The sequence below is a fragment of the Polypterus senegalus genome, chromosome 6 (assembly GCF_016835505.1).
Source record: "Polypterus senegalus isolate Bchr_013 chromosome 6, ASM1683550v1, whole genome shotgun sequence".
Taxonomy (NCBI): Eukaryota; Metazoa; Chordata; class Cladistia; order Polypteriformes; family Polypteridae; genus Polypterus; species Polypterus senegalus.
The window spans coordinates 117619182-117743068 of record NC_053159.1 but is presented as its reverse complement, the minus strand read 5'-3'; the positions used below and the strand labels follow the sequence as shown (position 1 = coordinate 117743068).

The following is a 123887-nucleotide window of genomic DNA, read 5'->3' as shown; positions in this document are numbered from 1 at the left end:
TTGCCTAAATCACTTTAGGCCAATGTGTACCAGAATCTTGTTACACCACCTGCATTCACTAAACTCCTTCCACACATGGGCATTTACTTCTGTCGCTGCTGTATTTTTTGGTATGTCAGTGTGCAATGCGAGATTGAAAAGGTACTATTACATAGAACACTTTCTTAATTTACCAAGTCTATGGTATTCTTAGTGAAAGTTAATTTAGGTGCAAAAGGAAGCAGGTTTTTTTTTAAAACCACACAGCAAGTGTAACAAAACAGTAACAGGCATAGGTACTTCTGAATATATATATTATTTAATTTCTTTAGCAATTGCAAATTATAAAATCTGACAAAAGAAAGGAAAGCTGCATCTTTATAAGCTGCATTTATAAAGATGGCACTAAGGCACCCAAGCCGACTGGTTTGTTGTCACTACACATTAAGAGCACTGTGTTTGTATGGATTTTTGTTGGGCTCCCCCTGGTGTAATTCCTTAGTCTAAAAACATATTGCTTCACAAGTTTATAGTTCTAAACTAGATCACAGAGTTTGGATTTATTTGTCATGTGATTGACTTTTTCCAGTCTGTAGCCTGCCTGTAAATAATTCAATTCTATTGGACTTTGTAGCATAAAAGCAGGATCGGATAGAACATGTATGGATGAATTACCTTAAAGGTATTTCATCTTGGTACATAGACACACACACACACACACACACACACACACACACACACAGATTGCAGTCTTAACTTGCAGCTTCTTGAAAGCATATGGAAAAGTGAAAGCAAAAAAACTTTAATATTCCATGCCTACTGAACACATTTTGTGCTTTTTGTTTATCCTTCACCCTATTTTTTAACATGTTTATGCAGTCCAGTACTGAAGGCCAGGTCAAAAAAATCCTAGCAGCGTTGGACACAAAGCAAAAATTCTCTGCATGCGTTTCCATTCATTCACAGGGCACACTCACTCACAACTGGCTAGTGCAGAGTTGCTAATAAACTATACATTCATTTCAGTTGTGTATCTGGCCAAGTATAGTGCTTGTTTCATTAGGCCCGTCTTCCTTTTTAAATGTATGTTCTAACAATGAAGAGACTCCACATAGCTGTAGAAGTGACAGTCTCATATGTGTCTTCTGAGGGTGCCGCCAGAGAGCCTTTTGGAATTCCAGTTTACTGAATAAGTGTTTTAGGTGACCGCTGTAGATTTCTTAAGATAGATGAAAATACTGTAGGTTTTGAGGTTGGAAAGAAACATAACTTGGGCATCAGACATTCTAGTTCTTGGCTATTCGCAGGCAGTTTTATCAGCTTAACCTCAGCAGTGACAAATTTAATTACTTTATAATAAAATAACACAGCATCTCAGCACTCTGCCAACACTAAAGTAATTTTTTTTTTCTCTTTCAGTGTACAAGTAAATCCAGAGAAAAGGTCAGAAGCCTTGGAACTAATACAGTCTTTCTCCTATATATAAAAAAAATATGAACCAAACCCTTGCCTCACTGAAATCATGCAAGATTGGTATTGGACGATGGGTGGTAGTTGGGCATTGATGGTACTAAATGAGAAGCAGTACTGGACCTTCAATGAAGAAACAGGAATCAGAATTTTAAAATGAAGATATGCATGCATTATGTGCTTGGAAATTAAAAAACACACAAGACAATATGTAACTTGAAAACACAATTACTGAAGGCTGCTCCTCTTGCTCCGAGTGGCTAAAAGCAAATGATAAAAATCCCCAAGGGCGAGATCAGCTGGGGACAGTAAATTCAGCAAAGCAAGATCAGACAGCATGGTAGCAACATGAACATGCTCCTCTCTCATTGGCTCCCTACTCTAATTGTTCCATGGATGAAAAGACTGCCAAGTCTGTATGTAGTCTGAAGATGTAGCAAAGGGACTGCAGAGTGCACAGCCCAAAAAGAATGCACTTTACTAGTGGTTCAACCACAAGAGCAGGCTTTCCTTTTTTTTTATACAGTTTTGGATAAAGAAGAAAAAAAAAAGGAGTTTCTGCATGCCTTCCTGAACACACTGCAACCTTGCTGCATGTCCTCATTCTTCAGGTGATTAGGTAAAACGCATGTGAGGAGGCCTGCTCTGAAATAACTGACTTTTATGGACCCGTTAAGCTTCTGACACAATGGACACCCATTCGACTATGATTACTAATAACATTTTAAGAATGGGAACTGTTAATAATGCCTTAGAGGAGCTGTCAAGTTTAACCCTGATACATCATAAGGATTTACTGCTGAAACACATTTCTAGTATTTTTTTCAAATACCGTACGGTACAGTGAAAAATCTACAACAGTGCCAGATGAAGGCACTAATGTATGAAAAAAAATCACTGCCTGCAATATGAAATCTGTTCTATTATTATGTAAGTAATTAAAACAATCTCAGTACAGAAGAGAGTAGGATCGATATTTGAAAACTGACCATCTAAAATTGTACAGTATATGATTACTTTCTATGCTGGATTGTGAGACAAAACAAGAAGTGTAAATGCTCAGGTGATTTTATTTTTCTAACATGAATAATGTTAGCCAGTTAGGAAACAGGTTCTCTCATTATTCTGCAAAGACCAGTTACTTCCTAGAGCCATACATTTTCCACATTAAGAGATATAAAGATTTATTATGCATTGCTTAAACTCAAAAACTAGATTATTTCAGAAGGAGATCTTTTTTACTAAGTTACACATAGGCGGCATAGTAAATATTTTGGGGGAAAACAGTCTAGTGAAGGAAAAATTGAGTAATAGGAGTTAGAAGACAGGAGCCAATAACATGCCATTAAACAGAAAAGTTCAATTCTAAAAGAAGTCATCCATTAACAGAAAATATTAACAGAGAATGGTGCATGCATCTGTAGTTGACAGATTATGCACTTGGGATAATGCTAGACAAAAAAAAAGAATATGTTTTACTAGTTCTTGTGCTATCTATTACTCACTTGGGCCATCCATCTATCTTTGAAAAATTCTTATCCAGAGCAGGGTTGTGGGGTAGCTGCATCTTACCCATTTGAATGAATTCTGCTTTGCATTCATATTTCCTTGATCATTTAGTTTGGATAAGAGTTGTTGCTGGATACACAATCATTTGATGTACTCTTTTCTTTTACAGGTTACAGTTCTGTTCCTCTTTTTTCAGTAATACTACTGATTTCCAGATATGTACATTACTAATTTGTAAATCCTATCTACACTGAACAAGGCTGCCCATCAAGTGGTCTCATTAGTAGTGGTCTTATACAAGCTTATGTCTTTTTCATTGCTCAAAACTTTGACATTAGATAAAAACTAAGCAGTCTTTAAATTTACAATACTGGCATGTTTTAATATTTGTAATAACTTAGAAAAGTCCCTAAGCAGAGAGTAGAAAGAAAAATGAACTAACTGAAACTAAACATGTTAAAGTTTTAAGACTAGTCATATTAAGAGGTGGCCCACACTATAGTTATTTAGCTTATTCTGATAAAATTCATGTAATATGGTAGTTTCACCTTGATGATACTCGTGGCGATTGTCATTCAGGTCATGATTGTCAAAGAAAGACCCTCTCACAAAAATATCCTATCTGAATAGAAGCACTTGCTACTGAATAAAAGACAGCAAAGTGGCTTTTAGTTTATATAACGTTTATGGAATCAGGAGTTCTAAAATAAACAAACATTGGAAATCAGTTTTTTAGAATGAAAATGAACTAGCTCTTAAAAATGCATATACAACAAAATAGGTACAGGATGGAAGGCTACAATAATGCATTACAAAGAGGGGCCAAAAATAAGGGGAAAAAAAATCACAATCTGACAAATTTGCAGCTTCATTTAAGTCAAATGTTTGATCTTAAACATGATGTTATAATAAAAATAGGAAACCATAATAAGCTTAGTATGAAAAGTATAAATTCTTTCAAAATTCATATGGTGGGCAGTTGTAGAAACACTGGAAATCCAGATTCACAAAATTCAAGTAACTAGTAGCAAAAGTTGAGGCTTTGAATTTTTATAATGCAATGAAAATGTCTGAAAATAATGCAACAAAATATTTTAAATATGTATCTTTAAACCTTGACATATAGAATAAAATCAAAGACACAGTCCTACATTTACTAATTAACAGAAGGCTGATATTATGTTTGTATCTTTCTGCAACACAATGAACTGCTTCCCCCTCCCCATAAAAATTTGGTTAGTAGAAGCTATGGAAGTCATGCTGAGCTACTACTGAGGTTCATTCATCTGAAACATTTAAGAGGAGATTCCAATGAGATTTATAAATCTTAAAACAAATACAACTGAAAAATTATTTTTGAACTGGCTTCTTGCATACAGAGAATTGCATTTTGTTCATTGTACACTAGTGATAACATGGTTAAGGCCATATGTTTCAGATTAGAATTTTCTTCATCAGGATTGTTATATGCCACAATGATCTTTCCATTTAGCAGAAGTGCTACTTACTGATTTATCCTTGACAACCTCTGCTTAATGCCCCGGCCAACTTGAACTCATCCATTCCATTTGTTGTCTTACATTTTCATTTGACAATTCAGACCTATACAAATGTTTAAGATTGAGGATGCTTTAAAATTTTCTTCCCTTGTATCCTTTGTTCTTTAAAGCACAAAGGGGAGGTTTCAATTAATTATATTGTTTCTGACAGAATGCAGAACTTAAAATGCTTGGTAATGACATGGCACTTTCCCCATTCATTAACAATGCATAGTCAAACAGCCTGTTAAATGTAAAACATTGCTTGCCCGAGGTGCTTCAGCCTAACATCATGCCTTTAGATATTCCTGGAAATAATGTTTGCTTCTAAATCTTTTGGTGCTTTTCTATATAACTGATTACATTTTTTTTTTGTTAGTACATGTTCAGGTACATTGGTATAGATGAATGCAAGTGTTTTGATTACATAGCATGTAAAACAGGTGTAAATGCTTGACATTCTGTGGGTTTCACTTGTTGTCCAGTCTTAAAACTAGATAATGTTTAAAAAATGTTTTTTGACATTTGAATAAAATAAGTTTATGAAAGCCATCTGAAATTACAGGATGCTTTTTTTTCATTACCTTAGAGAATGGTGTAGTAACTCAAGTCTTTGGACATTTAATTACAACGCTGACGGTTCAGTCCCATCATCCTTGATGAACTATATGATCCTGACCAAGACACTTAACCCAACTTGAGTCCAACTGCATAAAAATACATGTGAATATTTGTCATGTATCCTAAACTTTGGGCAGAGGCCTGGCCCAATTTATAATACTATCAGTGGTGTACATGTACAGCATGTTACTTAACATGAGGTAGCTCTAATAACATTCTGTAAACCTACTTCACTGACAAACTGCTACTTGCTATGCTATACACTAAGAAAACAGTACTTTGAAAGCCTTTCAATTGCTTTCTTATAATAAAACAGACATATTGAAAAAAACAGACAATTTTCTGTGAGATTGTAACTTTAATGTCAAAAATTAATAATAATAATAATAATAATAATGCTATTTACAAAAGTGAGAAAAATGCAATACATTTAACAAGTATTTGAAAGGTAGAATATTCTTTTCCCCCAAAATTCAGACATTTAAGACTCAATCCTGATGAAACCTAGTAAGAGCTGATTTTGTAGAAGATCAGAAGTTAACCCACTGGGCAATCAAAGTAGACAAAAGAAATTAATTTAAAAAACACACACAAAATAACCGATCATAACAGCAAGGACATGGAGATATCTAGGTGAACTTAATTGTCACTACCTTGCACTGGAGTTTACAAAAATGCTGGAGAAACGTACACCATTTAAAAAAAAAACAAACTTTTTCTGCCAGCATTTTCAGAATGAATTTCAGGTAACCTTCACAGTTCTGCTAAATCCTTGCAAATACTTCAAAATAATATCCTACCTATATCAGTTCCATGAAACTTGTGTTGCACTCATTAATTTACCAATAAAAGAGAACTGGAAAAGAAAAAAAATCTAACATTACATACATGATTTCATAAAACTGTTTAAATTAAAACCAAAGAGCCTTGGTCTTCTTTTTGTTGAACTTAACAGTCTCACTGGGAATAGATATGGGTCATCCAAAAGCTCCAAATTTAAATAATACTTCAGTATATCTGAGTAATGAAACAATTATGTAAATTGTAAATTATGTAATTGTAAACAAGTATGTAAAATGCACAAAGATAAGTAAAATTCCACTGTGGTGTTATTTTGACTGACAGAACTATTAACTCAGGGCAGCCATATAAGCCTAATAAGGGTAGATGAGATATAGAATTGGAAATGCTGCTGTTTCACAATTAATCAAGTAGGAATCTGTTTTATGGTTTGTCTTGAGATTTTGGGTCTAAATTGCCATAAAAACCCATCTTGCACTTCAGATTTTTGAGAAAGTCAATTAAATCAGAAAAAGAAAGCTTTACCAAAACATTAACAATACTGGAGAATAACTATAAAAATGGCAGGATATACAGATATATCTAAAGAGTTAGGAAACCTTCAATACAATGTCACTTGGTTTTAATCTGTATTATCTGATCTAATAGTAAAAAGAAAATGAATCAAAGATTTCTAGAATCTCTTGAAGGTGTCCATCAAATACCTATCCTGAATTAAGTAGTGCTGTTAAATGTTAAAACTAGTGAATGTTATTTTCATTTAATAATTGAAGATTTAGGACTGAAAGTAGCTGAAAATAATTTATAATGTAGAAACACCTCTGGACATAATTAAAATACAGACGGTAATATGAATTTCATTTTTGTACGGTCCTTAAGACTTGCATGACCTTTCTAAACACTTGAATGGTACATATTACAAAGGTCAAAATCAGGGAAAAAATATGGAAAAACTGGGTTTTTGTAATGTTCAACAAGCCAATGGACAGAAGAAACTGTCAGGTAATTCATGCAAACTATTTAAAGGTAACTGCTTGATTCACCCCAGGGCTTACTGCAGCACATACAGTCCTGCAGCACACATTTTGTATAGTTTCAGGTCACACTGCAGCAACCCTGCAGAAAACAAAATAATAAAATATAGATTTAATTGGATGTAGTTATGTTAAAAATCATGGTAACTGTAGTCTGGGTGCACTTGTAACATATATTGAACCAAATTAATAAAGGAACATATTTTTTCAAATTAGATCATCAACTTATACATTGGAGTTTTTCACCTATACACCCAAATCTGATGTATAACTAAACACTTCACAGAAGGGAAATGCAACTTTCTGTTAAATGAAAGCAAGTTTTTAAACTGATCTTCAACGTTTCAATGACACCAAAGTTAAATTCACATTTATTTACAGATATGCATTAGGAAAATCCTGAACATCCAAAAGAATAAGGATGAGTCATAAAAAAGGGGAAAAAGACAACTAAAAAGAGAAATGTTATTCCAGCCTCATTCTTTGTACACCCTGCCTAAAAAAGTCATCCCAACTGCAAGAGTAATGTTATTCCAGTCTCATTCTTTATACATCCTGCCTAAAAAAGTCATCCGAACTGCAGTTGTACATGTTCATGTAAGAATGAACTACTGTGATTTGCTTAATTAAAGCATGAAACAAATGCCACCTGAACAGCTCACCCACCTCTTGCTCTCTATTTTTTATTTATTTTTTATATATTTATATATATATATATATATATATATATATATATATATATATATATATATATATATATATATATATATATATTTATTTATACACACACACACATATACATATCAGCATCTCTTTCTGAAGCCACAGTACAATCTGTTTCCTTAAATTTATATGAAATAATTCACATATAATTTAATTTAATGTGCTACTGAGAACATCTAACTGCAGCAGAGCTCTGAAACAGGAAATGTTTTCAAATGGCCACAGGTTAAATGTCAGCAACATGGGCACTGCCAGTTTCTAACCTATTTTTCCCTTGTTCTTTAATTAAGGCCAGCCCTACTGCCAGGTCAGGTCAACTGTTCATCAATGGAAAGCATACAGCAGCAGCAGAATGGTACAGATCCCAATGACTCCTCCTAGGATTAAAGAGTCTCTCCTCTTCCTCAAGTTTATCCTCTGAATGAGACTGTTAATAGCAGGAAACCGATCTTAAAATAGTCATAAGGAAAATTACCTTTTTTCTAAAACAATAAATGACTTCTTAAGGCAGACTAATACCAATTTTTAACAGAAGTTGTTAGCTAGTCTCTATTCATTTCATAATAGGCTAAGCTGTGGAAAAACAAATCTGAATTACTTTTATTGCAGAGTGAACAGTTGTTTTTAACAAGGGCTATTCAAAATATTCATGAAACCCGACATTACTGGAAATGGTATTTTTAATACTTTTGAAAAAGGTTTGTTTTAAAATACCAACAAACAGGATTGCTGTTTAGATGAGACATGATACTAAAATAAAAGTTTAAAAAAATATGCAAACAAATGTATTTAATTGGAAACCCAATAGTGTGCTCCTAGTTTTGAAACACTAGTGCACATATAAACTAAAATTCAGAAGGTTTACCCTTTAAGCTAAAGGGTTAACACCTCCCTCTTCCTCAAAACAAGTCCAATGCATGGTGCACCTTCATAAAATGTTATGCATTTTTTTGCTATACCAGTTTAGCAAAGGCAGCAAAAAATGGAAAGTTCCATATACTTTAGTATTTTTTCAATGACAATACAACTCACCATTTACAGTACAATGAATATATACAAGACAACAGTTTCAACTACCCACTGCTGCCAAGTCTGGCCTTGTACAAAAGGATACTGGCAAGAGTGTTGACACGACTTTGAATTGACTTCAGCATTCCTCGTTGGGAAGTCATATTCTCTTTTGTTGCCATAGCAATACTGCAGGAAAAAAAACACTGAGATAATGTAACATTTAACTAACCCAAGGTTAGACTATACCAGTGGTTCTCAAACATGGTGTCACCAAATGACGCAGTGCCAGTGAAACCATGTGAAAGTTCTTAGTGGCACCCCATTCTGAGTCATTGGGAGCGTGAAAGCAATTTCTGGTCAATAAAGTACATTTTATACAGTGGTGTGAAAAACTATTTGCCCCCTTCCTGATTTCTTATTCTTTTGCATGTTTGTCACACAAAATGTTTCTGATCATCAAACACATTTAACCATTAGTCAAATATAACACAAGTAAACACAAAATGCAGTTTTGAAATGATGGTTTTTATTATTTAGGGAGAAAAAAATCCAAACCTACATGGCCCTATGTGATAAAGTAATTGCCCCCTTGTTAAAAAATAACCTAACTGTGGTGTATCACACCTGAGTTCAATTTCCATAGCCACCCCCAGGCCTGATTACTGTCACACCTGTTTCAATCAAGAAATCACTTAAATAGGAGCTGCCTGACACAGAGAAGTAGACCAAAAGCACCTCAAAAGCTAGACATCATGCCAAGATCCAAAGAAATTCAGGAACAAATGAGAACAGAAGTAATTGAGATCTATCAGTCTGGTAAAGGTTATAAAGCCATTTCTAAAGCTTTGGGACTCCAGCGAACCACAGTGAGAGCCATTATCCACAAATGGCAAAAACATGGAACAGTGGTGAACCTTCTCAGGAGTGGCCAGCCGACCAAAATTACCCCAAGAGCGCAGAGACGACTCATCCGAGAGGTCACAAAAGACCCCAGGACAACGACTAAAGAACTGCAGGCCTCACTTGCCTCAATTAAGGTCAGTGTTCACGACTCCACCATAAGAAAGAGACTGGGCAAAAAAGGCCTACATGGCAGATTTCCAAGACGCAAACCACTGTTAAGCAAAAAGAACATTAGGGCTTGTCTCAATTTTGCTAAGAAACATCTCAATGATTGCCAAGACTTTTGGGAAAATATCTTGTGGACTGATGAGACAAAAGTTGAACTTTTTGGAAAGCAAATGTCCCGTTACATCTGGCGTAAAAGGAACACAGCATTTCAGAAAAAGAACATCATACCAACAGTAAAATATGGTGGTGGTAGTGTGATGGTCTGGGGTTGTTTTGCTGCTTCAGGACCTGGAAGGCTTGCTGTGATAGATGGAACCATGAATTCTACTGTCTACCAAAAATCCTGAAGGAGAATGTCCGCCATCTGTTCGCAACTCAAGCTGAAGCGATCTTGGGTGCTGCAACAGGACAATGACCCAAAACACACCAGCAAATCCACCTCTGAATGGCTGAAGAAAAACAAAATGAAGACTTTGGAGTGGCCTAGTCAAAGTCCTGACCTGAATCCAATTGAGATGCTATGGCATGACCTTAAAAAGGCAGTTCATGCTAGAAAACCCTCAAATAAAGCTGAATTACAACAATTCTGCAAAGATGAGTGGGCCAAAATTCCTCCAGAGCAAGTTATCGCAAACGCTTGATTGCAGTTATTGCTGCTAAGGGTGGCCCAACCAGTTATTAGGTTCAGGGGGCAATTACTTTTTCACACAGGGCCATGTAGGTTTGGATTTTTTTTCTCCCTAAATAATAAAAACCATCATTTAAAAACTGCATTGTGTGTTTACTTGTGTTATATTTGACTAATGGTTAAATGTGTTTGATGATCAGAAACATTTTGTGTGACAAACATGCAAAAGAATAAGAAATCAGGAAGGGGGCAAATAGTTTTTCACACCACTGTATGTTTAAGTACTGTACTTTAAAGTACATATAGCAATACTACTATCATAACTACTACTAAAAGACAAAGCCATCAAACTGATGATAAAACACGTGGAGAGTGCCGAGGGGGTCATGTGCCTGAACTTTTTCAGAAGGTGCATTTGTATTTCCTATTCAGATTTCAAAAGGGACAGATACTCTGAACACGGTGAAATTACTTTGAGTGTTTTATATTGCACAAACTGTGACAAGGGGATTATGTTTGTTTGATGTTACTAATGAATGAAGTGTTTTTTTATATTTGTATTATTGTAACCACATACCCTTATCTTTACTTTTGTTCTTTCCAATGACGTTATTTAGATGCTGCAGAGAAAGAAGGTAAGGTTACATTTTCGCTATCAAGTCTGACCTTTCATTCTATTGTTAATGTATAAAAACTTAAATTGTAATCAGAAAGGGTTCCAGCTATTTTCTGTGCAAGGCTGACATGTGATTATGAATATTCTTAAGATTTATGGACAGCATTATGGAATCAAAGAAACTCCTAGTGGGAATCAGTAGAAAATAATGAGTTTTTTAAAATGGTGTCATCATTTTTGGGATCACACTATAAAAAGTTCGAGAACCACTTGTCTATACTTTGGAAGAAATATGCTCACTGACACAATGACTGGATTTAAATTTTTTTTTTTTTTTTTTAAGATATTATTAGTACGGAATAAGTTGCTTTGTAAAATTACTTAAAATTCTGGATGCATGTACAAAGAGAGCTATAGTTTTCTATTATGCATGTCTTACCTTATTGTGTCATCTACGAGACGATCAGAGCTGCAAAGAAAACAAAAATCAAATCAAAAATCTGAATAAACAGTATTAGAAGCATTATTCAGTTAAAACCATGATCTTTGTAACTGGACCACAAGTAATCTGCCTTGTTTATACATTTACTGAAAAAAAAAATAGTGATACAGCGCGTCCGGAAAGTATTCACAGCGCATCACTTTTTCCAAATTTTGTTATGTTACAGCCTTATTCCAAAATGGATTAATTTTTTTCATCAGAATTCTACACACAACACCCCATAATGACAACGTGAAAAAAGTTTACTTGAGGTTTTTGCAAATTTATTAAAAATAAAAAAACTGAGAAATCACATGTACATAAGTATTCACAGCCTTTGCTCAATACTTTGTCGATGAACCTTTGGCAGCAATTACAGCCTCAAGTCTTTTTGAATATGATGCCACAAGCTTGGCACACCTATCCTTGGCCAGTTTCGCCCATTCCTCTTTGCAGCACCTCTCAAGCTCCATCAGGTTGGATGGGAAGGGTCAGTGCACAGCCATTTTAAGATCTCCCCAGAGATGTTCAATCGGATTCAAGTCTGGGCTCTGGCTGGGCCACTCAAGGACATTCACAGAGTTGTCCTGAAGCCACTCCTTTGATATCTTGGCTGTGTGCTTAGGGTCGTTGCCCTGCTGAAAGATGAACCGTCGCCCCAGTCTGAGGTCAAGAGCGCTCTGGAGCAGGTTTTCATCCAGAATGTCTCTGTACATTGCTGCAGTCATCTTTCCCTTTATCCTGACTAGTCTCCCAGTTCCTGCCACTGAAAAACATCCCCAGAGCATGATGCTGCCACCACCATGCTTCACTGTAGGGATGGTATTGGCCTGGTGATGAGCGGTGCCTGGTTTCCTCCAAACGTGACGCCTGGCATTCACACCGCAGAGTTCAATCTTTGTCTCATCAGACCAGAGAATTTTGTTTCTCATGGTCTGAGTGTCCTTCAGGTGCCTTTTGGCAAACTCCAGGCGGGCTGCCATGTGCCGTTTACTAAGGAGTGGCTTCCGTCTGGCCACTCTACAATACCGGCCTGATTGGTGGATTGCTGCAGAGATGGTTGTCCTTCTGGAACTCCAATTAAGCTGCAGAAACATCTCAAGGATGATCAGGGGAAACAGGATGAACCTGAGCTAAATTTTGAGCTTCATGGCAAAGGATGTGAATACTTATGTACATGTGATTTCTCAGGGTTTTTTTTTTATCTATACTAATAAAATCAAAGCCCTCACTGACTCACTCATCACTAATTCTCCAACTTCCCATGTAGGCAGAAGGCTGAAATTTGGCAGGCTCATTCCTTACAGGTTACTTACAAAAGTTAAGCAGGTTTCATTTCGAAATTCTACGTGTAACGGTCATAACTACTAAAATTTTGCTGCATCACCAAAAGAATATGCTAAAAAGAATGCCCTCTGTTTACATTGTCTCAAAATATTTCAGTGATAAGAATATGATAAAGCTGACCAAGTTTCTTCAGTTAATTCAGCAATCACTTTCAGAAAAACGATGAAAGTAATGCTAGGACATGGTTTCAGATAAAGGCTTTTCCAGTCCAGTACACTTATGAATGAAATTACATCCACTGCAATTGGCCACATCCTTCTGATTTGATTATGTCCATTCTAATAAGATTTGATATTGAGTGCTTTAATGGATTCATTTCTCCTTTATTTGTATTACATTGTGCTTACAAGATCATTGTGTAAGTAAAGGCTAGGATTTGTGAAGATTAAGCAGTATGAACATAAATTATTACGATTACAGAACTGCATACATTAAAAACAATTATAAAATAATCTAAGGGATAGAAGTGAAACCTTCACAACATCTCTAACATAAGCTGCACTGCTTGGTGTAAAATAGCTGAAAATATGTTTTATTTAAGTACATTATAAACTCACACTGTAATGTCTACCATAAAACAAAGAAACACATGCCAGTTAGAAAAATACAATGTATTAAAACAACAATGAAAAAAATCACAATTACTGATATTGACACAAAGTCTAAGCTCTGTGTGGGTGGGTGTGGAATTTAAACCTAGCTTTCTAGTAGATGGGTTTTAGGAGCAGTGTGTACTTTGTATTTTTCTATGAAATTAATTTATTTTATAATGTAAGCATAGTGCCAAAGTACATCCCTGAAGTAAACATGACAAATGAAATGTATTGTGCCAAGTATAATACAAGGACAAAACTAACAGCATTCTTCAAAATCTTAGCTGGAACTGTTTCCATGGATTTTGGAGACTCCCTCTACAACCAGTGTTACTGTAACGCTTGTCTAACAACGTTTTGGCAGCTCTGTGGCACAGTCAAGCATCATTCCCCTTTCCAGATATCAAAATTTCAATTCCAGTTCCTAATTTCACTACTGCCCCAGGGTTGACTCTAAAAAACTGACAGAGCAGCATTTGACTGCAAATACATTCAGTAGACCCTTAATGAAAAAGAAAAATGCACAAATTTTAAATGGCTTTGTAATTGAAAAAATCTGAGCATAAACCAAGAACATCACAAATTCACAAAACATACAAAGCTAGTATTACACAGTAGTAACCTGATGGAGACAGTAAAACAATGTAGTTGCATCATTATGAGGAAAGGAGAAATTATAAGCAGACTGCTATAGCAGAAGCCCAATTTCAGAAAGCAGCCTTTATAAGATTTTAAATGTTTTCCTTTTTCTTTTATAGCTACCGGGCCGATGGCCGTCTGACAGCCGGGCTGCGAGACTCACTCAGTGAAGGGCTACAGCAAAAAGGCTGCCCCCTTCACTGAGGACACTTTTCAGAACGCTAGGCGGGCAGGGCTTTGCAGCGGCACAGAGAGGGGAGAAAGACTGAGGTGAGAGAGTATTACAACGAAGTATTTTTATGTTTCTGACAGTTTCCCCATATGACACGAGTCTATAGAAATCTCGTTACTACAAAGTACATTCAGCAGCAGATACTTTCATTACAACGAAGTGACCTTGAAATGCTTGAATGAATCATCATCGGAGCAGTTAGTTCTGTGGAAAAAAAAAAGTTCTTTCTTCGAACTTTCCTTGTACTGTTTGTTTTGCTGTTTTTGTTTTCTGTGGTTTTCAGTGATACCTTCTGCTTATTGCTCGTCAAGATCTGAAAAACATCCATTGGAATTTGACTCATTGTCACCCTTCTATAGAAACGGCAGACACGAAAAAATTATAAGTGTTAATGTTTGTGATATGCAATCTGTTGGAATGACAAATGCAATGTATATGTCTTTGTTATATGCAAAAAAAGAAGAAAAACGTTGCGTTGCAAACGTATGCGAACTACTGCATTTGAAAACCGTGAAAAAGCAGTTTTTATGTGGTTCAGTGATGCTCCTTAAATAAACATTCCCATTAATGCGGCACTCATTCAAGAAAATGTGTGATTTTTAAACTCTCTTAAGACCTCTGTCAATGGGACAAAACGCTACGAGCCTGTTTCCCTTCCCCGGCAATGGACAAACATTCTTACACAGATGCTGCAATCGTGCTTCGGGATACACTTCAGTGTGACGTTCCCGTTGAGTGGGGGGGTGGGGTCCCAAAATAGTTCAGAAACCTCACAACATGAAGAAGAGGATTATTCGGCTTCTGATTGATAACTGTGCTGCCCACAACATACTTCCATATTCAGATAATGTTCGCGTTGAATTCCTCCCACCCAATTGCACAGCAGTGCTTCAGCCATTGGGTTTGGGCATCATTTGCACCCTGAGACAAATTCTCTTCAGCACAACTTGTAAGCAGGAGGAGATTAAAATCAACATGAAAAAAGCTATTGAAGCTGCTTCCATTTCCAACATTCTATCTTTGTGAAGCAGCATTTTCTGCAGTGACAGCAACCAAAACGAGATTACAGAGTAGATTGAACATAAGCAACACACTTTGCGTGTCACTGTCTTCCATCGTTCCCAGATGGGATGTTCTGGTTGCAGGAAAACAAGTTCTGGGCTCCCACTGATTCTGCATTATGGTAAGCTGTATAATTTCTATTACGATATTATAACTTAATAATAATAGAAATGTAATGTTAATTGTGTATAAAACTGTCCTATGAACCCGCCCCTAAACCCCCTTCCCCCCCAGTCGCTGGAAAAATTTGCTTCTAGTAGAGTGGTCCTTGGTGTCAAAAAGGTTGGGGACCACTGTTTTAAAGGATATGTTTAAGTTGTATTTTGGGATGTGCTCTTCAAACTTTCCATATAATTTCAGGTCTGTCATAGGCTGTCAGTAATGTAAAAATACTGCTGTTTGGTAAAGGTGCGTTTTTACTCTAGTTTGAGAAACCTAATTTTAAACAATTTTTAACAATCATGACTATGTAGTTGCGGGACATGTTACACAAACTTCTAAGATCTTCTACTATTTACCATGGATTGCCATGTACCAAAGCGATCATAACAAGATCTTAAAACATCACCTTAATAAATGTGAATCATTAAAGTCTGTTAAATGTTTTTATGCACCATCACAGAACAGCATTCATAAAAATAGAGAATCAGACTTTGCCATTTTAAACAGCTCAAAACATACAGTACCTATTTACTTAGTTTTTACTTAATTTTCCTCTGTTTAAAATTGTTTATCTTTTGGTTTGATCTGAGTAAAATTGATTTTTCTAATATTGTATTACTATTAAGTAATAACACAGAAGGAAAAGTTTGGCAAAGCATTTCCACAGCAACTATGCTATTTGCCAGTGATGTTGTTCATCAACTATTTTCCAAGGAATTTAGCATGTTTGACTTAGACAAACATTTTCTTTCCTAGTGCCCCATGATACTTTGTGAGGCCAGTGTGACATCACAGAACTGTAGCAGCCATGCGCAGAACTTTCATGCATGTGTCTGTAAGATCATTGCTGCATCACACTTGACATTTCTTCAGTCTGTAAATGCACAAATTTCCCGCCTTTCTTCCACTGGTGGATGTTTCAACCCAACCCTGCTATTCCATTGTTGTACAAGGGTCATTTAAAAAAAAAAAAAAACACTTGCAACATTTTCATTTGAGGGGTACATTAGCTGACCTTAATGAGAATTCTAGGAGTATTGCCACCAGATACATAACACTGATCCCTGTATGATGCAGCACTGGATGGTTAATTATGCATGCAAATTTGCCACGTGTCCAGCTACCTCCCCAAAACAAGCCTTAAAGGAGCCCTCCCTCTCATCAGAAACCAAAAGACACACTGCGAAATAATAAATTACCAGATGATTTACTATTATTTAAAAGGTGTTTATTATTTCTTGAATAAAGTATCTGCACAGATGAATTAGAAACAAAACAGACCTTCTAGCTGTTACTGAGGCTGTGTCAAACAATGAAACAAGAAAGTCCCATGGTGCTGCTCTGTGGCACAGCCAATCAGTTTCCCAACAGTGTAACTCTGTGAGCACAATGATCTACTGTATATTTTATGTATTTGTTGCTACCTTGTGGTCTTTTGTTGTATTTTGTTTGTGGTATTCCTTGCTTCGTCATCTGTTATTTGAGGCACAGTGGTACATAATTTGGGTGGAATGCGGTCTCTAAGGCTAAGGATTGTGCTGGGATCCGGAAGATTGCCGGTTTGAATTACTGCCAAAAGTGATCCTACTCTGCTGGGCCCTTGAGCAAGACCCTTAACCTGCAATTGCTACAGATGTGTTGTACAAAGGCTGACCCTGTGCTTTGACCCCAAAGGGTATGCGAAAACTAATTTCTAATGCAAGAAATTGTATAAGGTGAAATAAAGAACAAAAAGCAGTAAGCCAAAGTAAAATAACTGATATGCAAGTTTGCTTAACAGCCCAAAGGCTAGTGCACAGTGACATGTTTCTCCATCTATTTATTTTCTTAACTCTCATATTCCCATTCATGACTGTGGGAAGCCAAAGCAGAACATGACAGCAGAGACCAAATCTAGATTAGATGCAAGTCCTTGGCACCTTCCTATAGTGGGCTAATTTGGAGTTACTAATTAGCCTAATGCATACATGACTGGCTTGACTTCACATGAAGGCATGTGAAGAATATGTAAACTACACACAAATATTGACCGTACTAATATGTAAACCCAAACTCCCAGTCCTGTGAAACAGTACTAATTCTTAAGGTCATGAATTCTGCATTTTAGAATTTTAGTACAACTGACAAACTGTTCTATTGCTGGGTCAATTCTTTATTATACAGTAAGAATTTAAAAAACATGGAAGGAACTCTTGAGTTAGGACTGCTGCTTCTGTAGGTAGAGAAGAAGGTACTGTAGTTGATGTGGTGTGGACACCTTCCACAGGATGTATATCATACAGGGCCCACAAGGAGAACATGCTATGCAGTAGAGAGCATCAAGAAGCTGTCGCAAAAAAGCAAGCATGGAAGCTGTCGCAAAAAAGAAAGCATGTAATGGGAATGGGCGTTCAGTTACTTTTTGACATTGCCAGCATTTCACGAAGTGCACAACGAAGACCCTCTTGCCTCTGAAACTGCTTGCGATCACATTTTCATGTTATTATTAGATTTGATAGCGTCTTCAGACTTTTACCCAATACACACTACCATTTTTTTGCTTAAAAGCAGATATTTCTCCATTTTTGCCATTCATACACACTAGCCCAGAATTTTCAACCCTGAAAACAGATTTTAAAAAAGCTGTCCTGAGCCGGATACTTTCATAAAAGCAGTGTCAGCATTGTAAAGTGGATGGGCAAAAATGGAGTTTTCTTAAAAGTGTACTCTAATCACGCTCTGGTTGATTCAAACTTATTTTGCGGCCGATTGGATTCTGCTCATTACAATGTTTTTATTCACTGACTGTTCACCCGCTACAGAAGGAAAAAATATCAAATACGGTGAGCACTGATGAGTTACTTGCCATGGTGCTGTTTGCCTGTATGCATCTAACTGTGTTTTGTTCAGTTCGAATGCTGATTACATGCGCAAAAGACAAATAATTGAAAGGTCCCTTCAGTTTTGCAACAAATCCTGTGGCTGTTAGTTTTATTGTTGTAGTGAAAAATTCAGAGATCCATAAAAATCAGAAAGAAAATAATTGTGTTTACAGCCTCTTATCAATCTTTATTATTTAATCTGTTCCTTGAGGAGGAGCGCTTTCTGCAGCACCAATTTCTGTGGACTACTTATAATCAATCCTCTTGAAAATGAATAGAGGTGATTTTTTTTTTTTTTTTTTTAAATAAAGTGCTGCTTTAACATTTGCAGTGGTTTTATTAAATGACAAAACATCTGTTGCCAATTCTGAAGACTGCTACTTTCAACTGTAATCAATGCATTGGCCGGACACAGGCAATTTGCAGAGGCTCCGTTAATAATTTCTATCTTTTTCTACAGTGGTGTGAAAAACTATTTGCCCCCTTCCTAATTTCTTATTCTTTTGCATGTTTGTCACACAAAATGTTTCTGATCATCAAACACATTTAACCATTAGTCAAATATAAACACAAGTAAACACAAAATGCAGTTTTTAAATGATGGTTTTTATTATTTAGGGAGGAAAAAAATCCAAACCTACATGGCCCTGTGTGAAAAACTAATTGCCCCCTTGTTAAAAAATAACCTAACTGTGGTGTATCACACCCAAGTTCAATTTCCGTAGCCACCCCCTGGCCTGATTACTGCCACACCAGTTTCAATCAAGAAATCACTTAAATAGGAGCTGCCTGACACAGAGAAGTAGACCAAAAGCACCTCAAAAGCTAGACATCATGCCAAGATCCAAAGAAATTCATGAACAAATGAGAACAGAAGTAATTGAGATCTATCAGTCTGGTAAAGGTTATAAAGCCATTTCTAAAGCTTTGGGACTCCAGCGAACCACAGTGAGAGGCATTATCCACAAATGGCAAAAACATGGAACAGTGGTGAACCTTCCCAGGAGTGGCCGACCACCAAAATTACCCCAAGAGCAGAGAGCGACTCATCCGAGAGGTCACAAAGACCCCAGGACAACGTCTAAAGAACTGCAGGCCTCACTTGCCTCAATTAAGGTCAGTGTTCATGACTCCACCATAAGAAAGAGACTGGGCAAAACGGCCTGCATGGCAGATTTCCAAGACGCAAACCACTGTTAAGCAAAAGAACATTAGGGCTCGTCTCAATTTTGCTAAGAAACATCTCAATGATTGCCAAGACTTTTGAGAAAATACCTTGTGGACTGATGAGACAAAAGTTGAACTTTTTGGAAGGCAAATGTCCGTTACATCTGGCGTAAAAGGAACACAGCATTTCAGAAAAAGAACATCATACCAACAGTAAAATATGGTGGTGGTAGTGTGATGGTCTGGGGTTGTTTTGCTGCTTCAGGACCTGGAAGGCTTGCTGTGATAGATGGAACCATGAATTCTACTGTCTACCAAAAATCCTGAAGGAGAATGTCCGCCATCTGTTCGCAACTCAAGCTGAAGCGATCTTGGGTGCTGCAATAGGACAATGACCCAAAACACACCAGCAAATCCACCTCTGAATGGCTGAAGAAAAACAAAATGAAGACTTTGGATTGGCCTAGTCAAAGTCCTGACCTGAATCCAATTGAGATGCTATGGCATGACCTTAAAAAGGCGGTTCATGATAGAAAACCCTCAAATAAAGCTGAATTACAACATTTCTGCAAAGATGAATGGGCCAAAATTCCTCCAGAGCGCTGTAAAAGACTCATTGCAAGTTATCGCAAACGCTTGATTGCAGTTATTGCTGCTAAGGGTGGCCCAACCATTTATTAGGTTCAGGAGGCAATTACTTTTTCACACAGGGCCATGTAGGTTTGGATTTTTTTTCTCCCTAAATAATAAAAACCATCATTTAAAAATTGCATTTTGTGTTTACTTGTGTTATATTTGACTAATGATTAAATATGTTTGGTGATCAGAAACATTTTGTGTGACAAACATGCAAAAGAATAAGAAATCAGGAAGGGGGAAATAGTTTTTTACACCACTGTATATGCTGCAAGCATACTCTCCAAGGCCTGCATGCGCCAATACCCTTGGAAGTTCCTGAAACATAAGGGAATCTGATTTTCACAGAATTTAGAATTTTTCACTGCACAGTCACTTCAAGGATTATCCACCAAACACATGCACGCCCAGTGTAGGTGAAGGTCTACATCATATACAGTTTGGGGCATTTCAGTATAGAAGTGGATACTTGTGTAAACAATGTGCAAACTACAGTGCTGACAGACAGTTTTCATTTAAATGCGAGGTTTTGCTTAACCATTAAGCAAAATAAACACGTTTAGTACACCAATCAAAACAAAGTTTTTAAGAAAGGAGTAGAAAACTTAAGTACAAATAAGGTTACAAGTAGGCAATTTGGTAACACTTTACATTAAGTGTCCATAATTACACTGTAATCCACTTTTCAGTCTGAAAAGTATATGCACATTGATTATAGGGCTGCAACTAATGATTATTTTGGTAGTCGACTAATCGTTCAATTTATTTTTCGATTAGTCACGATTATTTCATGCCTGACTATTTTGATGCCTGCGACCTGTGGTTGCACATCCTGTTCTGTGCTCCAGTGCATGTCTTACCTCATATCTGCTCATGTCTGTCGCCCTGATGTCTCTGCATTAACATGAGTAAAATTAATAACAATCAAATTAAAATAACAATCAGTGAAACATATGAATTTGAAAACAATCAGATGTTTTTATATTAGTGTGACCATCACAATAATAAAGAAATACATTAAACAATACAAACTAAAGTGCACGTAGTCTTTAAACAAAAAAAGTCCATTTAACTTAAACAAAAACAAAAACTTACATTGTTAAAACTGAAACGTTTTTCATATTTTAGTAATAAATGACAAAATGTAGACAAACTATATAATGTGTAAAGCCTGAAGTACAAATATCAAATAAACACTTTCACAAAAGGTTCAAGGACAATACAATAGCTTCCGTGCTGCAGCGGTAGGAATTGCTGACTTATAATCAAGAGTCCCCCGGTTCGATCCTGACTACCTTGTATATTTACCATTTTGAGTAGTGAGTTGCTCTTATTGTTAATATTATACAATAAACACAAACATTTGATTTGCGTCTGTAACAACCACTGTAAATGTATGGTACTTGTAAAAGTTACTGTCTTTTTTTTCACTTTTATTCTCTCAGTCACGATCACGATACATACTACCGTCCCCCAGGTATCTAACACTGTTACTTTTAACCTGAAACTGGGAATAACTGCAGATGTCAGTGGTGTTTTGAGACAATTGAACTGGAAATTCTCTGATTTGGATAGATAAAAGCTGACACACAAACGCTGGCGAGTGTGCCTTATTCGTATCTTATTGTCACTTGATTTTTTTTATTCAATTTTATTGAGTGTTATATGCGCCTTAGGGCCCGTGATGTCAAAGCCGCATTGACAAAAAACCAGAGACATAGGTATAAACGATATTTGGAATTTTTCATTTTATGACCTTATAGTACATTTTGGAAAACATTGTGGCACAGATGCTACATTATTCATATTCATTTGCGTACCTTCTTGCAGTTGTAATCAGTGACCACGTTTATTAAATCTAATCAAGCAAAACTTAGAATGGAACATATGCAAGGTCTCATTGATCACGTTCAAAATTCAAATATCAATACAGTAGTTCAGACAAATTCAAAATAGGTAAAGCAGTAATATTACCATCATTATATCAAGGTAGAACAAGAGCACTGCAACAGTTATATCATAACGCAAAAGCAATATCCCGAACTATTGGTCGGCCACATTTCTTTATTACAATGACGTGCAATCTACAATGGACAGAAATCCGCAGATTCTTGAGAACAATGCCACCGGCTACATTGGCTATGGATATTCCCACTTTTGCAAGTAGATTGTTTTATCAGAAAGTTTTTTTTATTGAATGAACTCAAAACGGTGTTCGGTCAAATCAGAGCATACATGTACACGATCGAATTTCAAAATTCATAAAGGGCACGAGAGAGTATGTGTAACTTTATGGAAAGAACAGTCTCAGGATGAAGTTCAAGCATATTTAGATACTTGGTACGTCAGTGCAATGGAAAGCGGGTGGCATTTAATGGAATTGCCAATGCATGGCCTAAGTCAGGCATGTCAAACTCACTACCATTGGTGGGCCGCTTCGACTGCCATATGTGCGTCAGTGGGCCGCACTGTAACAAATACTATTATACAAAGTTACTGTAGCCTTCTTTCCAATACTGAAAACTTAAAAAAAAATGTAACACTTAAAATTTAAAGAAAAGCAATTTATTTCCACACACTCTCCGTACAACAGCGTACAATAAGAATCTTAGCCTCTTAGCTTGGTCCTTATATTATTATATTATATTCATTGCTTATATAGGAGTCTTACAGTGTGAGATCTATTTCTTTTATCCCGACGCTTGGCATCTCTTGTTAGTAACCAGTTCTTCAATATCAGGCTTGAAATCTTGTGCAGCTGCAACTTTTATGAGGGATGAAAGGTGCTCGACAGTAAATCTTGAGTGATGTGGGGTTTTGGTAGCTTTCATTAACGAAAGCAATTTCTCACTAAGATAAATGCTTCCGAACATAGACAGTACTCTTGATGCCAACTTACGGATCTGCACATACAAGGGTGGCAGGTAAGTATACAAGCCTGGCATACCAACTTCGTTGCATTTTGCCTTAAGAATAGAATCTGACTGCAGTTCAATCAATTCCATTTGGATATTCTCAGGCGCATTCTTAACGTTGTAAGAGAACAGCGCAAAGTCCTGTTTGTGTGAACTGAAATCACGAAAACACTCACTGAATTCATTGTTCAGTAATTCAAGTTGGAAAACAAATCCTCCAAAAATCAAATTTTACTTTACCAAGTTTCTTTCAAAGTTAATATTGTAAAATAAGCTGATATGCAAAAAGCCACCTGACCTACACTAATTTTGCAAACTCAAAAGCACAAAAATATGTTAATAAACAACTCACCAACTTCTTGCGTCTACTTCAGATCTTCGGCTGTAGTTTGCACTAACTGTTCGTTACAATACTAGCACAAAATTACATAAAACTAGACCAAAAAAATGTGAAAATATGAGGGCTATTACTACTTGTGATGGTCAGTTCTGCCCAGTGGCCAGTCGTGTAGCCTAGCAGGGGCGGCTCTAGGCTCGTGGCAGCCCTGGGCAGAGAAAGAATCTGTGGCCTCTTTGCCCGCCAATGTCAATATGTCAACATGTATGTGCACGGTGAGAAGAAATTGCAAAAGTGTTGCTCAATTAAATATTGTATCACCAAAAGATAATAGGTTTCATTTAAAATTGTTGTTACGTGAATCAAAAGGAACAACTTCGTATAAAGTTGTTCTAACTATAGATGAAACTACATACGGTACTTTTCAAGAAGCGGCACGAGCAGCTGGGTTATGTAAATCGGACGACTATATGTTTGAAATGATGTCTGATGCCACTTCTGTAATGATGCCTGACAAATTAAGACACTTCTTTGTATACTTTAATTATGACGGGTGAAGTTGATGCTTTACAATTATGGGAAGCGTTCAAAGGAACATTATCAGACGAATGAACATATGGCTCTTTCGATCATCCAAGAAATGTTAGAAGCAGAAGATTTAACGATGCAGCAATTTGGACTTCCAGAAGAAATAGATGAATCAGAGGTAAAGAAAGAGAACGGCAGACGAAAATTTAACAGTGGAAGACCATAAAAAATGATTATCAGAAAAGTTAATTCCAAATATTGTTTTTACTGAAGTTTTGAAGTAAAAGCGAACAAAATGCATATGTAACAATTCCCATGAAAAAAAAATCTCTTTGAATTGTATTTCTGGAAAAACAAACCTGGAGGTTGGCGAGTGAACCCCCTTCTAGTTTAAAGTAAATAAATAAGCATGACAAGTAGATAGTTGCCAGCAGGAAAAACTAAAAAGCATATACTGAATCATTAATTGAGAGAAATATAGATTTTTGTAACAGTTTTACAGTAACAATGGGAAATATATTCTGCAATAAAAACTGAAAGAGTGTTTTAAAAGATTAAAGAAAAAAATGTGCTTTGGAATAGAGGCCTCTGAACCAAGATAGCTTGAGAAATAAAACATCAGATAGGTAGAAGCTTCTTATGGAAATAAAAATAATCTGTTCAAATAGATTATTTGTCCAAACCGATTAATAATTTGTTTGAACTCATTTTTTTTTTTGCCTGACACCTATGGGGCTCTGTACTACAGGGAGGTCCAGATCTAATTATGCAATTTTCATTACACAATAACTTAAGTTTATTACAGAGAGAATTCACAAAAAATTATTTTTGTTGCCGATAGATGGCAGCACCTGCTCTGCATTCGAAAATGGTGGGGAGACGGTTGTCAGTCATACAGCAATTCTTTTGTCTTACATTGTTTTCCTGCATTGCATTAAAAGTTGCATAATTAACTTAAGTTTATTACTCTGAGCCTGTATCCAACTGAATGGAGGACAAGTGATGATATTTCGAACAATTCTTTTTTCTTGTATTGTTTTCCTGCATTGCATTAAAAGTTGCATAATTAGATCTGGACCACCCTATAGATAAATTTCACTAAAATTGCATTTTTTTTAATTTTATTGAATTTATCAAAATCAAATAACATTCCATACACAACTCAAAAAAAAAAAAAAGGTTCAAAACAAATCAACCCCCACCCCTGAGAAAGAGAACTATGCCAACAGTGTAAAAATTTACGCTAGTAAAGGCAAATTAATAGATAAAATAATAAATGTATAAAGATAAATGGAGTAAAAGAGGGGAGAGAACCTGCTTCCTCAATTTAAATGCTTATTCTAAAATGTTACTGATTAGATCCTGCCAGGTTTTGAAAAAGTTTTGTACAGATCATCTAAGTGTGAATTTGATTTTTTCTAGTTTCAAATAGTATATAACATCAGTTACCCACTGACTTCGAATAGGTGAGTTAGGATTCTTCCAATTGAGCAAAATAAGTCTATGTGCTAATGGTGTAGTAAAGGCAATCACAGTTTGTTTCTCCTTCTCCACTTTAAGCCCATCTGGAAGTACACCAAACACAGCTGTTAGTGGATTAGGAGCGATTGTGACATCCAAGCTGTCTGAAAGGCATTTAAAGATTTTGATCCAAAATTATGTTAATTTGGTGCAGGCCCAAAACATGTGACCCAGTGAGGCTGGAGCTTGGTTGCAGCTTCACAGGTTGGATCTTGCCCTGGAAACATTTTGGTCAATTTTAAACAAAGAGATGCTCTCAATATATAATTTTAAGTTGAATAATTCTATGCTTTGCGCATATGGAGCTCAAGTGAATTCTGTGCATTGCTACTTTCCAGAAATATTGAGTAAGAGATCCTTTTCCCACTGTGCTCTTGTATCTTTGAAAGGGAGAGACAGTAAAATAGCTTTATATATTACAGAAATGCTGACTGAGTCCTCGAGACTGAGCAATATTTTTTCCAGCATAGACGTAGGTGGGAGGTGAGGAAAATTGGCAGGTTCTGTTTAACAAAGTTTCGAATTTAAAGGCAGTTAAAGAAATGTGTTGCTGGTAAGTTAAATTTGGAGTGTAATTGTTTTTAGGATGCAAAGACATTGTCTATGTACAGATCTCTATGTGATTGAATCCCAATTGTTTTCCAGGCATTAAAAACTGTGTACGTTTGAGAGGGTGGGAAAAGGTGGTTCTCGTGCAGTGGTGCCACAGATAAAAGCTTCTCTATCTTAAAATACTTCCTAGATTGGATGCATATTCTGAATGAATGAAGCACAATTGGATTATTAGTATATTGGCGATAACTTGTACTTATTGGGGTACAAAGCAAAGAATATAAAGAAGTACAGCAGGATTTTATTTCTATTGCAGACAAAGCCTGTGTATGTTAGTCTATATCTGTCCATGTCCAGGTTTTTATACTTTGTATGTTTACTACCCAGTAATAAAACTGAAAGTTAGGTAGAGCCATGCCGCCTTCCACCTTAGGTCTTTGGATGCCAGGATGTTATGAATTCTAAATAAAGTAGGTTATGGTTGAGTCTAATTTCTTAGAAAATGATCTATTGATGTACAGTATATTGGAATGTTTTGAAATAAAAAGAGAAGCTTAGGAAGGATATTCATTTTAACAATGTTAATTCATCCAGCTAAAGTGAGATGATTGTGTTGACCATCTAAATTGCATTTTATACAGGAATGACAGTTTTTGCCATGCCAGTTCCTTATGCCATGATATCTCAGTTTATCACCTGTAGCTGTTTTGACTATGTTCAGTTACATTTGTCTTACAATTCAATTACAGGAAAAAAGCACAATTGATCTCAACACAAAAATGTAGTTAATCAAGCAGTATATGAGGGAGGAAAGAAAGTGATCATATGTGACTTTAAGTTATCCCATTGCTTGTTTACTGCATGCACTGTACTGCTACACTCTGGCTTTGAATCCGGTTAATCTATATCTCTGAAGCTTCTGTGTTGTGAAACACAATGTGCCACTTTATGCAAACCACCACGAAGGGATAATGAAACCACACTGAATTCCTTTATTAATTGACACTTATTATTAACAGGCTGTAATATTAAAACAGAAAACATCTGAGTGCTCAAACTCTGCCGGTAAAATTCCTCCTCTCACAGTTAAAACAATGAACACTGGGAGAGGCTCACACTGATGATGTAATAATAAACCACAGACAAAGATGTGTGTTTTTGATTGATTTTGCAAAGTGACATGCTCAAGAATTTCAGCTCGCACATCATTAAAACAAAAATTAACATATTATCGTAGACGATACATATTGCACACTCCTACGTTCTTCACATTATTCTCTACCAGTTCTTTCTACACATTTTAAAAAAAACATATACATCATAATGAACAGGCAAAAACAGTCTGCCTTTAATCCATGGTAAAGGCTGGTAGTTCTACTGTAATTGTGCCTTTCCACACATGAGACCTCCTAATATCTAATATATGACAGCAACACTCATGACAATGTCAATCATGTAATCATGTTACGTTATTATTAAAATGTTTCCGTTTCTTTTTCATTACTTCTTTAACACACTACTCTCAAGTAGTATCTATTATTTATTTATATATATTTATTTATATATATATATGAATGACCTCCAAAGAGTGCAGAGACTTTTGAACATGTCTGCAAAAAGTGGCGTCTCCTGCACTGCATAAGTCGAGCAGCCGGCGCGCGTGCATAGCTGTGCCGGCCTTTGAGACACTGACTGCGCTTCTGCCTTAAGTCAAAGTGAGTACTTTTAATTTTTTTCATCCTCCCCCTGAGCTATAGCCCAGACAATTGCAAACACGGGACCCCTTTTCTACACCGCTGCAAACTAATATTAAGGCGCTTCGCACTTTCTTTTCTACGATTATGAGGTCGTCAGCTCGGATTATGAAGACACGCACAGGAGTGGAGGACTAACAGTGCCATCACAGCCGATTAATGGCAGGGACGCCTCACCAGGCTACACAAGACCCACGCTGACTGTCCCCAAAAGGCGCCATATCGCCAGCTTAAGACATCTCTCTACACTATATAAAAGAAAAAGGCAACTTTCCTTTCTTTACACCTTTTTTTCCTTTTATCCCAAACCAAAGCCTTTCTCTTAACACTGCAGAGGACACAAAACTAATTTTCTTTAATTGCTGGTAATGCCGGTAAGGCACATTACCAGAGGCAGAAATTTGGACGTTGACATAGAAAATGTAATTTCTATACCACAGCCGTCGTGTTTCAAAAGGGATCTACTACAGAGAGATGATCCATATACATTTTAGCTGCTGTTAGGACTACTTACCTGTTCTATTACACCGTCTTTAAAATGTAGTTTACCCGCAACCACTCCAGTAGTGCTCAATGTACCTATACTTCTTAAAATGTTGATGTTTTACTGTTTAATAACTTAGACTACATTTTATTGTTTTTCCCTTGCACTCAGTGACCAAAGCTATACACACACATACATATATATGTATGATATATATACAGTATGTAAACAAATTGTGAATAAAAACTGAATGCAATGATATGGCAGTGTCTCTCAGAAGCCAAGATGGGTAGAGGATCACCAATTCCCACAATGTTGCGCAGAAAGATAGTAGAGCAATATCAGAAAGGCGTTACCCAGCGAAAAATTGCAAAGACTTTGCATCTATCATCGTCAACTGTGCATAACATCATCCGAAGATTCAGAGAATCTGGAACAATCTCTGTGCGTAAGGGTCAAGGCCATAAAACCATACTGGATGCCCGTGATCTCCGGGCCCTTAAACGACACTGCACCACAAACAGGAATACTACTGTAAAGGAAATCACAGAATGAGCTCAGGAATACTTCCAGAAACCATTGTCAGTGAACACAATCCACCTGCCATCAGCCGTTGCCAGCTGAAACTCTACAGTGCAAAGAAGAAGCCATTTCTAAGCAAGATCCACAAGCTCAGGCGTTGTCACCGGGCCAGGGATCATTTAAAATGGAGTGTGGCAAAATGGAAGACTGTTCTGTGGTCAGACGAGTCACGATTCGAAGTTCTTTTTGGAAATCTGGGACGCCATGTCATCCGGACCAAAGAGGACAAGGACAACCCAAGTTATTATCAACGCTCAGTTCAGAAGTCTGCATCTCTGATGGTATGGGGTTGCATGAGTGCGTGTGGCATGGGCAGCTTGCATGTCTGGAAAGGCACCATCAATGCAGAAAAATATATTCAGGTTCTAGAACAACATATGCTCCCATCCAGACGTCATCTCTTTCAGGGAAGACCCTGCATTTTTCAACAACATAATGCCAGACCACATTCTGCATCAATCACAACATCATGGCTGCGTAGGAGAAGGATCTGGGTACTGAAATGGCCAGTCTGCAGGCCAGATCTTTCACCTATAGAGAACATTTGGCGCATCATAAAGAGGAAGGTGCGACAAAGAAGGCCCAAGACGATTGAACAGTTAGAGGCCTGTATTAGACAAGAATGGGAGAGCATTCCTATTTCTAAACTTGACAAACTGGTCTCCTCAGTCCCTAGACGTCTGTTGAGTGTTGTAATAAGGGGAGATGCCACACAGTGGTGAAAATGGCCTTGTTCCAACTTTTTTGGGATTTGTTGACACCATGAAATTCTGAATCAACATATTTTTCCCTTAAAATGATACATTTTCTCAGTTTAAACTTTTATTCCGTGATTTATGTTCTATTCTGAATAAAATATTAGAAGTTGGCACCTCCACATCATTGCATTCAGTTTTTATTCACGATTTGTATAGTGTCCCAACTTTTTGGAAATATATATATATATATATATATATATATATATATATATATATATATATATATATATATATATATATATATATATATATATATATATATATATATATATATATATATATATACACGCACCTGTAGTGGTCAGTTAAGTAGCAGAGGGGGTTGTTAATCAGTTTCAGCTGCTGTGGTGTTAATGAAATTAACAACAGATGCACTAGAGGGGCAACAATGAGATGACCCCCAAAACAGGAATGGTTTAACAGGTGGAGGCCACTGACATTTTTCCTCCTCATCTTTTCTGACTGTTTCTTCACTAGTTTTGCATTTGGCTACAGTCAGTGTCACTACTGGTAGCATGGGGATACCTGGACCCTACAGAGGGTGCACAGGTAGTCCAACTTCTCCAGGATGGCACATCAATACGTGTCATTGCCAAAAGGTATGCTGTGTCTCCCTGCACAGTCTCAAGGGCATGGAGGAGATTCTAGGAGGCAGGCAGTTACTCTAGGAGAGCTGGAGAGGGCCATAGAAGGTCCATAACCCATCAGCAGGACCAGTATCTGCTCCTTTGGGCAAGGAGGAACAGGATGAGCACTGCCAGAGCCCTACAAAATGACCTCCAGCAGGCCACTGGTGTGAATGTCTCTGACCAAACAACCAGAAAGACTTCATGAGGGTGACCCATGGGCCCCATGTCCTCTAATGGGCCCTGAGCTCACTGCCCAGCAGCATGCAGCTCGATTGGCATTCGCCATAGAATACCAGAATTGGCAGATGCACCACTGGTGCCCTGTGCTTTTTAGAGATGAGAGCAGGTTCACCCTGAGCACGTGACAGAAGTGAAAGGGTCTGGAGAAGCCATGGAGAACATTATGCTACCTGTAACATCATTCAGCATGAGCAGTTTGGTGGTGGGTTAATGATTGTCTGGGGAGGCATATCCATGGAGGGTCACACAGACCGCTAAAGGCTTGACAAAGGCACCTTGGCTGCCATTAGGTATCAGGATGAAATCCTTGGACCCATTGTCAGACCCTATGCTGGTACAGTGGCTCCTGGTGCACGACAATTCCTGGCCTCATGTGGTGAGAGTATGCAGGCAGTTCCTGGAGGATAAAGGAATTGATACCATTGACTGGCCACCACACTTTTCCTGACTGTTTTGATTTGGGAAAATGGTTCAAGGGATTCTTTAGAATAAGTGGGCAAAAATCAGAGAGAAGAGGTCCGATACTTCAATAAAATTTACTTATTCAATTATAACATATAAATAAATATGAATGGGTTATAGAAATAAATATATATGCTTAAAGAGACAAACTTATACTTACAATAACATACATACATACAGTAACATACATCAAAAGACCCAGAGCCATCATCCTAGACCAGTAGACTGAGGAAGCCCGCATGTCAGTCTCGTCAGAGGATCAACCCATGTGCCTTTTATCAGATAAGACCGGGCGGTGTGCGCCTTTCCCCACGGTTGAGCGTCCAAACAAACTGAGGGCGGAACCTTCCCTTATATACTAATTAGGTATCGTTGCCCAAAAGCGGCTTACGTGGAAGCAGTGTATGCAGAAGTGATCAGTTCCAGCAGTAGGCAACATACCCCCAGTGGATATTGGACTTTTGTTTAGTGTGCTGTACCTTGTGATGAACCAAGATTTGTTTTACCTTGTGCAAAAAGCTGTCACAATACGCTCCAGCCCTACCATAACCCTGCAGCAGTATAATTGACAGAGTTGTAAAAAAATGCTTTACTTGGTATATAAATCTTTTTCACTTGCAAACAAGGTGGTAAAAGTTGTTACCAAAATAACTCTGAAAATGGATGTACTATTTATATGAATAAAAATTATATTTAATGGTATTGTAAGTAAGAAAATTCACTTTGAACTCTCTTTTTAATGGACTGGCATGGTTTGCCTTGTATTGGTTTCTGTGTAGCTGAATATAAAACAAAGATGTACATTGTGGGAAGAACAGGTTGACATTTAGGAGAGCAAAGCAGATAAATAAAACTTAAGATTCTTAAGTTTACATAAACCAATATGATTAGATTGTTTGATATGCATAGCATAGAACAAAATATTTACTAAATGTTGAAAGTTTTGAGCTGTAAGATGGCTACTTCTAACTGTGCATGATTATTAAACCAAAAAATTATTATAGCTAAGTGTTTATCAACAACTTTCATTCAAATTAAAACCCATGAGAAAAACAATGCATTAAAGCAGTAAAAATGATAGTATCACCAACAATTTTGTAAAACTGTATGAAATTACATTACATAAGCACAATGGACTGTAAAATAAATCCTGCCTTGTAACAAGCACATCTTCATTTATCTTTCATTATAAAATTGTATATGACTGAAGCAATCAACTGCATGCAATTTATTCCTGTGCCTGGTTTATAACTTTCAGACTTCTGTTTATTTATGTGAATATTTTTTATCAACACAACAACACAGAGCCAAAACAAACACTAGCACTATGGTAACAAAGCTGTGAAATTTAAATAATAACTGTCTTCTGAAGATGTATGTTACCTTTCTAATTTCTGCTGTCATAGACATTCACTGTTGTCAGTATAAGCAAAACAAAAATATATGAAAGAAAAGTATGAGTTCTGCAAAAGATAAATAAACCCTGAAAGCTACTCATAATTTTCTTTGCTTATAGATACTAGGTGTAGAAGTTGAGTGTTTTTAAGTATACTTTTAGCAGACTATAATAGTGTTTTTATTAAATGTCAAAAAGTTAACAGCCAAATAATTTTTATTTTTAGATATATATTAAATGCAAACACTACACAATACTGCATTGCTACAGAAATATGAAATAAATATTCTGAGATCAATCCCTAAAACTGTCAAGGGAACATTTTAAAGGGCCTTTGTGGAGATAAAAAAAAAAAAAAGATGCAGAAAAATATCTAATTATTTAAGTTTATGTACTGGTAATATTTGCTCTATTTGTTTTCATATACCTAACTAAACCTTTAAATAATTAAACAAAAATATTGCAATATTTAATACATACCAAATGCTTTATTTAGTACAGAGTATTTGTTGTTGTGTCTTCTGGTAGTATCATGCATTAGCAACAATGTGTACTACATATAAAAGCCACTTAATGTTATAGTGAAGGGTACCACAATATTTAGACTAACAAATATCCCAAAACTCTTTAAATGTTTAAAATCATTCATTCTTTTATTTCATCTGACCCTGCAATTCCAGAGGTTTTTTACATCAACAATCACATTTTGGAATTTAAGCTTTAATTCAAAAATAAAATTACTAACTTGATTTAAGGGAACCTTTACATATTTAGAAAATCATCATAAATACAGATGAAATAGATTTTCCTTAAAAAAATTAATACTGGGAATGTGAATAATAAATATTCATTTTAAGTATATTAGTTTTCTAATTTAATACTGTAAATTCTGCATTCAAATATGATTTAAAATGTCTTTATTTGAACAGAAGGTAAATCAAGCTCTTCAAATAGTACAGGCTTTTGTAGACGGAGATGCAGAAAAAATTAACTCAGTACCCCTAACCCACCAAAACAAGAATTGTACCAAGTACAAAATGCAGGAGGAAATTAATATACTTGTGCCTTAAACCTTAAAAGTTTAAAGATAAAAGTTACATTATTTGAATGAATTATTGGTACGTTTTATTAGTATATTACCACTAGACTTCTGGATATAGCAGAAAAGATTGCATTAAAAAGAAGAGAATATCTTGAGTCATAAAACTTCCAGATTTGAAGACTTCACTTAAGTTTAATTTAAAAATGACCTCTTCTTAAGTATCGTCTTAAAACTGTACTGAAGCATTTTCTCTAAGATGTATTCCAAGCCTTTTCTTTATTGTTAATCATGATTCTTCTTTGTGTTACAGAATTCTAAGTTAATCAGCTTTTCTAGATAGAATTCAGTATATTAATAAAGAAACTGACATTTGCTGTTTACATGAACTGAAAATTAACATTGTTAGATGATTACATCCCATTGACTGCCCTGTAAGCATATTTATGATTCTGCTTGGAAGGAACTTCACAATTATAAAAAGATGTAAAGTCAATAGTAGTCAACAGACAATTCACAATGTAAAATAGACTGATGTTATAAATGCAATGCTAAACATTACAAGATTTAACGCAAAGTTTACATAGGGGGTGTGTGTAAAAAAAAAAAAATATTAAATACATACTGTGGAATCTGTTTCTCTATGTGCTAACAAATGCTCCTTTTTAACAACAGAGGGCACAGTCAGCACCATACATTAACAAGGCCTGGCCTTAGTTTTAGAGTGTGTAGCTAAGCATGGAATAAGTTAAATAAAGCTGGAGTCAGACGAAGAAGTGTGAAGGAATCCATGAAAAAAACACAGAGCATCTCAATAACTACAGAAAGCTGGACTTCTAGGGTGAACCAAAATTATATCACAATCACAGCCCATGCTATCACCATCAACTGGCAATGCCTCTTTCTGAAACCTACTCTGGATGCAACATGTTCAGGTGCTGAAATTGGCTGTTTTGGAGTGGGAGCTTGAAAGGGCTAATCGTAACATCACTGTTGCTACTGATAATGCACGTAACATGGATGCAGAAGTCAGAGAGAGACTGGGTTTTACCCTCATATCTGGTGCTTTGGACGTAATCTGAATTTGTCTACCCAGGCAGGCTTGGGCATAATGAGTGTTAGTCGACTGCTTGGTCGAGACGAGTCATCGCTTTTTTCCATTCCAATTTTCTTTAAAAATCATGAGATATTAAATCGTGAACCTAGTAAAGTGAATCAAATCAGTATGTGAACAGAGTGAATCGTTATATCTCTAGTTATAACTGTGTAGAATCAATCATTGATGGTGTTCATCAACATCATGCACAATTATTCTGCATTTCAGTCAAAAATAAGTCATAATAAAATAAAATGTCCATGTATTGAAGATCAATAAATTTAAGTACTAGGATTTGGACACATGAACTCTTACTGTTAAGTTTGGTAGTTTATCATCTTGATAAGAAGTGTAACATAGGTAATAGGACAATAAAGTATATATTCAATAGAGAGGTTGAAGCATCTTTTCTGACGATTTGACATAAGCAGCAATCACATATTTACAAGGCTGTGAATATTATAATGCCTCTGGCATGGCATACAAATTTCCAGTAATATTAAAAATAGAGAAATAAAATTGGCACTAATGTGTGTCCAGGACTAAAATGTAAGAAACCCAGACTCGTAATGTGCTCCTTCTCCCCTTTTTGAGCCACTGACCACCAAAATCCCTGTGCATGTCATTGCAATACAACTAAAATTTCAAAAATGTAGTGATATGAAAGCTGTAGATTATACTGTACACCTTTGGCAATGTTTAACCTGTGTAGTGTGTGTTTATAGTAGGCAATATTTTCCCATATCCCATGAAACAAATCAAAGTTGCTATGTTATAGTGAAACAGCACAAGGCCCATTAAGTGCAAGCTGACAACACGTGCATGGAGCCGACAAGTTAAAGCAAACTTAACACTTGTAATGGAGGGCCGGGACTCTTGCCCAGCAGGGACACCTTTGAAAGGGAAGTCCTAGGGGAAGAAGATTGAAAGGGACAGTAACTCTCCAGGGACTATAGAGGGCAGCCCCCCGGCTTACTACGGTGCCAAGGGTTTGTAGCATGGAAGCTAAACCCTGCTAGGTTGTTGCATGGGGTGCATGGAGAACAGCTGAGCTCTCATCTGCAGGGCAGCCATCACATCCAGAAGTGCAGCCAGAAGGAGATTGTTCAACACCTGGAGCACTTCCAGGTGCTCTATAAAAGGGGCTGACTCAATCCATTTGGAGACAGAGAGAGAGAGAGAGAGAGAAAGGAAGAAAAATCTTTGTAGTCACTGTGCTTATTGCACTGTGCTGCACAGGTTGGAAATGAGACCAAATCTTTTCCCACAGCTGAAGCAGCATGCATTGTGCTAAACCTGCACCCTGGTATCTGTTGTGTTGGGTGTTTGAGGAGCTGTGCACCCCCTGGTGTCCACACTCTCAAATTACTTAGTTTGTATTAAGCCTCTAAACACCATAACCATCAAAAAATGATGTAATTCACGTGACTCGGGTAGCAAAATGTCTCAGCCCTTCTTAAAAAAAATCTAACAGCTATAAAGCTACAGACGGAGCACACGACTTACTGAATAGCACTTACAGGACATCACTTACTATATGCGATAAAGCACTTGCAATACTCTCCTCTGCAGCATCCCACTGTGTGGCTTGGCAGCGATACAGATACCCACTTGGATCCACATTTCATAAAGATTGGAAAGCATTAAGTGTTGCACCTGTACCTCATGTGGACAGTGGGTGACTCGAATTGGCACGGGAGTGTGTTGATCATGGTTATAGAGGGGCAGCACAAAGAAGGTTGTAGGAGTTGACATGCAGCCAACAAGACAGGCAGCGAGATCCACATCTGAAGTGGTAAATTGACTGGAACAATGACATATCAATCACAGTATTTGGGGCCAGTTCTCTAGTAAGCATAACTGCCTTTATGAATCTTGAAATTACAAAGTTTGAAGACGTTGTGGACATCACTGTAAACTTTTGACCCTCAAACCTTGCAGACAGCCATTCCACTCTTTGCAGTGTAGTCTGCAGTAAATTGAAAATATTTAAATTGATAATCCTCAGCACTGATCTGTTCTTTACTGTTGATTTCTTACATGCTGGTTAGTCCTGATCACTTATGCAGGCATGAAGTGCATAAGAGTATAGCAATGGAAGGTAAATTAAAAGAATACAATTTGAAAAAATCGTAATTGCAACAACCCAACTTGCCAAACCTCCGTCATGTACTACAAAACAAAACTCCCAATACATTTAGGGGTTATACATCTGGAAATTCTCTATGGTAGTAACACCACATTATGCCTTTTATTCCAACTTTAAGTACATGTCAGTAATGGGTGCAGTGTTAATATAATATCACTCATGTACTAATTTGAAAATTAAATGCAACAGTAAACAATGTATACATAATGCTAATTAAGTAGCTTAAAGCACATTTTACTTTTCCACTAAATAAAAGGTATGACTGTTCTTCAATTCTGGTAGGGTGGCAAATGAAAATCAGCAGAACAATAAAAATGAGACAAAACATGAAATCTTAGAGCAGGCCTATTCAAATGGCAGCCCGCCGACCACGTGTAACCCTGAAGCAACCTCCAAGTGGTTGAGCATGGGCTTCAGAATGCAACTAAATTGATTACAAATGCGACTAAAAATAGGTTTGGCGATTATTATTTCTACTTAGTTTGCCAGTGCCGATTGAAATCATTGAACCTTTAAACTACTATATTATAACAGATGCAAAAGGCCGATTTTTTTTTTATTGTTGAGCATATGTGTCATTAACATGTGCAGGTAAAAGCTCCCCTTGCATATCCCTGAGCCACGTAAAGGCTGGTTAATATCCCAGGGGACGGCCGTGAATTTTAATGAGAGGCTAGTTATGCTTGCGCCTGAATAACGAACAAAGAGCTGAATATGATGCAACCAGTCATCAAAACAAAAGTTTGGCATGCAAAACGTGAAATTCATCATATAGGTCTCCTTGTATGAAGATATCTGTGCCCTGTGGAATTCAGTTGTCCCTTCTGATTTTGTGCAGACACACTAAGGTGTAATTGTCACTGATCTCCTTGTATTTGTGTATCTTTGCATGGCATTTCGCTTTTGTTTTAATGCATACATCATACAAAATACTGGCCTGTCGGTCAGTCAAATGTATCAGTAGTTGCCTGCCCACCGTTTTGTCATACACATCAATTGATCAAGTCCGAGTTTTTAGGTTGTAGGCATATTACTAGCTTTAACTGGCTATTCTGTGATTGACGGCAGACAGTAAACTTTGTTAAAATGGTATAAAAAAAATGTCACTTCACTAGTTACTTCAATCATTTTGGTGTGCATTTTATACATTATGCTACGAATAAATTCTTCAACAAGAGAAAAACATGGGAAATGATTTAGTAAAAATAATAATAGTAATTAGAATAAATGATTCATTACTTGACACCCAAGAACTCTGTACGAAGACAATATACGAATCCACTTTCACACCATACATGCAGCCTTGCTTTTAAACATTTACTCAGGTATTGTTGTGGAACTCAAATTTACCCTCTGTCATACGAGTGATTAAAACCATGCGAATGAAACAGTTTAAAGTTCTATGGAGGAAAAAAAAAAAAAAAAAAAGAATCCCTTGCCTGTCATGACCACCCCTTTAAATTGGGGAGGATTTCATATTTCAAAAGGGAAACAAATGTTATTACTAATACTGTGCAATTTGTTTCATTTGTATGCACTTTGAGATATGCCTGGGTCAGATGTGAGCAAAATGTTTACACTGTATTTTTTTTATTTTAAAAGTGAAAAAAAAAGTATTGCTAGTAGTTCAGATTCTGTTCAGTTCTAGTTTTTTTGTTTATTTATTTTTTGACATGCCTGTATCAGATGTGACCAAATTTAAAAAGGAAACAATTAATAAACATTACTTGTTTTTAAATAAATTAATTTGTGTCAATTTAAAATTTGTCATTACCTGCTGCTTACTGGCCACTGAAAATGTCTGGCCCAGAAAAATTTCTTGGTTTGAAAATCTGATCCAACTGAATTTGTAATTGAATAGCCCTGCCTTAGAGTCTAACACTATCAGTGTTGAATCCTCTAACTCAGAAGTAAGTTCATAATACTTTGAGGAAAAATAGGTAAAAGTTGTTTACAGGCTAAAAAATAAGTTGGTAGACAAAGTTTAAACAAAAAAAAAAAAATGAAAAGCTGTTTCTAACAACTGTGGGGGGCTGTGTCCTCCTTAAGCAGATACACATTCACACAATATTACGCTGGCTCTTCAGCTATTAATCTGGCTTCACTTCCCATTAAATTGATAGGTAACTTTATTATCCATCTTCTAATATATTGAGCCAAGAACAAATTAGACATCATTTAATTTAAAGGACCAATTAACCCACATACTTCTGAGTGCACTATGTTGTCAGAAGGTACAAACCTTCCTACAGTTACAATTATGAAAACTATAGATGTATCTAAAGGGCCTCCAAACTCTGCAAAGATCTACCTGCAAAAAAATGAGATGGTGAATTAGTAGTTCATGTAACAACATCAATTCATTTAAAAACTAACCCAGCAAAGTATTCCCAAAACATTAAAACTACCTTACTGGACTATTGATATGTTATATTGTCATGCTGTGTTAGCTTCTTTCCAAACATGAGGCAGACCATTTAAGAAAAAAAATGTTTTATGCTTGTGTTTATAGAACAAGGTTCCTGAAGCACCGAAGATCAATAAAGTACCGTTTTAAAATGACTCATCAGGCAAGGACTTGTTTTTATTAGGGAGTAGTGGTCTGAACTTCGTTTAAGAATACCAATAGTTCAACAATTGTAATAGTTTAACAATAATGATAAACTAATAATATACACTCACCTAAAGGATTATTAGGAACACCTGTTCAATTTCTCATTAATGCAATTATCTAATCAACCAATCACAAGGCAGTTGCTTCAATGCATTTAGGGGTGTGGTCCTGGTCAAGACAATCTCCTGAACTCCAAACTGAATGTCAGAATGGGAAAGAAAGGTGATTTAAGCAATTTTGAGCGTGGCATGGTTGTTGGTGCCAGACGGGCCGGTCTGAGTATTTCACAATCTGCTCAGTTACTGGGATTTTCACGCACAACCATTTCTAGGGTTTACAAAGAATGGTGTGAAAAGGGAAAAACATTCAGTATGCGGCAGTCCTGTGGGCGAAAATGCCTTGTTGATGCTAGAGGTCAGAGGAGAATGGGCCGACTGATTCAAGCTGATAGAAGAGCAACTTTGACTGAAATAACCACTCGTTACAACCGAGGTATGCAGCAAAGCATTTGTGAAGCCACAACACGCACAACCTTGAGGCGGATGGGCTACAACAGCAGAAGACCCCACTGGGTACCACTCATCTCCACTACAAATAGGAAAAAAGAGGCTACAATTTGCACGAGCTCACCAAAATTGGACAGTTGAAGACTGGAAAAATGTTGCCTGGTCTGATGAGTCTCGATTTCTGTTGAGACGTTCAAATGGTAGAGTCAGAATTTGGCGTAAACAGAATGAGAACATGGATCCTTAATGCCTTGTTACCACTGTGCAGGCTGGTGGTGGTGGTGTAATGGTGTGGGGGATGTTTTCTTGGCACACTTTAGGCCCCTTAGTGCCAATTAGGCATCGTTTAAATGCCACAGGCTACCTGAGCATTGTTTCTGACCATGTCCATCCCTTCATGACCACCATGTACCCATCCTCTGATGACTACTTCCAGCAGGATAATGTACCATGTCACAAAGCTCGAATCATTTCAAATTGGTTTCTTGAACATGGCGATGAGTTCACTGTACTAAAATGGCCCCCACAGTTACCAGATCTCAACCCAAAGGAGCATCTTTGGGATGTGGTGGAACGGGAGCTTCGTGCCCTGGATGTGCATCCCACAAATCTCCATCAACTGCAAGATGCTATCCTATCAATATGGGCCAACATTTCTAAAGAATGCTTTCAGCACCTTGATGAATCAATGCCACGTAGAATTAAGGCAGTTCTGAAGGCGAAAGGGGGTCAAACACCGTATTAGTATGGTGTTCCTAATAATCCTTTAGGTGAGTGTACACATCTTAAACAACAAAACAAACTTCAACAAATCAATCAAATGGTCATCGACTTTAATCTGTCATCAGATGTTTTGTTTGCTTACCTCAGCAATTTTACATATACAAACCTGGAAAACACCTACCAGGTCATTAATTTAGAAATTGTCAGATTGAGCTTCCCTGAACAGAGTAACTTTTAAAATTGTACGTCTCTTCTCTAAATTGCCACCTTCATATGCCTTTTTTTTTTTTTTTAATTTTTATTTATTAATTTTATTACAATCAATACATAGCAATCAAGTTTTACAAAAAAGAATTATGCTAAGAACAGATCGATCCCCACCCTTGAGAGAGAGAGCAAGCCAAACGGTGTAAAATTTAAGGCTTGTAAAAATACCTAAATTAATAAATTCTCTGTGCTTTATAAACTTATTTTAAAATATTACTGATTAGATCCTGCCATGTTTTGAAAAAAGTCTGTACAGATCCTCTAACTGAGTATTTGATTTTTTCCAATTTTAAATAATATAACACATCAGTTTCCCACTGACTTAAAGAGGAGAGTTTGGGTTCTTCCAGTTTATCAGAATAAGTCTGTGTGCCAACAGTGTAGTGAATGCAATCACAATTTGTTTGTCCTTCTCCACTTTAAGACCCTCTGGAAGAACCCCAAACACAGCTGTTAATGGGTTAGGAGGGATTGTGAGTCCAAGGCTGTCTGAGAGGTAATTAAAAATTTCTGTCCAGAATAATGTTAATTTGGTGCAGGCCCAGAACATGTGACCTAGTGAGGCTGGGGCTTGGTTGCAACGTTCACAGGTTGGATCATGCCCTGGAAACATTTTGGAGAGTTTTAGTCGAGACAGATGTGCTCGATATATAATTTTGAGTTGTATAATTGTATGCTTTGCGCATATGGAGCTTGAGTGAATTCTCTGCATTGCTACTTTCCACTCCTTTTCTGATATATTAATTGAGAGGTCATTTTCCCAGTGTCCTCTTGGATCTTTGAAAGGAAGGGATTGTAAAAGATTTTATATATTGTAGAGATGGAGTCTAATTCCTTGAAATTGAGCAATATTTTTCCAGCGTGGATGAGGGTGCAAGATGAGGAAAATCTGGAAGGTTCTGTTTAACAAAGTTCCTGATTTGAAGATAGTGAAAGAAATTTGTAGCTGGAATGTTAAATTTGGAATGTAATTGTTCATAGGATGCAAAGACGTTGTCTATATAAAGATCTCTAAGCAAGTTAATTCCAAATTTTTCCAGATATTAAAACTGCATATGTTTGTGAAGGTTGAAAGAGGTGGTTCTTTTGCAGGGTGCCACAGAAGAAGCTTCTCCGTCTTAAAATGCTTTCTACATTGGTTCCAGATTCTAAGTGAGTGGAGCACAATTGGGTTATTAGTGTATTGCCGATAGCGTGTGTTTATTGGAGCGAATACAAAGAAGTACTGCAGGATTTTACTTCTATTGCGGTCCATGCCTGTATATGTTCTTCTATTTGTGTCCAGGTTCTTATCACTGTATATTTGCCGCCCAGTAATAAAACTGGAAGTTAGGTAGAGCCATGCCGCCTTCTGCCTTTTGTCTTTGTAGGGTCGCTCTTTTGATGCGTGGATGTTTAGAATTCCAAATAAATGAGGTTATTGTTGAATCTAATTGCTTAAAGAATTGATATATTGGTATGTTTTGAAATAAAAAAAGGAGCTTAGGAAGAATATTCATCTTAACAGTGTTAATTCTTCCAGCTAGTGTGAGATGAAGGGTTGACCATCTATGCAAGTCTTGTTTAATTTTTTCCATGCAGACGACGAAATTTTGTTGATATAGAACTTTATGTTTACTTGTGATGTTTACCCCGAGGTATTTAAACTGTTCTGCAATGATAAAAGGTAGGGTGTCTAATCTAATATTATATGCTTGAGAATTCACCGGAAAGAGTACACTTTTATTCAGATTAATTCTGAGACCAGAGAGCTTTTGAAATTCTGTGAGTGCTGCTAAGACTGCAGGCACAGAATTTTCTGGGTCCGATATATACAGTACCATGTCATCTGCATATAATGAGATTTTCTGTTCCAGTCCTTCTCTGCTAATCCCCTTTATCTGATCAGTATTTCGACAATGTATTGCCAGTGGTTCAATGGCAATTGCAAACTTTCATATGCCTTTTTAATCTCCTTTCTTTTGTAACATGATTATATTTATATTATATTCATCCTATTGTATACTCATTAAAAAAAACTCGTATATTTAGATATTTCCTCCCACTGGGGCTGGATGATATAGACCAAAAATTATATCTTGGTATTTTTTTGCTGAATGGCGATGTATGATATATATTTCGATATTTTTTTATTCCCATAAAGTAATAACAAAAAGACAGTTCTGAGTCAAAGCCACATGTCTGAAAATGCCACACAGGCACTTTTGCTAACATACAGCTGTAGATGTACATGAGAAATGGCTCAAAAATATACTGTCGGCATATATTAAATAATCATCATCTGCTATGGCAGCACCTAACAGGAGCAGCCAAAAGAAGAAGATCATCTTCTTCCATATCTTCCTGTCCTCTACATCTTGCTCTGTCACACCCATCACATGCATGTCCTCTCTCACCATATCCATAAACCTTCTCTTAGACCTTCCTCTTTTCCCCTTGCCTGGCACCTCTTTCTTAACCATCCTTTTCCCAATATACCCAGTATCTCTCCTCTGCACATGTCCAAACCAATGCAATCTTGCCTCTCTGACTGTCTCCCAACCGTCCAACCTGACCCGACCTTCTAATGTACTAATTTCTAATCCTGTCCATCCTTGTCACACCCAAAGCAAATCTTTAACTCTGATATATTAAATAAGAACATTCCTTGAATAAAAAAATAATGTTCTCTTCCAAAATAACAAAAGACTAACAGCTGTGCAATTAAGAACATGTAAACTGAAAAGATACAGACCAAAAATAACAAAAGGCCAACTTGCTCTTTAAGAAATGGGTTTCCACTGAAGTAGAGAGTTCTTTCTTTACCAAAGCGCTTCCTCCTGTGTGTAGTCTTGTACAAACATTTACGACTTTGTGCAAATAAAACATGTAACAACTGGCAAAACAAAACAAGTGACAACTTTCTTACACAGAGAAATGGCCCAGGTTGAAGTGGGCATCATCCATATCAATTCCTGTAACACACAAAATAAAAACTTTTAAAATCTCTTTCATTTTTCTGCAAAGATGCAGATCACTCAAAGCCAAAATATCATCCATCTGTGTTTAGTAAGGATGTATCAGATTTAACTACGTTTGTAAATTGTGTTGTGTAATGTGTAGCCTACAAACTGTTTTAGTTAAACCATTTTGGTAAAATCATCAGCAAATGAATGAAACAAATGTAAAAAATGTATATTTTTAGATCTTTTCAATCTCTTCTTAAATGAAGTGGTGGCTCTGGTGGTAAGGATTTGCTGGAGGTTGGATACTTGAGCAAGACCCTTAACCACAATTGCTTCATCCTGGGTATGACTTTAACCTGCATCCGGCCCTGAAAGCAGCCCTCCAACTTGTAAGGAAAACTTGGGGGTTGGTGGCAGAACTGTCACTCCAGCTGCCGTAAAAAACCTTCACGCAGCTCCACATTGAGTTGCGTGGTACAGAGGCATCGCCTGTTGCGCAACATGTGTGATGGGTGCGTCCACGCACTGTACACAGCACACGCTCCCCTTCCCTTTCCTGTATCTTATCAGCTGGGGCTCTCTTTCAATGTCACAGTCCTCAGTAACTGATAGGGCTGATATGAAATTGAAACTTTGTTGCATAAACTAAGTGGTAGCTGTATAATTTTAAACATTTCAAATAGATTATCTTGTGATCAATAGGCATATTCAGCTCTGTGTTTCTATAAAACTTTTCATTTAACTCTTTTAGAGCGAGCAGAGGGCGAAAAAAAAAAGCTAAAAATGCTAACAAAACTCACCATTATGTTATAGATAGACCCTCTTTGCTTGGAGGACTGTCAGACTCATTGATTTGACGTCGAATCCCTCCAAGTATGTGAGTAGCATACAGTAAACAACGTCTAGAATGGCATTGACATCGGGTGAGAGAGTGAAATGCTTAGTGGATAACATTTTGTTTATATTTTATTATTTTGAATTGGACTCTGACTTGTTGGACTATTATTTGGTGCAAGTGAACTTGAGATTGAGATATAAAACTAAAGTGAGGTACTGGCATCAGCTGATCAATCTCAGCTGATGTGCCCAGCCTCTAACAGATCTCTTAACACACAAACTGCATGCAGCAACAAACGTTTTATGTTGAGTTATGTGAGAAACTATTGCTTTGTCTGCTTTTTAGAACTCTGAGTTTTTTTTTTTTTTTTTATTGAGCCCTGGGAGAAAAGGGGAAAAGGAAAAAAAAAAAAAAAAGAAAAAAAATTAGACATATGATAAGCCGCTGCTTTAGTAATGTTGCCCCACTTCTCACTTTTTCTCTCAGAAGGCACAGCATGAGTTTTGTAATGTGGTTTGCTTTGGGGCAGGAGGCTGGGAAGGCTTCACAGTATGGGCTGCTGCACGCATTTTCACATACTCTTTGTACTGCACTTTATGACGCTGTTGTAAATGGTGGAAAAGATTAGTGGAGCTTAAAGCTTTTGTTGGGACTTGTTTTCTGCATTCTGTACAGAATACACAATTCTGCTGCTCATCTGACACTTTGAACCTGAAAAATCTCCAAATAATTTAGTCATTGTTTTTCGTTTTACCAACAAGCTCTTCTTCAATTGCTTTTGTGCTTTTTGTGCTTTTGTGTCTTTATCCATCTCTATCCTGTCACTGCCTGCAGGACTTACCAAGTGAAGCAGTGGGGGAGGGATTAGTTGTGTTCAGAGAAGTAAATAGGTGGGGCAGGGTGAAGCTGTGTGAGACACAAATGGGGAGAATAGAAAGACGAACTGGCGGCTGTACAAGAATAATTTTAACGCAGCATAGACTCCATATAAATGATATTGCTTCATCCTATATCTCGTATGAGAATATGCCTGTTTTTTAAAAAAAACTCAATATACCACCCAGCCTTACTTCCCACTAAGAGTCTTAAAGGAAAATGCATATGAAAAGCTAGCAGGTGGAACTTCTTGGGGCAGCAATTAAGCTAAAATCTAAAACTATTTATTAGCTTCCAATCAGAACCATTTCAATCTCTGTGACAAATGAAGTGTCCATACGTGGAAGAGTACTCTGAGTTTGGTTAGACTTTTGACTTGGATAATTCTAATAATTTTAAATATACATTTGTAAAACAACTAGTACACATTTAATCCACTGTGATTCAATATTTTACAATATTAAAATGTTAAAACTTCCAATGAGAGAAAACTTTTTATAGGCACCAGACCCAGCTAAAACGAAAGCAACACATCATGCACATGTAAACCAAGAATGCAGACTAGAGAGCAAACAGCAGAGGGAGTGGCATGGTGTACACTTCACTGACTGAACATGCAATAAAACAAAAAGAAAAATGATGAGCAGAAAGAGATAAAGACCAATCACACCTAAACATGCCTGCAATAAATCAACAGGGGCACTGAATTCCATGGGACAATTTTTTATGAAAATGACAGTTTTCATTGCTAATGCAGATTTGCAGAACAGTGAGTGAGAGGAGATAGGGATCCTGCACCATATAGTGCTGAAGTTGCTCTCAAAAAACTGAGTAAACAAAGTGCAACAGATATGAATAGGAGCAATACTATGGAATTGAGTATTGGTGCAGCTTCAATATTTCAGAATCATTTTAATTGACAAATATTTCTGACAAAAGTAGTTCACATTCAAAGGGCAAAAGACTAGTTCCATGGTGAGGTGATGTTTGTACTTTAAGGGTTAATAAAACAAATGGATGAATGAATGGAATTACTTGTTATATAGTTATTCTTAATTGGTTATTTTTAGTAAATACAGACAATTGTTCATTTTTCTATGTAATTATTATATTGTACTTTGCTGACAACTGAACATAATTGATAAAAGAATTTAATATAAAAATAAAAATGCAGATACTGTAACTGCTACAGTCTGCATACTAATGTTATTAAAAAATATGCTGATCATCATACCAATCCACCTCTTCAAAATAAAAGTTAATCTGAAATCCTCCAACCTAAAGAAGAGTCTATCTTCTCAAAGCAAGACATTTTGCATCATTAAATCATCATTTTTCATACTCCTCCTTCCTTGACCTACCTGTTTTTTCTGCAAAGTGCCTGCCGCACATAGCAATTAAATATATGTACACTACCAGTCAAAAGTTTTAGAACACCTCAGTTTTTTCAGTTTTTCTTGAAATTTAATCAGCTGAAATGCATTGAATGACCTATAATGGTGATAAGCTAAGTAGTTAACTGTGAGAGATTTAAATTTAATGAAACATTAAACTGTGTGCATTTCATAAAAACTGAACAAACCAAGGTGTTCTAAAACCTTTGCCCGGTAGTGTATAAAAACTGTTCTTATTTTTAAGTTCAAAATGTATTGCCATGTGTGAGAGGTCCAATAAGATTCTTACCAAATGATCAATGAGAAGCCAATAATACAAACAGAAGACAATATGCACAACACTATAGATGAACTAAAAGATTTAAAGCAAAAATTGCCCCTCAGTATAGTCTCTGCACATACAAGTCCTGTTTAACCCTACCACTTAACTGATCCAGTATGCGTGGTTCAACTACTACACTAAGAAATTGTCTACATGGTGTTTGCACAGGCTCCTCAAACCTGCATTGTTTTTTCTCTTGTTCTCTGAATTTCCCTTGCATACGAAAAAAAATTCAGATTAGGTTAACTGGTACCTCCAAATTATTCCCTATGCAAGTAATGTACTGTATAGTTACGTGAATGAGTGGGTTTATTGATTGGCACCTGGTGCATAATGTTTTCCTGTCTTGTACCCAGTGCTGCTGGGATAGACTTTACCTCAGTGACCTGGAAGATGACTAAGCAAATCTGATACCATTAATGTTTAGAGGTATTGAGGTGGAGCATAGACAGGTTAAGTGAGTACTTAAGGGGCACATAGAGTCAGAGACAAGAGCTGAACTAGCAATCTCACGGTTTAGAATTCAGTGGTCCATACACCTCATTGTCTGCAGTCTAACATATAACTTAAAATAGTTTTGCTACTTCATATGTAAGGTATCACTTGGATATGGGGTATAAAAGCAGAAGGCAAAAATCCAAGTTATGACAAAGAGTGATAAAAGTCAGAAAAGATATTTTAAAAATGTTAAAAAAAATACTACAATGTCCCTAAAGGAAGTGGAGCTCAAACTCAGCAGATTTTTTCCCTCTCTAATTGCTGTGTGGAATCCCCGGGAACACGTCTTAAGTGAACTAAAATGGTACTTGAATTTTTACTGGAAGTTATTATCAGGAACCACAATTGTCAGAATGATTCCTGTAATTGTCTAATGGACTCATCGGTCTGGAGAGGGCATGTAGTTCAGCCATACACAAGACCATTAAATTGCATTCTACTTACTACTGATACCACTGTCATTTCTGTTGAAAGACAATGATATAAAAAACCTCTTAGAAAGAAACAGAAGCAGCATGGGCCTATAAAACAATGGGAATTCTTATATGAAAATAACAAATTACTGATGACAAGCAACTTTGTGACGCTGCCGCCAAATACTCGCAGAAAAATCCAAAAGTTAGACACACTGTCGCTAAATACTCGCAGGCAAATCCACAACTTAATACCGGGAATGCCTGTTAAACATCTTAGATTCACGAATAGTGATTTGGGTAGTGTACACTTCAATGAATGAAACCTGTAATCTTTATAACGGTTGACAAACACAGAATGTAACTTGAACACAACACGTCCTCCAAATACGAACCTGATTGAAAGAAATAATGATAATCAAATCCTTGATGACAGCAACACTCATAACTGTCACAAAACAATTACACTGACAATCATGTTACGTTATTTTTAAAATGTTTCCTTTTCTTTTTCATAACTTCTTTAACACACTACTTCTCCGCTGCGAAGCGCAGGTATTTTGCTAGTTTAAATAAATTTGTAGATATATAGTCATGTGAAAAAGAAAAGTACACCTTCTTTCAATTCTAAGGTTTTATATTTCAGAACATAAAGTATATGGTCCTTAGCAGGTCTTAAAATAAGGTAAATACAACCTCAGATGAACAACAATACATGACATATTACACTGTGTCATTATTTAATAAAAACCTAAACCAAAATACAGAAGCAGTGTGTGAAAAATTAAGTACACCCTTACTGTTTCCATAGGATTCAAGAGGGTAAGTAGCGGTCAGGTGCTGCTTATCAAATGCTCTCAAGTAAGTGATCATTAGCAAGTGTGACCACCTCTGTAAAAGCAGAAATTGTAACATTTTGCTGGTCTGTTTCATTCAGGTGTGTATTAACACAACGCCATGGAGCAAAGAGATCAGTAATGATCTCACAGAAGCAATTGTTGCGGCCCATCAATCTGGGAAATGTTATAAGGCCATTTACAAACAATCTGAAGTCCATCATCTTATTGTGAGAAAGATTATTTACAAGTGAAAAACATTCAAGACGGCTGCAAATCTTCCCAGGAGCTGACTTCCAACAAATTCATCCCAAGGTCAAACCGTGCAATGCTCAGAGAAACTTCAAAAAACCTAAGAGCTCCATCTCAGATGGTCTTTCCTTGGGGTGAATTCACTGAGACGTCCTCTCCTGGCAAGGTTGGCAACTGATGTTTGGCCATAATGCACAGCACCATGTTTGGCGAAAACCAAATCACAGCATATCAACACAAACACCTCATACCAATTGTCAAAGATGGTGGTGGAGGGGTGATGATTTGGGCTTGTTTTGCAGCTACAGGACCTGTGCACCTTGCAGTCATGGAGTAGACCATGAACTCCTCTATATAACAAAGTTTTCTAAAGTCAAAGGTGAGGCCATCTGTAAAACAGCTAAAGCTTGGCTGAAATTGGGTCATGAAACAGGACAATGATCACAAGCAAACCAGCAAATCTACAACAGAATGGCTGAAAAAGAAAAGAATCAAGGTGTTGCAATTGTCCAGACCTCAACCCGATTAAAATGAACTGAAGCATTGCTGTAAAGAAGAGTGGCTCAAAATTCATCCACAATGACAACAGACTGATAAAGACATAAAGAAAATCGTTACTTCAAGTTACTGCTGCTAAAGGTGGTTCTACAAGCTATTAAATCAAAGGGTATACTTAGTTTTATGCACATGGTGTCTTCATTTTGACTTCATTTTTGTTAAATAATGACATGGTGTAATTTGTTGTGTATTATTTTACACCTGAGGTTAGATTTAAATAATTTTAGAATTTGGTAAAGACCAGATTTTTTATTATGTTCTAATACATAATATAGAAATGTACAAGGGTGTACTTTCTTTTTCACATGACTATAAGTATACATAATAGCTTAACATAAATATTAGTAAGCATTACAGGAATATTTGATATTTTAATTTGCTCTTTTAGGGCTGATTTATTTATTTATTTTTTTCTCCCAGGGCTGAATATTTTTCCAAAAACTCACTTTCTTAAAAAAAAAAAGAAAAAGAAAAAGGAACACAAACCAATGGTTTAACACATCAAATCAACAAAATATTTTTTATTTTTGACAGATGTTCTTGCATGTTGTATTAGCCTGTATACTATGTGATTTCACATACATGTCACAAAGCAAAGTCCTGCAAAGTATGGTAATGCTCAAACCAGCCAATTGCATGAATTGCCACATTACACTGCTTACAATATGTGTTGCACTGGTGCTTCCTTTTCCATTGTCTGTTGTTGCATACAACAGTCAGGTTTGTACTTTTTGTCCTCGTATGTTGCAGGAAAGTGGTGCTCAATCAGCCTGTCCGGCACTGCTCTTTGTGATGGCCTCCCTCGTTTTGCAAAAGGCACTGCAACATACTCTGCCAGCAAGCCAGCCACCTTCTTGCAGAAATCTGCTGAATGATGGTGCTGTCACTGTTTGCCTGTCTTAAACATTATATACCCATTTGTGAGTGCAATCTCAGGCATTACTTTCTCACGTGTATTGTTGGTGTGTACTGTAGAGAGACAAGTCACCCATTAGACACTGTGCCATGCCACTGCCACCAAGTTTTCCACCCGCATTAAAACACCTTTCACCTCTCTTCATTTTCAGCCTGTCTGGCTTCAACTGTGTTCACCCTCACTGTAGCACACACTCCAATTCCCTGCTATGTAGTAATGTATAGAAATTGCCCAGTATACAACATGACCCAAATGTTCATAGCCCTGAAGTAGCTCCAGCACAACCCGACTTGTCAAGGGACAGTTCTCTCTACGGAAGGAGTACTTTCCTGTAAGTGTTACTATTTTCAGGCAGAAACCAGTGTTTGCTTCTGCCAGTACAAAATCCTTTATACAGTACCATACTTTGTAGGCTTGTCTGACATATACTGGTAGAAAAAAAAGGTGTCCCTTGCATTTTATCATAGATTTATCCACAGACAAATCACAGCCAGGTTGAAAAAAATGTTTATATGTTGGTTCCACAATGTCAAGAAGGGGCTGAATTTTACACATGGGGTTATACCCTGGCTCACCTCTTGGGATTTATTTCTGGTTATCACAGAAATGAATAAAACTTTGCAGGAGCACATACCTATCACACGGCATAACCTGTCCAAAGCCACCTGGGGACAAAGTATGTATGGACCAATGCTCCCTGAAGTTATATCGCCAGTCCTGTTCCATCAATATTTGTAAAGCCACAAAGCCCTTTCTCTCATCTATTGTTGTGGGCAGCCTCGGGGAAAGAACAGCATGAAGTAGTGCAGTGGCTGGTAATCTGTCACGTCCAACCGCAAGCCATGCTATCTTGTTGGCTTCCACAGATCAATGTCTGGGTATTCCTCGCAGGCGAATCTTGCTGAAAGTGCACCAACTGTGCAAATGCACTCAATCGGCAGCCAATCAGCTATTGCGGCATCAACTGAGGTCTGTTCAGTTGATGCTAGTTCTTCACTCTCTTGCTTGATCTCCTCATCACTCTCAGCAAACTCAGTCTGACTCAGCGATAATGTGCAAAACATTGTCTGCCAAGTATATGGTTTTCTGCACTTGCTAAGCTCCCTCAGGAGATTTTGATGCCATCTTGTCTTTGTTTACGTTTCATAACTCACACACACACACACAAAGGGATCAGATGCCGAGTCAACGAGTCTAATATTCCTCCAAGCAAAGAGGGAATAGCTTTAAAGTAACAGTGAGTTTTCTCGCCATTTACAACTGATTAATGCCCTCAAACCCTCCAGTCGACAAAACTCGACATCCACCCTAAAGTATTTCCATTTTGTTAACTTGATATTATTTTTGCTTGTCAGTTCTACGTGTATGGAACCAGTGTGTGACTGTGCATTCATTAAACCTTCAACGTATATACAAATATGTCACTATTATATTAACTACAGCATAATTAAGAATGAACAGCTTTCCATAATAAGAGTGCCATGAGCAGTGCAATACCGATTTCCATCTCTCTATTATAAAAAAAAATATATATATCCTGGGAGAGAAAGACTAGGGAGACGAGACATGATCTTCACGTGAAGATCACGGAAGACACTTAAAAGACCTGTGAGACGAAAGAGATTGGCCTTAAACATGAGACTTTGTGCCAAGAGATTGACCCAGGAAGATCTCGTGGGACGTACAACATGTGAATCTTGCAAGACACGCCCTACTTACAACCAATATCAAATAAGACCTCGGGCAGCAAAACACAAGTCGTGTAAAGGCTTTGAGCACACACAGATCCAGGGCCATCAGAGCATAAGGACAACAAGTTATAGACGAAACGTTGACGACTAAGCAAAGAAAAAAGCAGCGTGAAGAAAAGACTCAAAAGCATTGGAGAGAAAAAAATGCAAGAAAAGAAAAAGAATAATCTAGGTGCAAATTCAGAAAATAAGGAAAGCAATAATCAGCCCGGAAACAAGTGGAATTGAAAAAAAAAAAAGCATGTCCAATCTGGCTCAGAATTAAAAGACAGAGTAAAAGACAAAGTAGAACTTCAAAAAGATGTTCAAAAACGTTGGCGCTATACACATGCAGAGCAGGTTAGAGATTATGAAAGCAGTGGAATTCGAAAGGCTCAAAAAAAAGTTGGCACGATACAAATGCAGAGAAAGTTAAAGAATATGAAAGCAGGAAAATTAGAAAGTATCAAAAAAAAAAAAAAAAAAAAGAAAGTAAACATCGCAGTAGCACAAACAAATGGAAATTACTTGAAAAAAGAAAAATAATCACCACGGACCACCAGGTGTCATTGGGGAAAAAAAAAAAAAGCAGGACAAAGCGAGGTCAGAAATAAAAGACAGTGTACAAAAAAAGTAAAACATCATAAAGAGGTTAAAAAACAATGGGGCCAAACACATGCAGAGCAAGATACAGAATATGAAAGCAAAACAAAAAAAAAAAAAGTGTCAAAACAAAGAAAGTAAAGATCGCATTAGCGCAAACAAAAAGAAATTATTACTCTGAGAAATAACGAAAAGGTGAATAGAGATCGAATATATGGACATAGGTGATATGTTAGAAGTATGTACATATTTTAAGTTTTTGAAGTTTAAGTCAAGAGAATTTCGAAAACGGGGCTTAACTCACATGTGTTTATTTGTTACTTTGTAAAAAAAATTAACTCCTGACGATGTAGATTGTTTGTCTGTGCTGAAATTCCAAACAGAGAAACCATCCTTCCATCCTCTTCTGTTTATCCGAGATCGGGTCGCAAGGGCAGCAGCTTGAGCAGAGATACCCAGACTTTCCTGTCCCCGGCCACTTCCTCTAGCTCTTCCGGGGGAATCCTGAGGCGTTCCCAGGTGAGCCGAGAGACAAAGTTTCCCCTAGTGTGTCCTGGGTCTTCCCCGGGGCCTCCTCCCAGTTAGACATGCCCGGAACACCTCACCAGGGAGGCGTCCAGGAGGCATCCTGATCAGATGCCCAAGCCACCTCATCTGACGCCTCTCGATGCGGAGGAGCAGCGGCTCTACTCTGAGCCCCTCCCGGATAACTCAGCTTCTCACCCTATCTTTAAGGGAAAGCCAAGACACCCTGCGGGGGAAACTCATTTTAGCCACTTGTATTCGCGATCTCGTTCTTTCTGTCACTACCCACAGCTCATGACCATTGGCGAGGGTAGGAACGTAGATCGACTGGTAAATTGAGAGCTTTGCCTTATGGCTCAGGTCCTTTTTCACCACGACAGACCAATGCAGAGCATCACTGCAGATACCGATCCGCCTGTCGATCTCACACTCCATTCTTCCCTCACTCGTGAACAAGACCCCAAGATACTTGAACTCCTCCACTTGGGGCAGGATCTCGCTCCCAACCCTGACAGGGCACTCCACCCTCTTCCGGCTGAGAACCATGGTCTCAGATTGCTGATTCCCATCCCTGCCGCTTCACACTCACCTGCGAACCGATCCAGAGAGCTGAAGATCACGGCCTGATGAAGCTAACAAGACATCATCATCTGCAAAAAGCAGTGACCCAATCCTGAGTCCACCAAACCGGACCCCCTCAACACCCTGGCTGCACCTAGAAATTCAGTCCATAAAAGTTAATAACAGAATCGGTGACAAAGGGCAGCCCTGGCAGAGTCCAACTCTCACTGGAAACGGATTCAACTTACTGCCGGCGATGCGGATCAAGCTCTGACACCGATCGTACAGGGATCGAACAGCCCTTGAACCGCCACCTTATCGTGGTGGAGGGGTTTACGTGTCCCAATGATCCTAGGAGCTCTGTTGTCCAGGGCTTTATGCCCCTGATAGGGCCACCCAAGGCAAACTGGTCCTAGGTGAGGGATGAGACAAACAGCGGTTCACCAAACCTATGACAAATGAAAACTTTAGGCAGCCTTTTCACCTTGCCTGGACGTGGGTCACCGGGGCCCCACTAGGGAGCCAGGCCTGACAGCCCAAAGAGGCAACGTGCGTTCCCCTTCCGATGGTCTCACCACCTATGGGAGGGGCCAAGGAGGTCTGGTGCAGTGTGAGTTGGGTGGTGTCCAAAGGCGGGGACCTTGGCGATCCGATCCTCGGCTATAGAAGCTGGCTCTTGGGACGTGGAATGTCACCTTTCTGAAGGGGAAAGAGCCTGAACTAGTGAGCGAGGTCGAGAGGTTCCAGCTAGATATAGTCGGGCTCATCTCGACGCACAGCTTGGACTCTGGAACCAATCTCCTTGAGAGGGGCTGGATTCTCTACCACTCTGGAGTTGCCCCCGGTGAGAGGCGGCGAGCGGGTGTGAGCATACTTATTGCCTGTTAATTGGGGTTTACCCCGGTGGACAAGAGGGTAGCCTCCCTCCGCCTTCAGGTGGGGGGATGGGTCCTAACTGTTCTTTGCGTGTATGCGCCGAACAGCAGTTTGGAGTACCCACCCTTTTTTGGAGTCCCTGGAGGGGGTGCTAGAGGGCATACCTTCTAGGGACTCCCTTGTTCTGCTAGGAGACTTCAATGCTCACGTGGGCAATGACAGTGAGACCTGGAAGGGCGTGATTGGGAGGAATGCAACCCCAAACTGAACCTGAGCGGTGTTTTGTTATTGGACTTCTGTGCTCGTCACGGATTGTCCATAACGAACACCATGTTCAAGCATAGGGGTGTTCATATGGGCACTTGGCACCAGGACACCCTAGGCCTCAGTTCGATGATCGACTTTGTGGTCGTGTCGTCGGACCTGCGGCCACATGCCTTGGCCACTCGGGTGCAGAGAGGGGCGGAGCTGTCAACTGATCACCACCAGGTGGTGAGTTGGCTTCGATGGTGGGGGAGGATGCCAGTCAGGCCTGGTAGGCCCAAAACGTGTTGTGAGGGTCTGCTGGGAACATCTGGCAGAGTCCCCTGTCAGAAGTAGCTTCAACTCCCATCTCCGGCAGAACTTCGACCATGTCCCGAGGGAGATGGGGGACATTGAGTCCGAATGGGCCATGTTCTGTGCCTTAATTGTTGAGGTGGCTGACCGGAGCTGTGGCCGTAAGGTTATCGGTGCCTGTCGTGGCGGCAATCCCCGGACCCGTTGGTGGACACCGGCGGTGAGGGATGCCATCAAGCTGAAGAAAGAGTCCTACAGGACCCTTTTGTCCTGTGGGACTCTGGAGGCAGCTGATAAGTACCAGCAGGCCAAGTGGAATGCGGCTTTGGTGGTTGCTGAGGCAAAAACTCGGGGGTGGGAGGAGTTTAGGGAGGCCATGGAGAACGATTTTCGGACAGCTTCGAGGAGATTCTGGTCCACAATCTGGTGTCTCAGGAGGGGGGGGAAGCAGTGCACAGTCAACACTGTATATGGTGGGGATGGTACGCTGCTGACCTCGACTCGGGACATTGTGGGTCGGAGTACTTCGAAGACCTCCTCAATCCCATTAACATGCCTTCCAATCAGGAAGCAGAGCCTGGGGACTCGGAGGTGGGCTCCTCCATCTTTGGGACTGAGGTCACCGAGGTGGTCAAAAAACTCCTTGGTGGCAGGGCCCCGGGGGTGGATGTGATACACCCGGAGTTCCTCAAGGCTCTGAATGTTGCAGGACTGTCTTGGTTGACACGCCTCTGCAACATCGCATGGACATCAGGGACAGTGCCTCTGGATTGGCAGACTGGGGTGGTGGTGGTCGCCCTCTTTAAGAAGGGGGACCGGAGGGTGTGTTCCAACTACAGAGGGATCACACTCCTCAGCCTCCCTGGAAAAGTCTATTCAGGGGTCCTGGAGAGGAGGGTCCATCAGATAGTCAAACCTTGGATTCAGGAGGAACCGTGTGGTTTTCGTCCTGGTCACGGAACAGTGAAATATCAAACAGAGAAACCTATCCTGAATTATAGTACAGTCATTAAAAACACATGTCTCATGGACCTCATTTAAAAGATTCAGAATGTTGGCACTTGAAAGATTCAAAATATTGTTTTAACAAAGTTCTGAAATAAAAGTGAAACTAATGAAATAGAAACAATTCAAAGAAAAAAAAAAATCTTAAGTGTATCTGGAAAACCAAACACAAGGGTTGGAAAGCGAAGCGAGCAGGGGGCAAAGCCCCCTAGTCTTCTAAAAATCCAGTGAAATGCAGTCACTGCATTCACATATCCGTTTCAAGATTAATAGAATACAAATATATTAAAATGGTAACACAAGCATCCATGCAAGCTTTCATAATAGCAAACACTAAAAGTTGATGCGATTAATGTAATATCAAATTTAACATGTCAGTTATACCATTAGGTAAGGACTGTTGTGACAGTCTGAAAGTGCCAGTGCTCTCTTGTGTTAGAAGAGTGTTATTTTTATTATTATTATTTTTTAATTCTAATGCCATCTTTAAATTTTGTTTCAAAATGTAAAAACATTGATGAAATATGCATTAGGTAACCTAAACTGTTACTGATGATTAGAGGCAGTTTGCAAATCCACTGGATGTTGCTAGATGTCACTGAATAAATACAAAAAGTGCTTAGTTCAACAAAACAGTAAATGTTCATTGTGAACAATGTGCTGCCAATCTATACATAAGGAGAAAAAAAAATATCAAATGTCACATGTTTATCTGATTTTATCAAAACTGAAAGTCTGAGCTTTTATCAGCTAGGCCAAAACAGCCCGAATACCTCAACGTTTTGTGAATACATTTGAAAGACAGGAAAACTGCGGTAAATTATATGCAAACAGTGACAGTTGTTTTCACAATGTAAACTCTAATCCTGCTGCAAACATGACATATCATTGGAATGGTTGGAATATACTAGCAACTTTTACCATCTACAAGCTGAGGCTATAGTCACTACCCACCCCCAAGACCAATTTAAATTTTCAGATGCTGGACTCTTAAAAATTACATATATTTTCCATGTTAGCCTTTGTTTCTGCAGTGGACAGTAATTCCTTCACATTCAAAAGGGTTAAGATACAGAAGATTCCAGCAAATGTGAACATTTGTGAATAATATACTGCATGGTTAGGGAAGAGGACCTGTTTTAAATGAGTAGAGCAAGAACACTCTTACTTTTTCGAACTGGAAATGACATTAATAATTCTTAAAACTGCAACTGCGCTGACAAGCTGCAACTGGCAGGGGATAAGTTGCTCATTCTATGACCTGGTATTCCATCATCAGTGTTAAGTGTGCCTATAAAAATGGGAAGTGGCCATTTTAAGGATAGTGTGCCAACTACAAGAGCAATGTAAAAGAACAAAAGAATTAATTCTAACACTCAGCACTACATTGGTGTCAGGTGAGTGACAAAATTAAGACTTACAGTCTAACTTAGCAAATTGCGGAGTCCAGCAAAACCCTATAACAGACTTACTTGGCAAATCAGAGGCTGAGAGCTTGGATATTTAGTGCCATCTGCAGTACTGGGGTCTGGGAGAGAGCTGAGACACAGCAGTTCTACCACCACTTCTTCACCTACTAAAATCCACTGGCCTAGGTGTATGGTAGGGCTGCAACGATTAGTCGACGTAATTGACTACAAAAAATCACCGACACAGATTTTTTTTTTTAATATTGTCGGCGCATCATAAATGGAACCTTCAATAGAGGATACAGTCACAAAGAATCACATTGGTTTTTGTAACTGCAATGCACTACATGAACTGGGGGCAGTATCGTTTGTTATTGTTTGTCAAGACTGCATACTGTCCTACCAAAGAAGAACAATATCAAAGAAGAAAATTGCAGAGGAAAATAAACGTGGTTGCAATGGCGAGTCGGAAAAAGGAGGGGGAAGGAGATGGAAGATTTCTGAAGTGTGGGAGCACTTCACTAAAAAAGTAAAAAAAAAGTTGAATGCAGATTATGCAAAGCGGAGCATTCTTTTCACAGCAGCAGCACAGCGATGCATGAGCATCTAAAATGCAAGCATCCTGGAGCTGTGATGATACCGTCTCTTGAGAGGCAAGTTTTAGCAAGTAAAGTTAGTGTCACGTGTTAAAGTTGATGTTTGTACTATAATATGTATATCAAGGTTTCGACAATGATAGTTAACCCTTAAACCGACACATACTTGGGGGTTAATGTACCCCTGGACACCAAATATTTTTAGCTGCACTTTTTAAGTAAACGTCACAATTCAAAAGAAAATGTGAAATTTTAATAGAGCATGTATTTTTTTTCATGCAAAGAGCATCACAATTACTGCAACACTGATCATTTTACACACTGCAAATGAACTGTAAAAAGTATAAAAAAAAAAAACACTACGGCAACAATCTATTATTATATGTTCAAGATGAAACTGAAGCCATTTATTAAATTCAGTAAATCACCAAGCCAACTGCACTTGAACTGGCTGCACACAAACACACAGAGGTAAATGCTGATGATTACAGGCTCATCTTGTGCAGCGGCCAAATCCCAGAGACAGTGATGCTGCAGTGCTCATAAGCTTGCTGCTAAACGAATGTACGGCACTGACTGATCAGCTCCGGCATGCTGCCAAGTTGCTCTGTGAAGCAAATAGACAGTCGTGGGATTCAATGAATGTATGTCGCCGAATATACTCACCCCCTGTATGCTGGCAAATTGCAGAGAGACATGATTACAGCCGGTTTCAGCATTCAATGAATATACATCGCCGAATATACTCGGCTCTGGCGTGCTGGCAAATTGCACTGAGAAACAACTTTAGCCGGTTGCGGAGTTCAATGAATGTACGTCGCCACATATACTCGGCTTCGCCATGCTTCCAAATTGCACTGGAAACTAACTCTAGCCGGTTGCAGCGATTTAAGGTTTAAGCGAATATAACTTCAGTTATGTTTGCTAACATGTTTGGAGTTATAGTAAACGAGTGAAAAGGATCAGTTGAACCGTCCTATTTATTTTCTTCTTTTTTGTATAATATTTCTGTTCATACGAATAGTAAACTCTCTAACTAATGTTAGGTAACTTGTGTTTTGGAGTATATCAGTAATTAGCTTGTGACATATTTTAATCCGTTATTTTTTTATTTTGGCATAATATAGTACATGATGTGATAAACTACTACACTTTTCCTTCAGAGTGCGAGGATTAAAACATCTTTCTCAGTCTGCAAAATCATTCTTGTGTATTCCTACTACATCTACTCCCTCTTAGCGTCTCTTCTCAGCAGCTGGGAACATTGTCTCAAAGAAGAGAGGCAGCCTTACACCAGATCATGTCGAAATGCTCACGTTCCTGCATTCCAATCAGGAATATATGAACTGAATCTTTTATAAATGCACGTTTTTTGTTTAAAGACTATGTGCACTTTAGTTTGAATTGTTTAATGTACTTCTTTTTTTATTATGATGGTCACACTAATATAAAACATCTGATTATTTTCAAATTCATATGTTTCACTGGTTATTTTAATTTGATTATTACTAATTTTAATCTGTTAATACAGACACATCAAGGTGACATTCGGAACAGGATGTGCAACCACAGGTCGCAGGCATCAAAATAGTCAAGCATAAAATAATCGTGACTAATCAAAAAAAAAAAAAAATATTGAACGATTAGTCGACTACCAAAATAATCATTAGTTGCAGCCCTAGTGTATAGATGCCAATGGAGCTCCGGACGTGTGGAAAGTGTGGCAGATCAAGTTGTACTGACCCAAGGAGAGCCATGTGAAGCAGGGTAGTTAAAAATGTGCAGGCATAGGATTAGGCAGATCGCAAAGGTGTTATGGAGCAGCCATAGAAGGAGGGTCTCAAAGCTAAGATCTAGACCTGAGGCCTCATGTATAAAAGGTGCATACACAAAAAACATTGCTGCAAACCACCTGTTTAAATGCTCACTTTGAGATGTATAAAAACTAAACTTCCGTAAAGCCATGCACATTTTCATGGCAGCCTTGGACCATGCATACTCCAGTTTCTGCTTGGTTTTGCTAATGGGTGGCATCCAGCTTCAAAGCAGTTCTACTGTTTCTGCGTCACTTCTTAGCTTCACATTCATGATGTGAGGTTTATCAAATATACCAAAATTAACTGCATATCAATTAAAAATTAAATTTACTTGATTGTAACCATTCAGTAGTACTAGGGTGTTGTACTGTGTTAGGCATTATGGATGTGATGAGAGGTTGAAGGGGCCCGAATTGCCTCAAAAGCTTGCATATTGTAATCTTTCTAGTTAGCCAATACAAGGTTATATATATATACATACTGTATATATATATATTATATATACTGTATATATATACATATATACATACATACATATATACATACATACATATATACATATATATATATATATATATATATATATATATATATATATATATATATATATATATATGTGTGTATATATATATATATATATATATATATATATATATATATATATATATATATATATATATATATATATATATATATATTATATATATATATATATATATATATAAAACCTCACTCACTCTCTCCCTCATCAACAAAATCAATTTCCTGTTTAGCTTTATATAAAAAAAAAAAAAAGTTAAATTTGGCAGGATGGCACATCTGAGGTAGTAAATATCCACCAAGAAAGGACACTATGATATATCAAAATTTAGGGCTAAATCCTCAACACAACAGAAACACTAAACATCCTAAAATCTCCAAAATGTTTTGACTGATTTGATTGAAATTTGGTGACATTACAGAAAGAAAATTAGCTGATCCGTGTTTTATTATTTGTCAATATTTTTTGTTAATGCTGTAGTGAGTGGGACATTCTAACACACCACGTCTCCTTTCATGATCAGCTCTGGCACTTTATTTTACTGTGTACACCATAAAGTGACAATTCATCAGATATTAACTGATTATGCTAGATTTTTATCATCAATGAAAAGTCTTGTGTTTTTGAAAAAGCCAATAAGGTTGTGCACCTAAACATTATCATTATGTTTGCAATACTAATCACCACTCTATGTTTTTGAACCAAAAAGGAAATTAACAAAAAAAAAAAAAATCTTGAAACAATTTATGGAAACATGCCACGACTGAACAAAATGAAGTGCAATTTTTTCTTTAGCTGATAGATATGCTGTTTTTTAAAAATGTGATAAGAGAATAGGAGTTTGTAAATGTAATTAGTAACTTATGTATTCTTTTACTTGGTAGACATTTAGTCAAACACACTATAGAAAGAGGTAGTAACAATTTTAGGATTTGATGCTAAAAGAGAGTTGAGATTTTTAGAAATTTTAAATTTTGAATTAATCAATTTTAAATCACCATGATAACATTACCAAATACTGCTTCTCTGCATCTTGGTGCACCCACCCCATAAGTTATTGTCAGGGTGCACCATGCTGTGCGCAGTTCAAAATGTCAATTCTTTTCACCTGTCCATTTTTGTACAATACTTAAAAGGTTATAATAAAAAAAAAAAAAATTGCACCAGCTAGATAAATGTGCAGCCTGAACATGTAATTTCTTTTTGTAATAACAAAGTAAAACACGATTCAGTGTTGGAGATATGAATAAAAAAAGAAGCTTGAACATACAACTGACAAAAAACAACACAAAACGCTTGAGTAAACGAAGTAAACAACTGAAAACAGAAAATATCAAATAGGAGTAATAGATACTTAAATTCACATTATTCCTACCTCAATTCGAAAAAATTCAGTTTCCTATAAAATTCTGTTTTGCAATGACCACCAACAAAAGGCAAGGTCAGTCAGAAGGAAAATCAGTAATTGACCTAAGACAGAAATGTTTCACTCATGTGCAACTGGATATAGCACAGTCAAGATTAAGCAACTCCGGTGAATTTTTATTAGCCCCTGGTTTAAAACAAATACTAATACAGTAAGCAGAAAAACACTTAGTTACATAGTACTTCTGAAACATCTGATTAAGTAATGGCACTATAAAAGAGGTCCATTATCTTAGAAAATTCCCTGTGTAAAGCTGGGTAACACAGCTAATTAAATATAAAAAGTCACGCCTAAACAAATTCCTCACATTAGAAATTACATGAAGCCAGAAGACAATGGAGGAGTGAAAAATAAAAACCGTATGAAACAGTATTCTGGGAGAAAATAAACATGAAAAAATTAATATGTGTGTACAAAAGACTAAGTTGCATTCTTGATGACCTAAGCTTAGAGTATTCTCCTGCATGAGTTCATTCTATAGTTTCATTAGGACATATACAGTACTTGAATTCACAACTATAGGAGTAGCATATGTAGTAAAATAAGCCTAGTTTGTGACAGTACCACTTAAATGTTGAGGTTCTCATTTAAAATGAAGTCTTTATGTATATCAAATATGCCCAATGATGTTATAGCTCCATACCATCTTAAAATAAATTCCTAAGAATATACTCCGTCTTGTCATAGTTCCATAAGTATTTGGACATTGACAAAGCTTTCATGGGGTTTGCCTCGTTTTTCTCAGCCTAATGATGGCCTGCTTTTACTTGCATGGGCAGTTCTTTGGACCTCATATTAAATGTTCACAGTGACAGCTTCCAAATGCAAATTCCACACTTCAGTCAATTTCAGACCTTCTACCTACTTAATAATTAATGACATAATGAGGGAAATTGACCCCCACCACACCTTGCTATGGAATAACTAGCAGTCAAAGGAATAATGGTTGAGATATTGAACAGGGTGGTGGCTTTTATGCAAAAAAATGACTGTTACTCCTAAACAGCTCATACGATTCTGGTAAATCACTTAAATTAAAGCTGAAAGTCTACACCTTAAATACAGAACAATTGCTTTATCTCAAATCCATTGTGGTGGCGTACAGGTCCAAAACTATGAAACTATGTGTCATTGTCCAAATACTTACGGATCTATCCGCACCTCTGTAAACATTCATTTTAAAAAGGTTACATGTAAAAAAAAAAAAAAAAAAAAAGACAGATTTTTATGTTTTGCTTTCCAAAAAATAATGCCACTCTTACTTGCGCAGATGCTCATGCTCCTTCAAAAATAGCTCTGTTCTTCTGTTGTTCACACCAGACCCGCTTTTGTATGACCTGAGAAAAGACACGCAGATATTAAAAGTCACATACGAAAAGTAGTGAGCCTCCCCAAAGAAAACATATAAAACTAACATCTGCAGGCACAGTTATAAATTAATTTACTTCTAGTTTAATTTTCTGAATTTGTCACATTTTTTCAAATATTTTTGTGGACTGTAGTAATATGTTATCATAATCAGCAATCATGAACAAATGTCTTTTGAGGTGGCACAAAATATTGATGAAAAGACCTGAGAAACCCAGACAAATATTGAGGGTGTGCTGGAAATGATAAGTAATAAAGAGTTGTAGCTAAAATGTGGATGATGCCAGTTATGAAGGCAACCATAACAGGGGGTAATACCCATCAAGGCTCCAATCATAAGACCCGATAGTGGAGAGCAGTGGTAAAAGAAGCTGTTAAATTGAAGAGAAAGGCTTTCCATGCAATGCTAGAAGGATTGCCTCTGGATTCATTTGACTAAGATATAGCATACAAATATGTCAGAAAAGCTGCATGTATAACTATGATTGAAATGAAGGGCCATATGCAGGGGGAATTTGTTGCGACTATGGAGAATAACTTTTGAAGGGCCTCATAGACACGCTGTTTCCATCAAGTGTGTAGATATATTGACCTCAACTGTGGATATCATTAAGAGATGGAAGGAGTAATGATACTCTCCTTGGAGAGTGTTTGGTAAACATCACTCTTCAATTATATATGGAACAAGGGCACAGTGCCTCCAGAATCACAGACCCCAGCTGTAGTGCTCATTTTTAAAAAGATGACAACAAACTTTTACCAGTTACCAATGGGTCACAGTCTTCAATCTCCTTAGGAAAAACCTATGCAAATGATATTAGATCCAACCAAGAACAAAGAACAGTGGAGCAGCTTACATACTAAAGGGGCAAGAAAGTTGGTCAATCTAGGAGCTTTGCATAAAAAAATCTATTACTGTGTATCTGGTGTTATGCATTATTGTCGGTTTATTACTTGTCACATTTTTCGGTTTATGTGATACTTGTAATAACATACTGTTCCTATCAAATTCTGGATATTCCTTCGGCTTTGGGGGTGGAGCCGAAGAGGCAGGGCAACCATAACATCACCATTTCTAGGCCCACCACCCTTCACTATTTAAGCAGAGCTGAAATAGCTCCGGAGTAAGAGAACATTGTTTGTGAAGGAGATGTGAATATTTATATTTTCTTTGGATTTTCTGGCTCTCTTCTTTTTTCCTTCTTTTCTAGGTTTTATCTCCCTGTTGTAGATTTAGACTTGTATACAGGCCTTTGTTTTTTCTTTCAGTTGTTGTTTTGTTGTTGACTACAGACACTCTTAGATGCATATCAGCTATTATCTTGGTTGTGTCTCTGAAAAGTACAAAGGAGACTGGCCCAATGTCATACTTTGATTATTAAACCACAGTTAACTGAGGCAAGTCTACCCTAAAGAAGCCTACCTTTGGGAAAATTAGTTGTTGATCTTTACAAGTATGAAAAGGACTACAAAGCAGTTTACAAGATGTAGGTGATCTGCCAGGCCATAGTCCGCTTACTAATGTCTAAATATGGAACACTATACAACCTTTGCAAAACAAGGTAGGCTATCCTGCCAAAATCTCTGCAACAACAGGATTTAAACATTTCCATGTAGTCTGAAAGAACACCACCTAGGGATATGCAGACCTCTCTTTGTTAAGGTCAATATTTATGACAATGCCATAAAAAAAACAGTGAACAAAAGAGAAATGCATAGTAAAGTACACAAGCAGAAAACGGCACCATTTAGATGAACTGAGAAGTCATTGTCTCCATATTATAAAAATGCATAACCTTCAATAGGTTCCAGATGGCTATTCAATAGACAGATAAGATAAGCCAAAAACATTTTTTGATTGACATGGCTCCTGCCGTGTGCAGAAAAATAATTTCCAGATAAAGAATCATTATCAAGAATCAAACACTGTGGCAATTAATGGGCTGGGAATGGTTTTCTGTATCAAGATCTAGACAGTCATTCTCCAACCCGCTATATCAGGGCTATTCAATTGGCGGCCCGCGGGCCACATGCGGACCAGAATCAACCTCCGAGTGGCCCGGCCCGTGGTTCCGCCCATAGATAATAAATTAATATATATTATTTATAAATTGTTATTTAATATAATTTAATATATATATTATATTAATATAAATATATAGTACTGTATATTAATATAAATATAAAGTATTTATTATGTCTATGGTCCCGCCAAAAACGCGCATTCCTACGTAAATTACGTAGCCTGCAGCACACAAACAATGCAGAGCGTGCCGGTAGTAGCTTAGATTACTATCAATATGTCTTTCTCAACACTGAAACGTAAAATTGCCAATGAAAACCGTAAGTTTAACCCTGCCTGGACTGACAAATACTTGTTTATTTTACCGCCACATCCAAACGCCAAACCGATGTGTTTAATTTGTAATGAGTGCGTTGGAGTATTTAAAGATTACAATGTGCGGAGGCATCATGTTGAGAAACACCACACTTTTTGCACCAATTTTCCAGAGGGATTTCAAGAGGAGGGCTGCAAAAGTGCAGAGTTTGATTGCATCTTACAACCGGAGCAGTACTACCATGGTGCGGTCATTCACAGCCCAAGAGAGAGCTACTGCAGCATCCCTTCGTGTTTCCTGGATACTGGCAAAAAAGAAAAGGCCATTCACAGACTCTGAAACCGTGAAGGACTGTATGCTGGCTGTCGTGGATGAGGTGATAAATGACGATAAAATTAAAATGAGCGTGGTATCTGCTATAAAAAACGTACCCCTGTCAGATACTTCAAACATTCGTAGGGTTGAAATTCTTGCTGCAGATGTGTATGAAACGCTGTTAGGAGACCTGATGAAAGCTGATACTATGTCTATAGCAGTAGATGAGTCCACAGACAAAACTGATACTGCTCAGTTGTGCATATATGTCCGTTTTATTGATGGCAAATGCTTCCGAGAGGAGCTGCTCGGCCTACTGCCGTTAGAAGGACACACAACTGGCGATATAGTCTTTGGGAAAATTTCCGCCTTTTTTAAAGACAGTGGTCTGGATATGAAGCGTGTGTGCATGCTTGTGACAGATGGGACTCCGTCCATGACAGGGAAAGTGAATGGTTTGGCAGCACGTTGGTCTGCTGTTGCACCTCAGTTGATCTCCTTACACTGCATTGTGCATCAGCGGTGTTGTGCGCAAAACTAAGCGGGCTCAAACGACAATGGACAGCGTTATGGCTATAATTAATTTTATCCCTCCACATCAAGCTTCCAACACCGCTTATTCCGCATGCTGCTGTCAGAAATGTCTGCTGAGCACCATGACCTTCTTTTGCATAATGACGTGAGGTGGCTGTCCAAAGGCAAAGCACTGGAGCGTTTCTGCGGTCTCAGGGAAGAGATCATAACTTACCTCCACGGCAGCAAGCAAAAAGGCAGAAACGCACTTGAGTCGCATACTGGACGACAACTTCATGGCCGATGCCTGCTTTCTGAGCGACATATTCAAACACCTGAACGATCTCAATTTGGGACTACAAGGCAGAGACAAAACTGTCATCGACCTTGTGGAACAGATGCGCATTCCAAGTTAAACTGGACCTTTACGCAAATGATTTGAGCACAGGCGAATGCTGCATTTTCCGACACTCCGCAAATGCATCTCATCCCCCGCACAAATCACGGATGTGATGATAGGTTTCATTGCGATGTTGAAAAATAACTTTGCTGGTTGATTGGATGGACTTGATCTGCCCACAGAGTTGACCGTTTTTGTCAGAGACCCATTCACTGTTGCAATAGAAGGGTACTTATCCGCCAGAGCTAAGAAACTGGTCCCTTCCATTGACGAGGGGAAATTCACACTCGAACTTGTTGACATGCAGTCATCTGTAACCATGGCACAGGAGCTTTCCACTAACGGGCCTGCAATGTTTTGGACTGATGTCAACACACATCAGTTCCCTAACGTTAAGAAAGTAGCGATCGTCATGCTCATTATGTTTGGAACAACATATACATGTGAGTCAAATTTTTCACACATGAACTCCATAAAAAGCAACTCTCGTTGCTCCCTGACTGACCATACTCTCCACCAATGCCTTCAATTGCATTGACAACTTACGAGCCTAAAGTCACTGCTCGTTCAAAACAAAAAAATGTCACTTCTCCCACTAAGTCAGCAGGGTAACTGTAGCCTACAATACATCAATATAATGTGGGATGCATAACAGAGGCATGCCTAATCACACATGGTGATTTAAAATATGTTCCCTCAGTGTTGTTATAGTTGTGAATACTGTGCACTTTTTATTTTATGCACTTTGAGATGTTCCTGGATCAAATTTGTGCAAGTTGTTTATTTTGTTTCAAAAGGAAACAATGTTATTTCTAATAGCCTACTACTGTGCACTATTTTGTTTTATGCACTTTGTGATCAGATAGGTCAGATATGTAGCCTAGGTCAGTTTTTTTTCTTTTGTAAGTGGAAAAAATAGGGGCTACCTCAGATTCTGTTAATTCAGCTCTTTTTGTATGCACCTTTTGCTCTGCAAACTGACCAAAGTTAAAAGAGAAACAACGAATAAACCTTATGTTTTTCAATAAATTTGTTTGTGTTGGTTTTAAAAAAAATTGTCATTACGAGCTGCTTTGCCGCTAAAATGACTGGCCCAGCTAACCTTCTTGGTCTGACAATCTGGCCCAACTGAATTTGGAATTGAATAGCCCTGCGCTATATCCTAACCAGAGTCTCAGAGGAGGGGGGTCAGCTGGAGCCAATCCCTGCCAACACAGGGTGCAAGGCAGGAACAAACCCTGGGCAGGGCACAACATATATTTATTGAAGGCACCATTAATTCTGCACTATTAGTGGATTCATCAGAAAAACAAACATCACCCGTTAGATGAAAAATATCTGGTTAATCCATCAAGAAAATGATTTTCAAACACACATCCAAGTCAATATCATGATGATTGGGAGAAATAAAAATTAGAACAGCACTTCAATGGGTTATGGGCTAGGAGGTGATTGTGGGTGTGGTTGGTAATACAAATGTCACTAAATTTGAAGCAGTTCTGTAAAAATGAGCTCATTAAAATTCAATTGTACTTTAAAAATATGGTTCCATAAAGGGCAGTTAACTAAGTATTCTTTAATGAATAGATTAAAAGTTTGCAGTATTTTTTCACTCAGTACCCATTTTACCCAATGTTATGCTTTTCCTGATCCTTGGTAACATGTAAAAAATGCAAACATTCAAAATTCAAACAATGTCTACCATTTTAACTAAAAAGTTAACATACAGTGCATTATCCACAATACTTTGCAGAAAAAGCACACATAAAATAACACATGTTGAACAAAAAAATACTATAGGCAGAATATATGGCTGCAAAACTTATTTCTTACATGTGGTTATAGAATACAATGCATTTTTAGGAGTCCCGTCTACTGTATTTACAAACAGTTCCACCTAGTGGATAAATCATATTACTCAATGTAAAGATAAACAGAAGTTCAATGTAATAGTTGACATAAAGCTTATACTATAATAGTTTTTAAATACATTTGACCCCATAACAATCTTATTCAAGTCAAAAACTTAAAAATTAAATGCATAGCTGTGTCTTTCTTCAGCACATTCTAATTTTAGTACAGTATTTACAAAAGTCCAAGCTCCACAGTGGAACAATAACAATGCCATTCCAAGTTGCCATCAGAATTGTCTAGATTATTTTTTATTGGATTAGCTGTATTGCTCTGAATTAATCAGACAGCTTTCTACCAATGAGAAAGAACATAATTCTCCTTTTCAAAACAGACTGCTCTACAGAGCTTCTCTCCCAATGAAATCTCTGAACTTCACTTCAAAAGGAGTTTTCAAGGTTCTGGATCTCCACACACACCAATCAATGTTGAGAAAGTGTAAAACCGTAGACTTTGTGCTATATGTCTTGTTCAGTCTGATGTGCCCAATGAAGCAGAAAATAAAACTTTAGCAAATTTCATCAAGATAGGTTCTTTAGAACATCTAACATAACTGGATTATGAATCATATAAACTTAGGTGGCGCAAATCTTTGCTTTTCTGTAATAAAGTAACTGAACTGTATCAAATACAGTAATCTCTAAATACTGTTACTATTTAGTAGATGGCTTTATTAACAGCACAAAAAATTAATACACGGTACATAAAATATAGACCAACTCAAGGTCTATTTCTGCTTCAGTTTAGGGGCAGGCAGAATGTAAAGAAATTTAAATTTTAGTTCCATTTATGTAAAATAGATGGCTGAAAATACTCCTTTTCATCAATAAACTACACTTATTTTTACAGTTGTGCAGAAAACAGAGAGAGAAGCAAATAATTTGATGTTAATTTTAATCCTGCAACACTGAATATTACATATTATGACTTCTCCTATATTCCAGGCACAATGCTCTTATACTGCAGTGTTCTTTGTTCTAGTGTAGTAAACACCAAACTACCATATTAGCTCATACATAGTTGTACTCAAAATTATTAAATTGTTCTTATTTGATTTGTTTATTGCAAACAGCTGATTTTTGTAAATTTTGTCAATAAACAATTTTCAATGGGGGTTGAATAATTTTGAGTACAACTGAAGTTAACAGTACAATTGTACCTACTTCATTTTGCTTTCAATAGTAACTACTGCAAAGACTTACTGTTAAGTGTTATCGGGAAGAGCTGCTTAGGGAGAAAAGGCTATTTCCAGTAACAGAAACAGTTTATTACTGTGGAAGTTATGACTATAAAATTCTGGCCCTGTGTTTTAAGCACAGTCTCACAGGGAGACTTATTAGTGCAGGATGTCCAGTGTGAACCAATTCACCAATGACCTCAATTCAAATTAAAACTACATTCACCAGTTTTATAGTTTATATTTTTTAAAATGGGACCAATAGCTCAGACCAACAGTCGTTTTTAGACAAAATGCGTAATAAGATCATATGTACAGTAGATATTCCAGGAAATGTTAAAGAACATTAAATAAGGAAAAAAAAAATCTAGCACCAACACAATTCTGGCAACTTAAAAAGGAGCAGCTTCATTAACATGCGAGATTTATGCAAGGATTATACACTCCTGCAAAGCAACAGGAAATTGTGAAATGATTTGTTTCTGTCACCTGAAATGCGTTACTGTTCTTACAAACTTGTTTGCTGAAAAATCACTTTTAAAAAAAAAAAAAAAAAACCTGAACCACTTTCGAAGCAGCACAACGCTTTAAAAAATGTGTGCATTATTTAATTTTCATAAAGTATTTATGCAATAGTCACTTGTCAGGTGACAGGATTTTGTGTGAACTGTTCTATACAGATAACTAATTGTACATAATAAACCAACACAATTCACTGTACGAAATGGATAGTTAAATCATTTCTAATAATAGGAAACCTTAATCTAGAGTTCATAATACTAAAAATAGACGTAAGTAATACATAGACAGTGGAAGCTTACGAAATAAAGATTTGATGACATCAGAACAGCATAACACAATTGCAAAATTAAGCATTATACCTAGTAATAGGTGCCTAATTCATCATACTCATCCAAAATGCCAATATATGTAAGATATACACAAAATATAAACTATATGAAATGCCCATATAACTCTCCTACAATCTACAAGTGTCTCCGTAATGAAAAATCAAATACTCTATATGTATGTAAACAAATACATCCACAGCAAAAATATGTCCAGTAGTCCACCAAGGCTACAATGTTGTTTCTGTGGAAGAATCCCATACGAAGATGGTCATCTTCATGGGAAAGATGTTAACAACAGAAGCTGCAAATAGACTTTTATGACTTTTTTTCATCGAAACAGTAATACACGTCTTCACCGGAGGCCCTAGGTTCACAGTGGTATTATGAAGTTTTCAGCATCAATTATCTTTGCTTTACTTTGTCTATCTTGATGTGGTCAAGTTAGTGAAGCAGCATACTAAATTAAAGAGCTCCAAGTTTCCCTTCAAACAAGTCATTTTAACTGTAGCCATAAAAGAAACACAAATGTTACTTTGCAGAAATTGTGCATCACTTGTCTGATAAAATCAACATTCATGAATACAACATTAGAAAAATCAATTGCAGCGCAACAAAATGGGCATCACAGATGTGGCTTCCTGGCAACTACGTGGTTAAAGCTATCATTTTTTTCAGCTAAATCATGGCTGAGCGGCATTTTTGCTTGTACTCTTGCATTTATTTATTTTACCCATTTTATAAAGCAGGTGGAATAAAATAACATTTTCAAAACTATTTTGCAAACAGTTAAAATTAAGATAAGCAGTCATATATATGTAAACTAACACAGATGTGGAGTGAATGATATGGTAATTTTCATGCATGCTGTGTTCTGACAGCTTGTTTCTTTATACTGACACTTAAAACATTTCACTGTTCGAGGATATAATCAATGATAACTTTAATTATCTGTAAGACATCCATGTTTCAAAAGTAACACATAGTTTTGCACTACTGTTTGCTTAGAAAAGAGAAGAACAATGAATGTGAAAGTTTACAGCATCTGAAAGGGAACTATGTATATTCAGAAATAATGTTAATGCTGTGAAAGATATCTTTAACCCATCCATTTAAATTTATAAATCCACCTAGAGTAAGCCTACCCAAGCAATCAAGTGTGCAAGGCCTGCAAATGGATTTAACATGGAAGAGAGGGGAAAATAAAAGAACGAAAACAAACAGGGTACCTAGAGAAAGGCCAATGCAAACACAAGGCAAATGTGTGAAATGAGTACAGACCATTGCTGGGCATAGATTTCAATCCAGTCTCTTACAGATGTGAACCAACAGTGTTCTGCACTAAGCCTCAGCTCTGTTAAAGCAGCTTGTAAATTAAACATATGTATATGTATCTTTCAAAGTGCAATAAGACATTGCTAATTCCTGTATTATAACAAAAATCCAACTAAAAAGTCAAGAAAACTTTAAGAAATCTGGGTAGAATTAAATTTATTTAAGGGGTAAATCTCACAGTATTTATAACATGGAATAAAGTTTAAAAAAAAAACATTAAAAGTGTAACACAAAACACAAGCTGAAAGGTTATGTGATCAGAAATTAAGGTCATGAAATATCAAAACCGAAGTTCTCTGAAATGCTTTTGCTTAAAGTCCAGTTAAGTTCACACAGCATACTCATGGCTACACAAATGTCTGCTGTGTCAGACTTCCAGGTTTTACCTATCCTGCATCAATGGCATCATTTGCATATTAAAATATTTATGGAAAAATAAAAACTCAAATTGTTTATTAATTTTATTAATGTATCTGATACAAAGAAAACACTATACAATAAATCAAATATGTAAATACTTCATTGAAACTCATACTTACTCAATATCTTTCCGTACAGATCCTAAAAGGTCTTCTCTTTCACGAATTGCAAGGAAATTGGCTTTGGTTTTATGAAATTCATGGGTGTAGTCCTACAAAAAGATAAAGGCACAAAGATGTTTAAGGTGATTTAAAGATCACTGCTCTGTAAAGACAGTCATCCAACAAATCTAATAATTGGACATGTTGCTGAAATTTCATTTAACAAATGCCTGCTAGTCAACACTGGTTTATATAAAGTATATAACAAGGAGCAAGAATATTGAAAAGCGGCACCACAATACCAATCAGAAATTCACTTCACTTGTTCTCTAAACCTGATCACTATAACAAATTACATATGTTTAATAGAAAAATGTCCTTGAAAGTAAATACAGAGGGTGCACTGCAAGGTGCAAGCCACTCATAAGCCTCAATAATAGAAAGGCTAGTTTGGACTTTGCTAAAGAACATCTAAAAAAGCCTGCACAGTTCTGGAAAAACATTCTTTGGACAGATGGAACCAAGATCAACCTCTACCAGAATGATGGTAAGAAAAAAATATGGAGAAGGTGTGGAACAGCTCATTATGCAAAGCATACCACATCATCTGTTAAACACGGTGGAGGCAGTGTGATGGCTTGGGCGTGCATGGCTGCCAGTGGCACTGGGACACTAGTGGTTATTGATGATGACCACAATGTAATACAATTCTCAGTATTTTGTAAGAGTGCAGATGCAAAGACTAAAATTGTTAAGATGAACTTTGGTAGGGCTAATTTTGAGCAGATGCGACAAAGTCTAAGTAGGATAGACTGGGATAAGCTTTTAAATGTGGAGACAGTCGAGGAGCAGTGGAAAAGGTTTAAAAATGTTTTACATGTAATGCAGGACAGATACATACCTAAATTTGGAAGTAATAGGAAACTAAAAAAAAAACTCCACGATGGATTAATAAAGATTTAAAAAAGAAGTTGCAAAGGAAAAACTGCTGTATAAGGCATATAAGACTAATGACTGCAAAGAGAATCGTAGCGCGTATGAGAACATGAGGGCAACCATTAAGAAGGATATCAGGGAGGCTAAAAGACAGTTGGAGAGGAATATAGCAGATAAGGCGAAAGAAGACCCCAAGAGATTCTTTCAGTATTTTAGTAGTAAAATAACAATTAAGGAGGAGGTCAACTTCATCAGGAATAGTAAAGGGGAATTAAAAGATACAGACAATGAAATAGCAGATGCCCTAAACTTACATTTTTCTGAGGTGTTTACAAGTGAGCAAGTGGATAACCTCCCAGAGGTAAACGAACTACTAAGGAGGTACTGAGGGATTTGGAAATTGTTGAGGGAGAAGTGCTGCTCAGATTAAATAAGATGAAATCAAACAAATCACCAGGCCCAGATAATATTTATCCTCGTGTTCTTAAGGAGGCTAGTGAGTACATATATAAACCCTTGACACATATTTTTAGGAAGTCACTGTGCACTGGAGAGATTCCAAAGGACTGGAAAATGGCAAATATCATCCCATTATATAAAAAGGGTGACAGGGCAGATCCAAGCAACTATAGGCCAGTAAGCTTAACAAGCATCACAGGAAAATTAATGGAAGGAATTATTAAGGATAAGATTGAGCAACACATGGCAAGGACAGGAGTTATTCTGAACAGTCAGCATGGGTTCAGAAGAGGGAGGTCATGTTTTACTAACATGTTGGAATTCTATGAGGAGGCAACAAAAGGATATGATCAAAGTGGAGCTTATGATATTATTTATCTGGACTTTCAGAAAGCATTTGATAAGGTGCCACATGAGAGGTTGGGCATCAAGTTAAAAGAAGTGGGAGTTCAGGGTGATGTTTTAGATGGGTGCAGAATTGGCTCAGACACAGGAAGCAGAGGGTGATGGTGCGAGGAACCTCATCAGAACTGGCCGATGTTAAGAGTGGTGTTCCACAGGGGTCAGTGCTAGGGCGCTGCTATTTTTAATAAATATAAATGATTTAGATAGGAATATAAGTAACAAGCTGGTTAAGTTTGCAGATGATACCAAGATAGGTGGATTAGCAGATAATTTGGAATCCGTTATATCATTACAGAAGGACTTGGATAGCATACAGGCTTGGGCAGATTTGTGGCAGATGAAATTTAATGTCAGTAAATGTAAAGTATTACACATAGGAAGTAAAAATATTAGGTTTGAATACACAATGGGCGGTCGGAAAATCGAGAGTACACCTTATGAGAAGGATTTAGGAGTCATAGTGGACTCCAAGCTATCAACTTCCCAACAGTGTTCAGAAGCCATTAAGAAGGCTAACAGAATGTTAGGTTATATAGCACGATCTGTGGAGTACAAGTCCAAGGAGGTTATGCTCAACCTTTATAATGCACTGGTGAGGCCTCATCTTGAGTACTGTGTGCAGTTTTGGTCTCCAGGCTACAAAAAGGACATAGCAGCACTAGAAAAGGTCCAGAGAAGAGCGACTAGGCTGATTCCAGGTCTCAGGGGTTGAATTATGAGGAAAGATTAAAAGAGCTGAGCTTTTACAGTTTAAGCAAAAGAAGATTAAGAGGTGACATGATTGAAGTGTTTAAAATTATGAAGGGAATTAGTACAGTGGATCGAGACTGGTATTTTAAAATGAGCTCATCAACACACGGGGACACAGTTGGAAACTTGTTAAGGGTAAATTTCGCACAAACATTAGGAAGTTTTTCTTTACACAAAGAACGATAGACACTTGGAATAAGTTACCAAGTAGTGTGGTAGACAGTAAGATGTTAGGGACTTTCAAAACTCGACTTGATGTTTTCTTGGAGGAAACAAGTGGATAGGACTGGCGAGCTTTGTTGGGCTGAATGGCCTGTTCTCGTCTAGATTGTTCTAATGTTCTAATGTGACACATGACAGAAGCAGCCGAATGAATTCTGAGGTGTTCAGAGACATACCGTTTGCTCAAATCCAGCTAAATGCAGTCAAAATGATTGGGTGGCAATTCATGATACAGACGGACAATGACCCAAAACATACAGCCAAAGCAACCCAGGAGTTTATTAAAGCAAAGAAGTGGAAAATTCTTGAATGGCCAAGTCAGTCACCTGATCTTAACCCAATTGAGCATGCATTTCACTTGTTGAAAACTAAACTTCAGACAGAAAGGCCTAGAAACAAACAGCAACTGAAAGCCGCTGCAGTAAAGGCCTGGCAGAACATTAAAAAGGGGGAAAACCAGCATCTGGTGATGTCCATGAGTTCAAGACTTCAGGCTGTCATTGCCAGCAAAGGGTTTTCAACCAAGTATTAAGAAATGAACATATTATTTCCAGTTATTTAATTTCTCCAATTACTTTTGAGCCCCTGAAATAAAGGGATTGTGTTAAAAAAAATGCTTTAGTTGCCTCACATTTTTATGCAATCTTTTTGTTCAACCCACTGAATTAAAGCTGAAAGTCTGCACTTCAACTGCATCCGAGTTGTTTCATTTAAAATTCATTGTGGTAATGTACAGAACCAAAACTACAAAAAAAAGTTGCCTCTGTCCATATATTTATGGACTTAACTGTACAAAGAGAGCGAGTCCTCCTCCTTTCCGCTTCTCACAGGTATTTGCATCTCTGTCCACTCTAACTGTGCTAAACCCGGGGAGCTCCACGTTAGAATCTGGGATGCTAGTCATTAGCCACGTTTCACAAAAACACAACATACTGCATTCTCTGTAGGTCCTGACATTTTTCACCAGCGCAGCCAGTTTGTCGATCTTATTTGGTAGTGAGTTCACATTTCCTAGCATCACAGAAGGTACCGAAGGCTTGTATTGCCACGTCCTCGCTAGCCACTTAGCCTTTAGCTTAGCGCCGGCTCTGCTGCCACAATACCACCTTCTTACCTCATCAGGTAAACAGGGAACCACACCAGCACAGGCTTTTGTTCTCAGCACTAGAAGTTGACTAATTGAATAGATGAGACTCGGCGTGTAAAAATCCATTTCCAAGTAGTAAAAAGTGTCCAGGAAATGAATCCACATTAAGGAAAGTGGCAGGAGTGATTAGATAGATAGAGAAAAAGGCAGAAATATAAAGTCATACACGTAGCTGCTGGAAAGGCTGCCACTCATGGTGGCACCTAACAGATATCTTAACTGAAGGAGTCTGGCCTAGTGTAATATCTAACAAAATCTTAAAAAAACAAAAAAAAGCATAACCTTTAATAAATTTGAAGTTTCATTAAACTATTTCACATATGTATTATTAAAACTACATCAGATTCCATTTGTCTACTCTGACAAACACTTTCTGATTGATTTTGTTCTGAAAATGTGAATGTGGATTCCCAAACAGCATAAGCAATTTGCAGCCACAGGTCATGGAGGTAATCATCACAATACAACTAATGATGGTTGAACTTTGCACATACTGTAAAAGAACTTGGACACAGATAATCTGCTAAACCAACATCAGTAGTAAAAATTAAATAACCGTAAATCCCTTAGCCGGAGCGTTGCTAGAGTGTATAATAGTTGCTTTTTAAAGTTAATACAAACTATTTATGAATTGCAGACAAAGTTCATTTTCAACTGATAAATCCAACCTTTCTTTAGGATGGGTAAACTCTGGAGCAAATGACCACCATTAGTGGCACTGATTATATATGTTGCAAAAACTTTTAAGAGTTTAAGAGAAGTTTGTTCAAATTTAATGTATCAGATAAAAAGGATTTTGCCACAAGCAAGCAGAACTTAGAACAAGGCAACTAATCAGAAAATTTTAAAATGCTCTCTGTTTGTTTTATTTTAGGAATGCTGAAAAGTTAATAAATAATCAAACATACACCAAAAGTAAAAGGGAATCTAAAGATGCAAGGGGTCTTATGATGACTAGCTTTTTCAAATCCCAAAAACCTAACTGATTGTTACTATCACCCCACACTTAACAAAAATGTAAACATTACCATACATAAATGGATTCATGTGCTGCTGAAAACATCTGCCTTATTTCATTAACATAATCTAAAAACGTTTTCTATGAAAGATTAGAATTAAAATTCAGACCACTAACGGGTGACTTTTTGATTCTCAATTTATATAATATACAGGAATATGAAAAAATAGCAGAAACACCTAACAATACAGGTATATTATCATCAATGACCTAATGAGTAAGGCCACCACTGGCTTCTAGAATAGCTTCTATCCTTTTTGTAATTCTGTCATGTAAGTGTGCATAATGGAATATTGCACCTTCTGCAAAGAAAATAGCCTCTAGCAATGAAGGATATGTTGCTGTATATTCTACAGAACATCCTATAAAGATTAAATGATGTGTAAGTGTGGTGATTGGGGAGACCATGGAAAGCATTCAAGTTCATTCTGGTGTTCACAAAACCCCCCATTATTACTTTAGCAGTATATACAGAGGCATAATGATCCCTAGGTTTACCCTGGTTACGAAGTTGCCACTTAAGTCTTTTTCTTCCTTCATTCTCCACAAAGATGCATTATTTTCATATCAAAACAACACTACCTCCATGACTTTATTGGCCTGCCTCTTGGCCTTATATCCTTCACCGCTGGCTTTGTGGATCTCTTCACCAAAAAATTCTATTCCTTACGTTCCACTTGCCCAAACCACCTTAGACTGTTTCTCTCTAGCAAAACATCCTTTGTCTAAACACCAAGTCTTTTCAATCTTAATACAGCAATCATCATCCTTTCACTGCTTTGAAACTTAACACATCCATCTGATCATTCTCAGCCATGCTTCATGTTCTGCTTTCATTGGTTATTTCTCACTCAAAAGGTGCTGGTCATAAAATTAGAATATCATGACAAAGTTGATTTATTTCAGTAATTCCAATCAAAAAGTGAAATATGTATATTAGATTCATTCATTACACACATACTGAGTATTTCAAATATTTATTTCTTTTAATTTTGATGATTATACCTGACAACTAATGAAAGGCCACACCTCTGAACTCGTTTCATTAAATGGACTCCAGGTGTGCTAAATTCTGACTACAATTAGCTTTTTAAAAAGTCATTAGCTTAAAGTCCACTTTTTCCAACCTTCAGTTTCATAGTTTGAATGATTTATTCAATATGGCCAAAAATTCTCTGGAAATCTGTGTATCTTTAGTTATAGGAGACTGTGTTTGTTCATTATTGTGTCTGACATGAAGATACGACCATGTTTTATATGGGAATTAAAAGACAAAAAGATAATTCCTAGCGGTTCACATACTTTTTACTTTGACTGTATAAAAATGTAAGTAAAAACTGAATAGATATGAGTGCATATGTATTCATCCGCTTTTCTATGAATCACCTAAGACCTAGTACAACCAATTAATTTCAAAAGTTATATATTAGTTGATTAGGATCCACTTGTGTGTAATCAAAAGTGTCATATAATCTGTCATATGATGTGTAGATAAACGGATCTTTTCTGAAAGTCCCCTGACTGCAACACAACTAAGCAAGCAACATGAAGACCAAGGAGCACTCCAAACAGCTCACAGACAACGTTGTAGTGAAGTATAGATCAGGACTGGTTTATATATATTAAAAAAAATATATATTAAAAATACTTTAAATATCACATGAAGCACCTCTAAATCCATTATAATAAAATATAAAGAATATGATACCACTGAAAGCCTGACAAGAGAAAGCTGCCTACCAAAATTCAAAGACCAGGCAAGGATTAATCCAAAAAAGACACCAAGGAAAACACTGAAGGAGTTGCAAAGGACCACAGCAGAAATGGGAATTTCTGTCCATAGGACCAGTGTACAGCATAAATGAGGCTTAGTGGAAGAGTGGACAGAAAAAAGGCACTGCTTAATGAAAACACATTTGCAGTTTGCCCAACAGCATGTGGGAGACTCCCCAAACATATGGAAGAAGGTTCTCTAGTCAGATGAGACTAAACTTTTTGGTAATCACCCCGAGAACACTATTCCTACAGTGAAGCATAGTGGAGGCAGCATAATGTTGTCAGGATAGTTTTCATCCCCAAGGACATGAAAACTAGTCAGGATTGAAGGAGAAGTAGATGGGACTAAATATGGGGCAATTCTTGAGAAAAACCTGTTTCAATATGCCAGAGATTTAACACTAGGACAAAGGCTCACCATCCAGCATGACAATGACCCTAAACATACTGCTTATGCTACACTGGAGTGGTTTAAAGTGAAACATTTAAATGTTTTTGAATGGCCTAGTCAAATCCCTGATCTCAATCTAAGTGAGAATCTGTGGCTTGATTTGAAGATTGCTGTACATCAACACAACCCATCTAACTTGAAGGAGTTCGAGAAGTTTTGCCTTGAGGAATGGGCAAAAATCCTGGGAGCTACATGTACTAAACTACACAGAAAATTCCATTTTCCGTATCCAGCAGATACTTTCATTACAATGAAGTGCCCAAAAGACCTTGAAATACCTGAATGAATCATCCACAGAGCAGTTTGTTCTGTGGTCGCAGCTCAATTGTGCACAACGATTCCTGTTATACTCAGTTTGTTCTAATATTAAGGTTATATATATATATATATATATATATATATATATATATATATATATATATATATATATATATATATATATATATATATATATAGTCACGCTAGCGAGTAGGAGACCGCTGGACTGACCTTAAACCGCTTCAAAGACGTTCACGGCAGGGAGTGGCGGGTACTAACCTTTCTCCTTTAATGTCTTCCAGGAAAGAGACGCCCGCCATCATAAGCCTTTATGCAGTACGCCTACTTCCGCCTTCCTCCACCATCTTTCCTAACGTCAACAGTCCCATCCTCCCTCACGGTTCCTTCCCAGCATTCCTCCACTTCCGGCTCCTCCCCTATAAAATGGCCACCGACGCCTCAGAACGGTGTCGTGCATATGAACTGTTTTGTTTATATTTGACCCGATTTTTCATTTATTGAATTGTGGATTGTCTGCAATTTACGGGGCTGCAAAACCCCAAACCTTTATGCCGTTTGTTGTTGCATCTTTTACATTATTTATATATTATAATATATAATATATATATATTCTCCAACTTCCCGTGTAGGTAGAAGGCTGAAATTTGGCAGGCTCATTCCTTACAGCTTATTTACAAAAGTTGGGCAGGTTTCATTTCGAAATTCTACGCCTAATGGTCATAACTGGAAGGTATTTTTCTCCATTAACTGTAATGGAGTTGAGCTGGAATGACGTGGGGGGGAGGAGTTTCGTGTGACATCATCACGCCTCCCACGTAATCACGTGAACGGATTGTCAACGCAGTGCGTAGAAAACCAGGAAGACCTCCAAAAGCGCTTAAGAAAACATGCATTATATAATTGAGAAGGCAGCAAACAATAAGAAGCGAAGCGAAAGTGATATATAATACCATATTCATGAGTGCTGCTACCTCGGAAAGAAAGCAAGGTGTAAACCTAAACTTTAAATTAAGTTCATAGACAGGCTACGCTGGCTTCACATGCCCACGGAATGCGGGATACAAGTTTAATGAGAGGACGAGGATATAAACGAGTTTTGATCACTTTGTAACTAAGTTAAAATTGTAGGTGAAGGGGCGTGCTTATGCAAATTCCGAGAGACTGTGTTTGTGGGGGATATAGATAGATAGATATATATATATATATATATATAGATAGATATAAGAACAACACTCATATCAATGACAAAACAATTACATTAACAATCATGTTACGTAATTTTTTTAATTTTTCCTTTTCTTTTTCGTACCTTCTTTAACACACTACTGCGAAGCGCGGGTATTCTGCTAGTGTATATATATATATATATATATCTCAACGGTGAAGTACTGCATTAAAATTTTTATTAAGAAGAAAATTTTACCTTTTTAAACTGAGGGAAATTATGCCAATAATTATTTGTTAAGGATCTCTTTGTATACCATGTTGTCAGTTCGGCCCTCCGGTTGTAACATGACCAAGCTGTGTGCTGAGCTTACTCTTGAGCATGCAACTTACAGTTGGCCATGTGAACAGTAATCTTGTCTCAAATCTCACAGCTTGGATTGCTGCTGTCATAAATCGGTTTGAGTTTCATGGTTTGTTTCAATTGTGACAGTATTTTCAGGATTTGTTGTATTGAAGTGACATTCGGCATCTGTCAAGCGTTGTAAGCACAGAACCAGTTTCAGCGATAAAATCACATCCAGCTTTTGAGAGTTTAAACATTCATAAACATCAAAGTGTCCACTACTGAAATCATCACCTGTGAATCTAAGATGTTTAAGAGACATTGGCGGTTGTCGAAAGGTGTAAAATATATGGCCATTTCGGTACACTTGAAAGCGACAACTGAACAATTCAGCGGCAGCCATCAACTCACATGCATAACCATAGGTGAAGGGCTTAAGCATTTCACTCTTATAGTGCTCCTGTGTAGTATACTTTTCTCCTGTACCGTCATCAGTCCACACCTTGAACCTGTCCCAGTCATTCATTACATAAGACACAATGTTCCTCCGGATATCAAGATTGAGCCTGATATGGCCGTGCAATATGTAACAAAGAGAATGGAAAAGGTAGGTGGTATCTCCGGGCATGGAAACCACTCGGTAAGTGATAGTTCTTTGATCGATAGTGATAATCTCGATAGACATGGTAATGGGGGTTGGAATGATAAAGGAAATGGGTACCTGAACAATGTAAAGTAAGTCTAAAATACCTATACAATAACTATAACTGTAATAAACAAACAATAAAACAGCGGAGAAGCCGTGGATTAAACAAATAGGCTGTAGTTATCAGTAGGGAGACGTGAATCCCGTGGCGAAGCAAGGATGGGAATGTAGAGACTGGAGCGACGGACGGCCTTATATAGGCAGGCAGCCAACAATGTGGGAGGCATTGGGATGGGGGACCCAACACCGCCTCACACGGTGACCGAGCTGCAGGCTATGGACGTATATATGTACGCAAGTAGGATTCAGTTAGTGTTGGGAACCCGTGTACCAAATTTCTTGAAGATGGGCCCATAAGTAACAAAGACTGTTGAAAAGTTCAATATGGCGGCCGACAGTGGCATCATACCACCGAAATAAGTACGTACATTGGTTTCGGTTAGTGCAGAGAAGCCGCCTACCAAATTTCAAGAAGATGGGGCCATAAATAAGAAAGTTCAACATGGCGGACGTTGTTGATCGTTATCGACCGTTATGACCATTACGTGTAGAATTTCGAAATGAAACCTGCTTAACTTTTGTAAGTATGCTGTAAGGAATAAGCCTGCCAAATTACAGCTTTCTACCTACATGGGAAGTTGGAGAATTAGTGATGAGTCAGTCAGTCTTAGTGATGAGTCAGTCAGTCAGTGAGGGCCTTTTATGATAGATTAGATTAGATTAGATTAGATTGATAGATTGATAGATAATATAAGTAGTTAGGACGCATGCATATACACTCTCGCATGTAGTCTTCTGAAGATTGCAGAGCCCAGAGACAGCTTACATCCCACAGCGGTGAAGACAGCTTTAGAAAGAAGGAAAAAAAAAAAAAAAGGAGAGTACAGGACTGCAAAACTCGGTAAAGTGAAGTCTGACATTTGGTAGTCATTTTCAATCATTATTGATGTCAATCTCAAACAAGTGCCATTTGCTTGCTGTGATAAATGTGCTAACATACAGTAGACACAAGTCAGGCATCTCAGGATTAAAGCACCACACACATGTGCAGTAGCAAAGGGTCAAACTAAACTGACATTCTTGCAAAACCTGTCAAAAATAACTAAAAGCGAAGCACAGGATAAATGTGCAGATTTTGTTTACAAGGATATAGGGCTTTATGACACAATGTCTGGTGAGGGCTATATTCAGTTTGAGCAGTACCTGGTTGACACAGCAGCCAAAACTGGAAAGTTTCTGGAAACCCCAGAAATATTATTATCATTGGATGCAGAAAAAGCATTCGACATTATTGGATGCCCCTTGGCACCGCTTCTGCTTGCGATTGCCACTGAACCACTGGCAATACATTGTCGAAATACTGATCAGATAAAGGAGATTAGGCAGAGAAGGACTGGAACAGAAAATCTTATTATACGCAGGTACTGTATATATCAGACCCAGAAAATTCTGTGCCTGCAGTCTTAGCAGCACTCACAGAATTTCAAAAGATCTCTGGTCTCAGAATTAATCTGAATAAAAGTGTACTCTTTCCAGTGAATTCTCAAGCATATAATATTAGTTTAGATACCCTACCTTTTATCATTGCAGAACAGGTTAAATACCTTGGGGTAAACATCACAAGTAAACAAAAAGCTCTTTATCAACAAAATTTCGCCGTCTGCATGGAAAAAATTAAGCAAGACTTGCATAGATGGTCAACCCTTCATCTCACACTAGCTGGAAGAATTAACACTGTTAAGATGAATATTCTTCCTAAACTCCTTTTTTTATTTCAAAACATTCCAATATACATAAATAAATCATTCTTTAGGCAATTAGATTCAACAATAACCTCATTTATTTGGAATTCAAAACATCCACGCATCAAAAGAGCGACCTTACCAAGACAAAAGGAAGAAGGCGGCATGGCCCTACCTAACTTCCAGTTTTATTACTGGGCAGCAAATATACAGGCGATAAGAACCTGGACACAAATAGAAGAACATAAACAGGCTTGGACCGCAATAGAAGTAAAATCCTGCAGTACTTCTTTGTATTCCTTGCTCTGTGCTCCAATAAACACACGTTATCGGCAATATACAAATAACTCAATTGTGCTCCACTCACTTAGAATCTGGAACCAATGTAGAAAGTATTCTAAGACGGAGAAGCTTCTATCTGTGGCACCTCTGCAAGAGAACCACCTCTTTCAACCTTCACAAACATATGCAGTTTTTAATATCTGGAAAAAATTTGGAATTAACTTGCTTAGAGATCTTTATATAGACAACGTCTTTTCTTCCTATGAACAATTACATTCCAAATTTAACATTCCAGCTACACATTTCTTTCACTATCTTCAAATCAGGAACTTTGTTAAACAGAACCTTCCAGATTTTCCTCATCTTCCACCCTCATCCATGCTGGAAAAAATATTGCTCAATCTCAAGGACTTAGACTCCATCTCTACAATATATAAAATCATTTTACAATCCCTCCCTTTCAAAGATCCAAGAGGACACTGGGAAAAAGATCTCTCAATTAATATATCAGAAAAACAGTGGAAAGTAGCAATGCAGAGAATTCACTCAAGCTCCATATGCGCAAAGCATACAATTATACAACTCAAAATTATATATCAAGCACATCTGTCTCGACTAAAACTTTCCAAAATGTTTCCAGGGCATGATCCAACCTGTGAACGTTGCAACCAAGTCCCAGCCTCACTAGGTCACATGTTCTGGGCCTGCAACAAATTAACATTATTCTGGACACACAATCCCTCCTAACCCATTAACAGCTGTGTTTGTTCCAGAGGGGCTTAAAGTGGAGAAAGACAAACAAATTGGGATTGCATTCACTACACTTTTGGCACACAGACTTATTCTGATAAACTGGAAGAACCGAAACTCTCCTCTTTTAAGTCATTGGGAAACCGATGTGTTATATTATTTGAAATTGGAAAAAATCAAATACAGTAATCCCTCCTCGATCGCGGGGGTTGCGTTCCAGACCCCCACGATAGTTGAAAATCTGCGAAGTAGAAACCATATGTTTGTATGGTTATTTTTATATATTTTAAGCCCTTATAAACTCTCCCACACTGTTAACATTATTAGAGCCCTCTAGACATGAAATAACACCCTTTAGTCAAAAGTTTAAACTGTGCTCCATGACAAGACTGAGATGACAGTTCTTTCTCACAATTAAAAGAATGCAAACATATCTTCTCTTCAAATGAGCGCCGTCAGGAGCACAGAATGTCAGAGAGAGCGCTCGCTAAGAAAAGCAAACAATCAAAAAATCAATACGTGCTTTTAAGTATGCAGAAGCACCGCGATAAAGCGGTATTTTGTAGAGGAGCGTCCGTATCTTCTAGGCAAACAGCCTCTGTGCAAACTGCCCCTCTGCTCACACCCACTCCGTCAGGCAGAGAGAGTGAAAGAGATAAGAGAGAAGCAAACAATAAAGCACCACGCGGGAAGCATATCATATATCATTGAGGAGTTTTAGTTAATATGTAATACATGCTCTGATTGGGTAGCTTCTAAGCCATCTGCCAATAGCGTCCCCTGTATGAAATCAACTGGGCAAACAAACTGAGGAAGCATGTACCATAAATTAAAGACCCATTGTCCGAGAAAGCCGCGAACCAGCTGAAAAATCCGTTATATATATTTAGATGTGCTTACATTTAAAATCCGCGATAGAGTGAAGCCACGAAAGTCGAAGCGCGATATAGCGAGGGATTACTGTACTCAGAGGATCCGTACAGACTTTTTCAAAACATGGCAGGATCTAATCAATAATATTTTAAAAATAAGTTCATGAAGCATAGAGAATTTATTAATTTAGGTATGTTTAAAAGCTGTAAAATTTTTATGTCGTTTGGCTTGCTCTCTCTCAAGGGTGGGGATCGATCTGTTCTTGACTCTATTTTTCTTTTTGTAAAAACTTGATTGCTTTGTATGAAGTGCAAAAAAAACTGGAAAGTCTGAATTCTAAACAGATAGTGGTGCCCCATCCAATGACTGTATCGCGCCATGTGGAAGAAAAAGCCAAAAACTGGGAAACAATATTGTATATGACATGCTACAGAAAGATAATTCTGGGTGTGCTGTCAAAACTGAAAACCCCTTTTATATCTGCTACCATCCATTATATTAATGAGAGCTACAATCTTGTGTCAAGGGTGCTTTTTGCAACCCCATTTAATGCAAGAATGATTAAACAAGTGGAAAATATTTGGAATTAACTTACCGATTACACCAGATTAAACTGTAGTGTCTCACATTCTTAACACAATTCTCTTTTCTTTCATACCAAAAGTGATGGAGAAAGCACCTGAAGTTGCACAGATTCTGGCCAGTGTAAAAAAGTTAAGTCAGGTATTTTAACACTAGAATCCCTGAAGCCAATGAAAAAACTCGTAATCCCAGCCCACCTTGAATTCCTTCACACCTCTTCATCAGCGTCTTTTGTTTTATAAATGTGTCGATCAACACAAGCAGACTGCTATCCCATGCCAAACCCCCACCCTCCCCCAACAACACCGATGCAGCTGAAGTTGCAGAGAAGATTCTCAGAGCTCAAGTCTTGTTTATCTGGGTGCCTGGAATAGGACAAATAATATATTGTCATTTGCAATACAGTGGACCCTTGACTTACGAACTCAATTCGCTCACAATGGCTGGTTGTAACTCAAGTTGGTTGTAAGTCATGACTATTTTTCCCATAAGAAATAATGGAAATACCCATAATGCCCTTGAACCTCCCACAGCAACACTTACTTGACCTTTTCATAATAAAAAAGGGTTGTATAATGCGCATAATTTACCAAAACACCAATAATTTTTCTAATGTACTAACCAAAAAGTTATAAAAAGTGCCTAGCCTACCAGAAACAACAATTTCATACTGTACTTACCATTTAATTTGACATCTTTGGGCTGCAGGAAGGGAGGAGGAGGAGAATAATAGGGAAGGTGATTATTGTTTAGAAGGAGCCTCAAATCTTTTCTTTGTAAAAATGTCGAGATGGTGGATTTCGACATGCTGTGCATATTAGCGAGATCGGTCACGAACGCCACTCTCATATTTCCGCAAAATTTCCTTCTTCGTTTCGATTGTGATCACTGTTTCTCAAGTTAATAATGACAGTAGTCGAGCACTCAGTTCAAAGCTGGTCGTGTTGTGAACTGCTGTAATAATACACTCCAAAGCAAGCCGGTGCTGACTCAGCCTGATGACATCATCATGTGCCGCGCCAGCCCGCTAGCTAACATCCCTTAACAATCGCTTTTACCTTCAAGTACCTTCTCTTCCTTCCTTAGCAATTATGCGCCTTGCTTGCCATGGTCTTAGTGAATGAGATATATATATATATATATATATATATATATATATATATATAAATCACTGCACTGACCGAAATTATGTCCACAAACACATGTATCTTATGAACGCTCTCTGCTGTTTGTTTACAGTCGCACAAGCGGATACACGTGACCGCATTCAGGTCGTAACACAAGATGATGGTCATAAGTCAAATTGTTCGCATATCAGACCGGTCGTATGTCAAGGGTCAACTGTACATACATTTCATGTGTGTACCTTGTCTACAACGATTTGTGTAAATGTAGGATGAAATGCGAGGCAGGAATTGTTGAAAACATAACTAAAAAAAAAACATTTTTCAATTTTTTAGTAATAATTAACAAAATGTAGATATGAAATGTATAATGCTTGAAGAATGAAGTCCAAATATCAAATAAACACTTTCATAAAAGGTACAAGTATAACAAAACAAGTGAGCTTTTATTCCGGAGTATAACTGTAGAAAAAGAAATCGGGTTAGGGTACGACGCTGACACGACCGCTTGGGTGGTGCAGCGGTAAGAACTGCTGACTCATAATCAAGTGGTTCCCAGTTCGATTCTAAGCATGTCTGTTGTCAGTAGTGAGTTGCTATTATTGTTCCTACTATAGGATAAAAACATACATTTGATTTGACTCTGTAACAGCTGGCGTAAATTTATGGTAAAATAAATAAATAAATAAAAATAAATGCTCAGTTTTATTTTGTGTGTCACACTGACACTTCCCACATCTGACATTGCTAGGTATCAAATAAAGACGCTCTATAGCAGAGGTGAACTCATATGAAAATGAGGGCTCTACATCGGAAAAGAACAGATACCCTCCCCGCAAGAAACGTCCACTCACACATAAGAAAAACGCAGCTGCACCAAGCATAAAGGGAAAACATGGCACCGTTTGGATGCAGCAACAGGTCGGGCATCGTCCTGTCAGTCAATCTGCCACATGCATGTCCTTCAAAGAAAAAGTAGGGCTTACAGAGTTCGCCAAGTTATTGTGCAAAGTCCTGTTTGTGATTAAGTTTTGCGATGGTCTTTATATGAAAAAGATTTATATGTCACTTATATAAAAGCCAGATGGAATGTAATTTACCTTGATCTATTTACATCCTCATACAGTGTAAAGTTACAAGTAGACTGCAGTGCTTCCTGTGTTTGATCAACACAGGCATGCTGACAAAGTAAAAAAAAAAAAGTTTTCAATTGCCTTTGGATTGTGTAGGACACTGTATTCACTGACACTTAGAATTTCATTTACAGAAATTGCAAAAAAATTCAATGGGTAATAAAGCAGTCTCGTTTCATTTGTAATTTGCATTTTCTTGCAATTATCACTGGAATTTACAACTACAGTGGAACCCCAGTTTGCAAGCATAATTCTTTCCGGAAACGTGCTCGCAATCCAAAGCACTCGTATATCAAAGTGAATTTCCCCATAAGAAATAATGGAAACTCAGATGATTCGTTCCACTACCCAAAACTATTCATATAAAAATGATTAATACAAAATATAAAGTAAAAATACATAAAACAAATTAACCTGCACTTTACCTTTAAAAAGAATCATGGCTTGTGTAAGCGAGTTTCTAAACTCATGTGGGATTCCACCCAACAGGACGGCACGTGGAAGAGTGTCCCAAAGCAATCGCAGTCTCCCAGCGCTGTAGCAGTTCGCCGTATAAGCGCATCCAAAAAGATCGCAGACATGCTATAAGCGCCTGCTGTCGATTGGTGATACAAGGAACATTATAAAGATCCCGCTACAATAAAACAGCGATGTTGCTGTTTCAAGCTGAATAAAGCTGGTGTTGTTGAAGTACTGAGACTCAGCTTCGTGTTTTGGGGCGCAAGATGGGGACTCGCACTTCACAGCACACACACACACAGTCACAATGCTGTAGTAAACAGCATACGCTCGTACGGATGTTGACTATATGAGTGAGGCACACAGACTCAGATGGAGAATAGGAGACGATTGCCCTCAAGAGGGGGGAGAGAGAGAGAGAGAGAAAGAGAACCATAAGCTCAGTTGTGATCACAGACAAAGTGTATCCATACTACTCGTATTGCAAGACATCGCTCGTTTATCAAGTCAAAATTTATTAAAAAATGTAGCTCGTCTTGCAAAACACTCGTAAACCAAGTTACTCGTAAACCGAGGTTCCACTGTACATTATAACAGGGGTCGGCAACCTATGGCACGCGTGCCACACTTGGCACGCCAAGCAATTTCAAATGGCACGCAGACTCTTCACGTTTCCTGTATAAAGTTGATTATAAATCAATTAGCGGGGTTTCCTCGCTCATTTCGGCACTTGGGCGTAGCAGGGTACCAGCCACAGACTTATCCAGACTTGTTGTAACAGCAGTCTAAGTAGGTCAGGGGAACAGTCTATATGCGAAATCTCAGAAACTAATGACAGTAACGTCAACTAGCGAGATCAAAATTCTATTACATAAAAAATTGTGGCGCATTTGCTTTAAAACCTGTTGTGTGTATATCTGGATTTCGTTGTATACAACACAGATATAATTTTTCGGGTGATATTATATACGATACCCACTATAGAACAACGTTGGTTTTTGCATTTTATAAATGTTTTCTAATATGAACATTGGTTACGACTTTCCGGTCACGTGCTGCAAATATGCAGATCTAGATCTACAAAGGCCGGATGCCGGTAGTTGAATAATATATATGGTTCATATTGATTAATCTAAATATATCCATTGTATAAAAAAACTGAGATGGTCATATTTTTATTAGTTCCTAGATCTACTTAGAAAAAACGTCAATATAATTAAGGCCCATGCTTCTAAACAAGCTGTGTACAGCGATCGGCATTGTAGTGTCATTATGACTAGTTATAGCTGACAGTTTACTTACGGTTTTCCTCTAATATGCACGTATGTAGATCTATAATTCTGTGTTTACACGGACAAATTTATGTGTGTATTTATGTATTTAATATCTAAAAATCTGAATGACTCGGTAATTCAAATAAATATGCATGTGAACCGAATGTGTTTGCTGAGTCTGCTCTTAAACAATTCATAAAAAAATTTTATATCTTTGTAAAGTTTTTTGTTGCTTATAAGTAGTGGTTTATATGTAAATATTGGCATTGATATTTGCTGATTTATTTATATTTCCAGAAGATCATTTTTGTTAAATATGGCTGCAAAGAAAAGGAAACTTGATCATCGACCATTTCAAGAAAATTGGACAAAAGAATATGGATTTGTTGGACAAAAAGATCGTGCTGTGTGTACTTTCTGTTGTGAAAGTGTTGTGTGTCGCACATCTAGTGTACAAAGACACTTTCAAACAAAACACCAGTCTAAGTTTAAAACTTCAGAAGAGAAAAGTGAAGCTATCAAAAAAGCTATTTCTGGTTTCGAAAAACAAACTAGTATTTTGAGCAAAGCAGTTGGAATGAAGATTAAAGCTACGGAATGTAGTTATAAAATAGCTGAATGTATTGCTTTGAAAGGGAAACCGTTTACAGACGGAGAATACATCAAAGAAATTTTTTTTAAGCAGTGCTGAAATTTTATTCGGTGATTTACCAAATAAGGAGATTATATTCACTCGTATTAGAGAAATACCAATGTCTGCAAGATCAGTTGAGAGGCGCATAACTGATTTAGCTGAAAATGTAACAACTAAACAAATATCTGGATTAAAACATTATCAAGTATTTAGTGTTGCACTTGACGAAAGCACTGATTTAAACGATTTGTCTCGCTTAGCCTTGGTTGCAAGATATCCTGAAAATAATCACATTTATGAAGAGTTGTGTTGATTCTTATTACCACTTCATGACACAACCAAAGCAGAAGACATTTTGACTGCATTTATTAGTTATTTTGCTAAACATGACATAGACTTAAACAAGTTATTCTGTGTGACAACCGAAGGTGCTGCTACAATGGTTGGCAAGAAGAAAGGATTTGTAAAACTTCTTGAAAATCATGTTGGCCTCAAACTTTTAAATTTTCATTGTATTATACAGTGGTGTGAAAAACTATTTGCCCCCTTCCTAATTTCTTATTCTTTTGCATGTTTGTCACACAAAATGTTTCTGATCATCAAACACATTTAACCATTAGTCAAATATAACACAAGTAAACACAAAATGCAGTTTTTAAATGATGGTTTTATTATTTAGGGAGAAAAAATCCAAACCTACATGGCCCTGTGTGAAAAAGTAATTGCCCCTTGTTAAAAATAACCTAACTGTGGTGTATCACACCTGAGTTCAATTTCGTAGCCACCCCCAGGCCTGATTACTGCCACACCTGTTTCAATCAAGAAATCACTTAAATAGGAGCTGCCTGACACAGAGAAGTAGACCAAAAGCACCTCAAAAGCTAGACATCATGCCAAGATCCAAAGAAATTCAGGAACAAATGAGAACAGAAGTAATTGAGATCTATCAGTCTGGTAAAGGTTATAAAGCCATTTCTAAAGCTTTGGGACTCCAGTGTACCACAGTGAGAGCCATTATCCACAAATGGCAAAAACATGGAACAGTGGTGAACCTTCCCAGGAGTGGCCGGCCGACAAAAATTACCCCAAAAACGCAGAGACGACTCATCCGAGAGGTCACAAAAGACCCCAGGACTACGTCTAAAGAACTGCAGACCTCACTTGCCTCAATTAAGGTCAGTGTTCACGACTCCACCATAAGAAAGAGACTGTGCAAAAATGGCCTGCATGGCAGATTTCCAAGACGCAAACCACTGTTAAGCAAAAAGAACATTAGGGCTCGTCTCAGTTTTGCTAAGAAACATCTCAATGATTGCCAAGACTTTTGGGAAAATACCTTGTGGACTGATGAGACAAAAGTTGAACTTTTTGGAAGGCAAATGTCCCGTTACATCTTGGCGTAAAAGGAACAGCATTTCAGAAAAAGAACATCATACCAACAGTAAAATATGGTGGTGGTAGTGTGATGGTCTGGGGTTGTTTTGCTGCTTCAGGACCTGGAAGGCTTGCTGTGATAGATGGAACCATGAATTCTACTGTCTACCAAAAAATCCTGAAGGAGAATGTCCGGCCATCTGTTCGTCAACTCAAGCTGAAGCGATCTTGAGTGCTGCAACAGGACAATGACCCAAAACACACCAGCAAATCCACCTCTGAATGGCTGATAAAAAACAAAATGAAGACTTTGGAGTGGCCTAGTAAAAGTCCTGACCTGAATCCAATTGAGATGCTATGGCATGACCTTAAAAAGGCGCTTCATGCTAGAAAACCCTCAAATAAAGCTGAATTACAACAATTTTGCAAAGATGAGTGGGCCAAAATTCCTCCAGAGCGCTGTAAAAGACTCATTGCAAGTTATCGCAAACGCTTGATTGCAGTTATTGCTGCTAAGGGTGGCCCAACCAGTTATTAGGTTCAGGGGGCAATTACTTTTTCACACAGGGCCATGTGGGTTTGGATTTTTTTTTCTCCCTAAATAATAAAAACCATCATTTAAAAACTGCATTTTGTGTTTACTTGTGTTATATTTGACTAATGGTTAAATGTGTTTGATGATCAGAAACATTTTGTGTGACAAACATGCAAAAGAATAAGAAATTAGGAAGGGGGCAAATAGTTTGTCACACCACTGTACACCAGGAGAGCCTATGTGCAAAGACCTCATCTCTGAATTTGGTCTCTGTGATGACAACTGTTGTTGAAATAGTCAACTTTATAATTTCTCATTCTTCACTGGTTCACAGGCAGTTCAAGTTTCTTTTACAAGAAATTGAGTGTGAATATGGAGATCTTCTGCTACACAGCAATGTTCGCTGGCTTAGTCGAGGCAAAGTTTTAAATAGATTTGTCAGTTGTCTTGGAGCTATTAAGGTGTTTCTTAATGAAAAAAAGAAAACATTTTCCTGAACTGGATGATGAAAATTGGGTGTTAAAGTTGATGTTTCTAACTGACATAAGCACACATTTAAATGAACTTAATCTGAAATTACAAGGACAGGGACAAACAGTACTTGATCTTTTCAGCTATTGGAAAGCATTTACAATGAAACTAGACATTTTTACCTGTGATATCAACATCAAAGCATTCAAGTACTTCCCAAATGTGAAGAATCTCTCAAATCAATTTGAAGTAAATGTAGATGAGCTTCAAGAGTACATTGAAGCACTCAAAGCAGAATTTGATAAACAAAGTAAAGACTTCCACATTCATGGATCCTTATTTTCATATCTCATTAAGCCTGATATAATTGATTTGGAAACTACCCAGTTGGAACTATTTAGTTGGATGGATACTGATGACTTTGAAATGCAACAGATTGACTTCAGATCTTCAGAATTATGGACATCAAAATTTGTTGAACTACGGAAGTCCCTGGAAAATGAAAATCTAGAAAAGTCTGCAGCTATACTCAGCTGTTGGACATCCCTTCTGAATTATTACATCTGTTTGAAGAAAACTGCTTTTGCTCTTCTTTCAGCTTTTGGATCAACCTATTCCTGTGAGCAAATTTTCTCTCACATGAAAGCAGTGCTAAATCCACAGCGTAGTCGCCTAACGCCTGAACATTCAGAAAATTGTGTCAAACTCAAAATGACAAAGTATGTTGTCGATATTGAGCAACTGGCCAAGACCATGCAAGGGCAAGGCTCCCATTAATAATAAAAAAGTTTTTTTTTAAAAATCTTTCAAGAAACTATTTCTTTTAATGTTGTTTACAACTTTACATATTATTGAATATCACTATATATTAATTAATTAAAATATAAAAATAAAATATATGGTAAAATAAGAATATTGACCTCGACTTGTATAAAATGATATGTGATGTTGGCACTCTGAATAATTTGAAACCTTAAGTTGGCACACAGTTAGCAAAAGGTTGCAGACCCCTGCATTATAATATTGTCCAAGCAGTACTTGAGAGGGTGCAATATCACAGTCTGTTCCAACACTGCTATACGAAAGACAGAGGGTTTGTAAGTAATCAACAGAACTTAGGACACCTGTGCAAATTGTTTGCTTCAATTTGCAAGCCTTAATTTACTTTAATTGTTACAGAATACCTGTAGGTTGTAACCTATTAGTTGTTTACTGATGAAGGCCCATTTGCAATATTCTGAAATTTCCTTTTTTCAGTGTCTGCTAACCTACACTTCAAAAATGTAAACATTTGGCAGTTTGCTGCTTACATTTTAACCATTTAGGTCATTCACTGCATTTTAACTGATTACATTTGAAGGAAAAAACTGAGGTGTTTTAAAACATGTGAATGGTAGTATACAAAAAGGCAGGTATTCATCTTCCTAACAACAGGAGCTGACCAATCACCATTTGCCCCAGCAGGCATAACTTTGTTAGCAATGGAGAACACTGTAGTTTAAAAAACCTTGAAGAGAAAACTGCCACCTGAAGCTGCAACCAAGGTTTATATTTTATATAAAAAGGGCAGTCAGAAAAAGTCAACTTGGAAAGGAACAAAGGTGTAGCCACACTAAACCATAAGTACGCCTACATTTATTCTGAGAAATGAGAGTAATTTAAGAGTTAGGAGGACTAATCCAGCTAATGTACAGTGCATCCGGAAAGTATTCACAGCGCATTACTTTTTAAACATGTTATGTTACAGCCTTATTCCAAAACCAGCTGTACCCGGCCATGCGTTGCTGTGGCTCAATCAGGTTAAATAGAAAAGAAAGAAAAGAGAAAGCGCACGTTTCCAATATGTTTAATTTCACAATGGTTGTGGGTATACAATATTTTTTGTTGTTCCATTGTCTGTGTAGATATAGAGATTGTCTGGTTTGCCGACTCTAGAACACGCAACATATAATTGTCCATGTGAGAAGCAATCCGTGTCTAGATCTAAACCGCACAATTGTAAAGATTGGCCCTGAGCTTTGTTGATGGTGATTTCAAACGGCAATCGAATTGGGAATTGCAATCTCTTAAATTGAAATGGCATATCTGTTGTAATCATAGGAATGCGAGAAACGAGGACATCTTCACCTTTGAAAGGTAGTGTCAAGACTGTTGCTTCTACGACGTTGCTCATTAATTTTTTTACTGCAAGCCGCGTGCTGTTGCAAAGCTTTGGCATGTTGGTATTTCGCAACATGATAATTGGGACGCCGATTTTCAATTGCAGTAGCATCCCTGGCAGATCAAGTGAATTCAAAAATTCTGTTGGATAATTAACCGCTCCATCTGCTTCCACAACAGTGTCGACGAACTTGTATGTGAGTGCCTCGCTTTGAATGTTAGACTGAATAATATTGTTAAGTTCGTAGACGTCTTTGTTCTTGGCTGCAAGAATAGCTCGTTCACTCAGCCAATCGTGATTCTTATAAATGGTATGAATAGTGGGAAATACTTTTTCAAACAATTCTTCTTTTGACGTCACTAAATTGCATAAGTTATGAGACAATGAAATTCGTCCTGAGGTCTGATCAACCGGCACCTTTCTGTTCCCAATTTCCAGCAATTGATGTGAGAATATCTCAGGTGTTCGATCTTTTGCAGCAGGACACGCATATTTGTAGTTAATTTGAACGTATTTACGTGTCGCCACAAAGTAGAGTATTTCAGGCAAGCATTTATTTCGTCCGCTGGTGTTGATTGAGGAATTATACGAAATGCTTACCTGAAATCTCCGGCAAGCAATATTAATACGTTCCCAAACGGTGTGATGTTTCCACGCCAAGGTTATTATAGTTAACGAAAACTAAAATCAAAACTGAAACTATTATTAGAAAAACATTTTCGTAAACTGAAATAAAATAATTAACAAAACTGACATGAAAAACTAAAACTAAACAAAACTATTAAAGTAGCTGGAAAGACTAACTGAAATAAAATAATTTACTAAAATATTTTTAGTTTTCGTTTTTGAATGAATATTCTTACCGTTAGTCTTTAAACCTTGTAAGTTCTAACTCTAAAACGGAGTCATCCACCACGAGCCGCCCACACTTATTCATCCAGTGAACGGCGGCTGTTCACACAGCATTTGCAGTGACAGAGTGAGCTGAGTGTGGGTGCGTAAAGCGTGAGAAATAGAAAGCGATTTGTGTGCCGCCTTTCTTTGCGCTTGTTGTATGTTGTATTCAAATAGCTGAAATCAGAATGTGCTGGTCAACAAAATGTTTACCATTTGGATAGAAAAATCACGAGTGAGTAATGTTTCAGTTTATTTCTCAGGTGTCTGCTTTTTGTTGACAGCAATTCACCTGCCACTTCGCACAGGAGTAATCGTTTTTACTTTCTCATATATGAAGTATAGAGAAGGTACAGTAAAGAAAAAATTCCACCTTGATATTTTGATGAATCTTAACATTATAGACTAACCAGTGTCCAACAATACGGTTTCTTGGAATTTTGTGTGCGTGTGTCTGTGTGTATACATAACGCAACTAGATAGATGGATGAAGTGTGGTTGTTACACCATAATTGCAGATCTGTATTAGCTTTTGGGCCAAATCCATCACCCAGAAGTGGTACTTTACCTGTACACATACTAAATGTTTTTTATTATTTTATATATGCTGCAGAGTTCGATTTATTCAACTTTTATAATAATTGTTCAATATATTATTTATTTGAATTGTTGTTGATGGTTCCTTAATGTACATAATATAAAAATATAATCATTGTCTTGCGGTTTACTCTTCAAATATCCATCCCCATATCTGAGTATACAAGAAAGTTGAGGGGAGTCCACTCCCGGTTTTTTTAAAATAAAATGCCACTAATCGAGATACTGAATAGGTCATCATTCAAGATCAGCATATTGTTACTGACCAATCACTTTTGCTTTAAAAATATCGTTTAACAATGAAGCGATGCAAACAAAGGTAGAGCCTGACAAGTGATGAAAAACTACTAATGGGTTTTTGTATTTATTCAATATTTATCATCATTTTTAGTTCATATTCACAACTTAAAATACCTGATATTGTGAAACATATATACATATATATATATATATATATATATACATATATATATATATATATATACATACATATATATATACATATATATACATATATATATATATATACATATATATATATATATATATATATATATATATATATACATATATATATATATATATATATATATATATATATATATATATATATATATATATATATACATATATATATATATATATATATATATATACATACATATATATATATATATATATATATATACATATATATATATATATATATATATATATATATATATATATATATATATATATATATATATATATATATATATATATATATATATATATATATATATACATATATATATATATATATATATATATATATATATACATATATATATATATATATATATATATATATATATATATATATATATATATATATATATATATATATATATACATATATATATACATATATATATATACACATATATATATACACATATATATATATATATATACATATATATATATATATATATATATATATATATATATATATATATATATATATATATATATATATACATATACATATACATATATATATACATATATATATATATATATATACATATATATATATATATATACATATATATACATATACATATACATATATATATACATATACATATATATATATATATATATATGTATATATATATATATATATATATATATATGTATATATATATATATATATGTATATATATATATATATATATATATATATATATATATATATATATATATATATATATATATATATATATATATATATATATATATATATATATATATATATATATATATATATATATTAAAAAATTAATCCAATTAATTAGAGGCTGTGTAAGAATTAATCTTGATTAATCGTATGTAATCGCACACGAATTTGCCCCAAATCGCAAATTTTTTTTTAATTTAAAACGGTTTTAGTGGGCTTACAGAATCAAATAATAGACATGGACATGAATATTGTAAACTGAAGCTGTTTTAATTTCTGAAAAAAGCTTTAAACTGCATTTGAATTCAAAACAGAAACAAAAATATCATCCCTGGTTAAAATTGGGCAGACTTAAAAATAAAGTAGTTTAAGTACTTTAAGTACATTTTCAGAATAGTATTGTCTTTAAATAATAATAACCAAAATTTCAACATAAAGTGCAGTTTTTCTTCTTAAAAAAATAAGTCAGAAACATAAAAGGTAATTTGACCAGCTTACTCTTTAAACTCTGAGTAACATTAGCCAAAATTATTTTGTACATTAGGCTAAAACAGTGTGATCATTGAACATTTTGTAATTAGATGTATTTAGAATTACTAACGGTCACGGAAGTCCAATGATCCCCAGTAAGAGCCACAAAGTCCGCTTTCTGTAATGCATCTAATTTTGCTTGCTTTTCAGTGTGCACAAAACCATGCTTTTATCAAGGCTTCGCCGGGTAGTCGAAATGATCAGTCGTAGGAACGCTTTATTCCGACTCTAACATTTTTGTAGCTGTGATGTGTGCATCAGTGTAATGGATGTACCAGGAAATCATGCATTGACAAAAGTTCCCGCTTGCTTGGAATTGAAAGTGTGATTAAATGCGCTATTTTTAACGCTGCTATGGAGTACATGCATCAAGCTTCTCAGCTGTGCTTGTGCTAAGAAAGGGAAAATTTTAAAAATAACGTAACATGATTCTGCTAACCTAATATTTTTCATACGTCCCAAACCAAGGAGATGCTAAGGTAAAATGAATCGGTAGCGCTACATAGTCAGTACATCCCTCTCGAATCAACCTCAATGTCGGCGTTAGAGGCTTAAGACTCTACAATTAGCCACAGCGTGGCTTGTCTATGCTAAAGTATGTATTGTAGATCGGGTATATATATATATTTATATATATATACCCCCGTCGCAGTGGAGAAGTAGAAGTTATGAAAAGAAAAGGGAACATTTTAAAAATAACGTAACATGATTGTCAATATACAGTAATTGTTTTGTGAGTGTTATTGAATGTTGCTGTCATCAAGGATTTGATTATCATTATTTCTTTCAATCAGGCTCGTATTTGTAGGATGTGTTCGTTACATTCCGGTTTGTCAATCGCTGTAAAGATAAGAGGTTTCATTCATCGATTAGTTCCTTACTGCATCAATAAACAGCTCGCCTTCCTTTTATCTGTGATGTGACAAACTGCATGCACGGGTTTTTTTTACACTGTCTTCCTTTAGCAGGACATTCACTTTTTCCACCGTGTGCTTTGTTTCCGCAGTAGCTGCACTTATGAATATGATTGTATGTATAAGACGCCTCATATTTTTTGCTGCCTTCTCAATTGTGTAATTCGGTTTTGTTCAGCACTCTTTGGAACTGTTGCTTTTGTCTGTGCATTGCGCCAGTTCACGCGGAGCCGCTTGGTGTTCTTGCATCGAAGGTTCCCAGCTGTACTGGTGCCATCTCGTAATGTCAGCTAAGACCCGCACTTAAAAGTTTCTCTCGCAGTTTCAATGAGTTTGTGCCAAACACCACCCTGACCATCTCATCTTCCTCTGCATAAGCACAGTCCTTCACCCGTGAACATTTACCGCAGTGTTTGTATTGGATTGCCGCTGATGGACGGCCTTATATGGGCAGGCACTAAATTACAAACGCTAGTGGCAGCCTGTCTATGAACTTAATTTAATATAAACTTACGGTTCACGCGTGCTTTGTTTCCGCAGTAGCTGTACTTATGAATATGCTTGTATGCATCATTTGCTTCATAATGTTTTTCTGCCTTCTCAATTGTGAAATGGCGCTTTGTGCTGATCGCTGTTTGGAGTTCTTCCTTGTTCTCTACGCATTTACGTAGGAGGCGTGATGATGTCACACTAAACTCCCCCACGCCATCTCCAACTCAAGACTCCATTACATTATATGGGGAAAAATAGCTTCCAGTTATGACCCTTATGCGTAGAATTTCGAAATGAAACCTGCCCAATCTTTGTAAGTAAGCTGTAAGGAATAAGCCTGCCAAATTTCAGCCTTCTACCTACAGGGAAGTTGGAGAATTAGTGATGAGTCAGTGAGTGAGTGAGTGAGGGCTTTGCCTTTTATTAGTATAGATAGATATATATATATATATATATATAAAAATAAAATAGAAATGTCTTTGTAAAATAAAAACTAAACTAAAACTACATGATGAAGAAAACTAAACTGAATATTCAAGTAAGGTCAGAAAAAATACAGAAATAAAAACTAATATAAAAAGGCAAAACTATAATAACCTTGTTCCACGCAAATTTTGCAATGATCGATCAATAGCCTTGAGCGTAAAATATTTAGTATAGCGTGTGTTGCTTTTACGTCCAACAGATGGCGCGGTTTTTCAAAAAAGCATGTTTTTACCTATCACAGATGTGACATCTATATAATGTAGGTATATAAAAACACATGCATATTCGAATGCAACGTTGTGTCAAAATTTCAAAGCAATCGGTGAAGAACTTTCAGAGATTTAAGATTCTGAACAAACGATTACATTTTTATTTATATAGATAGATGGATTAAATTCATTTTTTCCCTCAGAATTCTACACACAACACCCCATAATGACAATGTGAAAAACGTTTACTTGAGGTTTTTGCAAATTTATTAAAAATAAAAAAACTGAGAAATCACATGTACATAAGTATTCACAGCCTTTGCTCAATACTTTGTTGATGCAACTTTGGTAGCAATTACAGCCTCAAGTCTTTTTGAATTATGATGCCACAAGCTTGGCACACCTATCCTTGGCTAGTTTCGCCCATTCCTCTTTGCGGCACGTCTCAAGCTCCATCAAGATGGATGGGAAGCGTCGGTGCACAGCCATTTTAAGATCTCTCCAGAGATGTTCAATCGGATTCAAGTCTAGGCTCTGGCTGGGCCACTCAAGGAAATTTGCAGAGATGTCCTGAAGCCACTCCTTTGATCTCTTGGCTGTGTGCTTAGGGTCATCGTCCTGCTGATAGATGAACCGTCACCCCAGTCTGAGGTCAAGAGCGCTCTGGAGCAGGTTTTCATCCAGAATGTCTCTGTACATTGCTGCAGTCATCTTTCCCTTTATCCTGACTAGTCTCCCAGTTCTTGCCGCTGAAAAACATCCAAACAGCATGATGCTCCCACCACCATGCTTCACTGTAGGGATGGTATTGGCCTGGTGATGAGCGGTGCCTGGTTTCCTCCTAACGCGACGCCTGGCATTTACACCAAAGAGTTCAATGTTTGTCTCATCAGACCAGAGAATTTTGTTTCTCATGGTCTGAGAGTCCGTCTGGTGGCTTTTGGCAAACTCCAGGTGGGCTGCCATGTGCCTTTTACTAAGGAGTGGCTTCTGTCTGGCCGCTTTACCATACAGGCCTGACTGGTGGATTGCTGCAGAGATGGTTGTCCTTCTGGAAAGTTCTCCTCTCTCCACAGAGGACCTCTGTAGCTACGACAGAGTGACCATCGGGTTCTTGGTCACCTCCCTGACTAAAGCCCTTCTCCCCCGATCTCGCAGTTTAGATGGCCGGCCAGCTCTAGGAAGAGTCTTGGTGGTTTCAAACTTCTTCCACTTACGGATAATGGAGGCCACTGTGCTCATTGGGACCTTCAAAGAAGCAAATATTTTTCTGTAACCTTCCCCAGATTTGTGCCTCGAGACAATACTGTCTCGGAGGTCTAAAGACAATTCTTTGACTTCCAGCTTGGTTTGTGCTCTGACATGAACTGTCAACTGTGGGACCTCATATAGACAGGTGTGTGCCTTTCCAAAGCATGTCCAATCAAATGAATTTACCACAGGTGGACTCCAATTAAGCTGCAGAAACATCAAGGATGATCAGGGGAAACAGGATGCACCTGAGCTCAATTTTGAGCTTCATGGCAAAGGCTGTGAATACTTATGTATAAGTGCTTTCTCAATTTTTTTTATTTTTAATGAAATTGCAAAAATCTCAAGTAAACTTTTTTCACGTTGTCATTATGGGGTGTTGTGTGTAGAATTCTGAGGAAAAAAATGAATTTAATCCATGTTGGAATAAGGATGTAACATAACAAAATGTGGAAAAAGTGATGCGCTGTGAATACTTTCCAGATGCACTGTATTATGTTATTGGTATCACTGTAACTGAAAAGTTGTAACTTTTCTGAAGCACAAGTCTTCATCTATTTAAGCTTCTTCCTAAATCCAGTAGAAATGTTCAGCACACCCTCTCTCTCTCACACACACAGTGTGCGTGAGTTTTTTAAGTATAGATTAGCAGTGAGCAAATGAGTGCCATGGTTCAGATAATAGAAGTTGAACAACTAGCTAAACAACTAATCCATCCTGGCCACATGAATTGAAAGATCTGAATTCCTAAGTTATCTGCTTTTTTCTGTAAGAGAAAAAAGTTCAAATAAGCTGTAAGAACTTTTGGTTTTGTGTTATTATTGTCTTTTGCCTATATACAGTATATATAGTAGCTGTGCTACCAGGCTTTGTCCGGGTAATTTCCATAAGACCATGGGCCTCAGTTACAGTGACAAGGGTTAATCAGAAGTAATATGTAGGTAAGTAAATAAGAACTTTTCTGTATACAACCTACTATCCAGGGCCATGATTATTAGTTCAATTGAACTCCTTACTTTGAATACATCATACAATTTTCTAAGCAACTGTTACCACTGCGCCACTAGTTGCATACAATTGCACAAGTGAAATATTCCTGCTTTAGAACAATTCTTGCTTTTCCTAGTGACTTGCTTTTGTTGACGGTCATTGCAAAACACAATTTTAAAGGAAACTGTATTCTTTTGAATTGAAAATGGTAATTAGTAGGAACAATGGAAATTTTTGGTACAAGTAAGATTTCACCCTGTAGCAGATCTGTAAAAGTAGTAGCTTCAGTCATATTTGAATGTAATGCTTTGATCTGTAATCTTGTACTATGACAAAGTTTTGTGGGGTTTAAATCAAAAGACATAAACGTTGAATTTTGGTTTCCCTTAACTTAATACATACAACAATGGCATTCACAGGATGGCGATTTCACGTCCCATGAAATTAAATCCAAGTTTTAATCATTGAACAGATAAGAATAAGTGAAAAGAAGTGATTTACAATGTCCACGTTCTCTAAGTTGTGTCCATGGGGAACTCCTTTAATGAGCTGTGCAAGCATTTAAAGTGACCAAGGCATATCATCACTCCACGATTTTGTTGTACTCAGGGCTTGCAGTGGGCTGGTACACTGTACAGGGAGTTCTCCGTTTGTGCTTTGCAAACTGTAGTGTATCAGCATGCCGTGGATTGACCTCGAAGAGGGCAGCCCAGTTCTCCATAATACAGAATATGAAGACAGAATAGGAAGTACCACAAGTACCCAAGGAAGCCACTTGCTAGCCATGTCTTCTTGGAATTTAGCGAAACTTTTCTTTGTCTACATCACATCTCATTTTCCATGCAGCCCCCCAGATTGTCTCTAATTAAACAGTGAACCTTGTGTGGGCAAAAGTTAAATCCTCACACAAACTACATTAATTTGAGGTCCCTGGGTGGACATTTTAATCTCTCTCTATACTTTTTTTTATTATTTACTGGTATTGCTAAAGGCAATACTGCATCGACATTAACACCAATCAATCAATTCGTCTTCTAACACCAAACTCACTTTCCCACAAATCACAATTCCTGATATCAGTTTTCCCCTTAAGACACATTGACAGATATTTTACTAACCAAGTTATTATGATAGTTAATTTGAAACATGAGTTTTGAATATTACTTCCTGGCTAATCAGTAAAAGTTATGTGACTGGGCACAACCACTATGGATTTTCATGAGAAAAAATATAAATTGAGCTTGCCACTTTGCAGCAATAACAAAACCAAAATATATTCAGTGCAAATTAAGCCTGATGATTTCTTATGCTGCGAAGATATAAAATTGACAGTGAGGAAGGAAAAGGCTTTGCTACAGTATGGTCTGGCTCAAACAGTAGGGCTGCAACAATTAGTCAACGTAAATCGACAATAAAAAATCGTTGACGCGGATTTTTATTGTCAAAGCGTCAAACAGAACCTTCAATTGAGGCTCCAGTCACAAAGAATCAGATTGTTTTTTGTAGCTGCAATGCACTACAAGAACATCTGGGGGCAGTATCGTTTGTTATTGTTTGTCAAGACTGCACACAGTCCTACCAACGAAGAAAAACGTCTGAGGAGAAGAAGAATGTAGAGGAAAATAAATGTCTTTGCAATGGCAAGTTGAATAGAGGTGGGGGAAGGAGATGGAAATAAATTGAGACAGAAACTTTCTAAAGTGTGGGAGCACTTCACCGAAAAAGAAAAAAAAAGTTGAATGCAGATTATGCAAAGCGGAGCTTCCATTTCACAGCAGCACCACCGCGATGCATGAGCATCTGAAACGCAAGCATCCTGGAGCTGTGATGCCGCCTTACTGCACTTTTTAAGTAAACGTCACAATTCACAAAGAAAATGTGAAATTTTAATGGAACATGTATTTTTTCATGCAAAGTGTATCACAATTACTGCAACACTGATCATTTTACACACTGCAAATGAACTTTAAAAACTAAAAAAAAAAAAAAAACTGCTGCAACAATCTATTATTATATGTTCAAGATGAAACTGAAGCCATTTATTAAATTCAGTAAATCACCGAGCCAACTGTGCTTGAACTGGCTGCAAGTAAACACACAGAGATAAATGCTGATGATTACAGGTTCGTCTAGTGCAGCGGCCAAATCCCAGAGACAGTGATGCTGCAGTGCTGCCAGGGTCGGCAGTGCTTATGAGCTGGCTGCTCAGCGAATGTACAGCACTGACTGATCAGCTCCGGCGTGCTGCCAAATTGCTCTGTGAAGCAAATATAGCCAGTTGCGGGGTTCAATGAATGCACGTCGCCGAATATACTCACCCCCTGCGTGCTGGCAAAATGCACTTAGACATGACTACAGCCGGATTCAGCATTCAATGAATATACATCGCCGAATATACTCTTTGGTTCTGGCGTGCTGGCAAATTGCACTGAGAAACAACTTTAGCTGGTTGCGGAGTTCAATGAATGTACGTTGCCACATATACTTGGCTTCGCCATGCTTCCAAATTGCACTGGAAACTAACTCTAGCAATTTGTGGCAGTTTTAGGGTTAAATGAATACTTGTTTGCTAACGTGTTTCAAGCTACAGTAAACGAGTGAATAGGTGTAGCTGAACCGTCCTTGTTTTTTTTTCTACTTTTATTGTATAATATTTGAGTTCATATAAACTCTCTCTAACTAACGTTAGGTAACTTGTGTTTTGGAGTATATCAGTAATTAGCTTGTTACATATTTTAGTCCGTTATTTTTTTATTTTGGCATAATATAGTACATGATGTGATAAACTACAACACTTTTCCTTCAGAGTGTGAAGATTAAAACATCTTTCTCTATCTGCAAAATCATTCTCGTGTGTTCCTGCTACCTCTACTCCCTCTGAGCGGCTCTTCTCAGCAGCTGGGAACATTGTCACAAAGAAGAGAGGCAGCCTCAGACCAGAGCATGTTGAAATGCTCACATTCCTGTGCTGCAATGAGGAATATATGAACTAAATCAGTTATAAACTGTACATTATTGTTTTATTTTATTTGTATTGAAGCTTTATTTAAACTTTTGGACTTTAAGACACACCAGTGGCCATTTTTGGTTAAGTTAAATGCACTTTTTTTTTTTGTTTACAAACCGTGTGCACTTTAGTTTGTAGTGTTTAATGTATTTCTTTTTTATAGTGATGGTCACACTAATATAAAACATCTGATTCATATGTTTCACTGGTTGTTATTTTAATTTGATCATTACTAATTTTAATCGTGTTAATGCAGAGACATCAGGGTGACATTCAGAACAGGATGTGCAACCACAGGTCGCAGGCACCAAAATAGTCAGGCATGAAATAATTGTGACTAATCGGAAAAAAAATTGAACGATTAGTCGACTACCAAAATAATCATTAGTTGCAGCCCTACCAAACAGTAATTCTGTTTGACGATATCCAAAATATACTACATATTGCCATACAGCTATCCTGGTTAACTAAGCTGTCCCTACGTCTCACTTAAGAAAGATTTTTCTTTTGTTGCAACTCAAAGTTAACCATGTCAACTACATATGTTTATCCCATACATCTGTTACATTAACCATGACATTTTGAAGGAGTGCATTCCGATTTCCATCATATTTCACCTTTAGTTCTACAGGGACCTTATGTACATATGATTCACATGGTAATGGAAATAATCTGCAGGATTAAATTTATCAAAAGAGTCTGAAATTGTGAAAACCTGGATGATGTGATTGTGTAGCTTTCTGTGTTCAAGACTAAAGAGGCTCATTCTTTTAGAAAAAGGAAAAAAAAAAAAAAACTTTTACTTTAAAACTGGACAGCTCCAAAATCTTGAATGTATTTTTGTAACACATTTACCTTAACCAGAGCGCAGTCACCTTCATTATAGTGCCATTATTAACGGAATGACTCTAGAATCTTAAAGTAAAAACAGCATGTCTGTGCCATTTTTGCACTTTCTTACCTGGAGGATATCTCTGTGTCTCTGAAGTGTGTGCATCAATGCTGCATTTAAAGATGTAACACCTGGTGTGTTGCTATATTCTGACATTTTGTCATTGACTCCTGTCAGCTGCAAATTAACAAAAGAACAAATTAGCTAACAAAAAACATGGTAAAACACATTAAATACCCACAACAGCGAACAAAATCTTTTTACACAATGGCCATTGTGTCATGTAAAAATTAGAAAGTTAAGCTATTGATTTTAAAGTGGTAAATACTAGATTGATGGCTAACATGATAAAGCATGCTTATCGTGGATGTACCATACTTACGTCTGAACATTTGATAACAAAGCTCTTTTAGCTGACATATTTTTCAGCAGAAATTTATCAAGAAACACTACAGGGACTCCTTTATATCTACAGCAACATATCTTTATAGTACCTCATGGTGACTGTGACTTCTCCTTTGGTCTTTAGTAAAATCAGAAGTTTTCTTTCTTTTCAGCTATTCTAGTGCATATTTGTTTGTTATAATATAATATTTATTAAAAACTCCCCAAGCACAAATAAAGTGCTATCTACAAATTAAAATGCATTCAATTGCATTTATCCAAAAACAGCTTTTAAAATATTGAGGAAAAGCTCAAAAAAAAAAAATTAACAGCAGAAATGGCATTGACCTTTGCAAGAAGTTGTTCAATTTCCACAGCCATAGTTTCAAACATCCTATCCTGTGTAGAGTTGTTGAGAAGTGGTGTGGTGTCAGAGCTGCAAAGCAAACAACAATACAGATCTCAAAAACTTGCATTTCTCACTTTTGCTCTACACATAACATTGCAAAGCTCTATTATTTCTATGTATTTTGGCAGCTCAGAAAATTTGGAAAGAAATTACACAGGAATAAGGTGTGCAAGAATTATCCAAATTAATGGCTATACTTTTAAAGTTACACTGTCCAGCATTAGAACAATACTGTTAGGCACAATGTGTTGAAGCAATAGCTTTTTACACATCATTTAAGAAAATAATGCAACCAGAATAAAGATGAGATTTCCATTCTTCAGTAATAAATTATTAAAATACACATGGAGAAATTACACAAAACAAGAAGGAGGGTTTATTTCACACAAATTTCACTATCCCACACCCTCTCACTCACTACTATACCACCTCATCTTATCCACGCTTTCAGCAGACCCCCATCCTTTTTCATTTAAGGCACTGAGGTTTTAATAGTCGGCATCATACCTTTCTCCTCGACGGCCCTCTCTGGAGCTGCTATAGCTGGTGCAAAGTTTGCTGAAGGATACCAACTTGAGATCCAATTCATTTTCTAATTGACGTGCTTGTTTCCGCAAATCTATAGGAAATATTTGCAATATATTAACGATAAACATTAATCCACTTTGACCTTTCGCTTCAATGGCACAAGAAGCATGATCTCTTCAGCTAAACGTCTATCCACTTTCTCACTCCCTTTTTAAATTCCTGAGTCTCACGGGGGCCGAAGTCCGCCCGGAGGCAAACGAAAGAAAAGTGAGAACCAATCCTGAACGGGACGCCAGGGACACACTTATAGGCGCACACACTATAGTACTCATCCATTTACTTTCCAAATTCAATTGAACTTACAAAAAGACATTTATTTTGAATAGCAATCATTCTAAACTAGAAAATACGGTTCCGCCTGTAGAAATGTCAGTCTGTTTCATCTTGATCACACTGCATCCATTAATGTGACTACTCGTATAGCTCAATTATCATGAAGATCATCTGTCGAACATAGTTATTTCACAGAGTAGTATGGGCCGACTGTGAATGCCACTTAAATATACATTAACGGGCTCAGACGTGAGTCCAAACTACACATAACGTCAGGCCACCCGACAGCAGAACTGAACAACATAAGCTAAACGCTCTTAGACTATAAAGTTGTTGCCGCCCAACTGCTCACATGTAGCCACTAAAACAAACCAGCAACAGCCTCAGTTTGTTTTACAACGCAATGCCAACTCACCTTCCCAATAGTTGCTGCTTCCTGCAGCCATTTTTTCAGCGTTGTTATTCAACGTCATTCGAAGTGAGTCGTGCAACCGGAAGCACCCAAAAGACCTCGCGAGAGTTAAAGAGTCCTCCACGTGAACGCTCCTCGCGTCTCCGCCGGCACAGTACATTTTTAGGTTTGTGAGTGACATCATTCGCTATGGCATGCAAAGGCATAAGGTAAAGAAAGCGTGACGCACCAACTGAGTACCTACGTAGGTTGTTTAATTGAAATACACTGGATATTCCCAAACAATGTTGCTGCCCTGGAGACGCCTGTTACTACGCCTCAAGGGTTCTTATTTATAAAATTTCTTGTGGAGTCGAGTATCAAAAGTATGCGTACACAAAAAAAATCCGATTTATAAAACCTGATGTACGCGTACTTGTACAAACTTTACCCTTTATAAACAATCATCTTGTAAAGGTGCGTATGTGCATGCGCCTTGAAACAACCATAAATGGACTATGATAATTAACCTCATACATATGCAATCACGACGCTGCACTCTTTCATTGGCTGGTAGAGTATCATTATACCTGACTCATCGAGACTCCACCACCTGCATTTGAGAAGAGGAGTCCTATGGTGTGCATGACATTGTAGCACCTCTTCTCTGTGTCCTGGGGCTCAGGTAAAGGCATAAGGTTCCAGTGTCAGGAATGGGTACCCATTAACAACCTGGCACATATAATGACATGGTTACAATGAATAGTGTAGGCCATATGAAAACTGAGTTTTACCAACAAGTCATCCATAACGTACTCGCTCACCTTCAGCAAGTCATCTGCCAATGCTACCTTGCCTCAAATTAAACAAATCACAGGTTGAGCCAAGCCACTGAGCCACATGTTTGTAGGTCTAATCTTGGCATTATAGATGAATAGCAAAATACCCGCGCTTCGCAGCGGAGAAGTAGTGTGTTAAAGAAGTAATGAAAAAGAAAAGGAAATATTTTGAAAATAACATAACATGATTGTCAATGTAATTGTTTTGTCACCGTTATGAGTGTTGCTGTCATATATATATATATATATATATATATATAAATATATATACACACACACATATACACATATATATATATACACACATACATATACACACACACACACATATATATATATATATATATATATATATATACCCTTTGGGGTGTGAGCAGCTGTTTCTGGGGCCAGAATCCATCGAGGAAGAAAAATGAAAAACATTATTTGTACAAAATCTTAATTTATCTATTCATTCCTAAATAATTAAATGGGCTATTTCGTATCAGTGCAATACGCTGTTTGTTAAAACGGATGACTCCCGCTCTTACGTGCACTTAGTGCTGCGTGGGTATTATGAACTATCGTATCTGTTCAAGTTCCATTTAAATTTTCAATATAAGTAATTTTTATTTTTATTCGACAGAAATATGTTTGGTAGGAATGTAAGTTAAATTTAGTCATCATTGGATACATTTTTCTTCAGCATAGAAATTTAAAGACTAAATTCAACTTACATTCCTACCAAAGATATTTCTGTCGACTAAATAGAACCTACTTATATCCAAATAGAACTTGAAAAGATATATTTTTTCGAATCTGATCGCGCATTTTAGATCGGCTTGACGTGCACTACTTCGAGCCCGTGTGCTATTGTGCTCTCACCTGCCTGCCTCAATAAGTCACCGTCGCTTCACTCTTACTTTTTTACTGTTCATTTAATCATGGCTAGTCGAGAAAAAAATTAGAAAATGGAAGGAGGAGTACACAGAGTATGGCTTTACCAAAACAATTACTGATGGCGAATAAAGTATCCATTTTCATAAAGCTTCAATTGGTGATCTGTTTTTCTGCGTTAACCTCATATTTTTTCATACTTCTTCTCAAACTAAGCTGGTGCGAAATCGGGATCGTCCGTCACAGGGGGTGCGAGTGTAAAATGAATCAGGAAGCGCTGATATATATGTATGTGTGTGTGTATATATAATATATGTGTGTGTATATATACAGTGATCCCTCTCTATATTACGCTTCGACATTCACGGCTTCACTTTATCGCGCCATTTTTCTCATACACGCTTACGTCACTACACATGCGCTTTCTGAGAACTTTTATCTAAGCCCTACGATGGCTCCTAAACTTGCTGCTTTTTCTAAGCCTTCTGACAATAAAACTAAGCGCCGGAGGAAGATGCTTACTATCCAGGAGAAGGTGAAACTCTTGAATATGATTAAAGATGGCAATACCCTACAAAAGCCTCCTCACGCATATGAAAAGACAGCGCCAGCAACTGCCTATCAAGATGTTCTTCAGCCGCGCACCCAGACACCCACTGCCTACTCCTAGTACTTCTTCACTGAAGACAACAATGCACCTGCTGAAGATACTGCACCACCTCTGAAGACTCTCCTATAATATAATAATGTTAAAAAAACGTATTTAGAAGGTCATAAACAGGTTTTCTATACTCTAACTGCGAAAATATTCGATTTATAAAAAAAGAATCCTACTTCGCGAAAATTCATTTATCACGGTAGAGTCTGGAACGGATTAACCGTGATAAACGAGCGTTCACTGTATATATATGTATATATATATATATATATATAAATAGTTTTACTGTCAAATAATGCAAAGAGTACGCAGCACATGTTTCATCCTAATTCTGGGCTCATCAGGCGTACACACTCACTGCACCCCCTCTCGTGAATCGAACCTCGGACGTCAGCACTAGAGGCGAAGCCTCTTGTGTTGCGCCACAGCGTGTGGTTCGTTTATTTGACAGTATGTAGATCAGGATATATATATATATATATATATATATATATATATATATATATATATATATATATATATATATATATATATATATATATATATATATATATATATATATATATATATATATATATATATATAAGATAACTCCTGTTGCCATAATAAATGCCTTTATTGAATAGACAAACCAGGGGTGAGCAAGTTCCTTTCTACTGCAGCCACAGCCGTGACACACACAAAAAACATCAAAAATAACTCATAAACTTGCAATATTATTAATTAGGAAAATCGCAACATTTTACTCACCAAAAATTCCAATTATTTGTAAACAAAATCCACCCTCCTCTCTTTTCTCAAAAACAGTTCAATAACTCTGTCGTACGGATTATCCGTGCGCTTCAGTTCCATCAAAACGTTCCTTTCTATCGTCATCGAAGCTAATGCTGAAAGTCGAACCTGCCCTGTCGTATTTCTGGCATAAGTTTTAATTCGCTTTATGGCTGAAAATGTCCGCTCGACAGAAGCAGTGTACACGGAATGGTCACCGCCAAATATACCAATGTGAACAGCTGCCCCATGCTCTCATTCAGATTTTTCTGATGAAGGAAGTCAAGGAGATCAGTGGGAGATTTTCCTGCAAAATCATCCATGGCATACATTACAGTCAGTTCTGTTTTTAGCCGAGACAGATCAAAAACCGCTCCTTGGCTCTTGTGTTAAACTGGAAAAGGCTGCATGCGTGAAATTTTCCTTGTATTCCCAAAACTTCTGGGTCTCAGGGAGCACGACAAACATCAGGTTTTCGTGGTCTTGAAATCTGGTCTGTGTCTGGCAAATAATATTGTCCAGAATCCTGCCAAGGAGTTGGCCGTAGTGCATGCGAGGATCTTGAGCTCGGATCGCTTGCACTTCAGTGGCCTCATAGAGTTCCTCATATCGGCTTCTATCCAATCAATGGGTCTGAATACGGTGACGTTGCCGTATGCCTGCTAGAGGGCCCTACTGACACCAACTCAAAATCTGATTGGTTAAAGCAACAGGTTAGTCGACATTTATTCTGTGTTAGAGTGCCTGCACATCGGATTGTGAAGGCCTCTCTGCCTGGCAACAAATGATGGCTGAAATGTGATTGGTTAAATGCTTTAATATGAAAATACATGCCTGGAAGCAGCACAACCATCAGAAAAGCTATGAAAGGAAGCGGACAGACTATTTGGAATTATTTAATAAGTATTCACGGACAAAATATAATTAACATCAGTTTGTGATTCAGATATTTTAATTTATGAATATGCTAAGCACAGTCCTTGACCCGCAAATATTTACCTTATATGGGCAGGCACTCAATTACTTGGGAGGTGTAAAGATGCGAGACGCAACTCCGTCTCCCACGGCCATCGAGCTGCAGTCTATTACAGTATATGGACGAAAATAGGTTCCAGTTATGACCATTATGCGTAGAACTTCGAAATGAAACCTGCCCAACTTTTCTAAGTAAGCTGTAAGGAACGAGTCTGCCAAATTTCAGCCTTCTACCTACACGGGAAGTTGGAGAATTAGTGATGAATGAGTTAGTCAGTCAGTGAGTGAGTGAGTCAGTCAGTCAGTCAGGGCTTTGCCTTTTATTAGTATAGATTTGTGCATTAATGGAATGTCACTCCTTTTGGTTAGCAAAAGCAGTATTATTTTCGCTAGGAGCCCTTATTGCAATATGAGTGCAGTCAATTACTCCAATTACATTAGGAAAACCAGGCACCGGTGCAAATTGTTATTATAAGTTGATCTGTATACCCACACCATAAGTAAACTGAATGTAGCACCTCATCTGTTGTTTATAGCTTCCAGCATAGTGAGCATTAGGCTGAGATATTCTCAACCTGACGGCCAGTTCCCTGTGGTAGGTGCCTGTTGCCAGAAAGCCAACCTTTGATAAAATCTGATTATACACAGGTATAAACCGATTCTGGGCAGTCTGTCTTTCTAATGCTTGGCCCAATTCCACACATAGCTCCAAGAGAATGGCTTTTAGGAGTCTAAATTGGCTCATAAGCCAGCCATCATTGTCATGGGCAAAAAAATCTTTTCTGTTTCTTTGGATATGACTGTCTGCATAATTTTCAAGCAGCACCAAACAAGCCATATTGTGTGAAACCACTAAGCTATGAATACACTATAAGGCAGGGGTGTCCAAACTGTGGCACGCGGGCCAACTGCGGCCTGTGGTCCATTTTTAATTTGCCTACAGCAAATTCTAAAAATATAATGAAATATGTTCTACACACAAAACTTGTTCTTAACTGTGTTATACTTCTTAGGTTTAACACAAGGCGGAGCTACTGTCTTGATCAAGGCAGCGTCTTCACAAATAAGCACAACTAAAGAACAATTTTGGTATGGGTGACCAAAAATGGCAGAACGAAAGAAACGCACAATAGCATGTGAGTGCAGAAAATTTCAGACACGGTGGGAAAATGAATATTTCTTCCTAGAGGTCAGGGGCAAGTGTGTCTACTTGATTTGCAATGAAACTATTGCAGTGATGACAGAGTATAATGTTCATCGACACTACAAAATCAAACATCCGACCTACACATTGTACACTAGTACAGAGCAGGAACTGAAAGTTAAGCAAATGGTAGCTATTGTGCTAGCTCAACAACAGTATTTTTTCTGTGTTAACAAAACACAAGAAAATGCCACATTAGCCAGTTACTAGGTAGTGCAACTCACTGCCCAGCACGGGAAACCTTTTTCAGATGGTGACATCATAGAACAGTGCCTCACTAAAATCGCAGCAATAATGTACCCAGAGAAAATGCAGGAATTCAACAACATTCGCTTGTCCAGAAATGCAGTTGTGCGGCAAATTGAAGATTTGTCAGGTAACTTAAAATATCAAGTGTCAGATAAAGCTAGTGCTTTTGATTTTTACTCGGTTGCATGTCATGAGAGCACAGATGCCACAGACACCACACTGCTGTTGATTTTTTTTTTGTGGGGAGTTGACAATAACTATTACATTACGGAGGAGCTACTTGATCTTTGGAGTCTAAAGGGAACAACAACGGGTAAGGACATTTTTGAAGCAGGGACATGCGGTCAGGGGAGGCAGATGGGGCTCTTATGAAAAGTAAAAAAAAACTAATAATGATAACATAAAATAAATTTGTCCACTGGTTTGTGCTATGAATTTGTTTTCTGTATGATTCTGATAATTTTGATCATTTATATAGTCAAAATCGCTGAAACGTGAGGTGTAGTAGTGAAGAGCCTCACCTCACCTCGGACTGCGCTCTCCCTCACATACTGGGTTGATGCCTGCAATTGGCACAAGCCTGTTGGTGTCTCTCCGTATGTCACCAATAAAATGTTTGCAGACATGTTTATTATACACCCTGACTTTCCACAGTCTGGCCAATATCTTTAATGAATGTGTGTTACATATTTAGTCTGCAGTGAAAAGGCACAAGGTGAGGAGGACAGTACTGTGCCACACCGAAGGGGACGGATGTGAGCCCAACAGTTGCTTGTTTTTTGCTGTTCTTCTACGTAGAGGCTCTCAGCACCAATAAGTTAGTGACAGCAGAAAGTCAAATGCACTGCAGCGGTCCGTTTATTTTTATTATTTGTTCTGACTGACTTCCAAAATGGAAGATTATACTGTATAGTCGGTCAGTCATTGTCCAACATGCTATATCCTAACACAGGGTCACGGGGTCTGCTGGAGCCAATCCCAGCCAACACAAGGCACAAGGCATGAACACATCTTGGGCGGGGCGCCAGCCCACCACAAGGAGATTATATACTGTATCTAACCTTAAAATTTCTTAAACCTGGACTTTTAGGCAAATCAGGAAGTGATAAATAACGGAAGACCAATGCTGGTGCTAAAAGGTTTGCTTCAAATTAGGGACAACTAAATTTTGACCTTAAATAAAATATTCTTTTGTTTTTCTTGTTATCCTTTTGTTGAACAGTCTGCATTAAATATGATTAAAGCACCAGAATTAAACGCTTTGAAAAACAGCTAAATATTTAAATTAAGGTCTAAATTGAAATCTGTTTTTATACACCACTCTATATTTTAATTTGTATTGAATGAATATGAGTTGTGGAATTGCAACGGTGAATTTAGAACACATTTAGGTCCTCTGATGAGACGCCACGCAAAAAGAAAGATCAGTCTGTTCGGCTCAACATACATATGTGAACAAATGTTTTCTCTGTTAAATCTAAACAAAAGCAGATTGAAAACCAAAGTGACTGGCAGCCATCTCTGTGATGTCCTTCACATTTCAACCACCCAACTTACCTTTTTGTAATAAAATAAATGAACACCCATTAATGGAGAGCTGTGATGCTGTTTTTTCTTTAAGCATATTCAATCATGAAGCATAATTTACCTATATTTGATTGATTTTGCTAGCTTAATACACTGGAGGTGAGGCAATATACACCTTTGTATATTTCTCTGTATGTGGCCCCTAGTGAAAAAAGTTTGGACACCCCTGCTATAAGGAATGAGAGTTATAGCTTTCTGTATGCATGAGGCAAGTTCTTCAGTGCACATACACAATAAAGGCAATTTAAACAGTCTACAGTAGTGGCCAAAAGTTTTGGCAGTGACATAAATGTTGTGTTTTTTAAAATGCGCAGCTTCAGTTTTTGTGGTAGCAATGCACATTGTTTTTATATTATTGTGCAGAGTGATCAGATGCATATTAATTTATTGCAAAGAGCTTTATTAGCATAAAAAGTTCACTTTATCAAGAAAAACAATTTTCACTTATTTTGGCCCTGGCACAAAATGATTAGCTATAAGTGTCCAGCAAGTGCCAGGACCGTCTCCTCCTGGCGAGTCAGCTACAGAATCGTGTTGCCACCAGTGCAGAGCTTGCTCGGTACTGCCAGCAGGTGGGTGTGATTACATCTGCATGTATAGTGTGGCAAAGACTTTTAAAAAACTGCCTTGTGTCAAGAAGGGCCGCAAAGAAGCCCCTTTTTTTTCAAGAAAAACATCAAGGACAGACTGAAATTCTGCAGGAAGTACAAGGACTGGACAGCATAAGACTGGTGCAAAAGTTATTTTCTCGGAAGAATCTTCCTTCTAACTGTTTGAGACATCTTGAAAATAGATTGTCCGGAGAAGGAAAAGGTGAATGCTACCATGAGACCTGTATCATGCCAACAGTGACGCATCCTGAGACAATCCATGTGTGAGGTTGCTTCTCATCCAAGGAAGTGGGCCCACTCACAGTTTTGCCCAAGAACACTGCCATAAATAAAAAACGGTATCAAAACATCCTCCAAGAGCAACTTCTCCCAACAATCCAGGCACAATTTGGTGGTGATCTGTGTATTTTCCAGCATGATGGAGCACCACGTCACAAGGCAAAAGTGATAACAAAGTGGTTTGGAGATCATAACATTGAAAGGCCAGGTAACTTCCCAGATCTTAATCCCTTAGGGATCCCTTAATCCCGAAGATTCTCAGATCTTAAAAAGCTGAGACTAATTCATAAAAAGCAGGTGGACAAGCAGAAGCAACACAAATCCAAGCACTAACAAGGTAAGAATAGATCACCATTAGTCAGGATTTGGCCCAGAAGCTGTTATCCAGCATGCCAGAGCAAATTGCAGAAGTAATGAAGAAGAAAGGTCAACACTGTAAACACTGACTCTTTACATAAATTTGATGTACTGTATTTGCCAATAAAAGCCTTTGAAACTTATAAAATGTTTATAATTGTTCTTCAGTATAACACAGAAACGTGTAAAAAATAATCTGAAAATGCTTAAGCAGCAAACTTTGCAAAACACATTTTCTGTCACTGCCAAAGCTTTTGCCTACTACTGTATATGTCATATTCATCACTTTTGAGTTTAGTACTGTATGTTTTTCACAGCAACACACATTATAACAGCATCTCTGGGGGATTCATTATTATACAAGTGAATTATGAGAAGAGTGGGAGCAGTCCTTCACAATGCTGTAGGCTTTGTAGCACTTAATAAAGATGTCTTTAATGGAGGGCAGAGAGGTGCAAATGATCTTTACTAGTTTAGCTGTATTTCTCTACTTGATCAAGAGTGTCATCATTTCCGAGTTTCTCTGAAATTTCATGTAAGAATTGGTCAGTTACCATAAATATACTGTATTCAAATTCTCCTGTGAAGTTTTCTTTTGCAAATCTCAGCTTTTGTGCGGAAAGTTGCATACGCACATTTCAGGCCTTAATTTATGCATTTGAAAGTTTGATATGTTTTTTATGTTGACTTCAGGACACCTATGCTACCTACACTCCACTGCACATAGAGGGCTCTGTGGTGGAATTGATCAAGAGCACCATATTCTTTGGTGTGCACGTGGCAGCTGACCCTACTTGGTCAGAGAGCCAAGAAGATGTAGCAGCATCTCCACTTCCTTCTTCACCTGAGAAACGGAAGACTTCCTCTCTCCATTCTCACTACATTCTACAGGGATACCATCAAGAATGTTCTGAGCAGCTGTATCACTAACTGGTTTGGGTAACTACAGTGTCTCTTGACTGCAAGGTCCTACAATGGATAGTGCACACAGTAGTAAAGATCACTTGCACCTCTCTGCCCTCCATTTAAGACATCTCATTAAGTGCTACAAAGCCTACAGCATTTGGAGGACTGCTCCCACACCTCCCATGGTCTCTTTGTTTGACCTCCATCTGGCTGAAGGTACTGTAGCTCCAGAACCAGTTTGCAGTACGGATCATAACTACAGCTAAGATTTAAGACTACTGTACATAAAACAATGGTTAGTTGCTACATTGTTGACATTTAAATTTGGTATTACCTCACCAAATTTATAAAATGATGTACTGTGTTGCAGGATTTAAAAGTCATACACACTTTGTTACACTGTAAGGACACGTGTAATTGTTCTTATTGAGCATGTGTGTTTACAATGAAATCCAGACTTCAACAAGATGTGAAAGTGTCATTTGTAAGCCAGAAACATTTGAGTCTATGTTGCTTAAAGTGTCTAAATGCTTTGGGAGAACAGAACAACTTAATGGCTTCCAAACTTTGCATTGATCTGCTATCTCAGAGCTGCTGCTTCTATCTCTGTATTTTTAGCATTGCAAATTCTTGTTAGAGCTATTGTTTGGACTGGGTAGCATGCCAAGCCCCCAAACACAACTGTTCAGACACTGTCCTGGGTCTGGGTTCAAATTCATCTCTTTTACTAATAACAGCGTACATTTCACAGTTTGTTCACACTGACAGTACAGAACAGCAAAATCTTCAGTCCTCCCTTTATTTAGTCCCTTCTCTTCCGCTCCACCCAAACAAACGTCTGTCTCTTTTCCTGAATCTAATAGCAAAAGCTGTGCGGAGCCACCATGTTGCTTCAGTATCCATAAAGTGAAGGTTCAGGATCAGGCACGTTGCCAGTCTGGTGACAGGCTAAAGTGAGACAGACTTTTGTACATACCAGACCGCAGCAAGGGAAACCTATGAAGTGGAACAATCCTTCAGGTAACAGAAAATCCTTTATTCCTCATCCAGCTGTTTTTCATCAGGAGACATCCAATACTCTTTGTGAAAAACCACTTGTAAAAGTCTTCACCATTGCATTTTATACCTTGTTGCATCCTACTCTTGTGATAAGACCATATTGTAAAATTTCAACTTTAGATCTGGATTAAATGCTTCAAGTAGTGATTAATAAAAGAAAGAATATATGTAAGAAAGCTTGTCACTCTGATCTGACAGATCAAAGTCAGTGTGATGGTGTAATGAATTTACTTAATAATGTTCTAGCCACATCAATAGGCTTCTAGCCTCTTCTCGTTTTCATCTTCATTAAATAAAGAATGGACAGCTAAGTGCACCAGATCTGTCTCAAAATAACAGCAGTATGTGTGGCAAAACAGAAGCGGACCTTAGTGGTTGCAGCTGAACTTTCCCGATCGGCCACAATGTTAAGAGCACTGACAAGTGAAGTGATTATCATTGATTATCTAATTACAACAGCACCCGTCAAGGGGTTAGATACATTAGACGGTAAGTGAATAGTCAGTTCTTGACGGTGATGTGTTGAAAATGGGAAAAATAGGTAAGCAGAAGTATCTGAGCAACTTTGACACAATGTAAATTGTGATGGCTAGACACCATCTGAGTCAGAGAATCTCCAAAAAAGCAGGTCTTGTGGGGTGTTCCTGGTATGCATGGGTGCCCAAGTGTCATTGATCCACTTGAGGAGTAAAAGCTAGGCCGACTGGTCTGATCCCACAGAAGAACTGCTGCAGCACAAATTGCTGAAAACTTAAGGGTGGCCATAAGAGAAAGGTGTCAGCACACAGTGCATCACAGCGTGCTGTGTATAGGGCTGCATAGCCATGGACTGTCCCGATTTCCCATGCTGACCCCTGTCCACCACTGAAAGCACCTACAATGGGCACATGAGCATCAGAACTGGACCGTGGAGCAATGGAAGAAGGTGGCCTGGTCTGATGAACCATATTTTCTTTAATATCATGTGGATGGCCAGTGTATGTCTTATTTATGGTTTAAATTTTTCAGCTGATCAGTGTATAATTCTACATTTTGTGCAGAAGATGAATGTTGTATTGCGTCATCTGATGAATGTTGTCGAGTGATGAATGTAAGAAACAAACTACTAATAAGAATCAAGTAGCAAAGTGATAATAAATATTTAGGAACTTTCAAGTATATGTTTTATTATATTGTCATTATGTTTAACTTCATTTTCATGTTTTTCAAATACTGTAATATATATCATATTATGTCATGGTCCTGGGTATGACGTTAAACTGCATCCTGCGATGCAAAAGATCCTCCAACTTGCAGGGAAATCATGGGGGTTGGTGGCAGGTTAGCACTCCGGCCACCGTAAAAAAAACTTCACAAAGCTCCAAGACTACAGAAAGGACTCCTTTTTGCTCTCCGCAGGCGTAGCTCTGCTGCAGCCACCCATAGGAAGGCTGCTCACGTCATGAAGGAGATGGGGGAAAGCCCTCGGGAGTCCCATCCCCGGAAGAGTCGAAACCATTGGAGAGCCAATAGGGTCAGGTCTGGTGGGGATCGGAACTGGTGTGGTGCTGAGGCGTCGCCTGCTGCACGGCAACACTTGGGTCCCAATTTGAGGTGGCCCATACGGGTGGGTGCATGGAACGTCTTGTCTCTGCAGCAAGATGATCATCTTCCTCTGCTGTCGGAGGAGCTGCATAAACTCCGCATTTCAGTGGCGGCACTCTCTGAGATGCACATACCGGGGACTAGCCAGATCTCTGTAGGTGGATACACCTTTTATTGGTTTGGTCGGAGTGATGGCTGTCATTCTCGTGGAGTAGCTGTTGCTGTAGCGGATTGGCTTCTTCTGATGGTGTTCAATGTCACCCCTTTCAACGAGCATATTATGTTGTCTCAGTGTATGCTCCGACCACGGTGAGTGATGCCTTGGTGAGGGAGACGTTTGATTCTCAGCTTCACTCGGTGGTTGATGGGTGCCCACGAGGTGACACTCCTCTGGTCATGGGCGACTTCAATGCAGCCACTGGCACTGACATGGCTGGCTATGAGGATTGTCTCGGTCCCCATGGGTCTGGTGACTGTGGTGAAAGTGGCTCCATGTTCCTTGACTTTGCAAAAGGTCAGCCACTGTGAATCGCTGGATCCTGGTTCCAGCACCCTGAATCGCATCGTTAGACTTGGTACTCCAATACTGGTGGTGTGGTAAAGGAGATAGATTACATCCTCGTGGGCAGACGCTGGAGGCTCTTTCACAACTGCAGGGTTTACAGAAGTGCCCAGTTTGTGAATTCTGACCATAGACTTCTTGTTGCTACTCTTAGGATCCAGCTTAGGTCCAGTAGGTTACCACCTACTAGGAAAATGGGCCTGCTTACAGAGGAATTAAAGCATTACGCACATCTGAATCTGTTCCTCGGAGAGTTGCAGTCAGGGCAGCTGATGGAATGGTCCTTATCGATGACACTGCAGTTGTGACCTGCTGGGCTGGCTACTTTGAGCAGTTGTTCAAAGCTGATCCTCCGGCTAGGATGTAGGATATCTCTGGGGCTATGGTTCTTGAGGCTGATCCTACAATTAGCTGTGAACCAGCCAATCTCACTGAAATTGCACAGGTGGTGAATCAGCTGAGGAGGGAAAGGCTGCAGGGATCTGTGGTATCCAGGTGAACTTCTCCAGGTTGGTGGTAAGGCTGTCCTCCTGGCATAGCAAGCAATCTTTGCTTCCATTTGGGAGACTGGCATCATCTCAACTGACTGGAAAACGGGAGTTGTCGTCCCTATCTGGAAAGGGAAGGCTGATCACCTGGATTGCAGCAACTACAGGGGGATAACACTGCTCTCGGTGCCGGGTAAGGTCATCCTCAATTGGATCCATGATCACTTGCTCACCTACCAGTGACCGGAACAGTTTGGTTTTACACCTAAGAAGTCTACCATCGACCGCATCCTGGCACTGAGGGTTCTCTCAGAGTGCAAATGCGAATATCAGCAGAGTTTCTTTGCAGCCTTTGTCTATTTTCACAAAGCGTTCGACTCAGTTGATCAAGCTGCCATGTGGGACATCCTGAGGGTTTGCGGGATCCCCTCGAGGTTGCTGGATATCATGGCTGGCCTGTACACTGGTACTGTGAGTGCTGTGCAGAGTGGAGGGAGGACCTCTGCATTTTTCCCAGTTGATTCTGGGGTTCGCCAGGGGAGTGTTCTTGCTCCTACTCTGTTCAATGCTTGTACGGACTGGGTGTTGGGCAAGGTCGTGGGGTTCAGCGGCTGTGGGGCATCTGCTGGTGAAGAAAGATTCACGTATCTTGACTTTGCGGACAATGCTGTGATCTTCAATGGAGGCTCTGATCGGGGCTCTGATCGGGGCACTCGAGAGACTGAGTGAGAAGTCTCGAGTGTCTGGGTTTGCGAGTGTCCTGGATAAAAACCAGCAGTGTGTCCGTTTGCGTAGAGAGTGTTGACCTTGTTGAGAGGTTTATTTTACTTCCTGACAATCCATCAGTAAGTGGACGGATTGGGAGAGCATGGGGGGTCATGAGGTCGCTGGAAAGGGGTGTGTGGCGCTCCTGATATCTATGCAAAAGGACAAAACGTCTTTAGAGTCCTGGTGCTTCCTGTCTTACTATATGGTTGCGAGACATGGACGTTATCCAGAGACCTGAGATGAAGACTGGACTCCTTTGGTACCCTTTTTCTCTCCGGAAAATTCTTGGATATTGTTGGTTTAACTTTGTGTCGAATGAACAGTTGCTCATGGAGTCCCGAATGAGGCACATTACCTGCCCTGTGAAGGAGCGTCAGTTATGGCACTACAGCCATGTGGCGTGTTTCCACCCCCCCGAGGGTGATCCAGCTCATAAGATCCTCATGGTTGGGGACCCAAGTGGCTGGACCAGGACAAGGGGTGGCCCATGTAACACCTGGCTGCGGCAGACAGAGAGTCATTCCTGGAGGGTAGGACTGGATCACGTGTCTGCCTGGGGGGTCACCAACCGGG

General features: G+C 37.7%; 2 protein-coding genes across 2 annotated transcripts in view; one reads left to right on the top strand and one right to left on the bottom strand.

Moving 5' to 3' along the window:
• trarg1a (trafficking regulator of GLUT4 (SLC2A4) 1a) overlaps positions 1-1471 on the top strand; it is an 18513-nt gene extending 17042 nt beyond the window's left edge. The window contains exon 3 of the mRNA XM_039756911.1: positions 1399-1471. Coding sequence (XP_039612845.1) covers positions 1399-1409 — 11 coding nt within the window. The 3' untranslated portion in view covers positions 1410-1471. The remainder of the gene's footprint in view (positions 1-1398) is intronic.
• Positions 1472-7703: 6232 nt separating this feature from the next.
• gosr1 (golgi SNAP receptor complex member 1) lies at positions 7704-109663 on the bottom strand. Its single transcript, XM_039756910.1, has 9 exons — positions 109566-109663; positions 108797-108908; positions 108229-108316; positions 107566-107673; positions 72974-73065; positions 63491-63565; positions 11441-11470; positions 8790-8872; positions 7704-8124 (listed from the first exon to the last, which is right to left on the bottom strand). The coding sequence occupies exons 1-9, from the start codon at positions 109621-109623 to the stop codon at positions 8000-8002; spliced, it is 771 nt and encodes a 256-aa protein (XP_039612844.1). The 5' UTR covers positions 109624-109663; the 3' UTR covers positions 7704-7999.
• Between the last annotated feature and the right edge of the window lie 14224 nt (positions 109664-123887).

Bases quoted from the DNA above. Each gene is read 5' to 3' on its own strand.
- gosr1 (XM_039756910.1), bottom strand. From the start codon at position 109,623: ATGACGTTGAATAACAACGCTGAAAAAATGGCTGCAGGAAGCAGCAAC. The intron at 63,566-72,973 runs GTAAGTATGAGT...GTCTTTTCTCAG, and splicing joins TCTGTACGGAAAGATATTGA to GTCATACAAAAGCGGGTCTG. The intron at 11,471-63,490 runs GTAAGAGTGGCA...TTTTCTTTGCAG, and splicing joins GAGCATGAGCATCTGCGCAA to CTCTGATCGTCTCGTAGATG.